Source organism: Asterias amurensis, chromosome 2 (assembly GCF_032118995.1).
Source record: "Asterias amurensis chromosome 2, ASM3211899v1".
NCBI lineage: Eukaryota > Metazoa > Echinodermata > Asteroidea > Forcipulatida > Asteriidae > Asterias > Asterias amurensis.
In genome coordinates, this window is record NC_092649.1 from 4,999,916 (window position 1) to 5,122,118 (window position 122,203).

The following is a 122,203-nucleotide window of genomic DNA, read 5'->3' on the forward strand; positions in this document are numbered from 1 at the left end:
TATTCACAGAATGGAGTGGTGATAAAAACCTTCATATAACACCTCAGCAGATCCTTGCCATTTGATTGGAGGATTGTCCGTCACGTAATAGCGCTACTGCGTTCCATAGTCAACTCGGCATTCGGCCTCGTTGGATGGGACGCAGAAACGCTATATTTTTCCGTGTTCCACTCGCGCTCGTGTGATAACTTATAACCATATAGCTATATATATATAGCTTTATAACACCCCTTGCAAAGATTCTGCCTGCTCATTGGTTTAGAGCGCGTCACATGACATGTCTTAGTTTTGCTACACGACGGCCGTCGGTTTGCCATGCGCTAGTCCGAAGACTAGCACATGGCGCCGTGCGCTAGTCCGACAGACTAGCACACGGCTTGCAGTACCCAGACGTCCGTTGCGTGTACGAGTATGATAAATTAATAGTCTGTAACCAGTTCGGATTGCACGACACGACATGCAACACATTCAGCATAAGTGTTTGCAATCTGTATTCGCGTCGTCCGTGGATTGTAGCATTCAGGTCTGTAACTTAATAATAATAGTACAGTATTTAGAAATGTTTGGGGTGTTATAAAACAAATATTGACTGCTTTTACTCGTGCAATGGTTAAAAACTATGACTCCCTCGGTGATGCCCTGGAGCGTTCTCTTTTCCCTCGGCTTCGCCTCGGGGAAAACAGAACGCTACGGGGATCACCTCGGGAGTCATAGTTTTAACCATAGCACTCGAAGCAGTCAATATTTGTATATTATAACACCCCTTGCAAGTATTCTGCCTGCTCATTGGTTTAGAGCGCGTCACATGACATGTCTTAGTTTTGCTAGACGACGGCCGTGTGATAGTGCGTCGGTTTGCCATGCGCTAGTCCGAAGACTAGCACACGGCGCCGTGCGCTAGTCTGACAGACTAGCACACGGCGTGCAGTACCCAGACGTCCGTTGCGTGTACGAGGATGATAAATTAATAGTCTGTAACCATTTCGGATTGCACGACTCTACATGCAACACAGTAAGTAAAAGTGTTTGCAATCTGTATTCGCGTCGTCCGTGGATTTTAGCATTCAGGTCTGTAACTTAATAATAATAGTACAGTATTTAGAAATGTTTGGGGTGTTATAAAACAAATATTGACTGCTTTTACTCGTGCAATGGTTAAAAACTATGACTCCCTCGGTGATCCCCGGAGCGTTCTATTTCCCTCGGCTTCGCCTCGGGAAAATAGAACGCTCCGGGGATCACCTCGGGAGTCATAGTTTTAACCATAGCACTCGAAGCAGTCAATATTTGTATACTATGCTTATAACAGGTATAGACAGTGTGTATACGCGCGTGTACTAACATTTTACGCACTGTTAATAATAGCTATGCCAATTGCGTTCCGCGTAAAGTTTAAATTGGCGTACAGTAGCTTGCGCGACCAACACACGAAGCCTTTCGAATTTTCAAAATCTTTTGCCAAAAAAATGTTTTGTGTGCGTCGGGTGGTAGTGTGAATACACGCGTATGTGCACACCACATTACGCGATATTACTAATAGCTATGAATTGCGTTCCGCGTAAGTTAAGTCGGAGTACATGAGCTTGCGCGCCCAACACGCGAAGCCATCTGGTCCTCAACAGCTCTAGCTGTGTCTCAGCCGTTTTAACACCACCACGTGACGCGTTCTCAACCAATAGGAGTAGCGAAACTGTCTGGGGTATTTATGAGTATTAGATAAAGACTGGTGCCTTCGATGATACACGTTTTTTTTATACAAAATGGCTATGCTTGTTTGTTATTCTACGTATACTTTTTCAAGGACAACTGCAATGGTCCCGCCGCGTAGTCAATGCAATTAACTCCGACAGTTGTATAATCATTATTGTTCTTGTCGTCCTCTGTGTCAGCTTGAGTATAAATGTGTGTGTGTCTGTTTTATCTGTCAAAAGGGAATAGAACACAAATAATCAGCTTCTTACTTCACAAAAGCGAGATATAGAATAACTAACGCTGGTTTTCTTGATCATTTTATTGCTGCATTATTTTTGTAACCTGAAACTGTTAAAATTCATTTATTTTTATCATTAGAAATTAAGTAAATTTATGTACAAGTTAATCTGCAATGACTCTACCTGTATTTTTCAAAAAACAATTACTAGGCTACTCAAATGCATATTAGTCTGTCCTTGTTTTCCCTTGTCTTTGTCTTTGTTTGTATGTTCATTTTACCGTTGCTTGATTGTATCATGTTTGTCTGTCCATCCCATTTAACCTTATACCTACATGTTGTCTTTAAACTGCTGTTTATTATTCAACCATTGTGTACATAATATATCATACCTCACACATTGCTTTTTTTCTTCTTCTTTTTTTCTCGACATAATGTACACTATTGTATTTTGTTTGTACGAGTATGATAGCATTAAATGTTACTGATTATATAATTATTGGTTGCTCCGTATCATTTATTTCCTGACTGTCTTTGACTGTTTTTGACTAAAATAATTGTACTTAATTTGTTTATTATTCTCCCTTTCCACCAATATGAAAGTTAATGTTTACTGACTTGAATCGAATTAAATTGACATACTCTTGACTGTTTTCCAAATTCCATGCTTGTATATATCCCATCAATCCCATCACATAAATGTATTTGAAGTGGTTACAAACTCAGTACAAATTTAACAATTAGTAAGTAGCTACAACTTACTGTTGCAATAAACATAACCCTGCATGCCTCAGAAAATGTTTTGAACATTTATAAGTAATGTTATTGCTAAATCCCAAATTAATGCTTATTGAATACTAATAACAATAGTTTCGAAGTCTTTTATAGCGCACGTATCTACCAAACAAGGTACTCAAGGCGATGAGTATACTTTTAGAAAGATAGGTTCTTATTGAAGTGATGAATTCTGAGAACCAATTATTCAGCACCTTCTAAGGGTTTACACGGTGCTACGGCGCATACAGCAGCCACAGCCAGGAACACATAGGAACCCTAGCCCTTATAGGACTCTTTCTCTGTACACAACTTACGTGATAACAACCATAACACAAAGAGGAGGTCCAAGGTCCAGTAAAGTTTTGTGATCCACCTATTCATCCACTGGATAGTCCTTATGAAAACTATTTACATGTTTCTCCTCACGTTTAAATGGTGTAGAATGCTAATGTGTCTAATACCATTCAAGTGCAATTGTTTTTCAAAATCCAAAAACATTCGATAATGTCACATTTTAATATTATGGTCTGTAACAGTGTACATGTTTACACACATTGTTTAGATGATATTCCATCAAAATAGAGTTGAATTTGATTTTTTCACAGATGCAAAAATTCCTTATTAAAATGTAAGGACCCATTTATTTTTAATGTCTGAAGACGCCATATTTTGTTTATTCCAAATGGGTATCAAATACAATGCAAAGGGGTAAAATTTGTTTAAAATATTTCTCAAACATACAACAAAATATCTACCCAGAAACCAAGTAAGATTAACAATTGCAAGGTTAAGTCCTTATAAATGAAACATAAAACATGCTAAATCATAATATTATACAATTGCAATTTTCAGTTGGATACAAAGAACCTTTTTCAAATAAGGTAGCATCGTGCTGAGTGATCACAAACAAAAGGGTATTTGACTATACAAACCGTATTCATATTTTAAGCAAGATTTATGTTCTTAGCCCAGCTTAAAAAGAGAGGAATGAACTTCGCCAAACTCTTTCTCTCAACCAAACAACTAAAAATCTCCACAGAAAAGTCATTAAAGATTAAACGTTATGAGATTAAAAATTCTTTATAAAGAAACATACAAAATTCATGCCCAAATTGAATATGTACAAAACAAAGTTGGGTCAAAAAGGCCATTTGTATTAAAAGTAGACCAATATACAAAACAATACAATCTGTGATTAAGAAGAACAATACTCAAGTTGACTCTATTTTATGAGCTACAAAAGAATAAAGTACAGCTGTGTGCCCCATATCATCATTCATCAGATTATGTGAAGAAACCTTTCACCAATGTTAAACTAAGAACATTGCCCAGTGCTATTTCAAAACGACCATTGCATTGTGAATGATTCTCAGTTATGTTTTTGTTCTGAACTCAATGTTTTAAATTTCCCTCAATTTTTATATTGATTTCCTTCTCAATTTATTGCATTTTAAAGCTGTTTTTGATACCTTGAATACATAGATCAAGACATTTGAACAGAATAATTGTTATAGACAATGTCCTCTTGGCGGTGTTTTTTTTCACATTTCTGAGTTGGCTCTGGAGTAAGCCATCATGAACTATAGGCAATCGAACCACGGTGCATTAAGAACGAACACCATTCGTTTTAACACATGTCCATTTGAAGACGCCGTTACGTCACATCAATTGACAAAGAACTTGGGACAATCAACACAATAAAGTGTATAGCATCACTTGAGTATGGATGGTGCAACTTCACTTTCGACCACAGCGAACTGCACTGTGACAAAACAGCACAGTGACGGGGACTCAAGCTTAAAAAAAAATCCTTGATGAAAAATTATAAGGGAACTGTCCACTCCTTGTCTGATAAGATAAACCTGAGCTTTGTAATATAAAACACACCAAGTGATATTGTCAAGGCCCCGTGGCTCCAATATCCTCCTCTACTACTTATAATTATCTACAAATCCAACACAATCCTAATGGCTCCTCGAGTTCAGCTCCTCGAACTCTTGTGGCTCCTCGAGAATGCTCCTCAAGAAAGTCTAACGTAATTCCTTAAATAGCTCCAGTCCCTAAATAATTATCCTTTACTAATTACAATTATTTATCTACAAATCCAACACAATCCTAATGGCTCCTCGAGTTCAGCTCCTCGAACTCTTGTGGCTCCTCGAGAATGCTCCTCAAGAAAGTCTAACGTAATTCCTTAAATAGCTCCACAGTCCGTAAATAATTATCCTTTACTAATTACAATTAATTATCTACAAATCTAACACAATCCTAATGGCTCCCCAGAGTTCAGCTCCTCGAACTCTTGTGGCTCCCCAAGAGTGCTCCTCGAGAAAATCTAACGTAATTCCTTAAATAGCTCCACAGTTCCTAAAATAATTATCTGGCTACACAGCTCCTCTAATAAGTTACAATGAAGCTCCCCAATATTTAATCTATAAACTCCAGAACTGCTCCAAAGCTCCCCAATATTACATCTAACTCCAAAGCTCATCAGTGACTATTTGGCTCCACAGCTCCCCAAATTAACATCTCATAAAATGGCAAATAAATCGGCGAATAATTAGTTTAATTATTCACAAAAATCTACATTGTTTCCTGTCTTAAAGTTTATAAACAGAACTCCACATACCTGTATTTATGCACTTCTCAGACTCAGCGGAGCAATCCAACAAACAATAATTTAAGAGATCAGCAATACGATTGTACACAACTGTCAAGGTCAAGGCCAGGATCGATACAAGGGTGAAGATTCACTAAAATCTGCTCTATTTATACTCTTTGAACTACGCGCCATACGCACAGAAAAGTTCTCACGCATAGTAATTGCGCCACGCCCCTACAAATCGGCGAGAGCAAAATTGGTTTACACATAACTGTTGCAAAACAGCTCAGAATCACATATTTATACAGTTTGATTCTGAATGAAAGTGCCAAAATATTCTCTGGTAATTATGCTTTCCATTAAATAAAATAATTAATTAATTAAGCAAAATTAGTTCCTAAGAAATCCATTCATAAAGTTCGAGAATGCATAAAACAAACCTTACTTTCATTGATAAAAATAGTATGACATCATCTCATGAATATTAATGAGCCTTACTGAACACTGTGCAGACGATAATCTGCCTCGTTTTTTTACTTAATTTAACCACCGGAAAAGTTTCATTCCAATGTGCACCAAAACCATAAAAGCTTGTTCAGTATGAAAAACTGTAAATCTACACTCATAAAGTAAGGTGTTTTTGTGGCTATTCACAAACTAGAAAATTATCTACCAGCTTCCAACCAATCACAGCAAAGTTAAGAACATAATAATAAATAATAATAATAAGACATTTGTAAAGCGCCTAATGCAAAAGCCTCTAAGCGCATTAAAGAAAACAATAAAATAAACAATTAGAGAAAGATACAAGATACAAATAGGCAAACTACAAAAAAGAAGCTTTAAACAAATGAGTTTTCAACAAGGACTTAAAACATTGTAAAGTATTAGCTTGGCGAATATGCACAGGAAGACTATTCCAAAGAAACGGTGCGGCGTAAGAAAAAGATCTGTGGCCATAAAAAATGGAAGAAGCACTAGTAGCAGAAAGCAATGACTGTTGAGATGATCGTAAAGTCCGAGTAGGGGAATAATGATGAACAAGTTCAGATAAATACGCAGGAGATTGACATGTTTGAGCCTTGAAAGTTAACAGAAGAATTTTGTAAACTGTTCTAAACTTAACCGGGAGCCAATGCAATTGCATTAGTACAGGTGTAATATGGTGAGAACGAGGCAGACAAGAAATGAGGCGAGCAGCAGTGTTCTGTACACGTTGAATTTTAGCAAGAACAACCGACGGCAGTCGCCATCTTGTGTTTGTGCGGCCATTTTGTAAGTTGAACAAACAGCATCGCGTGAGCGTTCAATAAAAAAAACCTCAAACGTGTATTTCATATTCAACGCGCGTGCAGAATGACGCACTTGTCATCTTGCGGTCCCGTGGCGTTTGTGCACGAAGCATCATTCGTGCGCCCTCTAGTTCTTATATATCTCTATGAACCAACGGCAGTCGCCATCTTAGATTTAATATAAACAGTATCTGACATGTGTACTTTATATAGAACACAATGTGTAAAGTGTCTTCTCTACACACCAGTGGATTTTTACCTCCAAAATACCTCTAAATCCAGTTAAAGTTATGGAAATAAATGCTGAAAATATAGTACATCTAAAGTAGAGTAGCTCAAAGGTAAGCCTGACGAAAATGACAAATTTCTGGGGACATTTTCGTCACACAGCCTTCCCCTAAGACTTTGCTGTCCTCAGCAAATTTAAAATACACAAAAACGTGCTGTACATAAATTTCCTCAACCTGTATACTCTGTAATATAGTACAATCCTCAACATTCAGTACTTTCAATTTTTACATTTACAAAGCATTGGCATATTAAATTACAGTCATTAAAATCTTCCCACTTTACTATTTATTTAGGCATCTTCTCTCTTCATCATAGAATTACCTACAAGATTTTACATGTATAAAGATCAACAAAGTAAAGTAGTCTGTTGCCCTGGTAGGACGTGCAGTCAGCACTGCAACGGAGGAGTCCAACCTGGGCTAAGTAGTCTGGTAAGGCTCCTCTCAATCAACTGCGAAATTTCTCTTTATTTTTAATACAAACAATTTGGTGACACTTCTTAAATTTCTCTTATATGTACAAAACAAGTAATGCATCTCAATGGGAAACTTCTTTAACAAAACACGTTTCAAACTGATTTCTTATTGGTCAATGATTGCAATTAATTTATAATGTTGAGCCTATTAGTTATCTAGTTAAATTTAACTTAAAGGGGGCCTTACTGCTCGTGTGGTCCAATCTCATACACACGTTTTGTTGTGTCATGGCGTACCATTCTCCCTTTCCTGTCGTACGACTTCACTGTATATTCTTCGGTTACCTTGATAAGTTTCTCCTTCAGGAGCTCCTCCAATCGTACCGGCTTCCATCTGTACTTTCTCTTTGTTGGGATCTCCTCTTCTTCGGACTCGTTAGAACTTGAAACACTTTCCTCCTCGTGGTCGTTGATCCCCTCCGGCCGGATAAGTTGACCTTTTCCTCGGAGGTTCCTTGTAACTGTAGGCTCTGGGTCCTGGTGTTGTTTTTCTTCGTCGTCAATCTCGAGGTCCGAGGCCATGAGGGACATGGCAGCCTCTGCTGCTTGTTCTTCCTCCTCATCCTCTTCCAGGGTTTGTCTTAGGGCGATTGCTGGAGGGAGTGATTGGGGGGGCATATCCGGGGTCGTTTCCCTTGACAGTAGTGGGATTGCTCTGGTCCTTTCCTCCTCTTCGGCTCTCCTCTTAGCTGGCGTCACCTGTTCTATCTCGGGCTGTGATCTGACAGCCTCTTCCATCCTTGTTGGGTGTTCTGCTTGGTAGTGCCGCTTCAGGGCGAATCGTTGCAGGTAGGTTTGCGGACATCTCCAGCAGTGAAATTTGTTCCGGTAGTCCATATGGGTCATCCGGTGATTGTATCTCTTCCCAAACCTCTTCCCGCATTCCTCGCAGGTGAAAATGCCTCTCTCATTGAGAATCTCTTTCAAATCCTGGAGCTCTACACTCAGTGGGAAGTCCATCATGTCTCTCTGTATTCCAGAAAAATCATAAAATATGACTCTGGACATTAAGTGTTTGTAAACAAACACGAAGCTGTTCCGTGTTGTTTTGCTTGGATTATGTGCTTCATTGCCCAAGGATTATGTAACTGAAAAAAGGTTTCAAAAAAGTTGTGTAGCTCTTGTTATAAAGTCTTACTTCCCGGTTGACCCATAAGTAAAGGTCAACATGGGCCCACAGCTACCAAAGATTAATCTGTAATGCCAAGGAGTCTATAAAATCGGTTGTGTAGATCTTGATATTATAGTCCCACTTCCGGTTGACCCAGAAGTAGGGGTCAACTTGGGGTCACAGTTTTCCAAAGCTAATATTTATTGCCTTAGAGTCTATAACTAATAGCTGTGTACTTTTTTAGATATGGGCTCACTTCCGGTTGACCCGGAAGTAAAGGTCAACATGGGGTCAAAGTTGTTTCAAACTAATCTTGAATGCCCAAGGAGTCCATAACTGAACAAAAATTGATAATCTGTTGTACAGTTCTTGAGATATGGTCCCACTTCCGGTTGACCAGGAAGTATGGGTCAACTTGAGGTCACGGTTTTTTTAAGTTAATATTTTATGCCTAAGGAGTTTACAACTGAAAATATTTTGAAAATCTGCTGTATAGTTCTTGAGATATGGTGACACTTCTGGTTGACGCGGAAGTAGAGGTCAACTTGAGGTCACAGTTTTTTCAAATTAATCTCCAACCAACAAGGAGTCTTTAAGAACAAACAGTTGAAAAGTCGGCCGTGAAGTTCTTGAGATATGATGCTGCAAAGATTTCTTAATTAATATGCAAATGAGGGTCACTGGTGGTTAATTAATAAATAATTTTAGTATGTTTTATGATAGGAATTAAGCTAAACATCCTAAAGCAGAAGCTTCCATCTAATATTATTTTACGTGTTTAAAAACACATAATTAATTCGACTACTCCTGCCGATAGGGGGCGCTCTTCATATGAGATATTTCAATTGCACGATTTCTGCACCGTAATGTCTGTATCTGACTCTGTATTTGTATGTGTACGTTGCAGATACCAAAACTGTCACAAAATGTCAAGCTATAATTTCCCCTATAGAACACGGCCCAGTTGTATGGCTCTGTCTGCTTCAACCAAACTCTGCCCATTTATTATACAACCACCATTCTCCGCTTACTTTGCAGGCGCTGAAATATCTGTGCAATTAGTTCAAAGCAAAGATTACATATGATAAGTTTCCCCGCGCACAAGCAAAAATATCCCTGCTAAGCTGTGAAATATGCTTTATGTAAGCGATAATATCCGTGCTTCTGATGTGTAAATTCTTTGCTTACGCAGTGAAGCAGAGTCAAAATGGACCAGTTTCACAAGATTTCCCCTCATGTACTAACAATCTTTTTTGACTTTACATGTTTGAAGTGTAGGCCTTACCAAACCTACTCACAGGGCAAAATTACATGGTTCTTATGACCACCAAAGTCTGCGCTTACGATCACCATTTTCCGCTTACTGTGATGTGCAAGCTTGGAAAATAATGTGCGAGCTTGGAAGCACACAAACAAAAGAAATCCCTGCTATAAGCAGTCTATTTCGCTTGACGTAAGCGCAGAAATCAATGCTTCAGCAGATTACTGAATCTTTTTCATTAAGCAAGTTCCCATCATGACTCGACTAGTCGCACCTCAAACCTAACTACGACACTTGTCGAGATAAAATACAGATTCTCAAGATTTGTGCCGCTATGTGCCGCAAAGGCAATATTAATTAGGTTGCGAATGGGTGACTAGTGAATTTTACTCCTCGACTAGTCGCACTTCAAACCTAACTACGACACTTGTCGAGATAAAGTACGGATTCTCAAGATTTGATTCTCAGTAGTCGCGACTCAAATAATAATTTGTAGTCACGACTTTAACACTAAAGCACACTAGTCGCCCCTGCGTACTTTTGTCTCAAGTAAAGCACGGTTTTCCTGCGAATGCAAATCAAATTTTTAAGTCGCTGTTTTCGCAGTGAGAGTTGAGCACAATTAATCAACTGTAGCAATTTTTTTGATGCGAATTGTGACGTGAAGAACACATTCCCTGCTAAGCTGTAAAAAAAGCTTTGCGTAATCACAGTTCCCTGATTACTTAAGCACTGCGATTCTTTCCTTTAAAAGCCATTGGCCCAGGACCAAACTACATAATAGCTTTTTAAACACAAAAAGCAGCTTAACCATGCCTCATGTTCAAGTTGTGAATCCAGGTGTTCTGCTCAATTTCTGCAATTTTGTAAAGCAAAATGTTTTGCCTGTTTATTATAAGCAGCTCTATAAAACTGACTCAACCACCAGAGAAACGATCAGCATAATAAAATCTCTGCTTTTGTATTCCTGTCAAAGATTTTTTGTTTGTCGATCATGGTCTAATTTCCGAAAGTAACGCGAAACACTGGAATTAGTTTAGGCAATTGGTCCTCGGCGCAAACAAGGTGACTTTACCCATAAAAATCATTCCAAATCCCGGGCGGTCTATTTTCGTCGTCTACGCTCGTCGCCTGAAACGGAGCCCGGTCAAAGACGCGCGACGCTCAGAGCTTAATACGTTTTTACATGCTTTGCTAAAACCATGTGCCATTTCTACCTCCATGCTTAAACTGAGACTTAAATAGTTTTCGTGACATTTATTTTTTACTCCTTTCTCAAAAACTTCAACAACACGGCAAGCTTTCAACTATCATTATCTTCCCTCCATGCTTCGTAACGTAGAACCATGTACATGTATGTAGACTCTCCTCCATACAAGAACATACACCAAAGATCGTGCTGCGCGAGGACAAAATCAGGACCGTTTTATTTTCCAGGAAAGAAGCTTCTCATGAGCCAAAAATTTGGGGAAAAAGAACATGTACAGATCGTTTTAATGTAGGTACATATTTCTGATTGTAAAAAAAAGTAAAATGTATGCCTTTATATATCGATTTCGTCGAGATTCCCGAAGGATTCGAACTCAGATCACCTGGGTAATAACACCCGCGTTTAACCGCGGCCCCATTGGATTTATCAACACGGACGTCGCGATTTTATTCCTTATATAATAACTGTATACATTTAATTAAATATTCATTTCTTTAATAACTCGGCTAATTGATTAAGAGATTAAAAATCATACGTAGAAAAATAAGTTACTTACTAAGCTTCAATTTAATATAGAACTCAAGTCTGTCATTTCTACCGTTTCTGAGATTATCTTGCCACAAAAAAAGTCATGCGTTAAACCTATGGCGTTTTGAAAAAAAACGTTTCTAAAACGTTTTAAAAATCTCGACGAAAACAATACCTGTTCCGACGGACGGTCGGAACAGCTAATAATAAAAATCTCGACAAAAACAATACCTGTTCCGACGGACAGTCGGAACAGCTAATAATAAAAATAATAAAAATCTCGACGAAAACAATACCTGTTCCGATGGTAGGTCGGAACAGCTAACAAGTCATTAGTATTGCTTATAATCTTAACTTAGTTCTATAGAAATTCTAGAGAATTTTTTTATAGAATTTTAATTCTATAGAAATGTTTTGTAAAGAATTCTATAGACCATTTTTATAGAATTCTATAGGACTTTCTATAAACAATTTTATAGAATTCTATAGAAATTTAGTCTCTTTTCTTTAACACCTGGAACTAGATTCTTTAGAAAATTTGATTTTTCTATAAACCATTGATAGAATTCTATAGAAATTAGGTCGCTTTTCTATAAACCATTTCATAGATTTCTATAGAAATTTTGTGTCGGTTCTATAGAACCTGCAATAGAATTCTATAGAAATTGTGTTGCTTTTCTATACACCTGCAATAGAAATCTCGCCTTTTCTATAAACCATTTGATAGAATTCTATAGAAATTTTGCATCCTTTTTTTATATAGAAAATGCAATAACATTCTAAAAAATGTTAAAAGGAATTTCTATAAACCATTTGATAGAATTCTTCGTGTAGATGTCCATTGTGTGGATCTGATCATCATCAAACCATGGGATCATCAGTACAAAGCTACTTGTATTCATGTAAACTTGCTTCAATACCTCTCGAAGTTCATCTGAAAAAGCTTGAACTTGAGAATCAGGGTTTGATGGGGCTCCTGTTGAGAGGTAATAAACACAGGTTAATAAATTCTGACACAGACTCTATCCTTGTGACTCCAAACTTGGACTTGAAGTCGGATTCAAAGATTAAGAACGTTACAATTTACTAACAGAAGCTCTCTACTGACCTGCTGATAACAGTACGTTTGATTGTTACGCCCTCTCTACTTTTGAAGTTGAAAAGTCTTCATATGATTCCAATCTAGTGTCAATACTACCTTTTCAACATTTTCATCTCATACATGTTTATCATAATCATAGATGTTTATTTTGTGTATCTTGAGAGTATCTACTAGCTACCTGTAGTCATGTCCACTTGCTTCAATGCCTCTCCAGTCACTTCTGCAATAGCTAGGGCTTGAGGATTGGGATATCTTCTATATATTTATTGCTGAAGAGCTTACATTATGTCATATAATAATTCTTAAACTCAAAGCGGCTTTGCTATTCTGTAAAAAAAAAATTTCCGTACATCAAAATGAGTTGCTTCAATTTGTCCTCAGTTTTCAGTATAATTGGGGTAACTTAAGCTTGGGGATTGGTGATCTGCTCCTGTCGCGCGCCACTCCTAGTGAGCGGTAATAAACTAATTTCAACACAACAAATTGTTTTAATTTATTCTTGGATTGTATTATGGGATAATATGAATACACTTTTGAGTTTTTGGGTTTGTTTTGTAATTTTGTTTTGTAATTTGTTTGTTCTGTGTTCGTTTCATTTTTTTCAAAAGGGGGGGGGGATTTAATCTTGAAACTGAAATATTTAAATGTTAAATGTAAGTATGTTAGACATAAAAAGTAATTGTATAGTAGAAAAGTATAGCTGTATAATACCTGTTACATAATATACATGTTGTATGACCTCTTTCTTGAAGGTTATTCCAGAAGCATCGGCCATAAAGACATTACTACCCTCTCCGATTGACATGTTGTTCACCATTGCCTGTGATTGGTGATGATTTAAGGTATGCGCATCAGATGATTGTGATCTCATTGCTAGGTCTTGGTGAATTGCATGAACTATGTCTAGATAAAGGAGAGATGGGAAAAAAACCAAAATTGTTTTGGACACATGATTCCAAATAGATGAATACAACAAAGTCATCTTCTGATTTGTTAAGTACCATGTCCACATTGTAGCTCACTTGTTTCAATGAAATGTCTTAAAGACCCTGGACACTATTGGTAATTGTCAAAGACCAGTCTTCTCACTTGGTTTATCTCAACATATGCATAAAATAACAAACCTGTGAAAACTTGAGCTCAATTAGTCGTCAAAGTTGCGAGATAATAATGGAAGAAAAAAACACTGTGTCACACAAAGTTGTGTGCTTTCAGATGCTTGATTTCGAGACCTCAAATTCTAAATCTGAGGTCTTGAAACCAAATTCGCGGAAACTTACTTCTGTCCCGAAAACTATGTCACTTCAGAGGGAGCCATTTCTCACATTGTTTTTTACTATCAACCTCTCCCCATTACTTGTTACCAAGTAAGGTTTTATGCTAACAACTATTTTGAGTAATTACCAAAAGTGTACACTGCCTTTAAAGCCATTGGACCCTTTCGGTACAGAAAAAAAAGAAAAGTCCACAGATTTACAAATAATTTACAGGGTTTACAGAAGGTAATGGTGAAAGACTTCTCATGAAATATTAGTCCATGAAATGCTTTACTTTTTGAGAAAACGGTAAAACAATATAAATTCTCGTTAACGAGAATTACGGATTTATTTGAAACACATGTCATGACACGGCGAAACGCGCGGAAACATGGGTGGGTTTTTCCGTTGTTTTCTCCCGACTTCAATGACCGATTGAGCCTAAATTTGCACAGGTTTGTTATTTGATATAGAAGTTGTGGTACACAAAGTGTGGGCCTTGGCACTACTGTTTACAGAAAAGGTCCAATGGCTTTAAGTCTCTGTGCAAGTGGTATATTCTGGAGGAGCTAGTTTTGGCACAGTATAGGAAGATGATGATTAAGGACCATGAAGAACCAAGCTGAAAAGTGAGTTTCTATTTCACAGACAAAACCCTAGCTGCAAGGTTTTTAATAGCCATTCATAAATACCCCAGACAGTTTCGCTACCTATTGGTTGAGATACAGCTTGAGCTGTTTAAGATCAGCTGGCTTCGCGTGTTGGGCGCGCAAGCTGTGTACTCCAACTTAACTTACGAGGAACGCAACTCATAGCTATTAGTAACATCGCGTAATGTGTGTGCACACGCGCATATTCACACCACCACCCGACGCACACAAAACATATTTTTTGGCAAAAGATTTTGAAAATTCGAAAACCTTTGTGTGTTGGGCGCGCAAGCTAATGTACGCCAATTTAAGTTAAGCGGAACGCAATTCATAGCTATTATTAACAGCGCGTAAAATGTTGCACGAGTGTATACACACCGACCGACGCGGAAAAACATTTTTACCAAGGATTTTGAAAATTCGCAAATGAAACAGTGTCACACTGTCTAAACATGTTAAATTATGTCGCTTTTAACATAAGGGCATTTATGAACGGGAATAAAAGAGTAGTGACTCGTTCTTAAACGGCCATTTAAAACCTTGCAGGGTCGTGGCCGTGCGATAAAGGCCCTCGCCTTCGGCTCAGGCCTTTATCGCTCGGCCACGACCCTGCCGATTTTAAACAGCCGTTTAAGAACCCGTCGCCTACTCTTTTATTCCCTTATTTAAGATCGAGACTAATCTTGTAATCCAATTCATACATGTCCCTTTCCTTGAAAAGCGTAATGTTTTTGTGAGTAATCAGAAAAGATATGTACTGTCTAAAGTGACTTTCAGTAAACTTAAAACATGAGCAATCCAGTAAAAGCAAACAAACTGTGTTAGAGTTGCAATAATTATGTAACAGTTAACTTCATATCATGTAGTAAAATGTGACAAAGTACATAAGTTGGTAGTAAGTTGGTTTTTATTTGACTTAAAAAAAAATAAAGGTTCTTGTTAATCTGTACCTTTACTGTCACAGTTTGAAGCTATCTCATTTGCTGTAGACGACATACTCTGATGCGGTATGGGTTCCTCCGGCAAATGGACTGAGGCACTCTGATGAGGTTTAGGTTCCTCAGGCAAATGGACCGAGGCACTCTGATGAGGTTTAGGTTCCTCAGGTAAATGGACCGAGGCACTCTGATGAGGTTTAGGTTCCTCAGGTAAATGGACTGAGGGACTCTGATGAGGTTTAGGTTCCTCAGGCAAATGGACTGATGCACTCTGCTGAGGTTTAGGTTCCTCAGGTAAATGTACCGAGGCACTCTGATGAGGTTTAGGTTCCTCTGGCAAATGGACAAAGGCACTCTTATGAGGTTTGGGTGCTTCTTCAAAAATGACCGAGGCACTAAAATGAGGTTTTGCTTTTGTTTGAGATTGAGGATTCATTTGTTCCTTCCTTCCTTTTGCGTTCTTAGGAATGGCCCCTGTTCTAGGAGAAGTTCTCTGAGACTGGACTAAGCAATCTTGTTTCTCAGTAGAGGCACTCTGTTGAAATGCAAGTCCTTCTCGAGATTGAGGTTTCAATTGTTCTTTCCTTCCCCTTGTGTTCTTAGAAATGGCCCCTGTTCTAGGAGAAGTTCTCTGTGACTGGACTGCACTAGTAGATGTACCAGGGATGCCAGCAAAGTACAAGAAGTTTCCATAGACTCAGTGACATCTTCTTGTTTTGATTCGGAGCTAGTGTTTGTTTCCTGCTCATCTTGAAGTCGTATCGTGGCTATTTTAAACTTTTTTCCCTGCCCTGTTAACCAAAAAAGAAAATTTGTCTGTTGTTTTGGTATTGAAAGTTTATTTTTTATTTATTTTTATTTTACATTGTCTTGAGCAAACCAAACTACTTTAAAAAATACTAATGCTTTATAAAAAATGAAAAGCAGTAGATTAAATTTTGACGAATTCTGCTTCCTTGTACCACACACCTAAACAGTGAACCTCTAGCTTTCTGTCTCTTCAATATTTTGGTAACCTTAATTATTAGCAATCTAACTTACCCTAGTTTTGGTTTCATTAACCACCTATTAATCAAATGACTTTTAATAATCAGAAAGGCTGAATGCCAAGAACCTTAAGGGGCAGAAATACAGTGTTTAGATTGGCTCACACTTACCACTTCTTGCCTTCTTGTTCCGCCCATCAACCCAGCAACTTGACGTAACTCTAGGTTGGTATCTTGCTGAATGCCAAGCACAATCAGAGACTGTTTGTTACAAAGCTGTGTGTTCAACAAAAAAGGATAACCAAATCACCTTAAGAACTACTTGCTGGACAGTAAAATTCCTTTATAATTTTTTGGAAGTTTCAAAAAGCATCTCTAAAGGTGCACACAAAATGTGGGAAGAGGTAAAAGATGTGGATATTTTTAATATAGAAATTTTGTGTGGGTGTAAACAATTGAGGGATTTGTTAAAAACTGCTACTGTATTGTATCTCAAAATTTATGTGGGTAAAAGTGTTCAAGATTTTGGTCATTACTACTTGACGTTTTAGTAAAATCTTCTTTTCTTCCTCAGATTTGAGCAATACAACCACAAGAGTCGTCATGAACTTATTTCTTCATGGCAAGTTCGATAACTCATTCACTTTGACTTGACGTTTTAATAGATGGCTTATAGACGACCTCAAGGCCATCGGCCTACAACACGATCAAGCTGTTCAAGCTGCCCAGGATCGGCCTGGATGGCAGAAACCAATTTCTGACATTGGACAAACCTGTGGTCACAACATCTCGAGCCGAGTTCAGCCCGAGTAGTGTCAACTGTATATAATTGTCACTGCAGCAGTTTGTGCAGTGAGTTTCGCTTATTCATGTGTGTTACCTTTAAGTTGTAATTAATATGTACCCATTTTGCAGTGCATGACCTTTCAGCCAAGTAGCCTAGTGACAGTGCATTAAGGTCATCCTGTGTATGCTAATAAGGTCAACGTCCCCCATAGCCCCACACAGAGTACATGTGTGGGTTATGTTATATGCAGTACATGCAGCCCATGCTTGCCCCCACAGCATTCCATTGTGCAGCCTTTTTACATTACATGTGGTTGTTTTAACATGATAGTTCCAGCTTTTCAGAAGTATTTCTCAAGTTCTCTATAATTTCATCCAGTGTAGAAAGCCCAATTCGGTAAGCATATTTTTCTCTTTATATTCTGCAACAGTTTGACTTACAGTTTACAAGGCAAAATCAGAGTTTTTAGACAAAGTTTTGCAGTCTGTTTGAACACTTTATTATGATCTTGTTCTTGACAAAGTTTACATTTGTACACATTTCTATTGTTAAATGCCAGTTCATGTATTTCCACGTATCTTGTTATTGTTTATGTTTGGCATTAAATTTCAGATTGTATCTTGACCATTGCAACACAAGCTTCAGTTTGACAAGTGTCTTCATTTGCTTCAGTTATAAGTTGTTTGGTTATGAATATTCAATCCTTTGGACTCTAGAGACTTTAAAAGTATGGCGAAACTCCTTGGTGTTTAAGTAAATGCCAAGGCAGCCACAATACAATCGAAGATTACTACCTGAGTGGATAACTAGTTACATCATGTCACAGTCACTTTCAAATGACTCATCATCGGAGGTGTGCTTTCCGAAACAATCAAGTTCAAAGTCAATCAGATCATCACAATCACATGGAAGTTCCCGTACATAATCAACATCAGCCTCGGCTAGGTCTGCAAAGATGGAGCTCGCTAGACAGGAAGCCGAACTCAAAGTTAAGCTTGAATTCGCAGAAAAGGAAAAGTTTCTGAAGCTTCGTGAGCTGGAAGAAGAAAAGCAGTTTGAAGTGGAAAAATAGAGCGTGAGTTGAGGGAGAGATTTGAAATGAAGAGGCAACTGGCAGAGAACCGTGCTGCTGCAGATGTTTTCACTCAATTTGAACAAACTGCATCTTGCCGATCTGAGCTTATTGATGTGCCGGTTGATACCAGTCATAATCTGAGGAAGTTCCTCGACGCAGAGAATGCTGACCCCGTTCCTGCAAGTGAAAACCCAGCACCAGTTCCGAACATTTCACTGAACCCCTTTGCAGAGCCCTTCGACACGATTCAACAATTCCCTAATCATGATGCGACGTTAGTCACCAACAGCTCACCAATCCAACATAACACTCCGCAGGATGGGTGGACCAAGATAGCCTCGTCACTTGAGAGAGTAATTACCCAGCTAGCTGAGAAGAGTATCCAGCAAGGTGAAGTAAACAAGCGACTTGCGGTCTCAAGCCAACTTCCAAAAATTAATGTTCCGGTGTTCGTGGGAGAGCCACTTCACTACCCACTATGGCAGAACGCCTTCAACGCCCTCATCGACTCAAAGCCACTAGACGTGGACACCAAGCTAAATTATTTGAACCAGTACGTAGCGGGAAAACCGAGACAAGTCGTCGAGCACTACATGCTGATTGGAACCGAGGAGGCGTATCAAAAGGCTAGAGATGTGCTTGCCGATAGATATGGCAACACAAGTGTCATCAGTTGTGCTTTCACGACAAAGTTGGAGAAGTGGAGCAGGATACCCCCAAGAGATGCTGTGGCTTTGAGAGACTTCTCAGATTTCCTGGACAAGGTCAGCGCCGCTAGACTTACGATACCGAGCCTTGGTATTTTGGATTTTCCAAAAGAAAATGCCAAACTCGTTGAGAAGTTGCCTCATCATCTGGACTCCAAGTGGAGAGAAAGCATTGAAAGGTGGAGATTTAAAGAAGGTCCAGGTACCTACCCCCCATTTTCGGAGTTTGCTTCCTTCGTTCGCAGAGCAGCTGATCGAGCTAACATGCCAGAGCTCAAGGCCATCACAAGGAGCAAGGACCCCCCAAGTCGACTAGCCAGACGAGTCCCCCCAGCAGGCCATCAAAGGGTCAGAGTGCCAAGGCTTTCTCTACGAAAACAACCTACAGTGAACGTCCCTCTAGTGAGCCATCCAAGAGTGCTGCAGGCCCATGTGTGTTTTGTGATGGCGATCATCACATTGAGAAATGCAAATCATTCAGGAGGAAACACTACAAGGACAGAAAGACGTTCTTCTTCCAGAGACGGTTATGTATGGGCTGTGCGTCCAGTGACAAGCATCAAGTTAGAGAGTGTAAGGAACGACGTAAATGTGAAACATGTTCTGGTAGTCACTTGACCAGTCTCCATCGCAACGACACGAGACAACAGCCGGTGAAATCTCAAGATGAGGAAGCGATGGTCGATAAGGACGAAAGTGTACACATTGCACAAAAGTTTGTGCCAGTCCTCATCAGAATGGTGAAGGTGATCACTGCATGATCATCCCGGTGATAGTTCGAACCAAGAACAACCCAAGTAAAGAGTCCATAGAGTATGCAGTTCTTGATGATCAGTCCAATAGCTGTTTTGTGAGCGAGAGTCTTTGTGATCGTCTTGATGTTCAAGGGCCAGAGACTCAGCTTCTTCTGACGACGATGCAAGAGCGAAACGCATGCATCACAAGCAACCGAATCCTCGGTTTAGAAGTTCTAGACATCGCCAGAGAACATGCTGTTGACCTCCCTGTCTGTTTCAAGCGTGACGAAATCCCTGCCAAATGTTCCCAAATTCCTAAGCCTGATGTAGTCATGCAGTGGCGCCATCTTGAGCCTATAGCCCAGAAACTGATGCCGTATGACCCAAGTATGAAGATTTCCCTGCTGATAGGCAGCAACTGCCCCAGAGTACTCCGTCTTAGAGAAATCATCGCGGGAGGAGAGGACGACCCGTATGGTCAGAAATCACTTTTAGGCTGGGGTGTAATTGGTCAGATGTGTAGATCTCCTCAAGTAAAAGATGATGCTGTCTGCAACAAGATGTTCTCGGCTGAAGCTTACCCTCACTTTGTGTATGGCACAAAAGTCAAAGAAGCGTTTGATGCTGAGAAAGTTCTGCGAGTACTGGAGTCAGATTTCCAGATGAGCACCAAACACAAGCCATACTCAGTGGAAGATGCAAACTTCATTAGAATTCTCGAGACTGGAATCACAAAGAAACCGGATGGCCACTACGAGATGCCTCTACCCCTGAAACAACATGTGTCCCTTCCCTACAACAGAGCGCTAGCTGAGAAACGATGGCAGCAGCTAACAGCAAGATTCAAGAAACGACCGAAGTTCTTTGACGATTACTGTGTTTTCATGAAGGTCGTCATTCAAAATTGTTCTGAGCAAGTCCCTACTGAACGTCTTGAGGTTCGAGACGGCAAGGTGAACTACGTTCCTCATACAGGTGTGTACCACCCTAAGGTCCTGATTTGATGAACGGCTTGGTGGGCATCTTGTGTAGATTCCGCCAGGAAGAAGTAGCCATCATGACTGACATCAAAGGAATGTTCCATCAGTTCTTCGTATCCGAAGATAACCGAGATCTTCTTCGATTCCTGTGGTGGAAAGATGGTGACCCAAATAACAAGGTTGTAGACTACCGGATGAAAGTTCATCTGTTTGGTGCAGTCAGTTCCCCTGGTTGTGCAAACTTTGGTCTCAAGCGAGCAGCCGATGATGGTGAAGAAGAATTTGGGCAGCAGTCTGCCAACTTCATCAGAAACGACTTCTATGTTGACGACGGCCTGAAGTCAGTAGCCACAGTGAAGGAAGCAATCGACCTGATCCAAGCCAGCAAAAGTCTATGTGCAAGTGCAGGGTTGAAGCTGCACAAAATTCTGTCCAATAAGAAGGAAGTGCTTGAATCTGTTCCCGCTGATGAAAGAATAACTGGAGTTAAAGATCTTGATCTTCATGTAGATCCACTCCCTCTAGAGCGAGTACTTGGAGTCACATGGTGCGTTGAAAGCGACACTTTCCAGTTCCGTATAGAATTACGAGATCGCCCCGTCACTCGTCGTGGTATTCTTTCAACAGTCAGCTCGATCTACGACCCCAATGGCTATGTAGCACCAGTGACATTGAAGGGTAAGCAGATTCTTCAGCAGATGTGCCGTGATAAGCTTGGATGGGATAACCCAATCCCAGAGAGTCTTCGTCCACAGTGGGAGAAATGGCGTCTTGAGTGTGTTCACCTTGAACAGTTGAAGATACAACGATCCTTCAAGCCAGAAAACTTTGTTAGTATCATGGATGCCGAACTTCATCACTTCTCCGATGCTAGCAAGGAAGGATACGGCCAATGTTCCTATCTCCGTCTTGTGAATAACTGGAAACGTTCATTGCTCCTTCGTCATGGGAAAAGCAAGGGTGACCCCACTGAAGCATGTGACCATCCCAAGACTGGAATTGGCTGCAGCAACCATGTCTGCAAAAACAAGTGAGTTTTTACGAGCCGAGCTTTCTTATCAGAACATGAAGGAGTTCTTCTGGACTGATAGCAAAATTGTTCTGGGATATGTGACCAATGAATCCAAGAGGTTCCACGTGTATGTTGCAAACCGTGTACAGCAAATTCGCAACGCAACCGACCCAAGTTCCTGGCAGTACGTTGACACACAATGCAATCCTGCCGATAAAGCTTCCCGTGGTTTGACTGCTGAACAGTTGGTGAATAAATCTACTTGGTTGCATGGACCGGAGTTTCTTCATCAAGGCGGTGCCCACAAAAGCCCACAAGTAGAAATGCCAAAGCTCGATGAGACAGATCCCGAGGTGAAGAAAGCTGTAGTCTACGCGACCCGTGTTTTGGATGCAAACAACAAATTCCCTGACCATTTGGAGAAGTCACGTTTTGATCGGTTCTCCAGTTGGCATCGTGCAAAGAAGGCTGTTGCTATATGTCTGATGTTTAAGACGAGGCTTCACCAAAGAAATTCCCAAGGTGTGTCTAAGGTGGTTGACATTCATCCATCACCGAGAGTAATCATCCAGGTGTCTGAGATGAAGAAAGCAGAGATAGAAATTCTCAAGAAAGTCCAGTATGAGCACTTCAAGAATGAAGTTGAAATTCTCCAACAGCTCGGAACAAGAGGAGAGTTCACAACGAGAGAGTTAGCTCGGAAACGTAACCAGAGTCTCAAAGCGACTAGTTCTCTCTTCAGACTTGACCCATTCCTTGACGATGCTGGTTTGATTCGAGTAGGTGGACGGATTGAAAGAGCCAATGTGTCATCAGAGTTGAAACATCCAGTCATCTTGCCTCGCAAAGATCACATCACTGAGTTAGTGATAAGGCATCACCATGAGAAAGTGCATCACATGGGTAGATGTACTACACACAACGAGATGCGCCAGAGAGGGTACTGGGTAATCGGCGGATCAGCAGCAGTTTCAAACTATATCGCTTCATGTGTAACATGTCGAAAGCTCCGTAGACCTCTGCAGAAGCAGAAAATGGCTGAGTTACCAGAGGACCGACTTCAACCTGCGCCCCCGTTTTCGTACTGTGCTGTGGACTATTTTGGTCCATTCTACATCAGGGAGAGCAAAGCGAAGTGAAACGCTGCGGTGCACTGTTTACCTGTATGGCGTCCCGAAGTGTCCATCTAGAAACAGCGAATTCCCTTACTGCTAGCTCCTTCATCAACGCCCTGAGCAGATTTCAAAGCCGAAGAGGGCCCATCCGTCAGTTGCGCTGTGATTAAGGAACTACCTTCGTTGGTGCCCGTAATGAATTGAAGAATGCACTAGCAGACATGGACCAAAACAGAGTAAGAGAGTACCTATTGGAGTCCGACTGTGAATGGATCCCCTTCAAAATGAACACTCCGCACTCGAGCCACGTGGGTGGTGTATGGGAGCGGAAGATAGGCACAGTACGTAGTATACTTTCATTTCTTTTCCTGAAGTCTGGAAGTCAGCTGGACGATGAAGCCTTCCGAACCCTTATGATCGAGATAGAATGCATCATTAACTCAAGGCCTCTAACGACTGCCAATCTGTGTTCTCCAGACGCCCCCGTACCGCTAACTCCAAATCACTTGCTAACCATGAAGCCCAAGGTTGTACTGCCCCCGCCCGGAAGATTCCAGAAGTAAGACGTGTACTCGCACAAGTGGTGGAAAAAAGTACAGTATCTGGCCAACGAACTCTGGGTGAGATGGAGGAAAGAGTTTTTGCACAACCATCAGGAACGCAAGAAGTGGACCAAGCCCGAGCGGAACATCCAGAAAGGAGACGTTGTCATATCCAAGGAGACCGACACAACCCGTAACCAGTGGCCCCTTGCTCGAGTGATCGATACTTATCCTAGTAAAGACGACAAGGTGAGGACCGTCAAGCTGTTGATGGCAGATGGTGAACGAGACAGCCAAGGAAGGCGTAAGCGCCCTCCATCTATCCTCGATAGACCAATTCACAAGTTGGTACTCTTGGTTCCTACCCAGGACAAATGTCTACTTCAGAAGACCAGAGACGTCCCCGACGAAGAGCCAACACGGACCACTACCTTGACTAAGTGAACTGTTTACCGTAAGAATGATTGATAAGCCATGGCTTAAAAATTTCCTTACTGATGCTGCGCTAAGTGTATAACTGATGCTGCGCACAGTTGAGGAGCCATGTCACTGCAGCAGTTTGTGCAGTGAGTTTCGCTTATTCATGTGTGTTTTAAGTTGTAATTAATATGTACCCATTTTGCAGTGCATGACCTTTCAGCCAAGTAGCCTAGTGACAGTGCAATAAGGTCATCCTGTGTATGCTAATGAGTCAACGTCCCCCATAGCCCCACACAGAGTACATGTGTGGGTTATGTTATATGCAGTACATGCAGCCCATGCTTGCCCCCACAGCATTCCATTGTGCAGCCTTTTTACATTACATGTGGTTGTTTTAACATGATAGTTCCAGCTTTTCAGAAGTATTTCTCAAGTTCTCTATAATTTCATCCAGTGTAGAAAGCCCAATTCGGTAAGCATATTTTTCTCTTTATATTCTGCAACAGTTTGACTTACAGTTTACAAGGCAAAATCAGAGTTTTTAGACAAAGTTTTGCAGTCTGTTTGAACACTTTATTATGATCTTGTTCTTGACAAAGTTTACGTTTGTACACATTTCTATTGTTAAATGCCAGTTCATGTATTTCCACGTATCTTATTATTGTTTATGTTTGGCATTAAATTTCAGATTGTATCTTGACCATTGCAACACAAGCTTCAGTTTGACAAGTGTCTTCATTTGCTTCAGTTATAAGTTGTTTGGTTATGAATATTCAATCCTTTGGACTCTAGAGACTTTAAAAGTATGACGAAACTCCTTGGTGTTTAAGTAAATGCCAAGGCAGCCACAATAATAGATGTTGCATCTTTACAAACTGAATAAACAACCAGGACTTTTGAAAATTGCAGCAAAGAATTTCAACAAAGTTTAAAAATACAAAAAGAGGACATATCTTAAACTTTGTTCAGCTGTAAATATTTTGTAGAATGTGTGCTAACAACACAACAATACAAAAAGTAAACTGTCATATCTTCACCAGGTCAATATGACAATTTACTTTTTGTACCAGTGTAGTTTCTTGCCTGCCAGGAAATGCCAAAGAATGCATAACCACGGTCACACTTTTAGATGGACAGGGTTTTCTAACAGACTAAAACTCTCTGATGTAACCTCTGGAAAATACTTCTCAAAAATAAATTCCATTAAATTCACAAAGCAAACTTTAGATTGTCAGCACTCAAATGATACAACCTCATACCTCAATGCCCCTCTTAGTGACAAAATGCTGATTTTTTGCTTGGATGTTTAGTCTTTCCTGGATTGTTTCCTTCAAGTCAGAGATGGTGGTGGATGGATGAAGTTGCAGACAGAGACTCTCCTTTACTGGATTAGAAACAAATATCTGAATATGATGTTCTTCAGTCTCTCTGAAAAACCAAACACATTTGTTTCAACAGATTATTCCCTCCAGGGTTGGGTACTTTTCGTAGAACACAAAACACAATGTCACACAGTTTGAAGACATATTGGTGGTAGAAAGCTTCCCTTTAAATATGACTTGGTGTGAGATGCTGTAGTTTTTGAGAAATGAGTAACAAGTCACCATCCCTGAGGCCAAAAGGAGGCGGATTGTTTTGAAGAAAGTTGTTTTTGCACATTAAAAACTGCAGGTCACCTTAGCGTACAAGTAGCGTTTGCGCAATGCAAGGGATCTATTGTCTTCTGTAGACCCGTTTAGTTTCACTTCCGAACGCATTTCCAAAAGATCATGCACATCCATCATTTTCATCATTTTAGAAGTCAAATCTTTTGTGCTTGTTTGTGCACATATTGAACCCCAAAATGATGGACACGATAGGCACCTGAGTGCTCTGTGTGTTGTGCTCGTGATCTATAAGGGAATTTTACAAAGTACACAAAACAACAATTTCTATAGCAATTAAGTTTTGAAAAAAAAGTGAGGTTGTTTCGGGCATGCTCCATTTGTCAGGGGAGTACTTCTGGTCATAAAATATGGGCATAAAATAAGTCCAGCATGTGACATCACTGATCACCATATTACAGTAGTGCAGAACAAAAAATTTAAAAAAAAAGGTACCATGTGTAATTAGCTTAAAAGCAGAATTAATGCTCGAATGCAGAAATATAAATTTTTTTTCTTTCAAACATAAGAGTATACGCTTATGAACAATAAAACAATTTTTTTTTTGTAGTTGTTTGTCACGATTTATATGTTTAAAAAATATATAAAGTTGTTTGGGGGGCTGACTCTGCCTACCCCTTTTGTGACGTCAATCGAGGCAGACTTTGCCTGCAATGTGCATAGTAAACACACGTGCAAAGTACATGTACGTCCAAGTCGTGAGTTGGTACATTTCAAAAAGGCATCGTCATCGTCATCGTCATCGTCTCCGTCATCGTCATCGTCATCGTCATCGTCATCGTCATCGTCATCAATCATGATTGCTGCTGCTGCTGCTGCTGCTGTTTGCTATTATTATTATTATGGCTTTAATTTACCCTCTTTTTTTCAAAATTGTGATTATCGGCACTAAACTTCTTTTTTTCCCAAAAACTTGTCATTATCGACCGATAATGAAAAATAAAACAAAATTAAAAAATAGGCCTTCAGCGCTCAGAAATTGGTCTAGCACACTTGGTAGTTTGCTGCTATAATTACAAAAATCCTACACACTCCCGCCGGTTGCAGGGATAACTATGGAGAGTTCCAAATATCAAAACAACTATTGGTGGCGGAGAAAGCGCTATGATCACTTTAAACAGACGGGCGTCTCCCAATCATGGCCCATATTGACTCGCCATAGACCAAGGCACTCATCACCTCCTTCACCTCCTTTTCTCAAAATTTTAACATCAATTATCAGTCGTAGGCCTACTAGCTACATAGTAGGATAACAGGAAAACTGTTCACAATCAAAAACTAAATGATATTTTAAAAATTAATTATCCAACCTTATTACAACAATTACACTTGCACTTCATTGTGTGTTGAACTCTTAAAAGTTCTGGTTTTACGTTGCGAGAGATAGTCCGCTATTTATAGTGCTAATGCACGCACGATATTGGAGCGACGTCATATGTTTTCACACTTTCATTGATTGGTATGTTATTGAATATTCAGAAGGTATGGCGTGCAAAATAAATCAAAAATCTCATCCAATTAATGTTAATCAAATTTAAATACATTTTTGTCCTAAGACATAGGCCTATGGCTACTAGATGAGAATCCGGAGATATCACAAGGCATAAAAGTAAAACACCCCCCCCCCCCCCCCCAAGCGTAAACACTTCAGAACAATCTGTTTTCCCCCATTTCAGACCAGCAATGTTTGGTTTCAGGAGATAAGAAACCAATCTGTTATATTTTCTCTTTAATGTAGACCTGTTTTTTTATTATGTTTATCAGAATTGATTTAGTCTGTAAATAATAATAATAATAAAATTGTTTTCGTTTTCACTTAAAATATTTTTTTCCCCCATTGGCATGCCATAGAATCCCAAATAGCAACCACATCACGTGATCTATCATCGACTGAAGGAGAATGAAACTCAATCTAGCACATGGTAATTTTGTTGAACTTTCGAGGTTGGATGTTGTCTCTTTGACTCATTTGATTGTTGGCATAATAATAATGCATTAGTGATTTAAATACAAAACATTAATCATTTTATAAATGTTTGAGCAACCCACTACAGGAAACTTTATTCTTGACATGATTAAGCATGACCAAAATACAGACTGGAGTAAACAGCAGAGCTTCTGTCACCTGCGGAGCTTGCGCAGTCTCGCGTTAATTAAAACGGTAATCAAAGTTGGGGTACGAAAACATATATAAGGGCCAATAACATTACCCTACGATACATGTAGATGACCGATAATGTCAAAATTTAGAAAAAAGAAATACAGCGCCCCTGGTACTGGGTCTAGACTAGTAAGCCACATGGACATGGTGCATGCAACAGAAACTGACGAGTGACGTCCTACTCATCAGGGCTAACCATCGACAAATCCTAGAACTACTATGAGCTCCGTTCAATTGGCTATCGTTCGCTGAGACGATAGCCGAACGATCCTCATAGTTCTAGGAGTAACCATCGACTACGTCCAAACTGTCATATTGGCATGGCATGGCATAGCCCACCTTGTTGAGCTGTTAATGGCTCCGCTTTTAAAGGAACACGTTGCCTTGGATCGGTCGAGTTGGTTTTTGAAAAGCGTTTGTAACCGTTTTTTATAAAATGCATATGGGTAGAAAGATGTTGTAAAAGTAGAATACAATGATCCACACAAACATGCCTCGAAATTGCGTGGTTTTCCTTTTACCTTGTCGACTAACACGTCGGCCATTTATGGGGGTCAAAATTTTGACTCCCATAAATGGCCGACCATGTTAGTTCGCACAGTAGAAGGAAAACCACGCAATTTCGAGGCAAACTTGTGTGGATCATTGTATTCTACTTTTAAAACATCTTTCCAACCATATGCATTTTATAAAAAACGGTTACAAACGCTTTTGTTTTGACCAACTCGTCCGATCCAAGGCAACGTGTTCCTTTAACATCGGTCTCATCAATGGTGACAGTGATGAGACCGATGTTAAAAGCGGAGCCATTATAACAGCTCAACAAGGTGGGCTAGGCATGCCATGGCCTAGCCCAGGTTGGACTCCTCCGTTGCATGCAGTGGCACTGACTGACGCCCTACCAGGGCTAGGCATGGTCCAGGGCTAGACCCAGTAACTGGGCGCTGTACTAGCTAGTACGACAGATGAAGTCAATTAAAAGGAGTACAGCGCCCCAGTTACTGGGTCTAGTCCAGGGCTAGGCTAGGCCCAAGCAGAATTAATAACAATGGTATGCACGAGCCCCCTGGCATGAAACGCCCATTGAGTCAGGACCAATTACTTACATAATACGTTGTAAAACCTCAGTCTCTTAAACCCACTCATTCCAAGTAAGTTGTTACGCTAACACGATCATGGTCGAATTGTTTGTGAAGCAAGGTCAACTCAAATGTACACTCACTTTAAAAAATTGTGTTCATTTTATCATAAGAATACACATTTTGATTTCTTTGTGGTTTAGCTGCTAAACAAAGAAATCATTGATAGATACCCATAACTGTTTAACTTACTTACCATGGTCACTCTTGGTGGATAATTGATGGTTATATTACTCTATAGTCTATAACTATCTAGGCTTAATAATTATATTAGGACGACGCCAGTGTTCGTACGGTACTGAGTAGGGCAAGTCAGTGCCGCTGAGCGTCTTTGCATGCTTATGTTTGTATTCGTCTGCTTCTTTGAACTGAGGCGACAAATGTAGGATCTCTCTCTGAGGTATCGATGTTATTGTACCGATAATTTGGATACACACCACTAAAGTGGTGGGGCAGTATTTTGCAATCTTGAGCATGGAAATCAGGGTATTCCCCCTTTTTAGACGATGAACACCACGCGTAGATTGCAGTGTGGGGGCGTAGGGCGCCCTCATGATTATCAGGGCCCAAATACATAGCTTGTAAGCACAAAATTTGCTAGCGTGACATTTCTTAATTGTTAAAACCAGGCTTACCAACCAAATTTCCACGTGATTTGCAGGATAAGCAAGCATCAGCTGAATACCAGTAACATTAACAAGCAAATTGTGCAACAAATGGAAATTAATTTGGTTGGTTATCCTGTTTTTATCAAGGATGATAAGCAAAAACAGGCTTTATGAAATTTGGCCCAGACCGTTAGTTCAGCCATAGAGCAAGGACCAGGTTCAGCATTGAGCAAGGGTTCCTAAACTCAAGACTCAATCGACGTTTTGGCATGTGCATAAACTTGTAATAAGAAGAGACATAAATTTTAGTCAATAGCATAATGTATAGGTGACGTTCTTGAATGAACGTAACCTAACTTCCTGTGTTAATCCTATAAATGAAATGTGACCCGTAGGCTCGGCATGCCTCTTGGGGTCTGCTTGATACCCCAACTGTTGTTATGATGCCTGATCCCACAGGAGTGTAGCGGGGTGCCGTGGACGAGAAGATTCAAGCTCTGCGTGTTCGTGTAAACAGCATGCAGAGTGTGGGTTTGAATATCGATTAGCTTCCCTGGGTCAACCCCGCGGTGCTCACTCAGGTGAGCCCCTGACAAGAGCTAAACAAACAATCACTCTCCCTATCGTGGTGACGGCATGCACCTGGGCCGGGCCAGCCCCAAGTTACCCACTCCACAAGCAGAGCACTTGGGGCTGACCCGGGTGAGCCCTGGAATGACGTCAAAGCTATTCGAACGCACCGGGGGCAGACCCGGGTCGACCCAGGGAACGAACGCATCCACTAATTGCTTCTCTCCACCATGGGTACTGTAGTGACGGCAGAGCATGGTTCTTGTGGTTGGTTTAGCTTAGTTTGTTACATATTTGGCAGCACAGGCTGTATACTCCCAAGGGGGAGCTGAGATGTTTTAGGAATGGCCCAGTGACCAGGGTAATAATGTTGGAAGCGTTATGAGACATGGAGTACAAAACGCTATATAAAAACCGGACGTACTATTATTAGCCTACCAGTAGAACATCCTCCGTCCACAAATCATGATCAGATACTAAACCAGTCCCATCAGTCCAACATAAAGGCCTACCAAGGGGTGGGGTGCATACATGCTTGGGTCATAAATCCTGAGAAAAGACATAGGTATTGACACATGTTTGAGACTAATTCTTTTATGTTTTCTGGGCCCAATAATTGTAGAACTTGACCAACACTATTATTCGGCTTTAGAAAGGAAATCGAGTTAAAAAGGTAATTTAGAGTGCGTTTCTTCTTCCATGCTCCTCTATCTAGTTGTAATCATAGTTGTCATTAAAATAATGCACCATGTCTGTCTAAAATACACTCCTGACACAGGAGATATTGCAGAAGCAAGTATAGGCCACACATGTTGACGTTTTAAAGTTTTCAAATGAGTTTTAGAGCTGTTATAAGAAGTGAATTATTTTTGTTTTGTGGGGGTGGGGGGGGGGTATTCTATAATGGTTGGCCAAAGTGTGAATCCGATAACAACATTGAATTTAATCCCCTACTCTTCAAACAGCTTTATGAATAAAGACCTTTCCCTTACTCTTCAAACAGCTTTATGAAGCTTTATAAAGAAGCTTTATGAAGCTTTATTAAAGACTCTGGTCGCAGCACCAAGTAAGAGAGGGGAGTCAAAATAACCTTAAATTAATTTTTGTACTAATTAAGATTCCAAATACCTTTTTTTTTTATTGGAACAAGGGACAAAGAATTTGTACAATTTCTTTCGCCGAATATATAACCAGTTTGGAACAAATATCAAATCTGAAATGCATAGTATTTCAGGTTCTTTACAATACTTTAAATTGAAAGAGTATATTTATTATGCTACATTTAGTTTAGATATCTTTTGTAACCTCAAAGCAGTAGGTCTGCATACGAAAAAGCCACATAATTGCTGCTTCCTTAACACCAAGAAATAATTGAGAATTAACTTATAAATATCTGTAAAATTTGTCTAAGATGTTTGGGAAAAAAACTTTAAGTAAACAGAAACTTTCCAGCTAAATGTTAACCACAGTAAACATAAACTATTTATAAAATAATAGGTAAAAATTAGACTTTTACTTGCAACTTCAATCCCATATCGTCGCAAATAGAATTTTCTATAAAATAAACAAACTCTCTAGTACTAAAGTACAGGTATAAAAATACTTTTTTAGTGTTTATAAACACAATATTTTACCAAGTCTTGGCTTCAAAAGTCTTACCCCCGACCTAATGGTGGCAGTAAACTAGCCACCCGCTCACTTGATGGACCAATCCATTTGTTTAAATATATCTACTTGCATATATTCTTTTAGCAATTTCTTTTCTTCTGGTCATTACTAGGGCACATTTATGCCCACCTACATACGTAGGGCCCACCTCATTACATGTAGGTTTCATCTCACGTCATCATGGCGCTCCTGTACAGTTGCGGGTGCATTATGGATGACATCCACAAAATTGGTCTACACATTTGCCAAGTTTCAAACTGTGTATCTTTGTGGGGTAGGCCTATTTCTTGAATCGAATAGGATCAATAATTCAAACAAGTCGACTTCTGAGGCTGATTCCCCCAATCAATGAATCGTTTAATTCATAACGCCCCACAATCCAACAGTCAGAGCTCATAGCAGAAGCGCCGATAAAAAAATGAAATTGAAGCAAAGTTTTGAAATTGGCTAATGAAGTAGATTGCCTGATGTTCCAATGCTTTGAACCAGCAAGCATTTAACTCAAACAAATATAGTTTGTTTTTTACAGATTTGAGGGGGGGGGGGTCGGTTAATTTGTAATAATCCCAAGATATAAATCAAACACTCCGAATGGACTCTTTGTAAACCACACACCAAGGTGATATTTTGTACTTGCTAACAGATTAGGAGCCAATTGTTCAGACAGAAAAAAACATTCACTTTATTGCAATTGATCTACCTTATCTTGAAAACTGCTCCAACTTATAAACAAATATGTAATTGATATAAAAGAATATTAATTTTGGTTTGACCTATATATACATGTACACCGGTGGGTTTTAGCACTGTATACTTGGTACTTTCCAGTGAAAACAAACCATAAGCATAATTATTGGGTTGGGTATGAACCCACAGCCATTGCAATTCAACAGCAGTGTCTTACCAATTAGACCACTGAGAATGGCCATTATCAAGAGGCAGGTTCCAGTAGGCCCTACATATAGTTTTCTCCCCTCAAGGGATCCTCCTACTTAACACACTCATCTCTAAAAATGTTATTCAAACACATCGCTAATATGTGATATTATGTAAAATTGCGAAAGAAAGAAAGCAAAAAACTGTCTAGAGGTTGGAATGATACAAAATAATTTTAACTTGTCAATTAGCATCACATCATATTTTAATACAGATACAAAATCTAAACAATTCATGAGATAACGTCATTAAACGTTTCAGGCAATGGCAGTCTGTCAACCACGTGAACTCCTTAGGAGGCAGGCAGCTAACATAGCACTCAATCAAATTAGAATCTTAACCCTACCACAGGCATACATGTACATGTACAGCTGGGGCCGATTTCACTAACGTCTATGTTTGCGATCATCGCTAACACACTTGCAAAACCGCCAATCCATCGCACTTTCAATTACGCTGATTTTGCGACCACTAACGAGTCATGACAAGATATCCATTGATGAGTATACTCATCGCAAAGTTTTACTGAAATCTATTTTTCAAAATCCATCGCCTAGTTGCGATGGATTTTGGATATAGCGAAAGATTTCTGGCGTTTGCGATGACCAAAACGCGTTGTGAAATCTGCCCCTGGCACTGCCTGGGTGACAAGATAACTCCAGTTCAATTGCCTTTCTTAAAGATGAAAAGGGTCACAACAGAGTCTCAAAGTCAAGACTTGGTGACTTTCCCACTTTTGTGAAACCGACTGCGGATAATTAGTTTCTAGACACATTCCATTTTCCCCGACTGTTTGCTGCTTCTTTCTCCACCCCCACAGTCTATAAGGCATTCTAGGAGTGAACGTGACACTAGGGTTGGAAGTTGAAGGGGGTAAAGAAGGCAGGTTGAGGTCACATTCTACAAGTTAGGGTTGGTCCACTTGTACGTTCCTGTAAAATGGAAGTTGTTCTTCTCTAGAAGCTGGTCTGCCTCTGGTGGTCCTCGGCTGAAATGATAAATAAACATCGTCAAAACAAAAGAAAGTAGTGAATAATTTGAGATTTCCTTACTCCCTTAAAGCCATTATACACTTTCGGAACAGAAACAAAACTAAAAGTTCACAGGTTTACAAATAACTGGCAGGGTTTACAGAAGGTAATGGTGAAAGACTTCTCTTGAAATATTATTCCATGAAATGCTTTACTTTTTGAGAAAACATGATAACAATTATCTCGATATCGAGAATTACGGATTTGTTATAAACACATGTAGTGACACGACGAAATGTGCAGAAACAAGGTTTGGTTTTCCCATTATTTTCTCCCGACTCCGATGACCGATTGAGCCTAAATTTTCACAGGTTTGTTATTTTATATATAGGTTGTGATACACAAAGTGTGGGCCCTTGGACAATACTGTTTACCGAAAGTGTCCAATGGCTTTAAACAAAAGAAATGCTATAAAACAGTTATAACTATGAATATAAATCAATCAATACCATCTCTTTGAAATGTATCTCCACCATACAAGGTTTCAAATTCCACTCATGTAAATGGTGTTACTGCAAACCTGACTAGATTGTATCTGCACCATGCACAGTTTCAAATCCTACTCATGTACATGGTGTTACTGCAAACCTATAGATTGTTTCTCCACCATGCAAAGTTTCAAATCTTACTCGTGTACATGGTGTTACTACAAACCTTACTAGATTGTATCTCCGCCATGCAAAGTTTCAAATCCTACTCATGTACAAGGTGTTATACTGCAAACCTTACTAGATTGTATCCACCATGCAAAGTTTCAAATCTTACTCATGTACATGGTGTTACCACAAACCTTACTAGATTGTATCTCCACCATGCAAAGTTTCACATCCTACTCATGTACATGGTGTTACTGCAAATCTTACTAAATTGTATCTCCACCATGCAAAGTTTCAAATCCTACTCATGTTCATGTAAATGATTCTTGGTTGCTAGGAATTCTATATTGGGCTGCGAAGGTGAGAGCTGGAGCATGATGGGGTGGGATTACAGGGGGCTGGGGGAGGGGGGGGGGGGAATGGATTTGATATTTGTTGTCACACTGACCTGCCGAAGACATAATCAATTGGTTTGGGTTTGTCATTCTCGATCTGATGAAGGACCGGTGTGAAGATGCGCCACGCCTCTTTCAGCTCGTCACTGAGAAGAGAAAATTGTTACGGATTAATTAAAAACATGTTCTTGTTAGTTGGCATGGCACCACTACAATACACCACAAGTCCGGTCACTACAAACATTACATTAGGAAAGAGATGTTTTTTTCACAAGACCTTTTAAAAAAAATCTTTCTTTCATTCAATTTGTTGATGTAGCACATCAAATATATTTAAACACAAGAAAAGTCGTGTTTACAAACAAAAATTCCCTGCAAGCCACTCCATTTCTCATCATTCGACCTACATATATAGGAGGCTTATTCTATATCCTAAGACCAATACACACCACAGTTCAGATACCAAATCCTTTAAAAATTATCACAGAGACATTTTGTTTTCTTAGGCATAAAATAATTTTATTTTAGCCATTCAAACAATATTGATCGTACATGTTTCAGAGTTGAAATGTCCTTGTCGAGGTACATATATTAAGGGCAACAGTTCTTTACATGACGCCTGGTGTTTAATAAAGGCAGGCTTCTGAGGGGAATCCAATGACCAATTCACACACCAAGTTTTAAGTTGACATTTCAGTCCTCACTGAGTTATAATTTGAATGCACCCACACACACACACCCACCCAAGCTTGTTTACGCCTGCAACTGCGGAACTCCTTTTGTCCCTCTCTCGTTTATGTATGCAATTTTTTGGCAACAGCTCCCATTGGTTTTGTACACGTTTTGCAACCGTGGACCTTTCCTGAACTAAACTGTGGACCCTTCTGATAGGTCCCCGGTTTGAATGTGTAAGCCTACTCAGACACACGAACAATGCACACAAGCCATACATGTACAACACCATAGCACACCATACACACTCGCAAGGACATGTCAGAAACAGCATGCTCCTTCGATGGCTTCGCCAACCGCGGGGCATAAACAAAAAAAACTAAAAATGCAGTACATATTAAAAATGGGCCAAGATTATGACAAGTTGGACCCATTCGGGCACCAGATGGCAGCAGGCACAACAGGGATATTTTTCAGAAAGAGATGAGCCCTCACCTTCGAACAAAGTGAATCTGACTTCCACAGAAGACGTCCAGGATGAGGCGTTCATAGGCATCCGGCATCTTGAGATCCTAGACAAAACAGTATCAGAGAAAAATGTCATATATGATAGAACAGCATGGAAGGGAACATTGCAAAATTAAACAGTACCTGATGGCTGGCATAACCTATTCATTATCTTACAGGTCAGTGCACACATGCCATTTCGTCATTAAATTATTCATGGGCGAAGATACTCCAAGCACAGTACAAAGGATTTATCAAGACAGACTTAACCCCTGGTTAAGGTGGATAATAATTGGTATTTAAACATAAAAATCAGAGGAGTATTACCTTATATCTAGCTCCATAAGTAAGATCCAACTCGGTCTCCTTAGGGGCGAACGACATCCCCGGAGATTTTGTCATCATTTTACAATATACAGCCTCGTTGGGCTGCACACGGATGACCAGCTCGTTGCGTTTACAGTCGCCAGAGAATATGTCCCCTGGGACATCCCTGAACTGGATTCGAACCTCTGCCTTACGTTCGTTGAGTGCTTTCCCACATTTCAGGATAAAAGGAACACCTGCGGTAATGAGTTAAGAATACAAACTCATTTATCCATTCAAAATTGCAAAGAAGTCAGCCACTTCAATCATTAGCAAGCTTTATACATGTAGTAACGCCATGGCACCAAAGATCCACGACAGAAAGTCAACTTGTGTATAAATAAAGATAACAATGAGGTGCCGGCCTTCCAGCAAAAGCTTTGTTTAAAAAATAAAAATCCTTTTTTCAAAATTGTGGGACAAAAGCAATTACTGAAAATCAATGAAAACCCTTTTTTTTTTTTTAAATACAAATAAAACCAAGACATATTCATAGTTGGCCAGGATTATTTGTTCGCATAAAAACTAACTTGGTAACAAACAATGGAGAGCTGTTGATGGTGTAAAACATTGTATATTCCTAGCTGAGGTGCTGATGTTTTAGAGAAGTGAGTAAAATTATTTTCACATTTACAACCTATTTACCAGTACTGGTATTTATGCAACTCCTCTGAAAAAATTGCTCTGTGATTTTCACTTTTTTTTCTCAAAAACTTTATGACTCATGAAGCTGAAACTGAAACTAATGAAGGTGAATTATCTAACACACATCTTTATCCACAGTGAAAAGATATATGTCATTACCAAAAACTTGATCTATAAATGGTACATTTTGGCCCAGATGCTGGTCATACCCTTCCCCTAAGACATGGCAAATTGTCACTACATTGGGCCTTACCGTCCCATCTCTCATTGTTGATTTTGAAGACTGCAGCAGCAAACGTTGGCGTGACAGAACCTCGAGGCACTGTGGGGTCATCCAGGTACCCCTCTTTACCTTCCCCTTCTCCCTTCGGGTTACCGATGTACTGTCCCAGGACCATCTCATTTAGCTTGAGGGGTGAAATACATTTACTCACTTTCACCTGCAAAAAGGGAGTAACATGAGACACCAGAGGGTAAAATGTGACATCAGAGGACAACATGTGACACCATAGGGTATTATGTGACACCAGTGGGTAAAATGTGACACATGACAGTAACATGAGGCACCAGAGGGTAACATAAAACACCATAGGGTAAAATGTGACAGAGGGCAACATGAGAAACCAGACGATAACATGTGAAATCAGGGGGTAATTTATGACACCTGGGGGTAACATAATGTAACACCAGGGGGTAACATGTAACATCAGAGGGTAACATGTGACTAATGAGAGTATTATAAACCAGAGGGTAGCATGAGACATCAGAGGGTAACATATGACACCGGAGGGTAACATGTGACATCAGGGGGTGACATGTAACAAACACTGGAGGGTAAAATGTGACATCAGGGGGTACCACGTAACACCAGAGAGTAACATTTGACTCCTGAGGGTATAAATGCTACAGTAGGTCTACCTTTTCATCTCGCATATCATCTGCAGCAGCGCTGGTTGGTTTCTCCATTGCAACCAATGTTAAGATCTGGAAGAGATGATTCTGCATCACATCCCTGAGTATACAAACAAAAAGGACCGGCTTAACCCAATTTGATTCTGATTTGTAATTGGAAATCAACATTTAAGAGAACTCGGGAGAGCCGAGTATACCGTGCTTAAAGACACTGGACACTATTGGTAATTACTCAAAATAATTGTTAGCAGAAAATCTTACTTGGTAACGAACATTTGAGAGCTGTTGATAGTATAAAACATTGTGCGAAACGGCTCCCTCTAAAGTAACGTAGTGTTTGAGAAAGAAGTAATTTCTCACAAAAATATAGGAATTGATTTCGAGACCTCAGCAAAATCAAGTCCGAATTTTCATAGCTTTGTTATTCTGTGTATATGTTGAGATAAACCAAGTGAGAAGACTGGTCTTTGACAATTACCAAAGGTATCCAGTGTCTTTGATACACATTGACATTAGGGTAAAACCAAATTATATTCTTTATCCCTGATGCCAAAATTATTGCGGTACCCACTGCTTACACATACATGTACACCAGGCCAGCTTGGTTGTCTAGTGGCAAGACATCTGCTCTGGGTAACATTATGGTCTTTGGTTCAAATCCCAGCTGAGTGTTTTGCATTAATTAGTTATCATTGGTCCATGTTAATCCCCACACACTTTCTGCTGGATAGCTTTGGTTAATTTGGCCTAAACAGGTTACCTGACACTGTTCCAAGTATTTTATATACTAGTGCCCCAGAGAAAAGTAAATAATATCACATTAATTAATAATGGTTTATTTCATTTGAATAAAAAAAAATAAAAAAAAGGTTAACACCATTCAAATTAATACAATCATTCAAAAAATCAAATTAAGCAATATAGTTTCTACGTTTTTATTTTGTTGTCAATTTTGTTCATGTGTGTAGATATCTCATCCATAATTTACAAACAACAAGTTTTTACCTGATGATGCCAAATTGATCGAAGTAACCTCCACGGCCCCCCGTTCCAATCGGTTCCTTGAACGTAATCACCACGCTAGCGATACTGTCACGATTCCACACTGGCCCAAACAACCGGTTCCCAAATCTTTACAGAGTGACGGAGAAAAATGTAAAAATAACACAAAGTGAATAATAAGGCTGTGTCGGAATTACGTGACTTTAGCTAGCTATGGCTTCCCTACATATTGCACTGGCGTACTAACACTAGTGAGGCACTCAGCCCAATAGACCCTTCCCATGAAATATGCTCATTACATTCACGTATGCATACAGTCCCTGTTGGTTGGCAAACTCCAAAGAGCTGTGCTCTAAGCAGACGCGCAGTCGCGTCTGCGTCACGCATCCATTAGCCATGTACAAAACAGCGCAATGTTCCCTCATTTTGCAATCCAAAACGTTAGTGCGCACGCGCTATGTGCAATTTACATATTTCATGGGAAGTGTCTATTGCGTGCCTCTGCTTACATTGGATTAATGTGCTTTAGGCCCCTTAAAATGTTGTGTATACATGTAACAGATACAGTAAGCACAGAATTTTGCAGTACGCAGAGCCATGACTTTGAGCCCTGATGGGCAAAATAAGGGAACACTACGCCGACAGGTTTGTGCCTTCGCCCTAGTTGCCCACAGTGGGAAAGTGAGATGAGATAACCCGTTGGTAAAAAACCCATCAGGGTTGAATTTTTACAGTGATAAGATACTAGTAAAAGGTCATTATGGGGCTTTTTAGTAAAACTACAGGGTGTAGATGTAAAACTAAATCGGTAAAATTTTGTTAGGCTCAATGGACCTTTTCGCCAGACGTTTTTTAACAATGGTCATCAAATATGAACTTTTTATCAGTCATGTATAGCTAACAGATCTGCGTAATAATTGATGTTGCTTTCCAATGTCTATTCTGGATTTTCATTGCGCATACAATCAAAACTTGTTACAACGAGCACTGTGTGAAAGAAGCTCAGTGCATTCTAATTCCCCAAATCTCATTTCTGCTTTGTGTTTTCTTGTTTTCTTGCTTTCCTCTTTATAACAATAATTTTGTTATTCAGAGGTTATTTGGCTAGTCCAAGCAATCTTGTTACAACAAGAGTTGACTGATTAACCAGTACCTGTCTTAAAAAATAGCAAACCTACAACATAAATTTGTTTCTTAAACAAATTTTTGCACTGCATGTTTTGTTTTTTATTCTTTTGGACCGAGGGATGCACTACTAAACTGTTATGCATTTGAGCGTTGAATCCTTCCAAAAATTTTACATGGGATCAGGCACACCTCATGTTGAGTTTTGTTTAAGAGCGAGGTAGGGTCCTACACATGTAGTAAATCACTTCAGGGAGTTTGAGCACTCTGCAGCCAACACATGATTTATATCTTCGTGGCCGAGAAGTCGTGGCCCAGAAGTCTAGCTCACCGGACCCAAGCTCTGGTGCTGTCAGCAGCAAAGGGTGGGTTCGATACCCGGTCATGGTACATGTACTTGCCCCCTTGAGCGAGGCACTTAACCCTAACTGCTTTGTGAACATTTAAAAAGGTAGTGCATTCTGCTCAGCGAGCCCAAATCAGTTAAGTGTAGCCATCACCTTGAAGTGGCTGTCCAGCCTTGTGATGTTAGGCAATTTCTTATAACAAAAAATACATCAATCAGATCAAATCTACGATTCCACTCAGCAAAGCCTCAAGTCTGAGCCTTTTTTAAGGGTAGTGTTTTGGCTCCCGTTCACCTACCTTAGAATCATGATATTCTGCACCATCTCCTTTCCTAAGTAGTGATCGATACGATACAGCTGATCCTCTGTGAACAGTGCCCCAAGGTGATTTGATAACTCGTTAGAAGACTGTAAGTCACGACCAAAAGGCTTCTCGACAATCACTCGGGACCAGCCCCTGGATATGGTAGGAAATGTGATAGTCTGGTAAGATTGATTTTTCTCTTCTCTTAAGAGGGTTAATACCGAGTGTCATGGCTAAGAGCATCAAATTCAAGTTCTGGTGCTAAGTCACCAGAGTGTGGGTTTGAATCCCGGTTGTGACACTTGTGTCCTTGAGCAAGATACTTTACTATAAATGCTTCTCTTTACCCAGGGGTATTAATGGGTACCTGCGAGGGTAGAGGTTGATATTGTGAATGAAAAAGCCTTTGGAGTGATATTAACTGTTGCCCAGATTAGTCTTATTGTCATTTCATTCTGCATTAAAGCCATTGGACACTTTTGGTAAACAGTATTGTCCAAGGCCCACACTTCATGTATCACAACTTATATAAAATAACAAACCTGTGAAATTTTAGGCTCAATTGGTCATCTGAGTCTGGAGAAAATAACGGCAAAACCCACCCTTGTTTCCGCACGTTTCGCCGTGTCATGACAGTGTTTAAAATAAATCAGTAATTCTCTGTATCGTGAATTTATATTGTTTTAATGTTTTCTCAAAAAGTAAAGCATTTCATGGATTAGTATTCAAGAGAAGTCTTTCACCATTACCTTCTGTAAACCCTGTAAGTTATTTGTAGATCTGTGAACTTTTAATTTTTGTTCTGTTCCGAAAGTGTTCAATGTCTTTAAAATCAACCATGTACATGATGTAGACAAAAATTACATAACAATGAAACTGATTAAAATCCAAGGATAACCCCAAAAAGCTGATTGAAAAACAGCTTATTTCCATCAGGGTCCTTTAAAAGTACAAAGACAAACAATTCTCTTTAGACCAACCCATTTTTGGTAAGTTGCATAGTCCTGTACCTAGTTGCCATCACTAGGAAGCATATTTATTTACAGACGCCATACACGTACATGTACATGTTGACTTCAAGCTTTAGCTTCGCCCTTTTTGCGTTTTATAGAGTTGCATCAATATATAACCCACGGTCATAGATGCCACTGATGCGTTACAAAAACAAATGCTGGCCATACCAGTAATGGCCACCAAAACAAAGAGTGAACGTAGTTTTGTCAATTTGCTGCACCTCATTATGTAACAATTTTGTCTTTTGAAACTTTGCATGGTGGAAATACGATATAGAAAGGTTTGCGGTAACACCATGTAATGACTTTCTCTAATGAGTTTGGGGTGGTTCTAAAAAGAACCGTTGGTTTCAACTGAACGTTTCGATCAGTATACTCCGATCGTCTTCTGGAGAAAGCTGCAAAACAGGTTGTGAAACAAGCTTTCTCTAGAAGACGATAAGAGCATACTGATCAAAACGTTGAGTTGAAACCAACGGTTCTTTTCAAAATCTTTGTCTAAACATCAAACAAGCTATCACGGTCTCAACTTTCAAGAGTCTTCTCTATACATTTCTGTTCAATTCATCCTGTATGAAAGTGCTATTACTCATCGGTGTGTGGTTTGGTAAAAATGGAGCAAGAAAACAAGATAAACTGGTAAAATGAAACGGGTTGTGAAACAAGCATCAAAAATCCTAGGGTTAGACATCGATCTTGATGAAACTTGTAAAGATGAGGTTCGATCTAAAGCAGAGGCAATCGAATGTAACACTAACCATCCATTAAAAAAATTCTTCATCAAACTAAGAAGTGGTAGTAGATTGCAGTCACTTTGATGCAAAACAAACAGGTACTTCAACTCCTTCAACCATACTCTGTCCATCTTCTCAATGAATGATCAGCCTCAGGCATTTAACTACTTCGTTTACTTTCTGCTTAGATGATGTTCAGTGGGTTTCAGTATGATTCTATTGTGGTATATTATGTAGTTTTCTGATTAATAATATTATTTATTTCCTGTAGTTTATTTATGATTGTGTGTTATAAATTTTTCCTGTATTGCATGTATGCAAAATGAATTTCCTCCATGGTAGGACCAATAAAAATTGAATTGAATTGAATTGTATGTTGATTTCAATTGTTTATCTCACTCAGTACATACTTTCTTCTGAAGGAATTAGGCGGCATACGTTTTCACATGTCGGGCCATCTCTTTGGAACAGCGTCTCACTTCAACTCAGAAAAGTAAAAACTTGTTCCAAATTCAAAACTTATCTAAAAACATATCTATTTCGGAAACAATAGCCTTCAAACTTCTGGTTGTCTTGTGTCAGTGTGTATTAGCAGAGTTCTTGTTTTAAGCGCCAGGAGTGTCATCATTGACAGACATGGCCCACTAGAAATGTTCAACATTCTTATATAAATAAAGTTCTTATTTTATTAATATTATAATAAAACATAGGTTCACAATCAGTCCGAAATGGATCATAAGTAGGTACAATCGTCTTTCAAGCTGGCTTACTTTGGTGCCATGCAGTGCGTCTTAATATGTTTGGTCACATCCTTGAACACGCTCGGTGGTAGAGCAAGATAGAAAACTCTGTTTGCTCTCTCATCTTTCTCCAATCCAGTCAACACCTCGTTGAGATGTTCAAAGGCCGAGTCATCTGTGTAGGAGCCCTTGACGTAGCGGTTGGCCGCAAAAAAGGTATCAAGTTTTTCCTCTTCACCAGGTTTCAACTAGGATAACAATAAGAATTACAAGTAAAGTGATTTTTTAAAATACCATTGCGGGCGAAAGGATACAAATTAGACAACATGATCACAAAATTGTTGTTTTCATAGCTTTATAGCCTAAAGTGTTCACAAGGTTAACCATGCAAATAAAGATCTTAAAAAGTAAAACAAAAATATGTTTATTTTTCCCTTTTTTTTCTTCTCCAAATTAAACTGTCCATAACTTAATAATGCATTGGGTGGCAGTTGACTCATTTTCACTTAGCGGGTCACACTAATAGTTTATTCTTATTGATACATGTCATATTATTTCTATCAAATCGCACAATAATACACATTTTGAAACCTGGACTGTTCCATTCTATTTCATTCGGACGAATAGGTGGGAGCGATCATTTTGAAAACCAATATAGGATTCCTAAATCAAATTTTTGAGGCGTCTTGAGTTGCGGTAGTAGACACGTGGCAAAATATGTATGATGGGTGATTACTGTATGTGTTCAACCCAGGGATGTGAAAGGCTGCAAAGCGCAAAAAGCTTGCGAGCTTGAATACTTGAGAAAATGCAGCCCAATTATTAACATTTATCTTAAGTTTAAAAGGCCCTTCTCTGTAATCTGGGGCGTTATTATTTGTTTGTATCTCAATTTCTTTTAGAATTTGAACTTAACAAAAAAAATACATAAATATATTTTTTTTTGGAACAAAAAAAAAAGAATTCCGTTTTACAATGGAGGACTTACATCTCTGTCAACCAATCAAATAACAAGGATCTATGTAAGCGGTACAGTATGTACGTACCTTCAGGAAAGGTTTGGCTCTGCTTTTGATGTCCGAGATAGCCAGAACCGATCTGGCAAAGCCGACAAACAGAGTCCGTTTTGGAAGGAGCCCGTCCTTGTACAGCCACCTATAAGACACAGGACAAGGAAACACTATTACATCAGACCTAGAACGGTCTCCATTCCTCCAGTGATATTATCTCTAGCAGTCCCCAATGGACCCTTCCCATGAAATATGCTAATTACATTCACGCATGCGTACAGACCCTGTTGGTTGGCAAACGCCATAGAGTTGTGCACTAAGCAGATGCACAGTTGCGTCTGCGTCACGCACCCATTAGCTGTGTACAAAACAACACGATGTTCCCTCATTTTGCCAACAAAAACGTTAGTGCGCACGCGCTGGGTGCAATTTACATATTTCATGGGAAGGGTCTATTAGAAAAGATCATGGGGGATCAGGCATTTGCTGCCGCCGCCCTTACTTGTAGAACAAACTTCCCAACTCAGTAAAGACTTGTGGGACTGTTGATAGTTTCAAGACCAAATTGAAAACACACCTTATGACATTTTAAGAACTTTTCTTCTAATTAGCGCCTTGAGCACCCCTTGTGGGTGGATATGTTTTTGCGCATTAAAATTTCTTTAATAATAGATGTTAAATTTGCATCAAAGAATATTCATTTTGGATTTTACCCATTTACATGTACGTCTATATCAGTTAGCACTTTATACTCGGTACGTACTCGAGTTCTGTGAAAAAATCACAGGCATGTTACTCGGGTGGAAATTGAACCCATGACCTTTGCATTTCTAGAGCAGTATCATTCCAACTAAAAATGTCTTTATTACCATTATTATTTACATACTGTGGATTGATGAAGGAGATTCCCCATGGTTAAAATTATCCATAAAATGAGCTCGCCACACAATGATAGTTGTCCCAAGCTCTTAATTTTGCTTCCTCCTAAAAAAGTACCTACCACAACGTCGGGTAAATTTTCTTCTTCGCAAGATCACCCTGAAAAACAAATTGAAAATGAAGTTTGTTTATACAACAATGATATGTTGCACCCAAGGTTCTACAGATAACTCACTGTCCCAAAGAATCATAGATTGCAAAGATTATGGTTATCGACCGCCATATTTGATAAACAATAGAAAAATGCACGCGTGTATACGCTGCGCACAACTCTCAGCCGGCGATAGCCTTACACGCGTGCACATTTCATCAGTTTTAGCATGTAAAACCAGTTATGGTTATAAAAAAAATTTTTGCCTAAGACAAAAAATGATTTTTGTGACTTGTTTTATACTCATTTCTCAAACATTACAGCACCTTGGCAAGTATTATTAAAAGGGAAGCTTTCTACTATCACTATCTTCAAAAAGTACTCAAACCATGGCCCAGTGACAAGGGGTAGTAGAGTTGGCAGCGCTTTGAGATGCCCTTTGAGTGTAGAAAGCGATATATTAGGCCAAAATAAAAAAATATACAAGTTGATCGTCCCCACCCCATCCTTTTTTGGGGCCCGCCCTTTTTTTTTTATACTATTTCTGATTTTTGATTTTTCGTTAAAAAAAATACACCCCTTGAAAAGGACTGGCCTCGGGGCTTTTCCCGAATCTAATTCAATGCTCTCGAACACGTGTAACCGTCTGTTTCATAAAACAAAACTAGTGAATGCCTACCAGCAAATCTTTTTAGTGTAATAACCCGACCATATTAACCCGGGTCCTCAAGCAACAAATAGATATAAAATAAGTTTGCGGTGATTTGAAATACTTAGCGGCCATCTTGGGAAAAAAATTAGAATAAACAATAACAAGGCCCTCATTCTCCTCATTTTGGAAAAATCCGGACGATCAACTGGTATTTTTTGTTATTTGGCCTTAAAATAGATTATTAATATGATATAACGAATATTACTACTCACTGAGGCACCAAGGATGATGAAGATATGGAGATCATCACCACACTTTTCATTCATCGTCCCCTGGATGATGCTCAAGCCCTCCTGGCGACTCTGAAGATTGAGGAGAGAAACAAAGGTTTTAAAACACAAAGATTGTGATGTGCACAACATTGTTAAAAAAAACACATTACTGTTCACAGCTTGGCACTGTTTAAAGATTGTCATGGGGAAAAAGTTTCTTGAAATGCTTCTATAGTTGTTTTAAAAACGAGTTAAACTATAATTTGGTCTTGCACCTGATGTTTAAAAATAGTTTAATAAAAACAATTACGGGATTTTCTGTAACTGTTTTTTCGTGTGTGACTCTGATGACCGACTGACCCTGAAGGCAAAGCTTAACTTTTTTTACCGTTCAATTTGTTTAATCCTTTATTGTGCTAAGTAATATATTTATTATTTGGTTAAAGACACTGGACACTATTGGTTATTGTCAAAGACCAGTCTTCTCACTTGGTGTATCTCAACATATATGCACAATTTAACAAACCTGTGAAATTGTGAGCTCAATTACATGTAGTCGTCGAAGTTGCGAGAGAATTATGGAAGAAAAAGCGCACTTGTTGCACAAGTTCTGCGCTTTCAGATGCTTCATTTGGAAACCTTGACATCTAATTTTTAGTTCTCAAAATCAAATTCAAATATTTTAGTGAGAAATAACTTCTTTCTTAAAAACTAGTCACTTCAGAGGGAGCTGTTTCTCACAATGCTTAATACTATCAACAGCTCGCTGCTTGTTACCACTGACTAAGTTTTTATGCGAACAATTGTTTTGAGTAGCAATAGTGTCCAGTGCCTTTAAGGTTCATTCATACCAGGCCATGCTGCATGTCATCATGCAAATCTTTTAGTGTTAACGTTACTCTACCTTGCTACGCTACCATCCACAAACCTCCAAAGTTCATGTACATGTAAACAACCCTCGTTCTGTAGCTGAACAAACTTGCATTGAATAGTAAACAGGGCCAACCTTCATGGCTCTCCTTATACCCTTACTGTAAGCAAAGAATCAACGCTTGCGGAAGCAGGGAATTCTGTGCTTACGTCAAGCGTATTTCACGGGTTAGCGGGGGATTTTGGCTTACAAGCATGTGTGTACTTGAAGTTACTAGGTATTTCTACGCTCTCCAGCAAGCGCAGAATTTGGCATTAACTCGTAAAATACGCTTGATGTAAGCGCAGATATCCCTGCTTCTGCATGCGCCATTCTTTGCTTGACTCAAGCAGAGAAATGAAAATGGGCCTTTTGTTATCATCTTAACAGGGATAAATAAATGAAAGCGAACAGTTTTATGCGCATGGTGGACACGACAGGTTAGTCGACATACTCTGTGGTACAATACATGCATGACATCTATTCCTATGTACCTACAAGGACAACACATGCCTACAAGCAAAGCGTCATGATTGCTTTGCACAGAGTACACACGTGCACATTGTTACATTCACATTAGTGTTTATTCTACCTATCCCCAACCCATCAAACTCCACCTTCACATTTTGAATGGCTATCATCGAATAAAATTGATCTTAAGTTCTACTGATAACATTAACACATCCATCATGCATGAGGTGAACATACCAAACTACACAAGTCAAAATACAGTAGCCTACGTGTACTGCGTGAAATAGCATCACGATTGACACAGGATAACTAAAGAGTAAATCGTCTATAATACTATACATGTAGTTACACTAGTCTTACAGAAAATGTAGGCAGGATTACTGAAGACTTGAGAGAGTTTCACAACATCCACAATGAAGAGAGAGAGTAGAGAGAGTTGAACATAAAACTACATATAATTCCACTCGTACGCGTCACAGGAAAAGTTACAGAGTAGACTGCATTCATGCATCAATGTTCACGGTAACTGGAGGTGGTACAACTTAACTTGCAAATAATTCCACAAAGGCACGTGTCCTCATGAAGTTGAAGACTGGAGAGAGTGTGTGAACAACATCACCAAAATGTCTCCCTTCTCACAAGGTGTACGTCCCAGTGACAAAGAGTAGTTAATTTTTACACTAAGCGTCTCAACCAATCCACTATAATTCTACTGGTCTTCTGGGAGAAATGATTGTGTAATTATGAATGTTAAAACAATTTCTACTGCATGTAAGAGTCCTCTGCTCTTGTGCCGCTGTGCTATAACCCACTGCAGTCTTGGTGGATACCCATTCCCCCCGAGAGGTTTTTATACACCATCACTAGGTCCTGTTTATGTCATAGGGTATTCACCTAAACTCAAGTAACCACACAGCTAGCTACTCAGGGACCGCCTACAGATTTAAGGATCCTGTCTGCCACTTAACCAAGGTGTCCTCAGCAATAAAAACCACATGTGTCCGGAGTGCAAAGTGTTTCTGTTCTTCAATCAATCACAGAAGTCCTTTCTCTACTATTCCATGAATTGAAATGCATACTCATTCAGCGTGGTGAATACATGCTGAACAATTCCCCTAAGTGCTCTAAATACAACATCTTTTAATCATATTGATTCCATTAAAGTGCAAGAAAATAAAAAGGGGGATGCAATATTTACCTCGTTAATTTGCGCTTAAAATTTGTACCAGTTCACTGTGCACACAAAAAAATTGAACCTGTGAACTGTACACAATAAAAAAAAAATGGCTTTATAAGTTTCCACATGATAATTTAAGTTTAGACGAGATTTGACCGAAACGCATCTTTTTTTATCTTGAATCTCAGTGGATAATTGTGACACAAAATGTAAAAGCTCTCTTACCACGAATCTGCAGTATCTTGCTCACCAGAAAGCTACATGTAGAATGTATGGCTAGGCCTACAATGTCGCTATTTTTGCAAACTTATACTAGGGCCTATATTCTGCTGGTATGCAGAGCCATCAAACTGAATCTTTGAAATTTAAAGGCACTGGACACCTTTGGTAGATGTCAAAGATCAGTTTTCTCATCCCAACATATGCATAAAATAAAAAATCTGTAAAAATTTGGCCTCATTTGGTCATTGAAAATGCAGGAGAACAACAAAAGAAAGAAAACACCCTTGTAAGTTGTTGTAAAGTGCTTTCAGATGCATAATAAAAGGCTGCACGCCAGAAGTCTTTTATTAATTGAGTGCGAGTTTATCTCTTTCTCAAAAACTACATTACTTCAGAGGGACCCGTTTCTCACAATGTTTAATACTATCAACAGCTCTCCATTGCTCATAACCAAGTAAGTTTTTATGCCAACATTTAACAATATTAATTTGAGTAAAAATTATCAATAGCGTCCAGTGCCTTTAAGCGCCATGGCAAAAGGCATTTCCTATTGGTGATATTCAAGGACAGACTGAATTAAAAAGGGCAGACAGCAATGTGCAAATGAGACCTTCCCCCACCTGCCAGAACATCAGAGAGTACATCAGAGAGTACAGTGTGAAATAGATCGCTCGATTGATAATTTACTTCCAGCATGTCCAAGGGCAACAAAATGACTAAATTCAAAAACATTAATAACGAGTACTTCAAGTCCCACCCGAGTAACATGCCTGTGATGTTTGTTCACAGGACTCGGGAAAGTACTGAGTATACAGTGCTAACAAACATCGGTGTATGGGTAAAAACCAAAATTAATATAACATTATCCATCGGGGAATACAAAGTACAATCTTGAACAGCCAATTGAGATTCTGGAGAGTTACTGTTTCCATAGGGGTCGTTTAACAAAATGAATTAATAAGGTCTACCTGTTTTCAAAAATCCAGCAATTTGGGCTCTTTTCTTTTTTGTAATTTTGAATAGTTGTTTTCCTTCTTTTTACCAACGTGGTAAAAAAAATATCACTACCGATTACTGAACAAGGTTTTATTTATTTTAAATTATTTTAAAAGTGTGTAACAACTATGCTGGGAATAAAAACTGGGTGTCCAAATTATATGACAGATAAAACAGGGTGTCCAAATTTGAAACAGAATGTCCAAAAGACACTCCTATGGCTAACACCATAGAGCAAGGAACACTAATAAGCTACTATGAATTAGAATTAGAATTAGAATGATTTATTCAGCCAACGTTAAAAAGTTAAAAACCTAAAACATCGGAAATTGTAGTGTACCTCAAGCTCTCTAGATTAACAACCACAAAATACATTTAAAAACATTGCGAAGAAAATACTAAAATAAAATTAGATACAAATATAAGCTACAAAAAGCAGAAAACAAACTAGTTATCATTAAAAGCACGAGTGTGAGGATAAAAACTATCTATGAACCGCTTACTACCTTTAAAATGCTTAAGACGACGGTTAGAAGGGAGAAATTGGAAATAATCAGCTGCTGGGTGGAACTCGTCCTGCATTATAGACCTAGTGCGTTTACACATTCTGTCACTATAGATTGATTCAAGTGATGGCAGGCTAGCACCGATAATCCTCTCTGCAGATCGTACAACAGAATTTAGCTTGCGAAGATCACTGGCAGAAACACGACCAAACCAAACAATGATGGATGAACAAAGGATGCTTTCAATTATAGCCCGGTAAAAATTTACTAAAATACACTTACGAACACCAAATGAGTTCAGTTTACGTAAAAAGAATAAACGTTGACGGGCCTTTTTCAGAATTTCATGGCAATTAATGTTCCAAGTAAGGTCATTGGCAATGTACGTACCGAGTAGTTTAAAACTACCAACTTGTTCTACAACGTTGTCATGGATATAAACAGGCTCTTTAATGTTGTTATGTTTCCTACGGAAGTCCACAATCAACTCTTTTGTTTTGTCTACATTTAACATGAGATTGTTTTCCTCGCACCATTTAACAACAGAAGTAATCTGAGCACGATAAGCACTTTCATCGTCATTTTGAATTAAACCAATTAGACTAGTATCATCTGCAAACTTAACAACAAGCGAATTGGGGTTGGTCGCTTTACAATCATGAGTATACAATGAATATAAAAGTGGTGACAGGACACAACCTTGCGGAGTACCAGTATTTAACACAAGAGAATGTGAAGTGCAACTACCAATTCTTACAACCTGACGACGTTCCAATAAAAAGTCTAGAATCCAATTAGAAATTGAAACAGGGAGCTCGAGGTCATTGATAAGTTTAAAATGCAATTTACATGGTACAATTGTGTTAAAAGCAGAACTATAATAATAAAAAGATATAAAAAGCTGTCAATAGACTTAAAGGGTCAAGTGCTACATGTAAGTAAATAGAAACCTGCCATTCCTTTAATTTTAGACAGATCCTGAGCAGTCCTGTGGTGGAGTAAGGAACCCTTCTTTTTTGGTCATCAACAAAATTATTGTAAGTTCCTGCTCAAAGTCCGTGTTTCCTGAAATTAGGGGTCAGGAGGATACTCTGTTTGTCTGTGCTGGCCTGCGACATGTTTGTTTAGCCGGATATATAGGTTTTCATTTCCTGATAACACACCTGATATCAAGACAGGCAAATTTACCGATTATAATTTTAATCTTGGATAATCTGACAAAGAAAATGTCTGGAAACTGTTGTTATTATTATTGTTTGCAAGATTCCCTCCACTGAGCTGGTTCGTGCAGAGGTGCAGAGAGGAGGCAAGTTTCAACAACAAAAACATGCACGAACGTAAAATAAAATAAATTCCCATAATAGGCCTACTATATTTTTAAAGTGAAGTTTAAATTGGTTTGCAGAAACACCATGTGTGTATCTGCTTGCCAGGTAGATTTCATTCTCTTCAGAACTTGTCTTGGTTTATATTTTACAACTGCGAAGTGGATTTTTTGAATTAGGGAGACTCCTCAAATCTGAAAACTACTACTATATGTGAGCTGAAGGTAGAAAATCGGCCAGGAGTATTACTTGAGCTTTAGTGGATCGCCGGGACTTACTCATTATTAACTTCACCAACGTGAAGTTCTTAATTAGTCTAAACGTTTCGACTAGCTTGCTCAAGAAAAGACAGGACTTTGTATAAGCCTGGAGGAAGGATAAGTCTTGGGAATACTACTGTACATCTATTTCCTGCCTACATAACGCCGCTCAAATAATTGTCAAAGCCAGAGAATTCGACCAAAATTTGCTTACCATAAGATGCTTACATTGGTTCCCCATTGCCTTCAAGGATCACCTTCAAGATCTTAAATGCCAAACCAAGCCTCGAAATAACCCATGGCACCCACAGCAATTGCCGTGGTGCACTTCGCAAAGTTCAAATCTAAAATTAAGTAGGATTTCAAACTTTGCATGGTGGGAATACGATGGACAAGTTTGTGGTAACACCATGTTACAAACATTACAAATTTTCTTCATAGAATGCCCCTTACACGTACAAGAGGAAAGTTCAAGGCCTGCCACACCTCATCTGCTCTTGGTAGTTTTTCTTAAAAAGCTACTTGGGCAGAACGATTTAAATGGAAATGCTATCTTAACCAAGTTTGTAATGCATTTGCTCATTCAACATTTAAATGTAATTTTCCGCACATATCAATTAAAAAATCAGGCCCCAACCTCAAGGTTTTGAAATAACTACAAACACTTTGACCATTAAGGCTGCGCGTCAAACTTACAATGCTTTGACGTCATCTCTGGGAGTTTGGGTTGTTATACGTCAACGCTGCACTACAAAGCGGCTAAACGTATTGGAGCTACCAACTATGATGTAACACGAGTGGTTAGGTAATGGAGCTTTTTGCAAATCTTTTAGAAAAACGCTGGATAAGGGTATTCGATTTCCTTATTGATTGAAAACATTTTAAATGAAATTCAGCAAAGTTCACGACTTGACATTTTCAATCAAGCAGGTTTTTAATTTCTTTTTTTAGTAATACACTATAGTGTTGAACCTGAACCTTTTATCATTTTATTTTTATCCTAAGACCGCAGGTGGCATTATACGTTATCAATTCGATTACCATACATAAACTGTGTGACAACTTTTTCATTTCTTGAGCGATAAATTGCATTAAAAATAAATATTGGCACTCGGAGAGCAAAATCAGAATCTTGGGGTGAAAATAATAACCAGGCTGACCTTTGAAGGAAATTAATCAACATGGCCAAGTCACACTGCAGTCATACTGAAAATGATAACGATCAAGTCGCAAAGAGAACGCATTCAATTGGTTGAAATGCTTCGCGCAGAATATTCCCACGCTCATTCAACCAATCCAGGGCGTGTGTTGTTAACATTCTCGTTATCGAGACCTGTGTGACCGGCCTTTATTCTCACACCCCCTCTAAATATCAAACATTAAATTCTACCAGCCCACAACAAGACAGAACCTTTTCGTTCGAACATTAAAAAAAAAAAAAAGTTGGGCTCAATTTGAAAGCTCACACACTGATTTTAAAGTTCATATAGGAGGATATTTCTTTCCATTGTTGTGATACTAACATTTCCATCAGAAATACTGTCAAAGTCAAGAGAAAAGAATTTAAATCAGGTGGTCCCCCCCTTAAAAATAAATAAATAAACATTTACTAAATTAATTAATTCAACCTAATTCCCTTTCGATGAATGAATGTTTACACTTGTTTATTATGCCTGTGAATCGAAAGCTACATGTAAGGCTATCTACATGTATACTCTACTCACTATAATAAAAAAAAAATTAAATAAATTTCAGTTGAAATAAAACAAAGGGTAAAAAATTGAACTAAAACGGGCCCTCAATATGGTTGCATTATTTACTTTATACTGATCCATAGCAATCACTGACATCGCATGATCGTTGGTATTAGGTTCTTTATCTATATTTGTAATATAGTAGGTCTACTGGCGATTTTGATTTTTGACAGATGGTAGGGTATGTTTATTGAACTACTAGAATATTGGCATTTACTTCCATTCAAAATCAAAGGGTAATAATTGTGAAGTTTCTGAGAACACAATGTAGCACAAAGCAAACTGTACTCTTCTTTCTTTCTTTCGTGCCCTTTAATTCCTTTCTCATAAATTTGCAATCATATTTCGACCTTGGGTGGCCTTGTGATGCAAATACTGATAGATGAACATGTATTGTTAGGTGCGTAACTGAATCCTTAGGTTGAGTAGCAAAACTGATAAGATCTTGTGTACAGCAGTTTTCTATTTAAGTACAAGGGAGTTCAGACCAAAAATAATTTAATAATAATTCTCATAATATGCACAACTTCAAGGCCTGGCAGGCAAAATTGTTTTCAAGTTCATATAATTACTAGGTTGTCAACCAAATTCACTTAGTACAGGAAAAAAAGAAAAAAAGTTCACAGATTACAAATTGTTTACAGGGTTTACAGAAGGTCATGGTGAAAGACTTCTCTTGAAATATCGTCCATGAAATGCTTTACTTTTTGCGAAAACACTAAAACAATACAAATTCTCCTTAGCAAGAATTACGGATTTATTTTAAACACATGTCATGACACAGCAAAACGCGCGGAAACAAGAATGGGTTTTCCCGTTATTTTCTCCCGACTCCGATGACCGATTGAACCTAAATTCTCACAGGTTTGTTATTTTATATATTAGTTGTGATACACGAAGTGTGGGACTTGGACAATACTGTTTACCGAAAGTGTATAATGGCTTTAAACAAAATATTTGTGGTTCGGCGAAAGCATTTAAACAAAAATATATTTTGTACGCAGTTTGCACTGTCTAGTGATTTTTGCCGTGTGTGGGAGATCATAAATTTCCCAGTGGTATACTGTAGGTATGATACCCTGGTTGGGTAGTGACTTGCATTTTTGCTGTTGGCCATGTACATAACATTAGGGATATTCATGGCCATTGGCCATGCCAAGCTTTAATCTTCATCCATCCACAATTATTACCATCTGTCGAGGCCCCTGCATGTTCAACACTTTCGATGTAGTTTGACCAAGAGCTTCCAAATAAAAAAAATGTAAATAAATTTAAAAACAGCTCAACGTCTGCATTTTTAATGACCGTATCATACAAACTGGTGAGTGCAGAATGCTCTCAAAATTGTAATCTGGGTGTAATTTACATGTAACAAACTGATTGCCATTGCGAAAAACGTTGGGTAACAGCTTTCTTTTTGGTAAAAAAATATGACAAGGGTGATCTGATAGCAATTTTTGTTCCGGTACCACACCCTGGCTTTCGCATACGCGCATAAGGTATGGGTGCTTTCCTGGATCCCTTCACTGTTGACCCTGTAGCCAGTATGTGGTACTATTGCGATCTGATAAAGGCTGGAAGTGCGAAAACAGTTTATGCCTCACTCAGAGACTACAGTATGTGAAGACAACAACCACGAAATGCAACAACCACTACATGAAGATTTCTTCCTTATACCTAGATAGTTAAAACTACAACTCCAGGGGCTTAAAGAAACCAGTGCCTTGGATCGTGCGAGTTGGTCAATGAAAAGTCTTTGAAACCGTTTGTTATGAAAAATGCATGGTTAGATCTTGATGTTTTGAAAGTAGAATATAATGATCCACACAAGTATGCCTCGAAATTGCGTGGTTTTTCTTTTACTTTGCAAACTGACAGGGTCGGCCATTTTCAGTAAAACAGGCATAACTTCTCTGAGAAATTATCAATTAATTTTGTGTCATTGCTTTTTTGTAAAGGCAGTGGACACAGTTGGTAATCACTCAAAATAATTAGCATAAAACATTGGGAACAAGTAATGGGGAGCTGTTGATAGTATCAAACATTGTGATAGTATCAAACATTGTGAGAAACGGCTCCCTCTGAAGTACATTTATCGTAATTTTCACAAATTTGATTTGAGACCTCAGAATTAGATTTTGAGGCCTCGAAATCAAACATCAAAAAGCACACAACTCCGTGTGACAAGGGTGTTTTTCTTTCATTATTCTCTTGCAACTTTGACGACCAATTGAGCTCAAACTTTCACAGGTGCATTACTTTATGCATGTTGAGATACACCATGTGAGAAGACTAGTCTTTAACAATTACCAATAGTGTCCAGTGTCCTTTTTCCCCAAAGAATGCTTGTTTTAAACTATTATGTGCCTCACTGGGGTTTTGGGCGTCAGTTGTTGTTTTGTTACAAAATCACAAATCTCGGTCAACTTCATTTTGACTCACCCTGTATTTATAGGCCTACTGTACTACATGTATGAAAACCAAAAAAATTTGCAAAAAGTTGTTAGAAATGAAACTACATGTACACTCTGCAACCCTGTGGGACACTAGCTCTGACTGACATGTCTGGACTGAAGGTTTACCATAATAAGAATTTATGCCAGGGGCTGCATCCGGAAGTGGAGGAAGTTCCTGGTTTAAAAATTTGTCAAAATACAACTCTGAAATGGAGCACTGCCTACGTCTCTGATGGGAATTTAAACTGAAGAGAGTAGGGGACCTTAAATATGTCTCTTTTTATGACTAAAAATAAGTGATTTAAGTTGATTTATTTGTGATTTATAATTAATCTTAGAGGCACAGTTTATGGAATTTAATTAAAGGCAGAGTATGCAGCGTTTTGTTTTTACCTGTACCCATTTGTTTAAGCCTATTTAAGTGCCTAAGCCCTATACAATATCTTATTTCTATTCTTGACACTAACAAAAAAGATGAATTGGTCACTCGGTATTGTTGGAAGCATTTTAAAAACTGACCATTAGGCCTGTTGGTTAGGAGGAAAGTACAATGTAGATGGATACTAAGCATTTGAAATAAAAGACAGTTCCAGTACAGGGTTAACAGCAGATCATTCAGATCCATTAATCATCACAGCTCAGTGCTTCATCAACCCTGCCTAATTTTTTATTTCTACCTCCATGTTTATACATAGGCCTACATGTAAGAGCTGTGGAGGATGACAGTGCACAGTTTATTGACACTAGGCTGGAATGCATGATACAGCATAAAGCAAGGACTGTGCTTGTGTGAGTGTAATCTCGCCATCCACACAACAATGGTCACACCACTTTGTCACACCATATAGAGCATGGAGGATCTAATTTATTCCTCCATGTATAGAGTAAGGTCAGAGATTTGAATATATCTACAACAGAGGCATCCTTGTTCCAAACATTGATGAGCTTTCCTTCCTCCGAGTCCATGACCATGGTCCAATTTTATTATTCTTCATAAAAAACACTAAAATTAAAAACCAATAATTAATGCTCCTTCTCCATGGTCAACAGTCAACCCCACCCAACCCCTCTTTCTTTACGACTGGACTTAAATGATCTAGAGCATCCTACATGTAGCTAGAGATATACAGCTCAGTCAGTCAGCCATTTGCAATCAGCCCCCCGGCCACTCCCCCATCACACCCACTGTCAGCATCATGAGTGTGCGGTGACTGTCATTATCCGGTCATGCATGGTGAAAACCCCAACCATCACCTTCCCCAAAAAAATATCGAAAGCCTTTTTTTTTTTAAACACACAAGTACAAAACAAGAATGGTACACACAAATTGTTTGATACCCACAGCCCAATATTTGTGTCTCTTAAACATACATACCTCGGTGCCATTACTTGCCATGTCGGTGAGTAAAACTTTGCCGTCTTCTGCTAAAATTTGTGCAAGTCACGATGACCTTTTTTAATAAACGCCGGTTTGCTGATGCCAAACCGAGCAGTGTGTTTTTGTCAGCTGACGACTGGGCAGCAATAAACAGCCTTCGCACACGTTCTCACAATTAGCTCCTCTCAACTTGAAGATGATCAAATTAACGAGAGACAAAGATCTCCTCCGATCGATATTTTAAAATGACTTCATCAGAGAACTGCAGCACCTCCTACAATGTTGGTCACAGTGAGATTTCTAAGCATGTACTTCCTTGTGTGCTTTGGCCCTTTCGGAGGCCTTGGGAAAAAGCATGTTCCAACAAAAACCCACACGAAAAAAAAAACACCTTGATAGTTTGTGTGTGAGTGTCCGTATGCGTACTATACTGCACTGCATACTGCAAGCCTGCTGTGTGGAGGATTTGTGCACTGCATGCGTACGTCGTGTAACAATACGGATAACGCTAAAGGCCACCCACATTTCCCATAATCACAACCGGTGCATTACCCAGTTCACAAGGGTTGTGACACTTCCCAAGAAAATGTGGGAATGTTAGAAGTTTTTGTGATTTTGATGACTTTGCCTAATGAATCGCGGGGACCTTGTTTCGAAGTTTGATTGTTGTTATTTCCAATATTTATCATTCAGGTAAGCGGTGGGGGGGGGGGGGGAGGCTATTTGCCCACGGCGGCAGCTCAAATCCTTTATTCGGCCCGGCAAACCTATTGTTTGTTCATGTCGGCCTGATAACTTCTTGGGAGTGTAAGCTATTATATTAGTTACTAGTTCTCGTCTCTAAAACGCGGATCAATCAGAACTTGTTGGGGCTCTGTTTGGAGCTCCTATTATGTACCAATTGCATGTTATAGCTACAAGCCGATAGTGTTTTTGTTGTTGTTGTTGTTGTTGTTGTTGTTGTTTTTATTTTATTTTATGCATGTATCATGGCGTGTGAGTGAAAATTTACGTCATAAGCCATTGATCTAGTTGCACTGAGTGTCACTGAACTTGTCCAGAAATGCCCGCAAGGTGGGACTGTTCAACATGTCATGGAAATTAAATTTTATGTATGGGTACTGCAGCCCACAAATAATATAAATAAGCATTATGATGGGAGTTTATATATTGCAAAATCTTAATAATTCAAAAATACACGAAAAATACTAACAAGTTTCACAGCTTTTTACCGTGAAGGGGAAAATTTACTCGTGGGCAGGCACATGCAAGATAAGGCTCTATTATGTACCCTATAATAACATCAATCTTCTGAAAAAGTGTCGCAACACCTGAGTCCTCACTCAGCAAAATCAAGGGTTACTTTTTAGGTTAACAGAGTCGGACGCGGCCAACATCACCTCCACCACCACACGATCAGCCTCATGAAGAATACTTTATGTCACTCCTTGAAAAAAAAACACGAAGTAGGAACGCTTCCCTAATGTTTTGGTGTGAGAGGACAGTCCCTTATTGTTTGGTAAAGAGGGGTATTAGGGGAACGCACTTGAACTAGATTATTGGCAAGAACTAAAAAGGCAAAACATGTATAGGCATTAACAGTTGTTGTATTGGTGAAACTCAGAACTGTAGTTTCGCTAATACTGTCACTAAAAAAACTTTTAAAAAACTCACGGCCCGAAATGACGCCCTGAGTCTCGTTCAGCCTGACCTGTTTCCGTGTCAAGTTGACTCGGAAACTGGTAAAACAAAAAATCGCCACAGATTCTATGTCAGTTTGAACCATTTTTTTATAAATTTGTTTTATAAGGCAGACTTTCGGGTCAAACTAACCAAATCATAGGCAGGCCCAACGGGCAGAATCCGGGTCATTTTTTACCCGGGAGTTTTTAAAGTGTAGCCAATTACCTGACCAATTGGATACCTCCCATCGCATGCAAGGAACTTTTAAAAGTCAAAAAATAGTATCAATAGAATTTCACCCCTTATACATTTTTTTGGGAGTACTGGACAGGGCCTAATGAATTATACTTGATTGAAAAGAAAAAAAAATCAAAAGTTCGGAGGGGAGGGGAGGTGAAATTGAGTGCAGCAGCTTCGTTCTGCATGCCTTAATATAATAAAACTCTTGTAGAGTCTGGTCGATATAAGAGCAATGTCTTGCCCAAGGTCAAGAAGGACACGTGTGCCCAGAATGAGATCCAAAACCGCTCGGCCAATAATAGAAAGAATTGGGACAGCTAGCTCAATCATATTGAGCTTACACAAAAAAAAAACAAAAAAAAAACAACGACCGCACCACAATGTTCTAAGTAAACGTTCATGCCACGGAATGGGGCGTTGTTCATTGTGGGGTTCATGATTGTGTTCCGGGGCGAATTGATGAAAGAAAATTTTTGCCTGTACCTTTTCTGCATCGTCTTCAGACTGGCGTTGTCCATTCTGTTTTGTGGCCATTTTGTCAACCTCTTCTTGTTTGGTCGCTGTTACTGCAGACTGAGTAGGTTGCTTCTGCGTGATAGTCTGGACTTCTAGTTCTGGTGATGTTTTGATGACTTGTTGCTTTTTCCTCTTGTTGGCAGAAGCGCTGTTGCCCATAGGGGGCATAGGAGCATCGGGGAAAGATGCTGTATTTTGGTCTCCTCTTCGTCGGTGATGTTTGCTTAGAAAGACACTCTATTCTGTTCAATTTATGAAGGGGTAGTTGCTCAGTACCCAACAGTTCTCCTGCGACAAGTTAATTGTCTGAAAAGAAAATGGCCAGCAACAAGAAGTGTGCACAGCGGTTCCAACGGGTACCCTCGAGTGCAGAGTGGTTTGGTGCTGCCAATGTAAGTTCACCTGTGTGTTGTGAACAAACAAACCGAACTTTGTTTGCAGTGCATTACGGTGCACTGAGAGGTACTTGAGCAACACATCGATGTTACATTTTATAGGCCCACCTTTCTCTATGAACAGGCTTGAAAGGTGTTTCATTGCATGACTGCGTTTGAATATCCCCATTGTATGGCACGCTTTTAAAGAGACATAGATATCGATCATTCTGTTTCCCAAAATAAAATATTCAGCCTATACATAATTCACGAAATACCTTTGAAGCCATGAAACACTCAGCCTTGTATCGACTTTTTTTTAAAACTTGTTCGGCACTGTGGATATACAAAAAGAGCAATGACTCTTTTGGGTAGTAGGCCTATACTACCCCACAAGGGTGCTCCCGTTTCGCTCCATCATCATGCCTGTTTCACTCCACTACAGGAGGAAAGCCTCTTCAACCAATCACCATTTCACTCTGTCCTGCGCTGTATGTTGCCAAGCATTATAGTTCATCTCTCCATCTTCTGTTTTGCATGCCCACGTGGTCATGCCTCAGTGCTAGGTGGCCTGCCCATCTCCACTTCTTTGGTTTAATCGTCTTAATAATATCCTGCATTCTTGAATTCTTTCTCCTCATTCTTCACCATGCCTTCTTTGATAATCATGATGACTTTTCCATCATGATGACACAATGCCATTTTGTTGTATGGGGCGGACAGAAAAGTGTAGACTTTACACTCGTCTGTTGAGTATTGTTATAGCAAATCTTTTTAAACATCGGACAGCTAATTACAAATCGATGACTGCCCTCTTTTTTTCATCGGGTAAAAAAAAAAACGGGCTTAATACGCTCTATTAGTGAAGTGTCGAACAATAAAACAAAGACCACATTTCGGATGCGATTATTTTGTTAGGTAGGGTGAAGTTAGGGGAATGTTGGTGGATAGGACATAATTACATGGCCGCAAAAACAAACTGTGGGTTGTGGGTTAAACAGTAATGCCAGACAAAAATATAACGTAAAAGGCGTTATCCATTGTTTCGCTTCAAGTGAATAAATTTGCTGAGGATAATATTTTCTCCCTGCTCACCAATTGGAAACCAACCATCTGACCTTGAAGGAAGTGTTTGTCCTTAACATTTTTATTTTGTGGAGTCATTGTGTAGTATGCTGATGCATGGAGGTAGAAGTTCTACCTCGACGGCCATCTCCTGCTGACGAGCATGAGCGTATATCAGGCCTACTCGAAACGTTGAGACCAAACCACCACCCATCACTAAACGAGATTTTATACACGGTTGTACCCATTAACACAGGTTAAGCTTTCTCCGGAAGACGATCTCCTGATCAGAGCATACTGATCAAAACGTTGAGCTGAAATCCACGGTTTTTTTCAGAACCACCCCCAACTCGTTTAGATATATTAATTACATGGTATTAATAATGATATAGTTACTTCATGATAATTACTTCCTATTTCCAACGTATGCAAAGCTTCAAACACAACTAACATTCTACCTCCTTATGATACATGAATGGATGAATCAAGATCATTGAGTATGACCCATCCATTGGGTCTGACCCATGTCTTGGTTCAGTGTGACCCTTAATCTGAGTCAAAATGACCCACAAATGAGTCAAATTAACGCAGCACCCCGATCGAAATCCAATGACCTACTTTGCAGCTCATAAACACAGATGGGGGCAGTTAGTTGTCTTCTAAGACTTTGATGTTTTATCTTGTAAATTGTCATGCAATTTTATCCTTGGTCACAATGTGATAAAATGTTGTTAATAAAATAATGCCATTAAAACATACCAATATAGAACCTATAAAAAAAGAGTTAGTGTTGGTTCTAAAATAAGCCGGTGGTTTTGATTATGCTCTGATTGTCTTAATCATTGTATATACATTTTAGAATTTGGTGTAATCTAAAAAATAATGGTGTTATCGCAAAATTAGATGAGATAGGCGCTATTAATAGGCCTATGGCTATTAGTGTTTTACACAACCAGGCAGGCAATCTCCAAGAAGACCAAATGGATAATGCCAATACCACGGGACAGTAAGATAGTGTGAAAAATTGCACTTTGTGACTGTGTGACCTTAACAATAATAAGAATATTTCCTTGTTTGCAAGCGGGAAATCCATTTTCCTTGTGAGCGTTTATATTTCCATAGCTTGCGACATACAAAACAAAATAAGGCCCGTTTGCAAGGGGCCTATATATAGTTGATGCACCCCACATCGCCTGTTTGGTTATACTCAAAACAAAAACTGACTCGGCAACGATCATTGGAGAGCTGTTGATTACCCCCCAAAAATGTGGGAAACGGCTCCCTCTGACCATAGAGTACTCTATGCTCTGAAGTAATGTATTTTTTGAGAAAGAGGTATTTCTCACTAAAATAATAAAATACTTCTTGCTGAAACCTTTTATTCCTATCTGAAAGCACACAAATTCGTTCAACCATGGTTCAACAAGGGTGTTTTTTTTTTCTTTCATCGTATCGGAACTTCTATGACCAATTGAGCTCAAATTTTCACAAGTTTGTTATTTTATGCTATGATGGGATGGTGTGTGACCAACGGTTAATACATCGGACTCAGTTCTGTGGTTGCCTGCCATTAAGGACGTGGATTCGCGACCGTTACAAGTTGAGCAAGACACCGATTACTTGCTTCTCATCACTCATGATTGGTGCCTGTAGGGCAGGAGGTTAATAGTTCTTGTGATTGATTTGTGCTACACTTTGTGGCAGTGCATGCTGTTCCCCAACCAGCCAGCCAGGGACCTGATGGAGTGAATGCGGCCCTAATATAACCCGGGGTCGAAGCGCAATGATAATTCTTTATACGACCAAAGCCCGGTTTACTTCCTGCGAATGCCAAAACTGATGCGATTTATTGATGTGAATTTGACGTCACAACTCCTTCGCTGCGATAAAACAGAAAACATAGCGTTCATATTTGCATTGAGCCTTTTTTTTTTGTCCGGCCCTCTATACTTTTATATAGCTCTATGGTCCGGCCCAAATACGCACCAATAATACCCTTTTTAAAATGTCGAATTTCTTACAAAATCCGTAGAACTCGAGAAAGTTGCAACAAGCGAATTTTATGGATTCAGTATTTTGAAGAGGAACTTACTCTTTTTAAATTATGTTCGTTGTTTTTAGTTATAACAGGGAACTTGTTGCCCTTTTTATTGATCTGACAGTAAAATGCCCCCTGCCCTGCCCGCATAATCGAAATATTGAGGGCGCTAATTATTTGTAACGTGGGCTTTGTTATTCAAGTCACGTGGCGTAAGTCCATTGGTTGGTTCAACAAATTCTAAACAAAATGGCAGCGCCCATGTTTTGATTAGAGAAAAGGCCGGTCCGTCGTCTCGTCGTAGGTAGCATTTTGTTTTTACCTCATTGGTAGGATCAGTTGTTGGTATTAACCTACATGTACCTATTCACCGGTGAGTATTGCCAATCAAATAATTGTCTTTTTATATAAAAAAAGGGTTTTCAAAAATCTCTGGAAGCGCCGAGAGTCGGGAGTGCACTTTTCATACCATCATTTTTTGAAGAGCCCGTCATCACTCCTGTTACTACTGTAGCTGTATTTGGACGTCCGCCGTCCGGCCGGCCGGCCGTCTCGCTCGTGTGATGTTGTGGGTCTTTGTTTCGCAACGAATGGCGCGCGTCCGGCAAATCGTTGTGTTGACAATGGTTTATTACCATGGAGGAATAAATCCATGGAGGAATAAATAATTCATTCCTCAGTCCATGATTATGGTTTTAAAACTTTTTAGTTATACCGTGTTTGCTAACTGATTTATTCCTCCATGGTGAAACGTAGCCCCATAAATAGTGCCAAGTTCGTAGGCTATGCTGGATTGGCACAAACCAAGTAATTAAAATTAGGCAATTTTTAAGTTATACAATATTTTTTAAGCATTTGACACCGAGTGACTGACTGCTGACAGTCATGACACCTGACAGTGACAGTCACTAAATATTCCTTCTTGTACTTGTCACTGCTTGTTGTGCATGGTTCATAGTGGTAGAAAAGTTTCACGATTGGTCAGTCCTGCTGGACCCAGTTACTGGGGGGGGGGGGGGCTCCAGTTGTTTCCATTTCCGATCTGGATAAATATTCTCAACGCTCTAATTTGAGCCTTACAAACAAGAAGAGAAGATGATGAAGACATTTTAAAGTAGGATTTGAAACTTTGCATGGTGGAAATAAGATATAGAAGAGTTTGCGGTAACACCATGTAATAAGTGAGTTGGGGTGGTTCTGAAAAGAACCGTTGGATTAACTCGACGTTTCGATCAGTATGCATTTTTATACATTTTTAAGTTTTTGATATAGTGTGGGACTTTGAGGAAAACCTCAGCAGTAAATTAGGAATAGTTTCTATATCACGCCACCACTTTTTTATTTGATGTGAAGAAATAAATAAATTGTATCTAATTTACCTGAATGACATATCCCCCTCTTTTGTAAACATGAGTGAAAAGTACGGAAAGTTGCATGTTATTCCAAGAAACCTGTGAGACTCAAACTCTACATTTGAGCATCATTCTCGTGACCATAAAGGAAGATGTTGAGTTAATAAAACATGAGTCTATGGCCGTGTCCGAATTGGCGACTTCGGCTACAGCTACGGCTAGGGTGCGCGCGTCTGCCTATCCTTCAACACTGACAGACGCGCTGATCTAGCCGTAGCTGTAGCCGAAGTCGCCAATTCGGACACGGTCTATGACCACTGGACTTGTCCTGTCTCAGTTTACTGGCCCAACACTGACACCACTGGCCTTGGGTCAATTTTCCTGTGTAAATGCTCATGAATTATAGCAGAAGTTTCTTGCTAAATGGGATACCTAATATTTAAAATAGTAGAAATCCTTTCTCACAAAGCAAAATATTATTTTATACTATTTAAATTTTTTTATTTTCAGAAGCATCTTGAGCTAGCCAAGCTGTGGATTCTGCCGTGAAACTTTTAAGAAAGAAACAACTGTTTTGCAAGTAAGAGAGGGCATTTGATGTACCACTACCATCCTTCAGACAGCTAGTGGAGTCATATGGACTAGCTTGAGTACTGTGTTCAAACATGGTCTCAATAAACAATCTAACTTTCCATGTAGCTGTCGTCTTTCTACTCCTTGTGGTTGGCAATCTCGCAAGCAAGAAGAAAAATGAGGAAATCAAGAAGAAATGTGAGACGTGTAGGGAACTGGCCAAGTCTTTCAATGAGGTAAGTTGTTGGTGATGTGGCTTTGTAAAGACACTGGACACTATTGGTAATTGTCATAGACCAGTCTTCTAAAATAACAAACCTGTGAAAATTTGAGCTCAATTGGTTGTTTTTGCAGTTTTGCTGTTGTCTCTGTTTGTTTTATTTGTTTGTTTGTTTGTTTGTTTGTTTGTTTGTTTTAATCTAATGTGTGATTGTGATCAAGCATCAAGGTTCCCCATTTAGTGTGCCTGTTCGTGGGTTTCTCTTTTGCACCACAATGTAAACAAAACTAAACTTAACTGTAGCTTCCCTAAAACCCTCTCTATAAACCTTGCTCTTCGGCTTTTTGTTAGATTATATTAATTTGACATGGGCGTTACTTTGACTTGCCTATAGACGATGTGACCTATGTTTACATTTAAAGTGCCCTCTGTTGAAAAAAACACTGTATATATGTACGTCATATTTGGCCGGGCAAAAAGACGCGTAGTCATGGTTAGATTGCATACACTTTCTAGCTGGCTGCCAAAATACAACAGTTTTGCCCGGCGGTATGCGCGCGAATCATGTTAATGGTTTTTGAGTGGCATCAGAGGTCACATCGTCTATAGCTACAATAATCTTGCTGATTTCTTCACAACTGACTGAGTGTATACTTTGACCCTGCAGGGAATGGAGCGTACGGCCCGATACAATTTTGCTGGTGGTGACACGGACTGGCAGGAGAAGAAGTTAGGAAAATATTCCACAAGGTAGTTAAAGGGTTTGGGTACTTTTTGTATGACACAAAACACAAATTCCACAAATTTATATGAAATTACACGATTTGAAGATAATGATGGTAGAAAGCTTCCCTTAAAATCATACTTGTAGAGGTAAAGGAAAGTTCCTAGTGTTGATTCAATTGATTTAGTCCCAAACACAAGATTTCTCTACCGTACAAACCTACACATAAATAACTGTCCGTTCTTTTAGACAGATGGTCTCAAGTTTCTCACCACCAGCAGAAATCACTCGGTTTTAAAACAAATACGTGTAAACCATACTTGATGGCAGATGATAGTTATTGATTATTCGTGGGTGAGCGGAGACAATAAGCAGGCAAAAACTAGGCATTAACAAATCAATAATTAGCTCGAATAATACTGCGCCTTGAAAACCCAGCAGGGTGGATGCGTGCGCATTACAAGTCTTATTATTATTTTATTATTATTATGTAAATCTCAGGGCATACTAAAACTGATGAGTCTGAGTTCTTGTGTTAGAGTAGTACATGTTCAAAACATCATCTCCTGACAATGACTAGAGCTAGCTAGTCGAAACGTTGAGACCAATTAAGAATTCACTCCGCGGTATTGAATTTAATAACGATCCACTTTAAGCTAGTGGTCCCAGCCGATTTTCTACCTTCAGCCCAGGTGTAGTTAAGAAGTAGAACAGATCTTTTCAGAACTGAATTAAGTCTCCCGAGTTCCTTAATTCTACTCCACGGTAGTATTATGGCTACACAGTTACAAAATCTACCTGGCAAGTACAATGTAGGTGTACACACATAGTGTTACTGCAAACCAAATGTTTTTTTTGAGGAAAAGGTCACCGTCCAATTTTTACCAACTTTGAAACAAAAACAACGCATCTCACACCTGTTATTCTTACACATACAACTGTAGTAATTTTGGTACAGGTACACAATGACAATTTCTCATGACATGAAGTGTCTTGCCTGCCAGCATGGCCAGGAATTGACCTGGAATATACAATGATGCACATTGTACAACAATGTGACATTTAAACCTAATGGATGACAAAGGATGTTGTACTTACTGTGTTGCGATAATCTATTCCTAGATGCCAGCTTTTTAAAGGTCAAACAACCAGGTCAAAGGTCACAGTGGCTGAAGCTCAGATAGATTCCTTTCCCGCTGTTAAAAAAAAAAAATGAAAAATTGAAATTATCAGACATTTTTAAAAAACTATTATTAATTTCTTCCAGATTTCATACTGTCATCTGCCAACTTTATGTAGAATGTTGACTGAACTGTGCACTTGAATGACAGAATAAACAAACTTTAAACAATTCACAAAGCAGTCATTTTTTCAAACTTAACCGATGTAATGTACTTTATCTTCACTCAAAGCATAAAAAAGACAAAGCAAATCAGCATTTTTGCAAACTTTACCGACATTGTTTAAGTTATCTTGACTCAAAGAGAGTCAGAAAAAAAGAAGGCTTATAATTTGTCATTATTTGTTTATTGTTTGTTGATGAGACACTCATTTCAGTGTTAAATAAAATACAACAAAAGGACAATAACAGAAAATTAAATACAAAAGCATAAAAGACATTTGAACCTGGAATTGTCGAGGATAACATAAAAATAAGCTAGAAAAAGCGTACTTCCATTCTGGTCATCTCTAAGTTAAAGACACTGGACACTATTGGTAATTGTTAAAGACCAGTCTTCTCATTTCTCACTTGGTGTATCTCAACATATACATAAAATAACAAATCTGTGAAAATTTGAGCTCAATTGATTGTCGGAGTTATGAGATAACTATGAAAGAAACAACATCCTTGTCACACGAAGTTGTGTGCTTTCAGATGCTTGATTTCGAGACCTCAAATTCTAAATCTGAGGTCTCAAAATCAAATTCTTGGAAAATTACTTCTTTCTTGAAAACTACGTCACTTCAGAGGGAGCTGTTTCTCACAATGCTTTATACTATTAACCTCTCCCCATTACTCATTACCAAATATGGTTTTATGCTAATAATTATTTTGAGTAATTACCAATAGTGTCCACTGCCTTTAAAAAATATATAAAAATACATTAAGAAAATACTCAAGAAGACAAGGACACTGTAAAAACATTACTTAGCACTGCTGTACATTCTCTTGATTCAAAGAAAGTAAGCAGACGAGCACAGGCCTGTATGCTGCAAGGGCACCAAGTCATTTTCTCCTACTCAAAGGGCACCTTTATGAGGAAATTGTAAATTTCTTTTGGGTCATTTTAAGGGCACCAAGGCATTGACCATGTTAACCTAAACTTGTATTTGATGCACAGAGAGTGTCATCATGGTTTGTACTGCAATTCATTTGTTGTACCTTATCTTCGTTCATTAATTCATTTATTGGTCACAATGGTTTAAAATGAAATGCTTAGTCCCGTAGTCTGCAAAATTAAAAGGATTCAAAGAGAATTTAAAAAGCATAGTTACCGAAGTCTGTAGTTTTGCCAACATTACGTGTATCTTGTGGCGTAGAGAATGGAACCAAAGTAACCGTTTGCTGTATCTTATCTTGATTGAAAGACAGTAAAGCACACCTGTAGTACATGTAGCAGATTGTGCAATGTTGTGCCTTTGTTAGTCAGTATGCCCTAAGTATGCAGTCAGAGTGGGATCAGATTTGCAGTCACTACTCTCGTGTTCTGCAATCACCTTCATACAAACAGCAATGTGTTCTGAATATTCTAGCGGGGTATTTATTAATTTCCTGTGTTATCATTTTGTATACCATTACCAGTGTTACTGGTACCATCCTACATGTAGATGTCCCAAGTAAAAAAAAAAAAGATTTTTTTTTTTTTGCTGGCATGCAGATTTATTTTGATACTTTATTTTTTGTTTAGATGACCCAACACATTTGAGATTGAGAAGGGTTGTACCGGCCAGTTCAGTTTTATTTTGCTTCTATTGCTTTGCTGTTTTATGTCAGGACTATCAAGGCTCTCCCATGCACAAGGTAGCAGTGGGCCTTTGTTTCGAATTGGGGCTGATTTGCAAATAATAAAGAAAACAAATTATTTCTGGATTTATTTAATAGAGAATAAATAAAAACAACTTAAAACCATTTGAAATGGTCCAGATTACACTTCCAAACCTAAACATGAAGTTTACAAACATTCAGTGTGACCTCTTTCTGTTCAGCATGCTTCGGCCAGACTTGCATAGTTTGGGTCCAGAGTGCCCCACAGTTAAAGACACTGGACACTATTGGTAACTGTCTAAGACCAGTCTTCTCACTGGGTGTATCTCAACATATATAAAATAACAAACCTGTGCAAATTTAAGCTCAATCGGTCATCGAAGTTGCGAGATAAAAATGAAAGAATGCTTGATTTTGAGACCACAATCTGAGGGATATTAAATGGTCAGATAGTAGGAGGGTTGACCTGAATGTCTACTGAGTACACATGTAGTAGATTTACTACATCGTGTCATATTGCAGGCTGGCTTAGTTTGAGTGACATTGAATAGGAGGGCCGACTGTGTACTATATGTAGGTGGTTGTACATCCCACATGATGTTTATTGTAACTTGTTGCCCTTTTTTTTTTAACCAGTGAAACAAGGCTGATTGAAATTGTGGAGCAGTTATGCACCAAAGAAAAACATGAGGTGAGAATCCAAGACAGAAATTGGTTTGCTTCAAAACAGAGTTGGTTTTTCTAACAAAACAGTTGCTGGCATTGTATTTATAAGCGCTTAACATGTATGTAATCCACCATTATATACATTTAACCAGACAAATCTGTGGAAGTTTGAGGTCGATCAGCCATCTGGGCCATGAGAAAATAGTAAAAACCGACTACACATTTTGCAGGATATCGATTATAGAAAATGAATATAACACTCACTGGGCAGTTAAGTCTAAACAGGAAATTAGTTTGACTTATTTCTCATTTTTATAGGAAAAAAAAAAACCAAATTAATATTTCTCATCAAGATACATGTAGTATAACATTTTAGACAGAAATCTTTCAAGGGATGTTGTTCACTATTATCATCATTAGACTTTGTAAGTTTTATGTACATCTGTGATCCTAGACAAGTTTGTTTTCTTCTTATCAGTCCTGTAATGTTCCTTTTTAAAATAGTCCACCCAGTTGAAGTAGTAACCTAACTTAAATCAATATTTACAGTGCAATATGATGCTGGAACTCAACGAAGAAACGATAGAGACATGGTGGACACAACACCAAACGGAGCATCCCGATTTACTTCAATGGTTTTGTATAGATACGCTCAAAAGTGAGTAGCATTCTTCCACCCAGCATTCTCCCTTTAAAGACAGTGGACACTATTGGTAATTGTCAAAGACTAGCCTTCACAGTTGGTGTATCTCAACATATGCATAACATAACTAACCTGTGAAAATTTGAGCTCAATTGGTCATCGAAGTTGCGAGATAATAATGAAAGAACAAAACACCCTTGTCACACGAAGTTCTAAATCTGAGGTCTCGAAATCAAATTCGTGGAAAATTACTTCTTTCTCGGAAACTATAGCACTTCAGACATCAGAGGGAGCCGTTTCTCACAATATTTTATACCATCAGCCTCTCCACATTTCTTGTCACTAAAAAAGGTTTTATGCGAATAATTATTTTGAGTAATTACCAATAGTGTCCACTGCCTTTAATATAGTTGTGTAGTCAAGTATAGATACAAACATTTAAAACACAACTTTGTGCAAAAGGGAATATCAAAACAGGTAGCATGCCCACTAAATGGGGACCCTTGATCACAAAACAGAATAGAACCATGAAACAACAAAAAACAGTACATGTAGCTACGTTTTTTTTCCTGAATGGATTAGAAACAAACAGAACTTGTGTCTTCCGGTTACCCATTTCAATCTGAACTGCATGTATGAGCCTACAAATGTAAAAGGACTAAGCAGAAAAAAAAGTTGTCACTTCCAGATTTTAACCTTCAATAAAACTGTAGCCCAGACCTTGAAGTGGCCTTCAGGCCTTGTATGTCTGGCGACTTTCACCTGCACGGATGCACCAAATGCATCATAGAGCTGCGGCTTCATGCTTCAGTTGTATTGTATTTATCCCAGCTTATGCATAAAATAAACCAACCTGTACAAATTTTGACTCAATGGTCATCAAAGTTGCAAGAAAATAATGAGAAGAAAAACACCCTTGTTTTGTGGAATCATGTGCTTTCAGAAAGACTTCATGTCAGGAGCCTTTTTCAGATTCAAATTTGTGTAAAAAATCACCTCTTTCTCTAACATGTGTCTAAAACTACATTACTTCAAAGGGGGTCGTTTCTAACAATCTTTATGTAATATTTACAGCTCTCCAGCGTTCACTCTTTAACGAATTTAGTCCGAAATATTTGATCATTTATTCATTTTTTCCCCTACTAATTTGCATATTGTTTGTCTAAATTCCTTTTACAGTTTGCTGTCCTGAAAATAGATTTGGTCCAAATTGTGAAGGTAGGGAAAACAAAACTATTACCAGTTATTAATTTCAAAATTATTATTTCACACTAGTTATCTGCAACTGTCCCCAAGTATTTCATCCTGAAACCAATCATTCCTCCCTTAAAGGCACTGTGGTCAATTTTACGAGATACTAAAAACTTAAGGCTATTCCTTAGTTAGGACAGGTACCTTTTCCTAACTCGAGATAAGACTGGTCTTAACTCCTCGTGAAATCCACCCCTGGACACCTTTGGTAATTGTCAAAGACCAGTATTTTCACTTAGTGTATCCCAACAAATGCATAAAATAACAAATCTGTGAAAATTTGGGCTCAATTAGTCATCAGAAGTTGCAAGAAAGTAATGAAAGAATAAAACACCCTTGTTGCACAAATGTGTGTGCTTTCATATGCTTAAGAAAGGCTTCAGGCCTGAAGTCTTTCTCAGGTGCAAAAATGCTTCAGTGAGAAATTACCTCTTTCTCAAAACTACCTTACTTCAAAGGGTAGCATTTCTAACAATGTTAAAGTATAATATCAACAGCTCTCCTTTGCTCCGTACCAAGTAAGTTTTGGTGCTAATACATACATGTATTATGAGTAATTACTGAACGTGTCGAGTGCCTTTGACAGCTTAACCCAGATTGGGCAAGTTAATCAATGCATGCAGGTACTACAACAAGGAGCTTTTCTCATCTTTTATTGATTTCAAACCTTTTTTTAATAGATTGTCTAGGAGGGGTGGAGAGACCATGCAAAAACAATGGAAAGTGCTCGGTAAGTTCACTCCAAATCTGAAACTTTTGTGGGGTTAAGTTTAAGGAAAACTTTAAAGGAACACATTTGCCTTGGATCGAACGAGTTGGTCTATAAAAAGCGTTCGTAATCCTTTGTTGTTAAAAGCATAATATGGTTGGAAAGATGTTGTTAAAGTAGATTACAATGATCTACACAAATATGCCTCGAAATTGCGTGGTGTTCCTTTTACATCACCGACTAACACAGTCGGCCATTTATGGGACACTGGGAGACAAAAATTTGACTCCCATAAATGGCCGACCGTGTTTGTCGACGATGTAAGGAAAACTACGCAATTTTGAGTGATACTTATGTGGATCATTATATTCTACTTTTAAAATATCTTTCTAACCACATGCTTTTTATAACAAACGAATACAAACGCTTTTCAAAGACAAACTTGACTGATCCAAGGCAATGTGTTCCTTTGAGTGATGTAAGCATAACTGTCTGGAATACACAAAAACTGTTTTCAGAAAAAAAGTATTTGAAAAAGTTGTTATTTTTCCCCCAACAAAAATTAGGCTTCGCAATTTTGAAACCTTCCACAACTTATTTGCTGAACAATCAGTTCCTTTTAAAAAACTTTGATATAATCCTGCCTTACTAAAATTGTTGAAATGTTGATTTACAGGGTGGTGGAACACGCGCGGGTACTGGAAAATGTAAATGCAATGGAGGTTACAAAGGAGAACTATGCGACGTTTGTAAAAATGGTTTCTTCACAGAGATGACAAATGAGACCCATACTGTCTGCACAGGTTAGTCTTCAAAAAACTGTTTAGTTCCTTAAAGACACCGGACACTATTGGTAATTGTCAAAGACTAGTCTTCACAGTTGGTGTTTTTCTCAACATGCATAAAATAACATATACACCGATGAGTGTAGCACTGTATACTCAGTACTTTCCCGAGTCCTGTATTAGTATTAGGTTTCCCACAATTTGTAACCTTGCGATGTCATATGTTGAGCGTTGTTTTTAGCTGTTCATGTAACCACACACAGAGAATGTCCATAAATTGCTTGTTACTCCATGTTGTAATCTCAAAAGTCATACTTGTTGCAATTTTTTAGGATGTGATGAATCATGTGCCTCAACATGTACCCATGGGGGACCTACTGGATGCAAGAAATGCAAAGGAGGATACAACCTGGTGGAGGAGAAGGGCTGTCAAGGTAATTACTCACTCAGCACTGGCAACTGATGTCTTAGGCTATCTTTGAAAAACTGTATGAGATTTGGATATTTTTTTCCTTCTGACCTTCGTGTCTCTGACCGTTCAATATCGTCACACGGTTGTGAATTTAAGGAATAAAAGTGTAGAGACGAGTGCCTTTGAAACCGGCGGGGTCTGGGCCGTGCAAGGTTTTAAACTGCCTATTAAGAATGAGTCACTTCTTTTTAATTCCCATTCATAAATACCTCAGACAGTTTTGCTATTTCTATTGGCGGAGAGCGCGTCATGTGGGAGTATTTAAACTGTTGATTGTAACCAGCTGAAGCGGTTAATAACCTGTTGTTTTTGGATACTACACGCTAGTCTGGATGCCGGCGCTGTTGTTACATGAGTTGGCTGGCTGTGTATGAAAGGAAAACGAAAAACGTCTTGCACCAAGACTATACACGCATGAATGCATATCCGAAAACTGTCTCGAATGTACACGTACAGAGCTCAATGACGTCGGAAAACGGATAGAGTTTCTTATTTCATTGCGCCCTTTAACCAAAAAGGCATTTATGAATGATGGGAATGAAAGGGTAGTGACTCGTTCTTAAACTGCCGTTTAAAAACCTTGCAGGGTCGTGGCCGTGTGATAAAGGCCCTCGCCTTTGGCTCGGGCCTTTATCACACACCAACGACCCTGCCGGTTTTAAACGGCTGTGTTAGAACTCGTCGCTACCCTTATGTTCCCTTATTTAAACACCCCAACTGACGCGCTCTCCACCAATAGGAATAGCGAAACTGTCTGAGGTATTTATGAAGATAGATTCGCTATACCAGTTTGCAGCATTATATGAGGTGGTGATTGCTTCTACACAGTACACAGTCAACTACAGTACAACAGTCACATTTGACAGATCAATTTTCTTTTCTTGGGGATTGTCAGACATTGTCTGCCACAAAATAACTCGTGTGCTACAAATAAAGTGTCCCTAGCCTGTACTGTAGTTGGTTGCCCCACAAGGTGTCTGCAAAAGTTGCCTCGTGTGTCAAGTTCGTCTGATTTATTTTTTGTATACAGATATAGACGAGTGTAACCAGGACCATCCACCCTGTGAGTCCAGCCAATTCTGTGACAACTCCCCTGGTTCTTTCAAGTGTGTGGAGTGCCACATGGCGTGCGAGACTTGTATAGGCAAGGGGCCGGAGAGCTGCGTGAAATGCAAATCAGGTTTCATAATGGAGGAGACAACATGCAAAGGTAAGTTTCAACTTGTGATTGGGGAAGTGCTCCTGTCTGTTGAATAAGCCATTTGGGAGTTAGATTTGAATCATGTCTGTATAGTGATTTCTTAGGCACAAGGTACAGCTTAAAGGCAGTGGACGCTATCGGTAATTACTCAAAATAATTATTATCATAAAACCTTTCTTGACCACGAGTAATGGGGAGAGGTCTATAGTATAAAACATTGTGAGAAACAGCTCCCTCTGAAATAACGTAGTTTTTGAGAAAGAAGTATTTTTCATGAATTTGATTTTGAGACCTTAGATTTTTGAATTTGTGGTCTCGAAATCAAGCATCTGAAAGCACACAACTTCGTGCGACATGGGTGTTTTTTCTTTCATTCGTATCTTGCAATTTCGACGACCAAAGCTCAAATTTGCACAGGTTTGTTATTTTATGTATATGTTGAGATACACCAAGTGAGAAGACTAATCTTTGACAATTACCAATAGTGTCCAGTGTCTGTAACATAGAAACTGATTGTCTGAGGAACTCGACACCCTGAAGAAATCATCAGACTATAGAGGCAGTTTCTATGTCAAATGGGGCGGGGCAAGCTTTTTTACAGCCACCTCATGAAAACCATGGTATTACATGTATTGTGCCATGACATCCATTCAAAATTGAGTCTGGGTGCTCATCGTCTCTTACAAGCAAAAGCTTGCCCAAATCAAAAAAATTATGAAAGAAAAACACGGAGTCACTTGTCACACAAAGTTGTTTGCTTTCAGATGCTTGATTTTGAGACCTCAAATTCTGAATATGAGGTCTTGAAATCAAATTCGTGTAAAATTACTTCTCTCTCGAAAGCTACGTTGCTTCAGAGGGAGGCGTTTTTCACAATGTTTTATACTATCAACAGCTCACCGTTACTTGTTACAAATTAAGGTTTTATGCTATTGACCTATTGCTTTATTTTTTATTTGTCTTGTACTTTTGTTTATCTTAGATATTAATGAGTGCGACACCGACGAGACATGTAAGAAGGATCACATGTTCTGTAAAAACGTTCCCGGCAGTTTTATGTGCGAGTGCGAGGACGGTTACTTGCAGGGCACGGACGGCTGTGTCGAGAAAGCTTTATGTAAGTCAACTTTTCAAGTTTCTGTTGTCCTTGGACCGAAATGCGCAAGGGAAAAAGATAAACATTAAGAATTATCTGAAGTGAAAACAACTGGGCCCAATTTCTTAGCCCTGCTAAGTAACCACGAATGGTTGTGAACGGTTTCATGTAAGTACAATAATGTGCCTAGGTAAGCCTAGTTACTGGATTCATGGGGTGCCCCAATTCGACCAGCATAAATGCGTGATGCACGCTCATAACAAAAATAATGTTCATTCTCCACGGTGCAATTCTTAGATGAAGATAGTTGATTCCTGTTTCAGGCATGCAACTTTTCCTTGGATCAGCTGATTTCCTCTTTTTTTATTCTCAGTTTTGCCATTAAAAACTGAAGAATACTATACAAAGTTATTTAAACTTTGTAATGTCCTCTTTTTTTTTTAAAGTTACAGTTGCTGTTTATACTCATAATCTCTCTTTTCTTTTTCCCCTCATTTTAAAACAGTGGACGGAAAAGACCATCTGCTTGAGCCAACCCTGGGCCTTAAAGGTGAAATTCTTCTCTATCTTCTCTATTTTTTTATATTTATTGGTTCAGTGCTGGCCTCTAGAGGGAGCCCTATAATGGCCGTCATCTTCGGCCTTGGTTTTGGGGTGTGGTACATGTTGAGAATGTTTGCACTAGACGCAGAGAGTACGAGTTGAGACTTTGAACAGAAGAGGAAGGATACAAGTCAAATTATGCAAGGTTTTTAAAATTTATTATGGGTGGTTAAAAAAAATTAAAAATCCTTGAACGCCTCAAATAAAATATTACCAGGGTTAGGTTTAATTTTGTTTATGTGTTTGAATTTTCCTGGGGACATGGGAGCAGTATCCAAAACTTTGGTGTTGACTAAATTGTTTGAATCTTCACGTTAGTTATGAAAACTCTGAGGTATTGCAACTGTTAACATGGTTAAAGGCTCGGTCACACAAGCCCCGATAACGAGAACGAAAACGAGAACAATAAAAATGCATGCCCTTGATTGGTTGAATTGCTCCTTGCAGAATACGCCCATGCTTGTCAACCAATCGAGGGCGTGCATTTTTGTCTTTGTCGTTTTCGTTGTCATTATCGGAGCCTGTGTGACCTGGCCATACAGAAAAGCTTGGCAACATTTCATTGAACACACTTCAACTTGTGCAAACTCATTTGATGGCAAATTTACGTTCATACCAAACATAGACAAGCGATATTTCAAATATTGCCATTTATGAGATGAGAGGCTGTCGGATTGATTTACAAAAGGTGAGCCTTGCCTGCAAAAAGAGAAACTTTGAAACTGTTTTACTGCATATTTTGTGGGGGCAGGTCTTCCACAGTAATGTATCTTCTTAGTTTTCTTCTGCAAAAACAAAACAAAAAGCAATGCAAAGTTCAAAAACACCTGCAAAAGTTACCAATTTGCCCCCATTTTTAAAACTTACCTAGGTCCTAATTCACCTAATTCGGCACTTAACCAAAAATCCATAAAGTGTGGTGCTAAGCAGATGATTGTTACGGCCATCACAAGTGGCAAGTCATGTGTATTGGTTTGGACTGGTCTTTTGCTGTTGAAGGCTGAGCAGAAACAAATTGTGAATAACACTTTTCTTCTGTAAAGCTCTGCAAAAGGTTGCCCTTTTTTAAAAGTCCAATAAGAAAAATCGGGGGGGGGGGGGAATTGCAACCTGTACATATTATTACATTAATTGAGTGTGTGTGACACCCTTTTTTTGTTCTGAAAACATACTTTTGTGTGATTATTTATTATCTTGTTATTATACATTCTGTGCATTTCCACCATTATGTCAATTTAACCTTCCATTGTATTTATTTTGTGCCTCGGAATTGTTGACATGAATTGTTTTCCTATCAATGAAATCCTGCTTGACAGTAAGAGGGAATTATGGTTGCAATATACATAAATTCTGGCCTTTTGTGAGGATATTAGACAGTTTTTATAGGACATGGAGTACTCGTAGCCGTTGGTGTTTGTACATTTTAAAAACTTATTGCATTCTGTATTCATCGGTATCAGGGGTTTGGTTTTGAAATATTTATACATAATCACATTGTGTGGGAAATCAGAAAATGTTTTAATATGAATATCCGATAATCAAATTTCGTAAATATAAGATTGACCATGAGTTATAATTCTTGTAGTTTGGTTTAAACTTAGTTAACCCTCCTACTCTTAGACACTTCACTCTTTGTTTGGTGTGAAAGAATCATGTTTTATCCTAAAAAAATCAGAAACTATACATCCTTTCTAACCCTAGTGCGTTTACATTGAATTACTTGGGTCATTAAACTTAGTGGATGAGCAGTTAATTTGCCTGGGGCAGTCAGCAGCCTTTATGGTTTGTGCATGATCCAATCAACTGCTTGGAAAAGGAATTACATAGAGATAACAGGTGTGAGTTGTCAGATGAAAAGGATGTTTTTATTCCAGTCTCTTTCTTTGACGGAGCTTTCCGGTAATGTTGTCAAGAGTAGGAGGGATAAAGAAGGCTGTTGAGGGTTTGCCCTTACAAATTTTAATTGACTGACCAGCGGGACCAGTTAGCTTGTCCTTCAGCTTTTTCACTTGTCAATATTTCAAATGAAATAGGAATGATTTTTGACACTGAACTAGGCAGCCGGACTACTTAGAGTAAACTGTAATATTCCTATTCCTCATGTGTTTTAACTGGCATTTTGCAAGCAGTCACTGTTAAAGGCACTGGACACTATTGGTGATTACTCAAAATAATTATTAGCATAAAACCTCACTTGGTAACGAGTAAAGTGGAGAGGTTGATAGTAAAAAAACATTGTGAGAAACAGCTCCCTCTGAAGTGACGTAGTTTTCGAGAAAGAAGTAAATTTCCACAAATTGATTACTAGACCTCAGATTTAGAATTTGAGGTCTCGAAATCAACCATCTAAACGCACACAACTTCGTGTGACAAGGGTGTTTTTTCTTTCATTAATATCTCGCACTTGAGCTAAAATTTTCACAGCTGAGAAGACTGATCTTTGACAATTACCAAAGGTGTCCACTGTCTTTAAAGGCAATGGACATTAATGGTGATTACTCAAAATAATTGTTAGCATAAAAACTGACTTGGTAACGAGCAATGGACAAATGATGGAGAGCTGTTGATAGTTACAAAATATTGTGAGAATTGGCTCCCTCTGAAGTAACGTAGGTTTTGAGAAAAAAGTAACTTCTCACTTACATTTTGAGTTGTACAAGAGACCTCAGGTGAGGTCTCGAAATCAAGGCATCTGAAATCACACAACTTGTGCCACAAGGTTTTTTTTCTACCATTATTCTCTCGTAACTTCGACGACCAATTGAGTAAAGAAAATCACAGATTGTTAATGTTATGTTCATGTTGGGATACACCAAGTGAGAGTACTGGTCTTTGACAATTACCAAAGGTGTCCAGTGCCTTTAAGGGGAGCACTTGTTATACATATATGCATACATGTACATACATACACGTTATACATGTACATACATACATACATACGTACATACATACGTACATACATACATACATACATACATACACATGTACGTACAACAGAGCACTTGTTAATGAAGACATATGCCACAGGGTGGAAAGGGCCAAACAAATATACACTTTATTGTAGTGTTTTTTAAAGTATTTATTCCTCATATTTATGAAAAATCATGTTCATTAATCTTAGCTCCCTTGAGTGTTTTGTTATAATCCCTCCTCACTGGAACAAAATCCAGCACAATATGGTACATGTAAAGGCAACACCCAAACGGTTGAACTTTGATTATGGTGGTATGCCTGATCCCATGATCAATGTACTACATGTAGTTCAGTCCTCAGTCCAACACCATTCAGTAGCTCAACACCTAAAATGTTGGACTCTGATTATGGTGGTATGCCTGATCCCATGTAAAGCATGATCAGTTTACTAGTGCAGTCCTCAGTCCAACACCATTCAGTAACTCAACACCATTCAGTAACTCAACACCATTCAGTAACTCAACACCCAAACTGTTGGACTCTGATTATGGTGGTATGCTTGATCCCATGTAAAGCATGATCAGTTTACAAGTGCAGTCCTCAGTCCAACACCATTCAGTAACTCAACACCCAAAACTTATGGACTCTGATTATGATGGTAAGCTTGAGTAATACCACGTGAAGCATCTGTTTACTAGTGTAATCCTCAGTCCAACATGTACGTCTGCCTGTTTAAAGCCCATAATGAAAATCGTAATTTCAAAGTAACTGATGAAGCTCAAGCCAGAGGACAAGCCAAAGTTGTGTTTTTAAAACGTGTTAACCCCTTTTGAAATAGGACCCTTATTGGTTTATTACAATGGGTGCGTTCGTTAAGCTTCCCTGGGTCGACCCCGGTCTGCCCCCCCCCCCCCCCCCTGCGTTCGAATAGCTTTGACGTCATTCCAGGGGCTCACCCGGGTCGGCCCCTAGTGCCTGACGTTACCACGAGAGGGCGGGGGTGATCGTTCGATTAGCTCTTGTCAGGGGCTCACCCGAGTGAGCATTGCGGGGTTGACCCAGGGAAGCTAATCGAGCGCACCCAATACATGTGTTTTTTAGTAGCTGATGAAGTGATGTGGCCCCTCAACATTTTACTTTACTGAGAAATTTGAAAAAAGTTAATATGAAGAGAAAAAAAACCGCTACATGTAATAAATCTTTTCATGCAGTCATCCTAATGAGTCAACTTTTCTTGCTTCTGTCTTTTGATACATAATTGGTTACCATGGTGATGATACAACTGTCAACGAGAAATGTGTATCTCCATAACAGGTCTGGAATTACATGCATAGGCAATAAATGCCGTGGCTTCCGTTGCCCCCTGCTCTGTGCCCCTTTCAAAAATTTCCCTATGGCTTTAAGATTTTCCAATGGAAGTGCCTTTTGCAAAATGAAAATGGCATTGCCCTTTCAAGGATGAAAATCCAGGCCTGTCATAATTGTTTAAAGGCACTGGACACTATTGGTAATTACTCAAAATAATTGATAGCATAACAAATTACTTGGTAACAAACAATGGAGAGCTGTTGATAGTACACAACATTGTGAGAAACGGCGTCATCTGAAGTAACATAGTTTTCGAGATAGAAGTAATTTTTCAGGAATTTGATTTTGAGACCTCAGAATCAGATTTTAAGGTCTCGTAATCAAACATCTGTCAAAAGCACACAACTTCGTGTGACAAGGGTGTTTTTTCTTTCATTATTATCTTGTAACTTCGACGACCAATCGAGCTCAAACTTTCACAGGTTTGTTATTTTATGCATATGTTGAGATACAGCACGTGGGAAGACTGGTCTTTGACAATTACCAATCGTGTCCATGTGTCTTTAAAAAACAAACAATGGAATTATGTAAGAGTAACAAATTGGGGAAATGTTGTGTTGGGTGAAAGTTTATCAACATCAGTGAATCTTGAATTTCTCCCTGTAAGGTGAAAGGTCAGAGTGGCTCTTCAAACATGTTTGCCTAAGCATAGACAAATCTTGCTTAGCAGAAACTGGTTGGTCAAAACACCATATAATTTACATTGCATATAACTGGTTCCCTGCCAATCTTTGCTGAGCAGTTACAATTTGTTAAGCACCTTTTTCCCTTGAAGCAAGTTTGACCCAAGTGCGGTTACAGCCCAATTTCATTCAGTTTTACAGAAAAACCTGCTTAGTAGACTTGTTGATTTACATTAGCTAGCAGATTGTGAACCACTCACATTTCAACACAAGAGTTATTCACTACCGGTAAAGGGTTTTATGCGCTAAGCAAATAAAGTGTGCGTATCCAAGAAGACAACCTTGAAGTACTTGTCAGTTTGGAGATTATGTCCCGGCAACCAAGAACGAAGACGTGTGGTGAGAACTTTTAAGATGGAGCAACTGTGAGATGTAATAATGGCTGAGAGTTCATCTTGGTGCTATTTGATGTCCTTGGCAACCTCCATCATGTAATCTATTTCACTTATTGTGTGATTGTGGGTTTTGAGTTGTGTAAACTTTGTGAATTGCATGTGTTGTAATGGAATATACGGTACCGCATTTTGATGTTCCAATTATGTGGCATGAGTGTGTTTTTCACTGATGACTTTAGTTTATTGTAAACTATTTGCATTTTTTATTTATTTAATCTAAACTGGTTTTTGGGGTTGAACAAAGACTTGACTAGAGTGGGATTAAAACCAACGACCTCCGGAGTAACGTGCCAGCGCTAATCTAAACTGCTCACAAAAAGTTAGTAACATAATCTTTATTATTTATTACTCTCTTTGTATATGTTATATTATCAATGCAAACCTGAAGTGTTCCTTTTTCAAATGATACCACATTTTGCAATGATTACATGTTGCTGAGTTTGGCTAAATGAATGACAACGAGGCAAGGTCACAATTTAAATGTGCACAAATTACCATTATCTATGCTGAACAGTCGGTAGGTAATGATCAATGTTCAAACCGGTCAAGCTTCAGAACCATGAATAGTTTACACACACATTTGCACCAGTGAGCACACTAGTCCTCATTTCTTGAAGAAAAAAAACCTGCTTGGGTATTTACTGAACTTCTTGTCTCAATGAAGTGCATTAAGATCAGTAAGTTGCCTCGCTTGTTTTAATTACAGTGTCAACCTGGTTGTTCACACAGTAACACAGAATGCACATTTGATTTGTGACTTTGCCTCATTCTCATGTGGCCAAGTCAAGCAACATGTAATCACTGCAAATGGGATACCATCTTAAAGAGGGACACTTCAGCTTTGCATTGGTAATACAACATATACAAGGAGAGTAATTACTAATAAAGTTACACTTGATTGAAAAATTCCTAAATTTGTGTGAGCAGTTTATGTGTTTTGATTTTGTCCTTTACAAAATTAACTACTGTGTTATTGTCATTCATCAGTTACATGAACATCTCCCTGTTTTATTGTCAATGTCTACGTTGAAACCGGTGTTACTAAAATAATTATAGCGACAAATTTGTTTCACTTGTCATTGTTATTTGTGGTACATACACCCTTTTATACTTGCATGAAATTCATGTGTCCCTGTATGCGTGTCAATGTATTGGCAAAGAAAGGGGAACCAGTTTCAGCAATGTTAATCACAATATAGGGTTTTTGGCAGGTATCTTGCTCTGGTGAACAATATTTTTCTTTGCTTGGTTGTTTGAAAGATACACACAAAAATATAGTCCCATTTCTTATTTTTGCTTACATTTAGTGTACATATATATTTTTTTTAATGGGGGAAGGTGCTTTGTTCGATCTTTGAACAAAGCAACAACTAAACTATTGACCAAACCTTAATTTGTTGTGCTGCCCCTCCTTTTGCAGATGGTGACGCTTCACCCGATGAGGAAAAACAAAAGGAAGCGGATCGTTCCACTACCATTGGAGGGGAGGCTGGAAATATCAGTGACGAATCGCAAATAATAACGCAGACCGATGAAAGTAACGGTTCGGAAAATGTTCAAATGAGAAAAGATTCGGACGTTTCTGGCGGGAAGGTTTTTGAGGAGGAACCAGTACGAGAGGAATTATGATAGTGGATAAGTGCGATTTCTCACACTTTATAAAAAAAACCAAATTAATATTTATATGAGGTATGTTCATTTTCTGTTTTATTTCTATAGCAAAAAGGTCACAATTATTAACAATTAAAAAAGTCTACTTGTGATTTTTATATGGCTTTTTCTAAGGCACTTAAAATGTTGGTAATTTTTATAAACTTTTTTTCCCCATGTTTATTGAGCCCCTTTTCAGTTAAAATTGTTGTATACATTTGGTATTGGAACCCGCTCTGTGTTGTTCCAATCCTATTTAGTTGTAGATATATATCATTAAGCTACCTGTGAAAATTTCGCTTTAAAAGGTGGTAGCGTTTTTGAGATTTTGCCGAATGCCCTTAGTGGCTATCTCCCCACACAGGCAAAATAATCTGCAACCGTAATACACGATCTGAGAAACGTTACTGTCAGTACTTCTCCTCAGGTTTAAATAAGGGATGAAAAGGGACATCTCTTTCCATAACCCCAGTACTCGGAAGTGAAAATGCATTAAGTTGTCTAAAGCTGCTTAATGGGAACGTTTGGTTATTATCAAAGACCAGTCTTCTCGCTAGGTGTATCCCACCATAAGCATAAAATAACAAACCTGTGAAAATGCGAGCTAAATTAACTAATCATCGAAGTTGCGAGAAAATGATGAGAGAGAAAAAACACCCTTGTTGGACGAATTTGTGTGCTTTCAGATAGGAATAAACGTCTTCTGACTGGAAGTCTTTGATTATTTTAGTGAGAAATTACCTCTTTCTCACAATCTATGCTACTTCAGAGGGAGCCGTTTCTCACAAGGTTTTTACTATCAATAGCTCTCCAATGCTCGTTAACAAGTAAGTTTTTAAGTTAATGTTAATTAGAGTGTCACTGAGAACAAGTTGTTTTATTCCAAAACTATTGATGACTTATCCATTGTTGTTATGGTGGCTTCTTATAAAAAGCGTTCATATCAGTCACTCAGTGACTGACTCTCAGTGCACTGTGAACATTCAGTATAAGGCATTTTGAAGCTTGGACTAATGATGGCAATTCCTCTATATAGCACCATGTAACGGTTTACACGGTTCTGTGGCGCAATATGCAGCGTGCCAAACCAGGAACACTGGGGTGAACCCCTTCCCTTTTTGAAAATTAGTGCACTTAGTTCTTCAACACAACCACCACATCCCATCCGAGGGACGAAGCAATCATTGCATAAGACCCATGGACATTATTACTGGTATTTGTCAAAGACCAGTGTTCTCACTTGGTGTATTTGAGCTCAATTGGTCGTCGAAGTTGCGAGATAATAATGAAAGAAAATACACCCTTGTCACAAGTTGTGTGCTTGATTTCGAGACCTCCCGATCATATTATTCTAAATCGGAGGTCTGGAAATCAATTTTGTGGAAAATTACTTCTTTCTCGAAAACTATGTTACTTCAGAGGGAGCCGTTTCTTTCAATGTTTACAAAGTAGGGTTTCATGCTAAAATAATTATTTTGAGTAATTACCACTCAAAAGTGTCCACTGCTTTTAAAAGTGTCTTGCTAAAGTACACAAGTGTCATGACCGGGACTCGAATCCACACAGTGCTCATTAGATTCGTCAGAGCTCTTAAAGTCATTGGACACCTTCGGTAAACAGTAGTGTGTATCACAACTATACAATTACAAACCTGTGAAAATTTAGGGTCAATTGGTCATCGGAGTCGGGAGAAAAATACGGGAAAACCCACCTTTATTCCGCACGTTTCGCCGTGTCATGGATCTGTTAACCCTGTAAGTTATTTGTAAATCTGTGAACTTTTAATTATTTTTCTGTTCAAAAAGTGTCCAATGGCTTTAACGATTCACAAAAGTACTTTGTAATGGTTGAACAAGGAAATAAAATAAAACAGAACAAAACGAAGGAGAAACATGGAAAGTTACTTGGTTTTATTTCAGTGTGTTGAATGTGAATTCCAAAATGGCAAAACACAGGATAAGTAATATAGGCTGAGTTTATTTTAACCGGAAAGGCAAGTTGATATAAATTTAATGCCGATACCAATTCTCCTGAGAATTGCTGTCTAAAAAGTTAGTTCAAAAAGAAATTCATTGTATAAATACGTGAATGAGAATGGACGAGAAAGTGTAGATTCGTGGATAGAATGTACGAGCCGAAGACAGATACATTGTAACCACGAATCTACATTTTAGAGTCTATATTCCATGACTTAAGCTATCCCCCAATCTTTGTAGTTTGTCAAACGACGTTGGTCACATTTATAACTATTTTGCAACAATCCTTGGCATTTGTATAAGTGCTTACAACGTATAAGAGCACAATGTTTTTATTTAAATTATGTTATTTACTAAAGTCAATTATTTAACTGAGAGAAATGGTTTGGGGATTTTGAAATCTAACATGATTTCAGCTAAGTTTTTCACCTGACGTTTGTTTGATGTTATTTTTAGAAAGACAGTCATTTTCAAGTTAAACTAACACTTCAGTTTGTATTCTCAGATTTTCATAGTTCTTAACTTTTCCATTGAGCACATTTCAAGCTGGTTAGTGCACATTAATCGATAAGCACATTAACCATTTGACTAGAAATAGAACCATCATCGCCCAAAACGTCTTGTAATTAACCTTTATTGCAAAAACTGTAAGACGATCCCATTTGAATTAATTATTAAACTTTGTTGTTAAGATAAGTAAACAATTTTTGTCTTGAAGTGTCACTGAGCTTGACGTATCAAATTTCCATTATTATTACGTTTAAAAACAAGCGTGAAAAACAAATAGAAGATCAAGAGAAGACACAAGATTAAAAACGTTTTCAAAGAATTGTTGTTTCTCAATGACAATTTAAATTTTTTCATTAAAAGCGGACTTAAAGTCAACGAACATCATATATATATATATATATATATATATTTTTTCAACCTCTCGGTTGTTTGAATCCTATATAAATGGATATACAAACAAAACTACATGTTAAATTTCATTTCAAAACGTGGAAGCCTTTTTAGATATTGCAAAGTCTGGAGTGGTCATGTTCACGAGGGAATAATAAACATCAACAACAGCAGCAACAACAACAACAACAACAACAACAACAACAACAACAACAACAACAGCGACGACGACGACGACGACGACGACGACGACGGCGGCGGCGGCGGCGGCGGCGGCGGCGACGACGACGACGACGACGACGACGACGACGACGACGACACTTTACTGGTGGCTCGCTGAGTAATATATCAGTTTTTATTTACTCACTGTAGAGCTGCGAGTTATCATTCGTTGGAGTACAAACTCGTTGAGTACTGAAGCTTACAGGCATTGGACACTATTGGTAATTACTCAAAATATTTATTGACATAAAACCTTACTTGGTGACGAGTAATAGGGAGAGGTTGATGGTACAAAACATTGTGAGAAACGACTCCCTCTGAAGTGACGTAGTTTTCAAGAAAGAAGTAAGTTTCCACGAATTTGATTTCGAGACCTCAGATTTAGAATTTGAGGTATCGAAATCAAGCATATGAAAGCACACAACATCCTGTGACAAGGGTGTTTTTTCTTTCATTATTATCTCGCAACTTCGATGACCGATTGAGCTCAAATGTTCACAGGTTTGTTATTTTATGCATATGTTGAGATACACCAAGTGAGAAGACTGGTCTTTGACAATTACCAATAGTGTCCACTGTCTTTAAAACAAGCAAATAGTTGACTTATTCTAATAGAGATTTGAGTTATTGGTTGGAGTTGACAAGTGAAGAAAATATACTGTTTGGATTCTCGAGGAGGTTTTCTGGCGTATCATACTCAACTACATTCCCGTCACTCAGCGTCAAGATGGTGTCAGAATCCAAAATGGTCGCCACTCGATGCTGTAGCAAAAACAAAATACACAATAGATACAAATAAACAGTCAAATTATATAAAATACATATAATGTTAAAAGTAGATAGTTTGTTTAAAGACGATGGACAACATTTGGAAATTGTCAGAGACCAGTCTTCTAACTTTGTGTATCTCAACATAATTTATGCACAAAACAACAAACCTGTGAACATTTGAACTCAATTGGTAATCGAAGTTGTGAGATAATAATGACAGAAAAACGCCATTTTCGCACAAGTTATGTGCTTTCAGATGCTTGATTTCGAGACCTCAAAATCTAGTCCTGAGGTCTCGAAATTAAATTCACATATTTTAGTTTTCTTCTTCCGCGAAAAATACGAGGGAGCCGTTTCTCACAATGTTTTATACTCTCAACAGCTCTCCATTGCTTGTTACAGAGTAAGTTTTTATGCTAACAGTTGTTGTTTTGAGTAATATACCAATAGTGTCCAGTGCCTCTAAAGAGAGAATATTCGTTAAGTATCACTCTTAAAATTTCTGCCTATAAAAACTTACTTTTAACATCTATTAAACACTTACTTGTTTATAAGTATGCATACATCAGCTTTCGATATAGTGATAGGGTATTTAGAGAATCAGTCACTTTGAAGTAATGTGGTTTAGAAAAAGATTTAATTTCACAACACTCAAATAATATTTTTAATAATAATAATAACAAACAGCATTTACAAGGCGCATTATGAATCAAAGATTCCTCAATGCGCCTAACAATAAAAACTAAAAGGCAAAAATCAAGATCAATTAAAATAATAATTATAGGCTAAATACTTTTAAACCGAAAAATAACCGACATAAAAAAGATACAACAGTGCAGACAAAGTCTGAAAAGCGTTACTGACAGTTAAGTCTCTCATTTTGTATATTCCAGATATGAATTATTTTTTCCCAGTGCGTGGACATTTTCAATATCTCGAACGTGCCCACCTTTTAATCGATTAATTTTTTTATATATAGGATTAAAGACAGTGGACACCTTTGGTAATTGTCAAAGACCAGTCTTCTCACTTGGTGTATCTAAACATATGCTTGAAATAACAAACCTGTGAAAATTTGAGCTCAATTGGTCGTCGAAGTTGCGAGATATGAATGAAATAAAAAACACCCTTGTCACATGAAAATGTGTGCTTTCAGATGCTTGATTTCGAGACCTCAAATTCTAAACTTGAGGTCTCAAAATAAAATTCGTGGAAAATTACTTTTTTTTCTCGAAAACTACGTTACTTCGGAGGGAGCCGTCTCTCACAATATTTTGTATTATAACACCCCTTGCAAAGATTCTGCCTGCTCATTGGTTTAGAGCGCGTCACATGACATGTCTTAGTTTTGCTACACGACGGCCGTCGGTTTGCCATGCGCTAGTCCGAAGACTAGCACATGGCGCCGTGCGCTAGTCCGACAGACTAGCACAGGGCGTGCAGTACCCAGACGTCCGTTGCGTGTACGAGGATGATAAATTAATAGTCTGTAACCATTTCGAATTGCACGACACGACATGCAACACATTCAGCAATAGTGTTTGCAATCTGTATTCACGTCGTCCGTGGATTGTAGCATTCAGGTCTGTAACTTAATAATAATAGTACAGTATTTAGAAATGTTTGGGGTGTTATAAAACAAATATTGACTGCTTTTACTCTTGCAATGGTTAAAAACTATGACTCCCTCGGTGACCCCCGGAGCGTTCTATTTTCCCTCGGCTTCGCCTCGGGAAAACAGAACGCTACGGGGATCACCTCGGGAGTCATAGTTTTAACCATAGCACTCGAAGCAGTCAATATTTGTATACTATCAACCTCTCCCCAATACTCATTACCAAGTGAGGTTTTATGCATACAATCATTTTGAGTAAATACCAAAAGTGTCCACTGCCTTTAAAATAATCGAAGGGTTAAAAAAAATCAAAGTTAGGCCTGTACTTTCCCTTGTTGTTTGGTAGTGTTTTTCGTGGCAAAATATTCTTGTTAATAAATTACCATTACGCCTACATAATGCAATTGTTTCCGAACTGAAAACAAACCTGCCAGTAAAACTTACCGCTATCGTCAGAACTGTGCAATCAGCAAAAACGGTTGCCACGACTTCTTGTAGAATCTTATCCTGTAAATAAATATATAACTCATTTAAAAGGCCAACAAATGTATTGGGGCGGGACGCGTTGGGAACCTTCGCCAGAAACACTCTATTTTCTAAGAAGAAAGATGAAGACTTGTTCTTACAATAAAGAAATGTATATAGTTAGTGGTGAAATTGTTAGTTTCAAGGGTTATAAACTTCTTCCAATATCAATCCTCCAGAGAAATATTTATTATAGTTTGAGGACCCCACTGGTAACATGGCATTTTCTCCATGTTTCCATTTTCCCCGTTTTTTTAAAAGCTTTTAGTTACACGATTGGTGGATTTGAGTTACTGTTTATCTCAATAACAAAGATGTATTTTATTAGATGTAGCTGTTTTGGGTTACACTTTTGTTTTAAGAGGACCGAAGTCAGGTTTTTTCTTCGCAAGCATACTTCTCTGCCCCTCCCCGTCCACACTCAGATCAAAAAAGAATCTGCAACTTCATATAATTCCTTACATCAATTTATAGCCCCGTCTCCCCTAACACAATAATGATGACAATGTTTGATTACCAACAGGTTGACCACTCATTAAAGTACTTTATCTCGGATAAATGCCAATCCCATTATGAGTTATGAGGTAATATTGTAGTGGATTGGTAAACCTCTTTCTCACCGTCTCAATATCTATGGATGCTGTAGCCTCATCCATGATGAGGATCCGAGAACGTCTCAAGAAAGCACGAGCCAAACAGAAGAGCTGCCGCTGACCGACGCTGAAATTCTCACCACCCTCTGATACCAGAGAATCTGTAAGCACCAAAAGGGAACATCGGTTATTTATTTTTTTTAATTTCATTCTGGTTAGTTGTTGAATTTTTTTTAAATTAAATTTGTACTGAATTTTTAGAGAATACGCTTGAAAAAAATGTGAAGGTGTATAAGTAGCAAGGACAATATCGTTTACCTGCTGGGCTTTTAACAACATAGACCGGTCCGCTGTTTCAAGTGACTTGTCTCATTGACTCGTACGCAAGTTAGTTTTACTCTGTCATTTTATAGTAATACTATTGTTTGGCACGCCCAGGTCAAAATTCCAGTGGAATCTTTAAACTGGGTTTAACCGGACCAGTTGAAAACCAGTTGATAAACTAGTTAAACACAGTTAAACCAGTTGGTTAAATATGGAAAATATAGGTTTAACACAGTTAAACCTAGTCCAAACCAGTTGGTTAATATGGAAAAAGGATGAGTTTGGTCACTATCTAGTTGAACCAGTTGACCCCAGTTAACTGGGTTCAACTGGACTTTTGACCTGGGACACCTGACCCCTCCCGTGGAAATATGGGTCTCCCCCTGGAATGTTGAAACACTACATCTAGTATTAGCACAGCCTTTTCTTGGCACCAATAGCTTTATTTTTGGACCAATATTTCTATCTTCACTCGCTCTTTGCTGATCTTGGTCTATTCACTGCAGCCGCAGCCACATTAATAGCCGAAACCAAGATTCCAAGATTCATAGACTTTCTCACCTAGTCCCTCTGGCATCCTCTTCACTGTTTCCTTGAGCTGGGAGATCTCCAAACTGTTCCAGAGATCATTTTCTGATCTCCTGTTTTCGGGATCAAGATTGTATCTAAAGTTAAGAAGAGACAATGAGAGATTCATTATTATTCGATTTGTGACCAAAATATTGCACTGTCTTATAAGTTATCGATCTATGTAAATTAATTACAACTTAAATACTAAGGTGGAAGCGATGTGATAAAAGCGGTTCCTCTAAAAATACGTCTTCTTTCGGAAAAATGTTTTTTTTTTACCTGATTGTGCCGTTGAATAAGATGGGATCTTGTGGGATGATTGCTATGCGTTGTCTTAGAGTGCTAAGAGGAACTTGGTTGATGTCCACGTCATCAATGAGAATACGACCTGAAATGAAAAAGACATCTCGGGTCATTTGCTTACAGCCACTTCTGATTTACAACTTAACCCATTCAATCTCACATCAACCCAGACAAAGCCAATGAGCATAGCCAATCGCACCCAAATCAAACCCAACCTACCCCAGTCCCAAACGAACCAGATCAACCCATCCAAAGCTCCACCCATTCACCAAACAAAACTGTTTCAACTGAACCAACCCCAACCCAACCAAGTCGACCCAATCAGTAAAAACACAAGCGATAAAAAACACCACAACCAAACTTATATCAACACAACTCACACACACCATTCGGCTCAACACAGCCCAAACATAAGCAAACATACAACCTGACCAACCCCATCAACCATCCCATCCACAGGCCAAAAATAATACATTTATTTTACCAGGGACGTTAAAAAGATATCGGCAGAAAATTAAAAGGGCGCATCCAATGTGATAAAGAAAACAAGATCAGGAATGGTCGATGTTTTGCACTCAATACATTTACCTTTGTAAGTGTCAATAATTCTGAAAAGTGCCAATGTGAGTGACGACTTTCCACTTCCTGTGCGACCACAAATTCCAACCTAAACACAAATAATCAAAAAAAAAATCACCCAAATCATAAATCAAGAGTGATGCAGAGTACTTGAAACATAACTGCAAACATTGGGCAAAGAAGAAAAAGAAGTTATGAAGACGCACCTTTTCTCCAGAGCGGAATGTGAGTGATATATTTTTGAGGACTGGTTCAAGCTCTGCTGCGTATCGTACTGAGATTCCTTGCATTGTGATTGCACCGTGCTTCGGCCAGTCGACAGCGGGCTCCGTACCTGTCAAAAAGGAAATTCAACAAACGGTCAAATATGACCATAGAATTTCTACCTCCATGCTCTGAACGACATAAAAACGGAAATTTACCTGGCACATCCGCTGCCACATCCGCTGCCACATACCAGTCAAAAGTCTCCAAATATGGTTTCACATTTTTTCTGCAAAGTGTTAATTTATTGATTAAACTATGACGTCATCAGTTCTAAGGTCTAATTATAACGTTTTATTGAGTTGAGTGTGTCACTTTACCTGCGTAGGTTTCATTCGGTACTCCAATGTACTCCTTGATGCGCTCAATTGCATTCATGTACATTTCAGTTTCGGCGGCAAAACGGATGGCAAAATTCATGTAAGCACCGATCTGTAAAACAGTGTATTAGGGAATCAGTAACTGGTACTACATGAATAACGAATCAGTAACTGGTACTACACCAAGAGAACGAACCAGTAACTGGTACTACATCAAGAGAAGGAATCAGTAACTGGTACTACATGAAGAGAATGAATCCGTAGAGTATCCGAGAGCAAGTAATGAATTTTAGAAAAAAAGGGAAGACAAACTGACAAACAACAAACAAACAACCTTCAGAACCGGAAATTCAACTTTTAATACAAATTATTGTTCCTTATAAAGATTTACCTCGATTATGTACGTAATGGCTAGACCGACTTTGCTTGGTTCTGTGGAACCGTTCATAGAACTAATGATGGTTCCTATTCCTGCGACCAGCATACCAATCGTTCCAATCATCTCCTAGAAAGACAACACAATGTTGAAAATAAGTGTTTATTGGCCAATAGTATTTGAATGGACTTAAAAATATCAAGCACTATATATTCATAAGGCACCTTATCACTGAACCTTATCCCTTGCCTAATCAAAATGAAGGTGTGCATAACATGATGAATATGCATACAAAAAGTAAGATTAAAATACATCGCTCAATTATAACGTTTATGCCAGTTAGAAGCCAGTTTCTGCGCATTTTGATGAAAAGTATAGGGCGACCTCCGTGACCATTGAAGATATTATATTAACAAACATTCAACCTTCATGTGCTTCAGTATTGACGAATCATAAAACAAAGTCAGCGCATCAAGCTACTGAAATTGGATCTTTTCCAAGCACCTCACTGCATATCTCAACAGCTATCACACAAACTGCCTCAGCATCACAGTCTCGACAGGCTAACCATCACCACGTTGTGCAACATCAGCCACCAAAGTGCATTAACTTAATAATAATAACAATAATAATAACCAGTTTTTTTTAAAGCGCTGTTTACACCCGGAGGGCGTCTCAAAGCGCTTTCAAAATTATTACCCCTGGTCACTGGGCCTTAATATTAACTTCTTAAACCATTTCAGCTCCCTGGTGGGGAGTATGCAGCCTGTGCAACATTAATATGTGCTATATTCGGCTGAAACAATCACAAAAAAACATCTCTGCCCTCACAGGTACGCATTTTACCCTGGGTGGAGAGAAGCAATTATTATAGTTAAGTGTCTTGCTCAGGAACACAAGTGTCGCGACCGGGACTCGAACCCACACTCTGCGGAACAGAAGCACTAGACCATCCAAAAACGACAACTCAGATGGGTTGGATTCATTCTAGGGAAACCCACAATGAGCCACTCAACATCATTGTTCTGTACTCCCCATCGCATGGCCGGTGTCAGATGTAATTGTGCAATACTGTCCGCTCCGGACACATTTGCATTTGCAATCACGGGGGCTATGCAAAAACCGTCCGGTAGACATGACTGTACACGTTTGTGCGTGCGTAAGCGATCGTGCATGCACCGGAACCTACGTAGTATGCAGCTAGATTATGATTGCAGCGAATACCCGACGGCCGAACATTTCCCATGTCATTCATGACATGCACTTAGCTTGCAAAAAAAATGGCGAACGTGTTCCGTCGACCATGCGTCGACCAATGGCGTTTAATTTACTGCAAGGACGGTTTTGCAAGGGGCGGATACAACTGCATATGCAAATGTGTCCCGGGCGGACACATTTGCATGATGCAGCAACGACCGGGCGGACACGATTGCATATGCAAACCGTCCGGCAGACATTAATGCATATGAAACAATGTCCTCCGGATAGTATTGAGAGATGAAATAATTTCAGGCGACACCGGCGCAAACAAGGTCGTCAGCGCCTGTTGTACCCTGAGTACATTGGAAGATATAGTCTCCCTGGAGTTTCTGCTCTCCCCGCTTGAGATTCAGAAAATAGCACAAGCCACGAGAAAATAGGAAAAGCTTGTGTCCAGCTGCTGTGCAGCCGACTGTTGATAATGATGCATCACCTATATCATTAAATAGTCACAGATTATTTGCAATGGGAGACTTTTATGACACTTGGTGGCGGCAGACTTACCAGGTAAAATCCATTGTTCTCAATCATGTGCGCACGCTCAGAACTACGTAAACAATAGAAATTTACCTGGTAAGTCTGCTGCCACCCAGTGTCCCAAAGTCTCCCATTTGAGTAGTTTTGCCTTACCAGTCGAAGACCATTCCATCGATGTGTTGATTGAAGATACAGGAACGTCATGTTGTTTACGTTTAATTTCTTCATAAGGGCGTGGTAGAACCGATCCTGGTCTCTATAATTTGGAGGGGAAAAACACCAGAGCCAAACGCGCCACGTTAACGAACAAGTTGAGAATAAACTTCGAAATAAAAATAAAAATGTAATTCCATTCAAAGCAAAACACGACAATTTAAATTGACCTCAATGTAGAAAAGGTAATGATTCGGAATGCAGATTTTATGATACTATGATAGATCGTATACCTGTAAGCCCGTATTGTTGGTAGACCGCTCAGAGTTTCCGAGAAGTGGGCAAATATTGGAGACTTGGTTACGCTGTCTAGACGCTGCAGGGACCTTGGAAAAATATGAGAAGATGAAACTGCAGTTATTATTTTAAAGCAGGGGGTACCATTTTTGTTTTGTGAAGTTAGGGTACAAACAAAATTAGTCGAGCTTTGAGGCTCATAATTTGCAGCAAAATCACTTAAAGACAGTGGACACTATTGATAGTTGTCAAAGACCAGTCTTCTCACTTGGTGTGTCTCAACATATGCATAAAGTAACAAACCTATCAAAATTTGAGCTCTGGTCGTCGAAGTTGCGAAAAAATTAAGAAAAAAAAACACCCGTGTTTTTGTGCAATTAGATGGTTGATTTCAAAACCTCAAATTCTAAATCTGAGGTCTCGAAATCAAATTCGTGGAAAATTACTACTTTCTCGAAAACTATGTCACTTCAGAGGGAGCTGTTTCTCGCAATGTTTTATACTATCAACCTCTCCCCATTACCTGTTACCAAGTAAGGTTTTATGCTAATAATTATTATATAGTGTCCACTGCCCTTAACCCTCCACTGGCAACCTGTTTTTGAAAAAAAGAAAAAGAATTCAACTGATAACAATGTTATTGATAGTATTGATAAGGTGTCATTGCTGTAATTTGTTTTTCCCGGTGGGGGTGGGGCGGGGGGGGGGGGGTTGGTCATCGAACCTTGACGTTGTGACGTAGAACGTGGCCAGAAGAAACCCGCATAGCAGCAGTGGAACAGCGAACAGAATAAAGATTGGCAGGACAATACAGTTCACAACAACGCCAGTCAGGTACCCAACGCTGAAGAAGATAGTGGTATCTATGCTTTGAAAAAGTTTCTGAAAAGAAAAAAGAAGAGAAAAAAGACTTTTAAGTTAATATCCTTTTACTGTTCGAACTAACACGGCCGGCCATTTACGGTAGTCCAAAAATTGACTCCCATAAAGGCCGACCGTGATAGTCGACGAGGTAAAAGGAAAACCGTGCAATTTCGAGGCATATTTGTGTGGATCATTGTATTCTACTTTTACAACATCTTTTCCACCCGTATGAATTTCATTAAAAAAAAAGGTTACAAACGCTTTTCAATGACCAACTCGACCGTTCCTTTAAGTGAATAACAGGTAACGCAAAGTGTACGGCCGAGGTCTGGGGCGTAGTTGTCTATAATGGTAGTGAAGAGTTAAAGTTGATTAGTTAAAGCTGAAAAAATGTATGTTTTTATAATGTTTTATGCAGATAGATCTTTACAAAGATATTCAGTTCAAGTTGTGCAGTTAGCATTCAAATATAATTTTTTATAATAAATTATGTAAACACTATTTGATCTGGTCTGGATTTGAATAGGCCTTTTCGTGAGTTCTTCCAATTTCGAAATTTTACTATCCTTCAAAATGAGAAAAAGTCTGTTTTTCTTCATGCACTCAGGATTTTTCCACTCATTTTTGTCTAACTGCCCACAATGTATACCATTATCTTGTCCAAACATTTTTAGCATAACCATTTTTTTTAAATTCCATTCCATGCCTTTGCCAAGCAATTTTCCGAATCAGATTGTTTTCAGTTGTCGTTTTTCTTGAACAGTTTGGTGAGATTCAATTCAATGCAATTCAATTTACAATAATTTCCACTAAAACGTTTCCACAATACTTTTTTCCACTGTACATTTCAAGAAAATGATGTAAAAGACTTTGTTGAATGTCATTGTTATGGCCCTTTCTTGTTTGACCTTTATACACAAATACTCATCAAAAGATTTAATAATCTCTGTCTAAGAATACATTTGTCCTTTTGTAAACAATCATTAAACTTTAATAATTGCACATCCTTCCAAGAAAGAAACAAAACTAAAAGTTTCAACCCTGTATTCTTACCATGTCCATGATATTTGTATCACTTGATAAGCGGTTCAGAATGCGTCCTAACGGTGTAGTGTCAAAAAACCTGCCGAGGAATTGACAAAAGAATAAGCAAGTAAAGAAAACGGTATAAGCATCTTTTTAAACAGTGCCAATAAACATGCATTGAAAAGAAGTTTTTCTCATAAAAAAAGGAAGGGATAACACTAATGTTTCGCCCACAGGGTTGCAAAGACAAGATGAAGGGGAAAAGGGATAATGGAACTGTTACAGTACAAGTAGTACAAATTATGTGGAAGAAAACAGCCAAGACGCTTACAAATTCACGAAAGTCACGGCGAAATGTAGTTGACAAATAATATATAAAAAAATTGTATAGTTCACGAGTGACCCTGGTAGGTAAATGTGTAAGTCCTGAAAATGCAAAGTTTCATGATAATAGTGTAGATTAACCGATGTCTATCAAAGAGAATTGAATATAATAGTATACATATATTGACTGTTCGAGTGCTTTGGTGAAAACTACGACTCCCGAGGTGATCCCGGAGCGTTCTATTTTCCCGAGGCGCAGAGTGAAAGCAATCAATATTTTATTTTGTTTTAGAACACCCCACAGACTATTTATCATGCTCGTACACGTAACGTTCGTACACGCGTTTCAGATACACAGGTGCACAACTGATTGGGTTCGAGGTGGGTAAAAGACGTCTGGGTACTGCACGCCGTGTGAAAGTCATCGGACTATCACACGGCAAACGATACAAGACATATCATGTGACGCGCTCAAAACCAATGAAAAGGGAGATTATTTGTAAAAGGAGTGCATAAACAAATTGATACAGACTGCGGTGAATAAAATTGACGCAAGAACAAATAATGATGACTAACCTCATAGAACAACGTGTTACGTTTTGTAGCATGGTTATGTGCAGTTTCTTGGACGCGATGTACGCACCGACTGCAATGGACACGTTACCCACTAAAATAGACAACACACCCGCAAGAGAGAGACCAGCGTAGCCTGCTATGTAGTAGGATAGTGGTTCCTTCGTGGACTGGTATCCGGCAAAAAGAAACATAAAAGGTTAAGTAGAATTTGAAAATATTCATGGAAGATAACGCCATAAACGTAATGCAAGTGGACTAAGTTGCGTGAAATCGGCTACATCACTTTTGCGGTGTGACGCGATGTTCAGGTATGTTTACAGAAACATATTCATCTCTGAAATGGTTTGTGGCCCTGAAGACACTTAAAACATTGAAACGTAGAGCTGGTACACCTCTTTTCAGAACCACTACAACTCAATATGGTTTCTTTTAAGGCCACCGTAAGCCTTAATAGAGAAATGTTGTGACATTTTACTTCATGATATAGGCAGTGGACACTATTGGTAGTTACTCAAAATGATAATCACCATCAAAACCTTTACTTGATTAGGAGTAATTGGGAGAGGTTAATAGACTAAGTATAAAACATTGTGAGAAACAACTCCCTCTGATTTTTCGAGAATGAAGTAAATTTCCACGAGTTTGATTTCGAGACCTAAAGATTTAGAATTTAAGGTCTCGAAATCAAGTATCTGAAAGCACACAACTTCGTGTGACCATGGTGCGACAAGGGTGTTTTTTCTTTCACTATGTCTCGCAACTTCGACGACTGAGTTAGCTCAAATTTCCACAGGTTTGTTATTTTATGCATAATGTTGAGATAAACCAACTTTTTACAAATTGACAATTACCAATAGTGTCCAGAGTCTTTAACAATGCATCATTTTAGTTTCCTTGCCAACCATTCTGAAGGTTTGATTTTCCGGTTGCCAATACTGAGGGTACCAATAAACATACCATAGATGCTGGGATAGTATACCTCATTGTCAATAATGAAGGATTCACAATAAAGGGGCGTCATGAAGACTTTCCAGGAGAATAAGTTCTATAAAAGGACTGACCTATTTTTGCATGTATGGAGGCATTTTAAGAAACATTGTACAGCAGTTTTAGAATTACCAAGAAGTCCATTTGTGTATTATAGAACTATCGATTCGGTTAAAGTCATTGTCTCAAAATAACATTGGTCGGTTGTTATGTGGTCTTTTTGTTTCTACGTTGCAAACACACTGGTCCCGTCCTGGTCTGTAAGGATAATGACGTGTATTGTCACGCATACACATGTACGTCGGATCTAAATGCGAGTCTCATAAAGGCCGTGTGAAATTATGCGAGGTCAAAGGTGATTATGTACGTTGGCTTAACAAAAGAATTCTGGCGTAATTTCACAAGCCTCTCCATTTCAAACGCTTGGTGGCGCGCTTTATTATGCAATGCAAAGATACAGTTCTTCAGATAACTATTATTGATTTAATTACGTTGTCTGCAGAGATGCCTGCCTCGGACCATGACGACAGCCAGAAATTGGTGCCAGCCGTGAAGGTGCCATGGGCAATGTAGCCAGCCACGGACGACATTGACATGAACCAAGTCATGGCATGAAAGTAGAAAAAATACATCTTGTAAGAAACAGAACCTTTCTCCATCTCTTCTTGCTCGATTAGTTTGGCTCCTTTGGGTATTGACACTAGAACAAAACAACAAAATAAACCTTGGAGATCAGTGAAGCGTAGGAAAAGTGAAGAACAGACGCGGATCCAAATTCATGTGATGATACAAAATGGAATTCTACTCTAACACAGATAGATGTGCTTGGAAATAAGCAGACCATAACCTTTTCATTTTCGAACAAAAGAAATTTATACCTCTGAATAGTACCTACTTGCGTGTTATTTTTAAAGCTCTATTTCTCTTGAGCAAGCCACTTTTCGGTTTTGTCAGGGAGTGCCTGATCCCGGTTTTCATAGGGAAATCTTTCCCCGGAGATTTTGTCCCCGACATGGGAAACTAAAGTGAGGAGGATATGGTGCTATCAGATGATGTTTGAACACAGTTCGCCTAAATGAGGGGGGGGGGGGGGGGGGGCACACACACATAATCTCCAGAGGGGGCTAGGGACAGACTCAAAATACCTGATTGTTTTGACAGTTCTCGTGAGATCTGTTTCCGAAACACAGTTTTCCTCTCGTCTTCCGACAGTCCGCGGAGGGTTTCTTCAATCTCCGTTTCGGATTCAGTAGCCGTCTTGACAGCTTGTTGATATTCGTTGTAAAGGTCTGGAGTCTCATCCACAATGTCTTGAAGGGTCCCTTGGTGAGCTATACGTCCCTCTTTCATTACGATGATCTGGGGAAAAAAGGACAATTATATATTTCTTCCTCGGCGGCCAAGCTCAGCAAAAATGCTTTAAAGACACTGTACACCTTTGGTAATTATCAAAAACCAGTGCTCTCACTTTGTGTATCCCATCATAAGCATAAAATAAAAAGCCTGTGAAAATTTTGGCCCAATTGGTCATCGAAGATTTGCGAGAAAATTATGAAAGAAAAAACACCCTTTCTGGACAAATTTGTGTGCTTTCAGATAGGACTCAAAGGCTTCTAGCTAGAAGTCATTTTAACATTTTCTCAAAAACTACGTTACTTTAGAGGGAGTCGTTTCCCATAATGTTTTATATCAACAGCACTCCAATGCTCTTTACCAAGTCAGTTTTTAAGTTAATATTTGTTTTGAGTAATTACCAAACGTGTACCTTAATTCCCTTTAAGTATATTGAAATTAACACATTTCCCCCTTATTCACTCAAACTCTATAAGGGCTTCTTTTTAGCAATTTTTGTTTTCGCGCACAATTTTTTTTTTCCGATTCAGATTCGTTAAAACATTAAAACCTACACTTTGACCATTCTGAAGTTGAACTTCTACTTCCTATAGTTACGGTTGATAACATTAAATGGTGGTTTTTACCAAACTGAAAGAGTCTTGTGGCCGAATGAAGATGACCACAGTGACTGCTAATAAACTAGTGAAATTGTAAAAACTTCATTTGATTGTTGAATGCTGATTCAAAAGGAGCAATTTTTCAGACGAGATTTCATGAGCCAGGTGTCAAAATAAATGGATTTCTGCAAAGATTTACCTGGAAATTACACTTTATATACTGGCCATAAATAAATGAGTAATACAAAACTTGCATTATGACAACATTATTTTGTGTATTTTTTATTAATTTGCTAAGAAAGTGGAAGTATACTCCTCGGAACAACGTACCTTTTGAGCGTGGTGGAGGTATTGTAACTGATGCGTCACCAAGACGACGGTTCGCTTCTTACGCAACAAATTGCCCACGATAGCTTTCTGGAAGACATGTGATCCAACATGGACGTCTAAAGCAGACAGTGGATCATCCTGTACAAAAGATGGTGTTACAAACACGCAAGAGCATTCTTCAGTTCACTAGTATAAAAAAACAACAACATTGCACTCTAAAAGTACCATGACCGTGTCCAGGGACTTTCCACGGGAGATTATGTGAGCTGAAGTAAAGTGTCGCTCGTCCCCAGCGCCTTGCTTTAACCAAAGGCGCTGGGATGGGCAAACGTATCATGCACGCACATTGGTTTATCAATGCGCAGTCCCATCATGTATCACACTCACACTGCGCCATATCCCTATGCACTGCATACATGACGTACTTCCTGAACAAGAATCTGTGCAAGCGATTAGCCCATCCCAGCGGTCCTGGATTGACTGGCCGCTGGGGCCGAGCGAAAAGTAAAGGAAGATGATGCAAAAGAGGGCGTTATCACTGAAGAAGTTTGTAAACAGTTCGCTATACGGGGGTTGGGGGGGGGGGGTAGACCAGAGTCTCTGGGGCAACAGAATCTCTTGCAACACCCGGCTCTAACAGAAAGTTGAATAAAGTTAGAAATCATTTCTAAGTATTTTGCTTTGTACTTTTATGATTAATGCAAGATACGTATTCACGGTTTAGTGTCATTGTTATTGTTCAGTCCAGTGTTATGGTTGTATGGTACAGTGAATACAATTACTGTCACAATTCCATGTAGCTTTACCGGTAAGGAAAACAGTCAAGTTCCCTTTTATAATAAAATTACAATAAGACTATAGTTCCCTGGGAAGAAAAACCTAAATGTACCAGCGAGAGATTAGCACGGGGCAGATTAGACGAAGATAAAACTTATACAATGTGGACGAGGTTGTGTTCAGGCTTTACCCACGTCGGACTTTCGCCGAATCTTTGTTCGCCAATTGAATTCGCTGCAACATGCACTCGAGCTCCTCATTCTCTTAGCATTGCATCTTTGTGTCACACTTAGAGGCTCATTACTTACCCCAGAAAGTGACCTCTAGAGCCTAGGTAAATCCCCGTCTATAATCACCCTTTACCTACATTTCATATTATGCAGACGACCGAAGGTGCAGCTGCCAGACGTCACCTCGGACCAATCAAAACACAGATATAGAAAGCTTACGTCACTGCACATTTATCCTTATGAATGGTAACCAATGAAATAAGCGGTCTTTATCCGTATAAAGACAGGGGACTAGTCTAGCAATAAAAAAGTAAATGGCTTGACAAATATTTAAAACTAGAGGGCGCGCGTCACAAAAGCTCATACATACTCCGACTCAGTGATTTTAGCACAAGACCCGACTTGAACAACGTCTATTGCCCTTTTCGAAACCACGGTCTTGGCTTTGGATTCGGCTTCAGGCTCCGTTCTCTCGTCTGAAGCCCTGAGTGCGTGCGCAAAGCACGCAACATGTCAAAACAACCGCGGGGTCAAGCTAGCCTGAAACGAATCCAAAGCCGAAGCCCGAAGATTTCGAAAAGGGACAAAGTTTGTTTGAAGGCTCATTTTATAAGTTGATTCTGACCCACCAAGATGACGATATCTCTGCCCGAGTAGACCGTCCTAGCCACGCTTATCCTCTGCTTCTGTCCACCACTCAGGTTAATTCCTTTCTCTCCAATCTCAGTCTGGTCTCCTCCTGGTAAGATATCAATGTCTGGTTTCATGGCACACGCATCAATGGTCTTCTTGTATCTGAATTTAAAGGGCGTCGGGATACCACTGTTAATCTCTATCTTAATTTCAGAATGTTTTGGTTAGGATTATGATCCAAAAGGTCGAATGCATTATGCCCTCAGATGTAAAAATGTCAATGACGTTTTCAGTATCACACGGATAAAAACCCTTACAGTGAAAACCATTCAAATACACAAAGATCTGATTTGAATGGAAATGTTGAATGCAAAGATCACATGAAAAGAAGCGATCGTGATTAGAAAATATAATTTCTATTATGCACCAATTTTATATTTTGAATAAATGTATTAAATCACAAGAAGGCGCTTGTGGGCGTGGGGGGTGAGTCTCCTGTGCTCTGGCACCGCAAACCCAAAACCCAAAACCCTCTTCTAGCATTCAGAAGAACCTTCTTCTTCGGGTGGGATTCGAACCCAAGATTTGCACATTCTACTATACTAAGTGTGCCAGGTGACAAAAACAGAATAGAGTATCCGCAGAAGGTAGGTGTTTATGTACTTTTCCTTCTCATATCATCCTGCATGAATACAAAACAAATTTAAAAAAAAGAAAATGTGTGGGATTTAAAGTCAGTCTTAGATCTTACTTTTTCGAGACCAAACTTTCACCGAACAGGACATTGTCTTGTAATGTTGCGTTGATCAGCCATGCTTTCTGCGCTGCGTATGCGATGGATGCCTTGGTCCTGGAACAAGTGAAATAGTTTACAATTAATGAACAGTATTATTAATAAAACAAGCAAAACAAATTGGGCAGAATTTGAAACAAACGATCACATGCACATGAAGTTGTTTTTCCCCACAGAATTCCTTTGCAACCTTTAAACGATTAAAGCTGATACCTCCACTTCAGACACGGCTATTCGTACTAAAACTTGCCACTGACCTACTGAACTGCACACTGCCGGACAATGTGGTCATCTCGCCCTGCATAGCGGACACCAGGGACGACTTGCCGCTTCCAACAGCTCCAATGATCATTGTCAACTCACCTGAGTGGAAAAGTGTTCAAACATAATAATACCCTTTGGTTTTTATGTGTTTTGTCTGTATTGGTAGAATATTGTTAGTTTTCTGTTTTACCAAAACACAGAGTACTTTCCCGAGTTCTGTGAAAAAAAGTTACAGGCGGATGGGATTCGAACCCACGACCTATGCCATTCTTACCTTAAGCAGTGTCCCACCAACTAGACCACCGAGATTGCCCGGTAGCTAGAGGCAGTTTTTATATTTTAGCAGCTGATACTGCAGCAGTATTGACAAGATGTTAGATTTCCCATAGAATAATGTTGCTCTACAAAATTTTATTGTAGACTTATGCACCTCTGTATAACATTTGCAGATACAAATAGAATACAAGATTGTTTCTTTGTGTGTGTCAAGGAGCCCTTTCGAAACTATTGCTTTTGGGCTTGGACTCCAGCTCAGGCTCAGTTCACCCGTATGAAGCTGTGTACAGAAGGCACGGGTTTCAAAAATACTGACGGGAGCTAAGTTGTGGTTTAAAAACGGAGAACAATAAAGATATATATAAGGAGTTCTAGTTTGGGTTGGTACGGTAATTCGCTGGTACGGGCACGTCACTGACAAGAGGCAACATATTAACTGCCAGCCTCGTTTTCGTCACTGTTAGTCCCCCAGCTCCGGAATAAGAACAGCTCTAGTATTTATTTCTTTTACCTGCCGGTATGTCAACGTTGATGTTTGAAAGGATTGGCCTCTTGCTATTCTTGTCCCAGGTGAAGTTGCCATCTGTAATCTAGAGGTACAAACCAGCAGGAGATGTTATTTAACTAGTCCATTAATACACAAACAGTCGTTGGATGAATCCCCGATACCTTTCGGTCGTTCAGCATGACAGAGGTATAATTCTATTTACAAACAAGCGGGAGCTGTTCTTTATGAAGGCATTAATACATAGAACAGTCGTTGTAGTGTGTCCGAATACATGTGGGTCATTCAGCAGGGAAAGAGTTTAACAAAGGAGGGTCCATGATTGCATGTGTTGACACACTTGCGTGCATGGGAGAGGCTGTGGGTAATTAAACTAAAACTACAAAGTTATAAAACTTCACAAGAACTCTCACAATTTCAGAAATGAGAAATACGAGTTTTAATGTGCTTAGCACTTCTCTGAAAGGCAGTTACATTACCTGATTTAATTGAGAAAAATCCCCCCACACGTACAAAAAAAAAACAATATTTTGTTTTTGTTTACCTTGATGGCAACTGACCGAGGCACATGACCGAGTTTGGTTGTGTGCGTAATGCCATACTTAATGGAACGCTTTGATACAACCACCTTCGGTAATATACTCGACGTTTCATCCACTTCATCGATGTGGTTGTCATCGTAACCGTTCTCGTTGTGACGACCAACCTATGTTATGATAATAATAAGAGCTTTGCTCATAATCAACCTTGTGAGTCAGTTGGGGCTACATTTAGGTCCGGTGACATTTAGGTACATGTTTGGGGCTACATTTAGGTCAGGCAACATTTAAGGCTCGGGCTACATTTAGGGGCCGCACAGACGTGGCTTTGGAGACTGGCTATAAGGTTTTTTAATACTTGTGTGCGTGACATGGTTTCACATACATTTGGTTGTTGTATTGCATGGGAGGCCAGGAACAAATTTGACAACAGCTATATTATAAGGGATACGGGATAATGTTTGTGCTCATTAACTGCAAATAACCAAACAAAAGAACTGTTTCTACTTACTTTCGGTCACTTTAGTTGTTAGGTTTCTAATCAATTCGCACGGATACGTATATCGGCTCATTATCCCTTTTAAAAGTCTATCATAAGTTGTAGGCTTGATTCGGTATCGACACTCTGCTGCCTATTGTTTGGTACAACAGTTACTGCACACGTTTATGGGTGCGTTCGTTTAATAGCTTCCCTGGGTCGACCCCGGTGTGTGGCGGGTTTTTTTTCAGGACGAACGTGGGTAATTATCTGCACACGTTCGTCCTGGAAAAAGAAAACACCACACACCGGGGTAGACCCGGGGAAGCTAATCGAACGCACCCTTTGTATTCATATGCATTTGCCACAATTATAACTTGCATCTGTCATTCGTCAATTCCTTTTAAACTATCTGAACCACAAGAATAGTAAATGTCTGTCTAAATGGCCCTTACTTTATCCGTTCCGAACACGGCAGATTCCTTCACAACGGAAACAAACAAGAATGATAAACAAAGCACGCACGTATTTTGACATGGGGCTTAGCCGTGGTGGTCTGACACTTTTGTATTGTACTACAGTCTGTATCTGTGTACAGAGGAAGAGTCATGTATAGGGCTAACATGGGACTGAGAGAAGATATGCGTGGAATGACTCCAGGTATAACGGACAAAAGAGTCACATTTTGGGACTAAAGGCCGAGTTATAGTCGGTCGCGCGATGGTCGGGCGTCGGACGCGCGATCATAAAAAGACAGGCCTCAGTCTTAAGATTGCGCGCAAGATTTCCGTCGCGCGACCATCGCGCGACCGACTATAAACCGGCCTTTATGTGGTAGATCTTCCGAGAGACACCTCCAGTGAAAAGTTTCCATAATATTCTGTCACCATTCGTTTTGAAATGAAAATAATTTACTCAAATTAAAATTCCTTTATGTGAAATGGCAGGAATGACAATATATACAAACAGTTTCTCAAATATACAAAACATCAATTACATGTTGAAAAGAATTAGCTACTCACGTGTTCATTATCCATGCCGTGGCCAGTGTTCTTGTAATCTCTTTCCCGCCAATCGTTTCCTGCGCTTTGCATTTCAACCTCCTGCGCCATAAAGAATCGTTGCAGTCGTGCAGTGCTTATTATACCATTAACGAGGTGCGTGGTTATCATTGGTAACATGAAGAGGGGACCAGTCATTAGGTTGAACAACGCCAAGGCCGAGAAAGACTTATCGGGTGTGAGATCTTCACCGCTGAGGGCGGGGTAGGTCCCAAATGTCTGCCGCAGAAAACAAAATAAAAATAAAAACACACAAACAAGTACTAAAAAATATGTCTGGTGAAATCTTGTAATTTTGTTGTATATTATGTTTGTTCTCGCAATTTGTTTTTTTAATCTGGTTTTAAAATCACCAATCGTAACGTTCGCATATTCTTAATGACGCAACTTGTAGACGTAAACCAAAGTTCTTTTTTCCATTCATCCATGAATATAAATATATTTCAAATCAATTTTTTTGTACTAACCAGCAGCGTAACCAAGAGCGGGGCGGCTGACACAATAAATCCTGCATGGAGTGTGAAAAACAAATAATTAGTTGAAACAACAAGAACAACAAGAACAACAAGAACAACAAGAACAACAAGAACAACAACAACAACAACAACAACAGCAACAGCAACAGCAACAGCAACAGCAACAGCAACAGCAACAGCAACAGCAACAGCAACAGCAACAGCAACAGCAACAGCAACAGCAACAGCAACAGCAACAGCAACAGCAACAACAACATAACAGCAACAGCAACAGCAACAGCAACAGCAACAGCAACAGCAATAGCAACAACAATAACAACAACAACAACAACAACAACAACAACAACAACAACAACAACAACACAAACACCATCACCACTTTAATCATGATGAATGAAAAAATACCTATAACTCCATAACCGACGTTCATCCTCAGTATATGGTTCAACTCTTGGAGTCGTATTTTCTCCACGACTTTCACATAGAGTTGCTCCCATCCGTAAGATTTCAGCAGCTTGATACCTTGCAAGATCTCGTTGGAATGTTTTAGTCTTTCATCTGCTAAATACTGAATAAAGAAAAACGATTCCACATAGTTACACACATTTCATCCTCAGTTGTTTGCTGTAAATTAAATGAAAACAGCTCATTTGGTTTGAATAAAAAATTGCTTAAAAATGTTTTGAGGCAAAGTTCCAGTTGAAAAGTGAAAAAAAAGTCCTTAGTCGAAACGTTTAGTCGTTGTTCCTTGAGTGACGTATACTCTGCTTGTCAATGTACCTATAACGGAACCCAGGGGTGATTTCACAAAGAGTTAGGACTCGTTTTATCTTGAGTTAGGACACTTAAGATTAATCTTAAGGTCTGCATGCTACAGTGCAGGATTGGAACTCGTCCTAAGTCCTAAGATTAGTCTCAAGTTAAGAAGAGTTTTGTTTTTTACAGCAATATGAGTGAGATATAAATACAAATACAGTACTGAAATAAATAGATTTAAGATTTATTGTTGTTGATATTTACCAGGGCATTCTTCTGGTGTTTGGCCATGAAGTTAGCAATCCATAACTGGACTGGAATGACAAGAATGTAAACCACTGAACCAAGCAGAGCTGCAGTACCAAGTTGAACGTATAGAAGATACAGAACGAGGGCAATCTAGAAACAAAGAGGAAGTCAATTATATTTAAAGATTGTCGAACACACATCGAGTATTGACAGAATATTAATTACACAACGATAAAAATAGTATTATACAACATGAACAATTTCTTTGTTTATTGTTTGCTGATGCAGTCATAACAGGACTCGGCAAATAATAACAACATTTGATTCATTTGCGTGAATTATCACAGAATTTAAATACACATTTTTTATTTCAATTCATTTCATTAAAGCCATTATACACTTTCGGTAAACAGTATTGTCCAAGTCCCACACTTCGTGTATCACAACTTATATATAAAATAACAATCCTGTGGAAATTTAGGCTCAATCGGACATCGGAGTCGGGAGAAAATAACGGGAAAACCCACTCCTGTTTTCGCGCGTTTCGCCGTGTCATGACATGTGTTTATAACAAATCCGTAATTCTCGTTAACGAGAATTTATATTGTTTTACCGTTTTCTCAAAAAGTAAAGCATTTCATGGACTAATATTTCAAGAGAAGTCTTTCACCATTACCTTCTGTAAACCCTGTAAATTATTTGTAAATCTGTGAACTTTTTTTTTTTCTGTACCGAAAGGGTCCAATGGCTTTAATACTACATTTTGTAGCCCACAAGCCAAATTGCATGTGATTTTTACAAGCACGGTTTAGCAATAAATAATGAAAACAGTGAGGAATTTACAACTAGGATAAAAAAAAAACATTTAAGGCAGTGGACACTACTGGTAATTACTCAAACAATTGTTAGCATAAAACCTTACTTGGTGACGAGTAATGGAAAGAGGTTGATAGTATAAAACGTCGTGAGAAACTGCTCCCTCTGAAGTGCCATAGTTTTCGAGAAAGAAGTAATTTTCCACGAATTTGATTTCGAGACCTCAGATTTAGAACTTGAGGTCTCGAAATCAACCATCTAAACGCACACAACTTCGTGTGACAAGGGTGTTTTGTTCTTTCATTATTATCTCGCAAACTTCGATGACCGATTGAGCTGAAATTTTCACAGGTTAGTTATTTTATGCATAAATATGTTGAGATACACCAACTGTGAAGGCTAGTCTTTGACAATTACCAATAGTGTCCACTGCCTTTAAAACACACGTGGAGTACATGACTGGATGAGGAATACAATCAATCAATAGGACTACCAATAAACAACGACTGTAAAGCATAGTGGATGAAACCGGAGAAGGAACTGAGAAATACGTAGCGAAATATATGCCTGCGTTCGATTAGCTTCCCTGTGTCGACCCTGCGGTGCTCACTCGGTGAGCCCCTGTCATGCACATCGGGTCACCCCAAGCGACCCACTCTACAAGAAGGGCACTGGAGGCTGACCCGGGTGAGCCCCTGGAATGACGTCAAAGCTATTCGAACGTACCGGGACAGACACGGGGTCGACCCAGGGAAGCTAAACGAACGCACCCTGTACTATCCCATTTCACTCGGCTGTATCTTTTGATGACTCCACGTACGACAACCCCATGTATATGCCAACCTTGTCCACCCCGACACGAACTTGCCTCGTTCGGACAAAAGGGCGGGAATGATAAGTTTGAGAACAATGCTGCGAAGGCGTCCACTAATTATTCACATTGGACTCGTATCTTAAATTTTGAAGTGTCGCAGCAGTATACATGGCAAAATAAAGGATGTCACCAATCAAAGGACAATAACCGATGTGCGGTAAGGTTATGGTGGCGCTGTCCAACTCAGTGAAACCCCAATAATATTAACTTATTATACACAAGCAAGTTTTATGGTTTGTGTCAGTGTCAATATTTGTGAGTAGTGTACGTCTCTTACCTGTTGCAGCCCTAACAGGAATTGAAAAAAAAAAAGATTTTGAGTTTGTCTCTTACCAAGAAAGGGACGGTCCATAGAAAATGAAAATACTGGAACATGTAGAGCAGGTTCATTGGGTCCGTCGACATGTGATTGGTGATCTGACCCACGGTCATGTCGCCCCCAGTCGTAGCAAACGTGGACAAGCTCAGAGATTTCTCGTAAACCATCGACTGTTGGACATAAACAGAAACTGTATTACAATCATTCTGAAACCTAGACAATGGCAGCTTTAATTATAATACCATGAAAAAGACCTGGGTCAATTTTTGCTCCGTGCCTCAGCTTGGTTACTTTGGATCAAATAGAAGCAAAGCGAGCTGGTCACACCGTGTCAAAGGTCAACTCTTACATGCCACCAAGGCGTAAAGACACTGGGCACTATTGGTAATTGTCAAAGACCAGTCTTCTTGGTGTATCTCAACATATGCATAGAATAACAAACCTGGAAAATTTGAGCGCAATCGGTCGTCGAAGTTACGAGATAACAATGAAAGAAAAAACACCCTTGTCACACGAAGTTGTGTGCGTTTAGATGCTTGATTTCGAGACCTCAAACTCTAAATATGAGGTCTCGAAATCAAATTCGTGGAAAATTAATTCTTTTTCGAAAACTACTCCACTTCAGAGGGAGCCATTTCTCACAATCTGTTGTACTACCAATCTCTCCCCATTACTCGTTACCAAGGAAGGTTTTATGCTAATAAATATTTGAGTATTTACCAAGTGTCCACTGCCTTTAAACAAACTCCCAGTATTTGGATAATGTCACTAGGCTAAACAAATAGTGTGGATGACGTCACTTTTTGGGGCAGAAATTGCTCACCCAAAATTTGACATCTTGCATGACGACCATGGCTTTAAAAAATAATATTTTATGGATGATTTTGGCAAAATTGTGAACTCGTATTGTTAACAGCGCTGACGTCGAGCCCTTTGACATGCGGTTACTTCGTTTTCTTTACAAGCAATGACTTATGAATATGATGATAATAATAAGTATCAATGGTGGGTCATTATGAGAACATAAACAAAGACAAAATCTTTATCAAGTGCTGGTTTGAGGAGAGGTTAGTCTTGGTCCAAGACGTCATAAGTCGATAGTGGACAGTGTACTACGCTCAGTTGTAAATCGCTGAGCGCCCCCCGCCCCCACTGTATGGTTTAACCAACTTGACTGCCTCCCACTGACGTCGATCACTGACGTCTTGGGCCAAGACTAGGGAGAGGTATAATTACAGTGCACATCACAGTGATCCTTGCCATTCGAACTTCATAAGATCACAACAGGGGTAATCTAAAAAGATATTGAAATTAGAAGTGGGATGTCACCATACTTAGTATGGTGACATCCCACCTCTAACTTTAAGATCTTTTTTAGATTACCCCTGTTATGATGTTATGAAGTTCGCATGGCATGGATTACTTTGGATTTTATTGTGAATCATGGTCTGGTACATGTCTTTATGTATGGTTACCAAGGTAGCCATCTTTAACCTGGTTAATCTGACAAGAGAGGGGGCTAAGAAAGTGTCGTGGCCGAGCGGTTGGGAGAACCGAATTCAAACTGTGGTGTTTTTTTGATTAGCAGAGTGTGGGTTCGAGTCCCCGGCCTTGACACCTGTGTCCTTAAGCAAGACATCGTCCTTCGGATGGGACGTAAAGCCGTTGGTCCCATGTGTTGTGTAATGCATGTAAAAGAACCCAGTGCACTTATCGAAAAGAGAAGGGGTTCGCCCTGGTGTTCCTGGCTGTGGCTGCTGTATGCGCCGTAGCACCTTGTAAACCATTATAAGGTGCTTAATAATAGGGTCTCAGAATCCATCACTGCAATAACCCATCTTTCTGAAAGTTTGTACATACTCAGCGCCTTGAGTACCTTGTTTGGTAGATACGTGCGCTATATAAGACTTCGATATTATATTATTCTTATTATTATTCTTATTATTATTCTTATTATTATTCTTATTATTATTCTTATTATTATTCTTATTATTATTATTATTATTATTATTATTATTATTATTATTATTATTATTATTATTATTATTATTATTATTAATATTATTATTATTATTATTATTATTATTATTATTATTATTATTATTATTATTATTATTATTATTATTATTATTATTATTATTATTATTATTATTATTATTATTATTATTATTATTATTATTATTATTATTATTATTATTATTATTATTATTATTATTATTATTATTATTATTATTATTATTATTATTATTATTATTATTATTATTATTATTATTATTATTATTATTATTATTATTATTATTATTATTATTATTATTATTATTATTATTATTATTATTATTATTATTATTATTATTATTATTATTATTATTATTATTATTATTATTATTATTATTATTATTATTATTATTATTATTATTATTATTATTATTATTATTATTATTATTATTATTATTATTATTATTATTATTATTATTATTATTATTATTATTATTATTATTATTATTATTATTATTATTATTATTATTATTATTATTATTATTATTATTATTATTATTATTATTATTATTGTTAGTATATTATTATTAATACAGCTCAATGAAATGTCAACAAAACCAAAATGAATACCTGTATGGTTGACCGTAGACACATCCCATAGTACGCGGAGTAATAGAAGGACAAATGCGCGGCAGTAAATTGGAACGTTTCTGCAATGAATGACACAACTGCAAGCACGAACCCGTTCGCCATGAATTCACTTGCACTGATAAAATGTGGTTTAACCTTCAAAAGGAATTTTGGAAGAACAAATAATGAGAGGTTAATATCACAGCAACATGAATTGAAAGATTTGAAGTAATGATTATAACAACTTTACTGGTGAATCACAGACCGATTTTTTAATGAGTGATAGAATTCACAATTATTATGTAGTTTTCAATAAAATAAAAGTCAATTATTGTAAAGTTATCTCATAATTGAAAAGTCGTGTTCTCGTGAAAAATACACATTAAAAGACACTGGACACCTTTGGTAATTGTCAAAGAACAGTCTTCTCACACGAAGTTGTGTGCTTTCAGATGCTTGGTTTCGAGACCTCAAGCGTGAGGTCTCGAAATCAATTCAAATATTTTACTGAGAAATTACCTCTTTGAGCTGTTTCTCACAATGTTTTATACTTTCAACAGCTCTCCATTGCTCGTTACCAAGAAAGTTTGTATACTAACAAATATTTGGGGTAACTCCCAATAGTGTCCAGTGCCTTACACACATGATTTTCGTTTTAGATAACAAAAGAACGTAAATTTGGGTGTTTTATAGAGACAACAAGTATTGTATCATGATAACCGGGGTGTTGTTTCTACGGATTCTGAGCGGTGCTTGCAGGAGATTTTACGTGAAACCAGACATGTGTGTTTTTAAAAGCATGTGGTTGGTTGCAATCTCCTTTTTATATTATATGAATATGAAGAAGGTGAAGAAGGTCTGGATTGGATCGAAAGCTAAGGCCACCTACCCTATTCATTATATGAATATATTTGTATCATTGGCAGGGGGCTGGTATGACAAATCTTAAGATAACATTTGTTATACTTTTGTATAACCTTGTCCAACTTGTAATCATTTTGTATAATGTAAAAGATTAAAAAATAAAAAATAAATAAATCAATAAAAAATCAGATGTTACATCTAATCGCTTAGGTATTTTTGTTCATGCGGATTACATTTTCCCAGCACATAATGGGTGCGTTCGATTAGCTTCCCTGGGTGGACCCTGGGGTGCTCACTCGGGTGAGCCCCTGACAAGAGATCATAGAACGATCAACCACACTTCCCATCTCGTGGCGTTGTCATGCACATCGGGTCACCCCAAGTGACCCATTCTACAAGCAGGGCACTGGGGGCTGACCCGGGTGAGCTCCTCGAATGATGTCAAAGCTATTCGAACACACCGGGGGCAGACCGGGGTCGACCCAGGGAAGCTAAACAAACGCCTACTGACCCATTTCACCTGACGTCATCAGCAGAAAAATCTTGAATGTGCCATACTGGTGGGCAATTTCACTGTGCGTTTTTATATATAACTCTATGCTGCGCGTTATGCAGTAAAGTGAGCATTTTAGGCGACACTGCGTTAATACACGTAAACCTAACGGCCCACCAACATGGTGAGCGTGACATTGGTCGCCGCGTGTGATACGCGTGCAAGGGGTCAATAGATGGATTACACATGAAGCCATCTCTGATGACAAACAATAGAAAAGGTGCACACGACTCTCAGCCAATGATAGCCTTTCAAGCGCGCAATATGTTTCACCAAAGATGGCGGCAAATGCAGTCCACGAACTAATCTCCTACTGCTCTTTGAAATGTGTACAAAACTCATTCACCTCTTCATGCCGACCAGTCTTGTAGTAAAAGTCTGTTACGTACAGCACAATCCCTGAGACGCAGACTGGGCCAACCAGACCAGCAAAATCACCCAGTAGTTTTAGAATTCCCGCCAACGCCATCCGTACAAAGTAGATGCGGACGATGACCTTACCCAGTGACGGCTGGTGACCTTTAGATACGGCCTGTAGCTATTTTGTGTTAATAAAAAATAATAAAAACATAATGTTTATACAAATATTCTTTATAAAGAAAAAATACTAATTATAAACACCAGTAATTCGAAAATGTCCACCCTGCTGGGTGTTCAAGGCGCAGTAAAATAAAAAAATAATTAACAAAATTGAAAACCTGTGAAAAACGATAAGTTTTGAAGAGAGATTCGAGTTTTATAGTGGGTTTTCTTGGTCAATTTCGAAAAGTGAGCAGCCAGTTTAACCACCAGCCTATCTATTTCGTACGAAATCAAATGCTACTGAAAAGGGTAATTCGATTTCTTTTTAAGACTACTCAAATGTACTTTTACGTCATTCGATTTAACAAAATAATGATTCAATTTAACAATTCATCAAAGCTGCATTCAAATTCGCAGATTTTTTTAACTCGTGCGTTTAGTCATTCAAATTTCACTTTGGGGCAGTCAATTCTGGAATTTGTGCAATCTGAAAAACGCTTGGTTAACTTTTTGTTTCCTTACGAATGTTAAAGGCATACGGTTCATTTTTGGCACTCTTGAACATAGTATGCTAACCTGTCTGGCACGCCAGCAAATTGATGGTTGGCGAATATAAAATAATAGATTTAAAAAACAAACGAGAGAAAAAAAAGCAAAAAACAAAAACATCAAACACATTCAAATATCAGGTCTTGCTCAGTTAACCATTAATGCTCTATGGAAAAAAATATATAGAAATAAACAAACCTTATGGAGCCCCAGGTAAAGTCTTCTGGAAACATAAAATAGACTGAAAATAAGGTTCGCTTGATTTAAAAAAAAAGTGAAGGTACAAAACGGTTGCCTTTTACAGTTTATCTGTTTAATTCGTATTTCTTTAGTCGTTATTTGAATCCTCGTTTAGCGAAATTGATTGCCTCTTTATGAAATTGAAAATGATTAAATCAGCAAAATCTCTAGTCGAACCAGCTTTGCTAAATGGAATGACGATTGTGTGTCATGAAAAAGAATGAGTGTGCTAGGAACTTGAATGCCTCAAAACGAAATTGAATGACTGAATTCTGAATTTGAAACGCAGTAAAAACCGGAGATGCAAAATAGCTCTAAAGGCACTGCACACGTTTGGTAATTATCAAAGACCAGTGTTCTCACTTAGTGTATCCCATCATAAGCATAAAATAACAAGCCTGTGACTCAATTTGGGCTCAATCGGTCATCGAAGTTGCGAAAAAATGATGAAAGAAAAAACAGCGGCAACACAATTTGTGTGCTTTCAGATAGGAATAAAAGACTTCTAGCTAGAAGTCTTAGTATTATTTTAGTGAGGAATTACCTCTTTCTCAAAAACTACGTTACTTCAGAGGGAGCCGTTTCCCACAATGTTTTATACTACCAACAGCTCTTTAATGCTTATTACCAAGTCAGTTTTTAAGCTAATTATTTGTTTTGAGTAATTACCAAACGTGTAGGCCTACCTTCCTTTTGATTCGAACGCATGAAAATTAAATTGGCCGCTCATTTTCCGAAATTGACCGAGAAAACCTATGTACAAAGACAAGATCTAAGATTGAAGGATTTGGGTACTTTTTGTAACACACAACACAATGTCCACAGATTTAAATTAAACTTACACAGTTTACAGAGAGCGAAGGTAGTATTAAAGCTTCCCTTAAAATATCACTTGCTGATGTGCTGTAGTTTTTGAGAAATGAGTAAAACAATGTCAAGAAAACAATACGTTTTACATTCTAAAATATTGTCTGCGAAAATTGAGACGAAAATTATTTTCGTGACTTGTTTTACTAATTTCTCCTAAACTGGTGTGCTGGTAGAGAGTTCCAGATGCCGTAGTGTATGACTAGTTTACTGTTTCCTGACTTCCCTGTTGCACAAGTGACTTCTTTTTATTCAATGCCTACCTTTTCCTTTTCATATTCCTCCTTGAACTGCTGGTGTAATGTCTCTGCATTTAGACTCTCCGGTAACTTTCCCAAGTCCGGAACATCCAATGGTCTCTTGTAGCCAAGGAAGAAGATCCAATTCAACCACCAGAAAGACACTTGCGAGGCAAGGTTGACGTAGTATGCTCGGAACAGTGGCTCCGAGGAGGTCAAGTCGTCGACAATCTCACTGGAAGGGTTCGGATTGCTACGGAACACCTATAATGTGCAAGGATATGGTAGACATCCTTTGAAGACAAAAAAAAAACTGCCAGGCACTTTAACCGGCTAATATAGGTTTCCTCGGTCAAATTCGGTAAATGAACTGTCAATTTAATGTTCATGCGTTCAAATTAAAGCTGTTTTGCCTCTCCAGTTGTTACTGCTTTCAAATTAAGAATTCGGCCATTCAGTTTCGTTTTGAGTCGAGTCAAATTCCTTTAGCACTCTGTTCAATTTAGCGTATCGTCATTCTTTTTTTCGTGACACACACGACCCAAGAAGCGTTTGCAAATTTGAATGTTGCTTTGATGAATTGTTAAATTGAATGATTATTTTGTTCAATCGAATGACGTAGCATTACATTTGACTAATCATAAAACGAAATCGAATGACCCTCTTCAGCATTCAATTTCGCGCGAAATAGAATAGCTTGATAGTTAAATTGGCTGCTCATTTGCCGAAATTGACCGAGAAAACCTATATATAGACCTGAAGATTCATGTGACGTAAAAACAGCATAGGCAATCATGGTAGAAAACTCTGAGCAAAGACTGCAACTGAGAGCGGGAATGGAAATAAGTGTTTTTGTCGAAGACAAGGTTCGAACATACAATGAGATGAAAAGCACGGAGTTGGAGGTAAATTTGTTCCAGCAAAAAGCAGTTCTCCTTGTTTTTAAAAAACATACATTTTTAAGCTCTAACACCAATTGGGGACATATAAGGTTTTAGTTGATTTTACTCCATTCCAACTCATTGTAACCAAACTGAGGCTGGACGAAATAATTGTCTGGTACCAAGCGCAATGGACATTCATTACTGTTATTGGAAGCAGGTAACATGACCAAGATGGTGACAGCGTAATAATGGTCAATTTGGACACGGTCTTGCCATCTTCACACTGTATGGGTAGAGCTGTATTTACTCCAATAAATCTAAAATAAAAAATATAACTTCGATCCATGAAGCTCTACCTACCTTACAGATGATAACATTGATGTCCAATAAAAATAGAAGTGAGTAGCAAATCAGCTGCAGAATTGAGAGATCAAACCTTGCTATTTCAACGGAGTTCTGTTTTGCATCATGTAAGTTGATGAGCTTCCCGATCTCTCCAAGTGCTGCCAGCGCATAGTAGAGCAAAGACACGAAGGCCATACCACCAGCTTGCCAGACTTCCATGTGGTGGTAATATACAAGAGAAAAGATGCAAGCCACCAGAGCAGTGATGGGTGGAAGGTAAAGATGAGGTTGACTGCCTCCAAGACTCTGAATATAAGTCTCATCCGTGAGGATGCCTTCTGCTAAAGAGGCGAAGAGACAAAGCAGCAGGAAGATGGAAATCAGCCATCTTAGAATATGACCGGGAAAACGGAGGATGTAATCAGATCTCCAGCTGTGTTTGAATCTGACAAAACATGTTAGTGCCAAGAGAACACTTGCAGCCGTTAGAATAAACCATAGATGTGGTAGTACATCGACTAGATCAATGAAACAAGTATTGTCAGACACTCTGTCGAGTACGAAGCTTCCACTGTCATCCAAATCGGTCGAGTTGACTCCACAGAGCCAATACCAACCAATGTTCTCCTGTGCCATTGTTCATCCACGAGTTACACAATCACCAAAAGCCAGACATTGTTAGATAGATTCACTGGCAAAGAAACCTTCCTATGCGAATTACCTGAAGGTTTCAACAAGTTGTTCATTCGTCATAAGTGGACTACCAATACAGGTTAACTCAATATATGTCTTTTGTAATAGGGGGCCTACTCTACAAATTTGGAAAACTTATGGCAATAGTTTACACGACCTTTGAACAGACCTCAATATTTAGTGTGTTTTTTTGTAGTTCAGTGTATTCAACTTACTGAATGTTTTTCACCATAAACCGAATGAAGTGTTGGGCTTTTGTAGACTTTGATCACTTGTTGTATTCACGCGTAGAGTCAAAGGTTCGTTTACGAGATAACACTGGACTTGTAAATCTATGAAGACTTAATCTGGTGGTGATGACCACAAATGAAAATCTGTTAATCAGCCTCACGTGACGCACCGTAAAGTATCAAAAACAACAGGAAAACAAAACATGAACGGAGAAAACATAAACAACAACACATAGTAAACCTTTTCGTGGTTTCCATTTCTGTGTTTTCTAGTAACAATTAAAGGCACATGAAACGTTTGGTAAATTGTCAAAGACTTACTTGGTGTTTCTCAACTTATGCAAACAATAAGAACTCTGTGAAAATTGGGGCACAGCTACTGAGAATTTGCATCGAAGTTGCAAGAAAATAACGGGTAAAAACACCCTTTTCTGCCTTTCAGATGACCGAGTGAAAGGCTTCAGGCCGTAAGTCCTTTTGAAATCCAAGAATCTTAGTGAGAATTACCTCTTTCTCAAAAACTATACGTATACTTCAAAGGGAGCCGTTTCCCACAATGTCTTATATCACCAACAGCTCCCCATTGTCCGTTAACTGCTTTGAGCAACTGTGTCCAGGCCTTTAATCGTTTTAGATTAAAGGCACTGGACACTATTGGTAATTACTCAAAAAGTTTATTAGCATAAAACCTTACTTGGTAACGAGCAATGGGGAGAAGGTTGACGGTATAAAACATTGTCAGAAACGGCTCCCTCTGAAGTGACGTAGTTTTCGAGAAAGAAGTATTTTTCAACGAATTTGATTTCGAGACCTCAAGTTCAGAATTTAAGGTCTCGAAATCAACCATCCAAAAGCACACAACTTCGTGTGACTAGGGTGTTTTTTCTTTTATTATTATCTCGCAACTTCGACGATTTACCAATAGTGTCCACTGTCTTTAAAGATACAGAGATAACACTGGACTTGATACAGAGATACACTGTAAGTGTATACATTAACAGGTATGGATGGCCATTGAGAATTGTACTGTTGCTGCATTGCCACAGTTGAGTAAACCCTTCATGTGCACCGATATTGAGCACTAATAAGACGGTTCAACATACAAAGGTGATACTAGAATGGAAATAGCTGAGGTACGTGCTCTGCTACTATGCCTTCTGTGTGTCGATTCTACTGGAACTACTACAATCCAAAATGGCGCCTTCACCGAACAATTTACCACCCAGAAGAATTTGCACAGAAACAGATACCTGAAATATGGTGGCCCTGAAGGGACATTGCATATCGCAAACGTGTGCGCATACGTATGCAATGTCGTGAAACAATTCGCAAATATGTGCGCACACGAATGCAATGTCGTGAAACAATTCGCGAATATGTGCGCACACGTATGCAATGTCGTGAAACAATTCGCAAATATGTGCGCACACGTATGCAATGTCGTGAAACAATTCGCGAATATGTGCGCACACGTATGCAATGTCGTGAAACAATTCGCGAATATGTGCGCACACGTCTGCGAATATTATTTGCGATGTCGTGAATTTTATTGCATACCATGTTGCATACCTTTGAATAAAATGTCTAATGATCTGGGGGGTTTCTTTCCAACAGTGAGATAAGCGGTAGTCATTGCAGCAGTAGTCTTTGTTGTGAGGCAAGCGAGGCGTGTGGTCGTCCTTGGCCTGGTGCCAAGTTCCTGGGTATACACATGCTTTACAGAGGGAGCCTGCTGTAGCGCCACAGTACTCCCTAGATCGGTAACAAATTATCCACAACTATGACATCATCCTAATGGTATGCAACATGGTATGCAATAAAATTCATGACATTGCAAAACAAATCGCACTCGTGTGCGCACATATTCACGATTTGGTTCACGAAATTGCATACGTGTGCGCACATATTCACGATTTGGTTCACGAGATTGCATACGTGTGCGCACATATTCGCGATTTGTTTCACGACATTGCATACGTGTGCGCACATATTCGCGAATTGTTTCACGACATTGCATACGTGTGCGCACATATTCGCGAATTGTTTCACGATATTGTATACGTGTGCGCATATTCGCGATTTGTTTCACGACATTGCATACGTGTGCGCACACGTTTGCGTTATGCGATGTCCCTTCGGGGCCACCATACTGAAAGCTCCTATCAGCTATTACCCAAATAGCAGTGCAACGTTCAGTCTCCAAATAATACGCTGTGGTGACATACAACCGAACCCAGGACCAGAGCTTCAAACGCAATCAGCAAATCATACGCAGAAAACATGTAACAGATACAGCATAAACCAACTATACCGCATGATTTGGGAACTCCATCAAAATCAAAACATACACAAACTTTAACATTAACGCTCTTACATTACAATGTGTTATTCCCCTGCTGTACCGTAACGGGCTCCGCACTCATGCTTGATATGCGTCATGAAACTACCACATAATGGGTTTTTTAAGTCACTTTTCCTGTTAGCGTTTTACTGTTTGTTGCATATCTTAGGAATCAAGTGTCCAGGGCCTTTGGGTCTTGAAGATGGAACAATTCCTGATGAGCGTATCAATGCATCGAGTTGGTACCCAGGTAGAGCCAAGGGTGGTCGTCTGAACGGGGTGCCGTGGGTGGCATCGTTAGTATTAATCAACATACCCGGCCCCAATTTCATGGCTCTGCTTTACCGTAAGCACATAATCGGCGCTTACGGAAGCAGGTAATTCTGTGCTTACGACAAGCGTATTTCACGTGTTACCGGTGGTTAGCGGCGAATTTTGGCTTCTGCGCGTGCGTACTTCACGTTACTAGGCATTCTACGCTTACAAGGCTAGCGCATAAATTCGGCGCTTGCACGTAAGCGGGGAATCGTGATCGTTAGCGCAGAATTCAGCGGTAAGCAGAGCCATGAAATTGGGCCCTCGTGACACTCGTAGCAAAAGAAACAATCCCAACACAACTTCATCGAAAAGTCGCTAGGTGGCAGCAAACTTACCAGTTAAATCTATTCTTCTTGGTTATGTGCGCGCGCTAAGAACAACGTCTATATACACTATGGAAATTTTACACTATACTAATTTTACCTTTAGTAGGATTAAATGATGTTGAATTAAAACGACAGTATTCGAATGTAATGTTTGGCATTCAGGGACAAACATTGTTCAATGGAATAGTCCGCAAAAAAAAATAATGAAGGATGTTTTGTTGACTCAATACCGTAATATTGACTAGTACTGAGTAGGCGTTTCATTGTTGAATCATGGAGGTTGAATCAATGATATGTGCATGTAGAACATTTGTTTATATGTTTACTGCAAAATATACCTTTGTGTTTGAAGGGAAAATAATTGGTTAGTCATTTGGTGTGTTTAATTGACACCTAATTCCTTACAGTGGCTGTACTTTTTCTCTCTTTTTTT

The 122,203-nt window shown here is 38.8% G+C and overlaps 8 protein-coding genes across 12 annotated transcripts; 5 read left to right on the forward strand and 3 right to left on the reverse strand.

The window, feature by feature from the left end:
* Positions 1 to 1,998: 1,998 nt before the first annotated feature.
* Positions 1,999 to 29,279, reverse strand: LOC139933995 (uncharacterized). 2 transcript variants are annotated; one of them, XM_071928251.1, is made up of 7 exons: positions 28,945 to 29,279; positions 25,044 to 25,212; positions 16,581 to 16,685; positions 15,484 to 16,214; positions 13,291 to 13,482; positions 12,398 to 12,453; positions 1,999 to 8,336 (listed from the first exon to the last, which is right to left on the reverse strand). In XM_071928251.1, exons 4-7 carry the CDS (start codon positions 15,857 to 15,859, stop codon positions 7,551 to 7,553), a joined length of 1,410 nt encoding a protein of 469 aa, XP_071784352.1. In that variant the 5' UTR covers positions 15,860 to 16,214; positions 16,581 to 16,685; positions 25,044 to 25,212; positions 28,945 to 29,279; the 3' UTR covers positions 1,999 to 7,550. The 2 variants fall into 2 exon arrangements, with proteins under 2 accessions (XP_071784352.1, XP_071784350.1); XM_071928249.1 differs by having other exon boundaries at positions 15,436 to 16,214.
* Positions 18,295 to 19,596, forward strand: LOC139934140 (uncharacterized). Its single transcript, XM_071928435.1, has one exon. It carries the CDS (start codon positions 18,295 to 18,297, stop codon positions 19,594 to 19,596), a length of 1,302 nt encoding a protein of 433 aa, XP_071784536.1.
* LOC139934141 (uncharacterized) lies at positions 20,773 to 21,729 on the forward strand. Its single transcript, XM_071928436.1, has one exon. The coding sequence runs from the start codon at positions 20,773 to 20,775 to the stop codon at positions 21,727 to 21,729; it is 957 nt and encodes a 318-aa protein (XP_071784537.1).
* On the forward strand, positions 21,761 to 22,846 carry LOC139934142 (uncharacterized). The gene has a single exon (XM_071928437.1). It carries the CDS (start codon positions 21,761 to 21,763, stop codon positions 22,844 to 22,846), a length of 1,086 nt encoding a protein of 361 aa, XP_071784538.1.
* Positions 23,044 to 23,808, forward strand: LOC139934144 (uncharacterized). Its single transcript, XM_071928438.1, has 2 exons — positions 23,044 to 23,349; positions 23,479 to 23,808. The coding sequence occupies exons 1-2, from the start codon at positions 23,044 to 23,046 to the stop codon at positions 23,806 to 23,808; spliced, it is 636 nt and encodes a 211-aa protein (XP_071784539.1).
* Positions 29,280 to 30,976: 1,697 nt separating the features above from the next.
* Positions 30,977 to 60,222, reverse strand: LOC139954152 (glucose-6-phosphate 1-dehydrogenase-like). Of its 3 annotated transcripts, none has more exons than XM_071953842.1 (13): positions 59,745 to 60,222; positions 45,884 to 45,973; positions 44,930 to 44,967; positions 43,966 to 44,074; positions 42,950 to 43,167; positions 40,427 to 40,585; positions 38,660 to 38,785; positions 37,661 to 37,754; positions 36,996 to 37,182; positions 36,059 to 36,294; positions 35,720 to 35,796; positions 34,606 to 34,698; positions 30,977 to 33,518 (listed from the first exon to the last, which is right to left on the reverse strand). In XM_071953842.1, the coding sequence occupies exons 1-13, from the start codon at positions 59,943 to 59,945 to the stop codon at positions 33,431 to 33,433; spliced, it is 1,716 nt and encodes a 571-aa protein (XP_071809943.1). In that variant the 5' UTR covers positions 59,946 to 60,222; the 3' UTR covers positions 30,977 to 33,430. The 3 variants fall into 3 exon arrangements, with proteins under 3 accessions (XP_071809943.1, XP_071809944.1, XP_071809945.1); XM_071953843.1 differs by lacking the exon at positions 59,745 to 60,222 and adding an exon at positions 57,336 to 57,755 and having other exon boundaries at positions 30,979 to 33,518; XM_071953844.1 differs by lacking the exon at positions 59,745 to 60,222 and adding an exon at positions 47,625 to 48,054 and having other exon boundaries at positions 30,979 to 33,518.
* A 3,269-nt stretch (positions 60,223 to 63,491) lies between these two features.
* Positions 63,492 to 85,431, forward strand: LOC139951323 (cysteine-rich with EGF-like domain protein 2). 2 transcript variants are annotated; one of them, XM_071950171.1, is made up of 13 exons: positions 63,492 to 63,627; positions 65,117 to 65,415; positions 66,067 to 66,149; positions 69,746 to 69,800; positions 70,325 to 70,433; positions 71,598 to 71,636; positions 72,350 to 72,399; positions 73,055 to 73,181; positions 73,496 to 73,597; positions 74,666 to 74,845; positions 75,819 to 75,953; positions 76,438 to 76,482; positions 83,315 to 85,431. In XM_071950171.1, the coding sequence occupies exons 2-13, from the start codon at positions 65,272 to 65,274 to the stop codon at positions 83,521 to 83,523; spliced, it is 1,278 nt and encodes a 425-aa protein (XP_071806272.1). In that variant the 5' UTR covers positions 63,492 to 63,627; positions 65,117 to 65,271; the 3' UTR covers positions 83,524 to 85,431. The 2 variants fall into 2 exon arrangements, with proteins under 2 accessions (XP_071806272.1, XP_071806281.1); XM_071950180.1 differs by having other exon boundaries at positions 63,499 to 63,627; positions 65,120 to 65,415.
* Positions 85,432 to 85,433: 2 nt separating this feature from the next.
* Positions 85,434 to 118,639, reverse strand: LOC139951312 (ATP-binding cassette sub-family C member 9-like). Its single transcript, XM_071950142.1, has 31 exons — positions 117,878 to 118,639; positions 116,658 to 116,897; positions 114,563 to 114,754; positions 112,800 to 112,955; positions 110,189 to 110,344; positions 108,181 to 108,315; positions 107,566 to 107,728; positions 107,152 to 107,192; positions 106,646 to 106,903; positions 105,151 to 105,312; positions 104,613 to 104,691; positions 103,819 to 103,924; positions 103,520 to 103,618; positions 102,765 to 102,930; positions 101,129 to 101,266; positions 99,992 to 100,205; positions 99,338 to 99,546; positions 97,860 to 98,026; positions 96,987 to 97,056; positions 95,794 to 95,951; positions 95,066 to 95,158; positions 94,773 to 94,875; positions 92,898 to 93,011; positions 92,507 to 92,618; positions 92,129 to 92,256; positions 91,932 to 92,010; positions 91,320 to 91,428; positions 91,032 to 91,135; positions 90,174 to 90,307; positions 89,473 to 89,535; positions 85,434 to 87,404 (listed from the first exon to the last, which is right to left on the reverse strand). Exons 1-31 carry the CDS (start codon positions 118,496 to 118,498, stop codon positions 87,267 to 87,269), a joined length of 4,707 nt encoding a protein of 1,568 aa, XP_071806243.1. The 5' UTR covers positions 118,499 to 118,639; the 3' UTR covers positions 85,434 to 87,266.
* Between the last annotated feature and the right edge of the window lie 3,564 nt (positions 118,640 to 122,203).

Coding starts and splice junctions, on each gene's coding strand:
- LOC139933995 (XM_071928249.1), bottom strand. CDS start 15,859: ATGAATCCTCAATCTCAAACAAAAGCAAAACCTCATTTTAGTGCCTCG. Junction 13,483..15,435: donor TTCAAACTGTGACAGTAAAG/GTACAGATTAAC, acceptor TCCTTTATCTAG/ACATAGTTCATGCAATTCAC. Junction 8,337..12,397: donor TTTCAGATGAACTTCGAGAG/GTATTGAAGCAA, acceptor TCTGGAATACAG/AGAGACATGATGGACTTCCC.
- LOC139934140 (XM_071928435.1), top strand. CDS start 18,295: ATGAAGAGGCAACTGGCAGAGAACCGTGCTGCTGCAGATGTTTTCACT.
- LOC139934141 (XM_071928436.1), top strand. CDS start 20,773: ATGACTGACATCAAAGGAATGTTCCATCAGTTCTTCGTATCCGAAGAT.
- LOC139934142 (XM_071928437.1), top strand. CDS start 21,761: ATGAAGGAGTTCTTCTGGACTGATAGCAAAATTGTTCTGGGATATGTG.
- LOC139934144 (XM_071928438.1), top strand. CDS start 23,044: ATGGACCAAAACAGAGTAAGAGAGTACCTATTGGAGTCCGACTGTGAA. Junction 23,350..23,478: donor TGCTAACCATGAAGCCCAAG/GTTGTACTGCCC, acceptor CACAACCATCAG/GAACGCAAGAAGTGGACCAA.
- LOC139954152 (XM_071953842.1), bottom strand. CDS start 59,945: ATGCCCCCTATGGGCAACAGCGCTTCTGCCAACAAGAGGAAAAAGCAA. Junction 37,183..37,660: donor ATGATATGCGAGATGAAAAG/GTAGACCTACTG, acceptor CCCTTTTTGCAG/GTGAAAGTGAGTAAATGTAT. Junction 33,519..34,605: donor ATTGATTATGTCTTCGGCAG/GTCAGTGTGACA, acceptor TTATCATTTCAG/CCGAGGACCACCAGAGGCAG.
- LOC139951323 (XM_071950171.1), top strand. CDS start 65,272: ATGGTCTCAATAAACAATCTAACTTTCCATGTAGCTGTCGTCTTTCTA. Junction 72,400..73,054: donor AAAACAATGGAAAGTGCTCG/GTAAGTTCACTC, acceptor GTTGATTTACAG/GGTGGTGGAACACGCGCGGG. Junction 73,598..74,665: donor GGAGGAGAAGGGCTGTCAAG/GTAATTACTCAC, acceptor TTTTGTATACAG/ATATAGACGAGTGTAACCAG.
- LOC139951312 (XM_071950142.1), bottom strand. CDS start 118,498: ATGGCACAGGAGAACATTGGTTGGTATTGGCTCTGTGGAGTCAACTCG. Junction 103,925..104,612: donor CAACGTTGACATACCGGCAG/GTAAAAGAAATA, acceptor TTTTCCACTCAG/GTGAGTTGACAATGATCATT. Junction 92,257..92,506: donor ACCGAATGAAACCTACGCAG/GTAAAGTGACAC, acceptor CCTTTTTGACAG/GTACGGAGCCCGCTGTCGAC.